Source organism: Scyliorhinus canicula, chromosome 8 (genome assembly GCF_902713615.1).
Source record: "Scyliorhinus canicula chromosome 8, sScyCan1.1, whole genome shotgun sequence".
In the NCBI taxonomy this organism is placed as follows: Eukaryota; Metazoa; Chordata; class Chondrichthyes; order Carcharhiniformes; family Scyliorhinidae; genus Scyliorhinus; species Scyliorhinus canicula.
Window position 1 is genome coordinate 167,651,733 of NC_052153.1, and position 144,179 is coordinate 167,795,911.

General features: G+C 48.3%; 1 protein-coding gene across 1 annotated transcript; it reads left to right on the plus strand.

Moving 5' to 3' along the window:
• Positions 1–13,618: 13,618 nt before the first annotated feature.
• irf2 (interferon regulatory factor 2) lies at positions 13,619–117,646 on the plus strand. The gene is given in 11 exon segments (XM_038805685.1): positions 13,619–13,879; positions 29,357–29,478; positions 66,804–66,895; positions 78,076–78,175; positions 83,283–83,459; positions 86,546–86,592; positions 91,372–91,498; positions 98,039–98,161; positions 98,164–98,202; positions 114,813–114,856; positions 116,380–117,646. Coding segments are annotated over 9 exon segments (1,071 nt in total). The 5' UTR covers positions 13,619–13,879; positions 29,357–29,478; positions 66,804–66,808; the 3' UTR covers positions 116,707–117,646.
• Positions 117,647–144,179: the final 26,533 nt, after the last annotated feature.

Consider the following 144,179-nt stretch of genomic DNA (forward strand, 5'->3'; position numbering starts at 1 on the left):
CAGGTCTGACCTACAGTAGCAGTTCATGAATTAGGGGCGGCACGGTAGCACAGTGTTTGGCACAGTTGCTTCACAGCTCCAGGGTCCCAGGTTCGATTCTGGCTTGGTCACTGTGCGGAGTCTGCACGTTCTCCCCGTGTCTGCGTGGGTTTCCTCCAGGTGCTCCGGTTTCCTCCCACAGTCCAAAGACGTGTAGGTTAGGTGGATTGGCCATGCTAAATTGCCCTTCTTGTCCAAAAAGGTTAGGTGGGGCTACTGGGTTGGGGGGTTTTGGGGGGGGGGGGGAGGGTAGGGTGGATTTGTGGGCTTAGGTAGGGTGCTCTTTCCAAGGACCGGTGCAGACTCGATGGGCCGAATGGCCTTCTTCTGCACTGTAAATTCTGATTCTATGAATTCTGGAAATTAAATAAACCTAGAATAAAAAAGTTAATATCAGTATTGGTGACCATGAAGCTTTTGGATTTTCATAAAAACCATGGGCTGGATTTCCGATTTTGAGACTATGTCCCCACGCCGGCGTGGAAACGGTGGCGTTTTACAACACCGATCCTCCGTTTGGCTGGGGGACTAACATGCCGGCTGCGTAGAGCCCCCGGCTCCAGCTGCTGATACGGCCCGGAGAATTGCTGGGTCCGTGGCCGCGCATGTGAACAGCGGCGGCCTGAAGCGGCCGCATCGTGCAACATGGCACCTGCCGCTTGCAAAGTCCCCCCCTTCCCGCGGATTGGCCCTCCCCCAACTGTGGTGGTGCAGGACTGAGTTCGCAGCCACCACGCCGAATTCCCGATGGATGAGACCACACGTGACCGACGCCATCGGCAGCTCGGCTGGTCAGGAGCGGAGCTTCGGGGGGTGGGCCTCAGCTGTCGCTATGGCGCACGGCGTATTGTGCGAGTACGGCGCTTTGGAGGTGCTGGAGAATCGCGATTAGTCGTGAACGTGGATTCTCCGGCTGATTGCCGAACGCGATTTTGGCATCGCCGTCCGGACAATCCCACCCCACATGTCTTTTGGGAAAGGGAATACGTTATCTTTATCCACTCTGGCACTTAATAAATTTAGTGTACCCAATTCATTTTATCCAATTAAGGGGCAATTTAGCGTGCCCAATCTACCTACCCTGCACATCTTTGGGTTGTGGTGGTGAAACCCATACAAACACATGGAGAATGTGCAAACTCCACACGGACAGTGACCCAGAGCCGGGATCGAACCTGGGACCTCGGTGCCGTGAGGCAGCAGCGCTAACCACTGCGCCACCGTGCTCACCTTCATAGTTTTTTAAATCGTTTTTATTGGGTTGTATCCATGATAAACTTACAGATGTACACACAGAGAAATGAAAAAAAAATATGAAAAATAAAAACAAAGGGGAAAAAAACTTGGAAGTATATTTACAAAGAAGCAAGAAACATTTCACAACACATAGCAGTATGGGGGGCGCTTTCACCCCCTCTTTTCTATTTTTTTTTACAAAACAAGCAAAACAAAACCAAGTGGAAGGATGTCACTTGCATCTCTTGGTTGGTTTTCTTTTTTGCTTTTGTCCATTTGACATTTGCCTCAGCTTCGGCTGTCTGTTGTTCCTTCTTCCTGTTCTTTCTTTCTCTCTTTGGCCTTGCTGTGCTTGTTGTGGTTGTCGTTTCCTGCGCTCTCCCCCCAGCTTGTGTTCCCTCCTCTTTCCTCTCTTCTGGCTCCCTTCTGTTTTTCACATTCCCTTGACCTTCCTCCCCCCTGTTCCTGCCCCCAACCCAACCCTCCCCCTTCCCCTACCCCCCTCTCATCCACCCTCCCCTCCCACCCCTTCTTCTCTGCGACTCCCTTCTTTTCTGCTGTGTTTGGCTCCTCCCTCTTGCTCCGCACCCCCCCCCCCCCCCCCCCCCCCTCCTCCCCAACCCAGTACTCCCTCCCTTCCCTCTCTTCTATCATGTCTTGGCTACTTTCCCCTGACTCTTGGTTACCTGTTTATTTGTTCATTTGTCAGTTTGTTTGTTGGCCACAAACAGGTCCCGGAACAGTCGGCTGAATGGCTCCCATGTTTTGAGGAAGCCATCTTCCGACTCCCAGATGGCGAAATTGATTTTCTCCATTTGGAGAGATTCCGAGAGGTCGGACAGCCAGTCTGCAGCTTTGGGTGGTGCTGCTGACCGCCAGCCGAGCAAGATTTAGTGGCGGGCGATCTGGGAGGCAAAGGCAAGGGCGTCCGCCCTCCTCTCCATGAAGAGATCTTGCTGATCTGATACCCCGAAGACAGCCACTTTCAGGCATGGCTCCACCCTCATCCCCACCACTTTAGACATTGCATCGAAGTAGGCTGTTCAGTACCCAGCAAGGCTGGGGCAAGACCAGAACATGTGTGCGTGGTTGGCCGGGCCTCCTTGGCACTGTTCACATCTGTCCTCCACCTCCAGGAAGAACCTGCTCATTCGGGTTCTTGTTAAGTGGCTCCCTTTTAGTTGCAGTCTTGCGCATGTGGAGGTGGCGTTGACCCTGTGCAGTGCTTCGCTCCAGAGTCCTCACCCTATTTTGAGCTCCAAGTCATCCTCCCATTTCCTCCTCGTCACGTCCTGTACAGTGTCGGCTCTCTCTATCAGTTGTTCATACATCTCGTTATAGTTTCCTCTACCTAGAATGTCTGCGTCCAGTAGTTCTTCTAGTAGGTCTGTTGCAGTGGTCGCGGGTATGTCCTTGTCTCCTTCCGTAGGAAGTTTTTAAAGTGCAGGTATCTGAGTTCATTTTCCTTAGCTAGCTGGAATCTCTCCATCAGTTTGTCCAGTGTTGTGACCCTGCCATTGGTGTATAGGTCCCTAACTGTCAGTGTCTCCCCTCCTGTCTCCACCTTTTAAAGGTGGCGTCCGTGAGTGCTGGCATGAACTTATGGCTATTGCAGATGGAGGCTTTGTCGGAATTGGATGATCGTGGGCAGCACGGTGGTGCAGTGGTTAGCACTGCTGCCTCACGGCGCCGAGGTCCCAGGTTCGATCCCGGCTCTGGGACACTGTGTGTGGAGTTTTCACATTCTCCCCGTGTTGCGTGCATTTCGCCCCTCACCCCAACGATGTGCCGGTTAGGTGAATTGGCCATGCTAAATTGCCCCTTAATTGGCAAAAATGAATTGGGTGCACTAAATTAAAAAAAAGAAAAAAAAAAGGAATTGGATGATGAGCCATTATCGTGATGAATGGGGGAGCAGGCTTGAAGGGACAAAAGGCCTCCTCCTGCTCCTATCTATGTTTCTTTGTATCGATGAATCTATGTATTTTGGTCAGGCCGAATTGTTGCTGTAGCTGGTTCCAGGTCTGGAGGGTGGCTACCACCACTGGGCTGCTGGAGTGTTTTTTTGGGTGGCGATGGGAGTGCCGCCATGGTGAGGGTCCGGAGCGAGGTCCCCCTGCAGGAGGCCTCCTCCACGCATGCCCACTGGCTCCTTAATCCATCCCATCACTATTTCTGCTGTTGTTGCCCAGTGGTAGTGTTGTAGGTTTGGGAGGGCTAGCCACACGCTGGATCTTGTTTTCTGCAGGACTTTCTTTGGGATCCTAGTATTCTACACCCCCCCCCCCCCCCCCCCATGCAAACGCCATGATTAACTTGTCCAATGAGTTGAAAAAGGCCTTGGGATGTAGATCGGGATGGATCTAAGTAGGAAGAGGTACCTGGGCAGCACGTTCATTTTGATCATCTGCACTCTCCCCGCCAGGGAGAGTGGGAGTGTGTTCCATCTCTGCAGGTCCTTTTTGACTTCCTGTGTCAGGCTGGTCAGGTTCCACTTGTGAACCCCCATCCAGTCATGAGCGATTTGGATCCCCAGGTAGTGGAATTTGTGTTGGGCTTGTTTAAAGGGCAGTCCCACCAGTGCTGCCCCTCCCCCTTGCGGGTTCACCGGGAAGATCTCACTTTTGCTCATGTTGTGTTTGTAGCCCGTGAAGGCACTAAAGTCTTTCAGGAGCACAATGATCTTCCATGCTGCTTTATGGGTCCGAGTTGTAGAGAAGCAAGTCATCCACATAGGACGAGACTCTGTGCTCTTTGCCTCCTCTTTGAATCCCCCTCCAGTTCTTTGCTGATCTGAGTGCGATCGCTAGTGGTTCGATCGCTAGGGCAAAGCAGCGGGGACAATGGGTATCCCTGTGTGGTGGCCCTGTGCAGCTGGATGCACTGGAAGCTGGTGTTGTTTGTCCGTACGTTCGCGTTGTACCCACAACTGGCATATCCAGTTCGTCGAGGAACTGTTTCAGCCCCGAGTCCCCTGGGGGGTGTTCTGAGGACTACAGCCCCCAGCAAAAGGTCTCGAAGGTTTTGTTAACCTTGTCTGGGCCTGTTTCCAATGTGCCTCTGCTTTCTCTAATTTGCACGATCTCTCTAGTGGTTGCCTGCTTTCTCATCTGGTGTGCTTTGTCTTAGTATTTGTATAGGGTCCCCCGTGCCTGACGGAGTTGGTGTACCTCTTTCCTCGTGGAGAGCAGGTCAAAGTCCATTTGTAGCTTTTTCCTGTACGCCAGGAGCTCTAAGGTCGGGGCCTCGGAGTATCTACAGTCTACCTCCAGTATGGATTCGACCAACTGCTGCCTAATCACTCTCTTCTCCCTGTCTCTTTGTGCTTTAAAGTCGATAATTAGAATGAACAATGAATAATACAGCACAGGAACAGGCCCTGCAGCCTCCAAGCCTGCGCCAATCACATGTCCTATCTAGACCAACCGCCTGTATCCTTCTATACCTGTTTCTTCATTTTCCCTCTAATCGCGGCCTTTAGTGCCTCCCAGAATGTGGAGGGTGAGACCTCTCTGTTTTGATTGGTTTTTGTATATTCAGCTATGGCCTGATATACTTTCTCGCTGAAGACCTTGTCGGCCAATAGGACATTGTCCAACCTCCATGTGGGGCGTTGGGCACTGCCTGACTCCAACCTCACATCCATACAGTGTGGAGCATGGTCGGCGTATTCTGCTTTGACCAGCCCTGGAAGCACTGATTTCCCCATCACAAAGGAGTCAATCCTGGTATATTCGTTGTGTACTGGTGAGAAGAACTCTTTCTCTCCTGGGTGGGTGAACCTCCATGGGTCCATTGCCCCCATCTGCTCCATAAAACGACTGAGTTCCTTTGCCATGCTCGAGGTCTTCCCTGTTTTGGGGTTCGACCTGTCTGTCCTTGGGTCCAGTACACAGTTAAAGTCCCCCCCATGATCAATCGATGCGTTGCTATGTCAGGGATTTCCGGTATGGTCTTTTTAATTAATTTCGTGTCGTCCCACTTGGGAGCTTACGCGTTGGCGAATACTAACGGTGCCCCGTCTAGGGCCCCGCTGACCATGACGTACCACACCCCCCCGGGCCCGTACCCGTCTTTGTCACCTTAAACATCGTCCTCTTATTGATCAGTATTGCCACCCGCTGGCCCTCGTCCCGTAGCAGGAATGGTAGATCTTCTTCTCTACCTACCATTAGCTCGTCGCCATGCTGTCGTTCCTTGCCATGGGTCCTTTATCGCTTTCCCTGCTTTTGCTGCTCCAATCCGCACTCCACGATGAACTTGCCTGCCTCAGCTGGGGCTGTGGAAAAGTGTTCCTCGCCTTGGTATGTGACCCAGAGCTTTGCTGGGTACCAAAGTGTACGCAATTCTTGTACAGTGCTGCTTTTGCCCTGTTAAATTCTGCCCGGCGCATGGCCAGGTCAGCCCCAATGTCCTGGTATATTCTTATTTTGTCCCTCCCGGCTGCAGCTCTTGGTGTGCCTGGCCCAGCGTAGTCTTCTTTCTCAGTCATGGTACCGGTGCAGTTTGGTTTTTACTGTCCTCGGTTGTTTACCCGGCTTTGGGTTTCGGGCGCAGCAACCGGTGTGCCCTATTTCTGGTGGGTTGGGGAAAGTCTCCCTTCCCACCAGGTTGCCCAGCATCTGGGCCACTTAATTTGTGGGGTCCCTGCACTCAATTCCCTCCAGTAGGCCCACAATCCGCAGGTTTTGCCTCCTTGAGTGGTTCCCCTGGTCCTCAACTTTAACCCTCAGGCTGCCCTCCATCTTGACCAACCTCGTCACCTCATTCTCCATGATCCGATCACTCTGGTTGGTTGCGGCTTTCTCCAAGACCTTAATGGATGTCTCTTGGGCTTCCAGTCTCTTCTCCGCTCTGCTCAGGGCGAGCTGTATTTGTGCCAGAGTTTCGGCCACACGTCCTTCACTGCAGGCCAGCATGACCGCTTTTATCTCTGCTTTTATATCCAGCTGGTGCTCCCATGGTGCCTTCAGCTCCCCCCAGTGCGGCAGGGGTTTGTTCGAGGCTGCTCTGTTCTTCTCGCTCTGATGAAAAGTGTGCTCTGCCACCTCATGCGCTGGTCTGGTTGGCTCGTCCGAATACTGCCTTTCCTGGCCCTTTCAACTCCTGGTCTCTGTTCAGCCCCCAGATTGGCTTTTTCTGGGCGTTTCTTCTTATTTTCCCCCCCTCTCTCTTCTTTCTCCCATCTTACAAAGGTTGGGGAATGACTTCCCACGTTTTCTGGCTTGTTTTCGTTAAAAAGTGGCTATTTTTCGGATCCACGGGAGGAGAGCCACCTGAGGGGTGACTGCTCAGCGCATCGTCGTCACCTCTAGCATTCATAGTTAAAGCACTATGTGATTGATTGACTCAACATTGCCCTCTGAAATGGCCTATAAAATCCCTCATCGTGTTTTACAGTGCAGAAAGGGGCCCTTCAACCCATCCTATCTGTGCTGGCCATCAAACACCTATCTATTCTAATCCCATTTTCCAGCACTTGTCCTTGTATGCTATGGCATTTCAAATACTCATCTGAATGCTTCTCAAATGTTGTGAGGGTTCCTGCCTCGACCACCCTTTCAGCAAGTGAGTTTCAGGTTCCCACCACCCTCTGGGTGAAAGTGTTTCCCCCTCAAATCTCCTCTAAATCTCCTGCCCCTTACCTTAACACTTTGCCCCATGGTTATTAACCCCTCTACTAAGGAGAGAATTTTCTTCCTATTTTCTCTATCTATAATCTTCATAATTTTGCACACCTCAATGAGGTCTCCCCGCCCCCTCAGCCTTTTTTTGCTCCAAGGAAAACAACACCAGCCTATCTAGCCTCTCTTCATAGTTGAAATGCTCCAGCCCAGGCAACATCCTGGTGGGTCTCCTCTGCACTCTCTCGAGTACAATCACACCCTTCCTATAGTGTGGTGAGCAGAACTGCACACAGTATTCCAGCTGTGGTCTAACGGGCATTTTATGCAATTCCATCATCATCTCCCTGCTCTTTTATTCTATGCTTCAGCTGATAAAGGCAAGTATCCTTCTATCTGTCCTGCTAATTTCAGGAATCTATGGACATGCAACCCAAGGTCCCTCTGACCTCTGTACTTCCTAGTGTCCTATCATTCATTGTATACTCCCTTTCCTTGCTAGTCCTCCCAAAATGTGTCACCTTACACTTTTCAGGATTAACTTCCCTTTTTCACGGTTCTGTCCATTAAACCAGCCCATCTTTTTCATCCTGTAACCTAAGGCTTTCTTCCTCGCTTTTTACCACACCACCAATTTTCGTATCATCTGCGAACTTATTGATCATATGCCCCACATTTACATCTAGATCATTAATGTACACAATTATCAGCAAGGGACCCAGCACAATTCCCTCGGGTATACCACGGGATACAGGCTTCCAGTAACAAAAACAACCTTCGATCATCAGCCTCTGCCTCCTGCCACTGAGCCCATTTTGGATCCAATTTGCTAAATTGCCCTGGCCCCATGGGCTCTTAGCTTCTTGATCAGTAACCCCGTGCGGGGCCTTGTCAAAAGCCTCACTGAAGTCCATGTAGAATACATCAACTGCACTGCCCTCATTTACATACCTGGACACCTCCTCAGGATATTCAATCTAATTTGCTCGACATGATCTCTTCCTGACAGAGCCATGCTGACTATCCTTGATTAATCCTTGCCTCTCCAAATGAAGATTAATTCTGTCCCTCAGAATTTTTTTTACAATAATTTCCCCCGCACTTGTGTTACACTCAGTGGCCTGTAATTACCTGGTATTTCCCTACCTCCCTTCTTGAATAATGGTACCACATGAGCTGTCCTCCAGTCCTCTGGCATCTCTTCTGTGGCCAGAGAGATGACATCAGAGCCCTTGCAATCTCCTCCCATGCCTCACACAGCAGCCTGGAGACATCTTATCTGGGTCTGGGGATTTATCCACTTTTAAGCTTGCTACAATCGCTAGCACCTCCTCCCCCTCAAAGCTGATCTGTTCAATTATATCAGTCTCCCTCCCTGCTTTCTATACCTACATCATCCTTCTCCATAATGAACACAGATGCAAAATACTTAATTAATACCTGACCTACATCTTTCGTCTCCACAGTGGTTGTCCCCTACCGGGCCTTACTCTACCCTTGCTTACCCTCTTGCCCTTAGTATACTTATAAAACACCTAGGGATTTTCTTTATTTTGCCTGTCAGCGTTTTCCCATGCCCTGCTCTTCGCTCTCTTCATTTCTTAAGCACCCCACCCTGCACTTTATATATATCTCTAAAGCATCCACTGTTTTGAGCCACCTGAATCTGCCACAAGCCTTCCTTTTTTCCTTATCCAATGTTGTATATCTCGTGACATCAAGGGTACTCTGAATTTGTTGGTTGAAGATTTAGACGAGATGTACGAGGCAGGTTTTTTTTACACAGAGGGTAGTGGGTGCCTGGAACTCGCTGCCGGAGGAGGTGGTGGAAGCAGGGACAATAGTGGCGTTTAAGGGGCATCTTGACAAATACATGAATAGGATGGGAATAGAGGGATACGGACCCTGGAAGTGTAGAAGATTTTAGTTTAGATGGGCAGCATGGTCGGCGCAGGCTTGGAGGGCCGAAGGGCCTGTTCCTGTGCTGTACTTTTCTTTGTTCTTGACCTTTGACCCTTGACCTTTATAGGAACATGTTGGCCTTGCAGTCTCTCCATTTTCTTTTTGAATGGCTCCCACTGTTCTGATGTGGATCTTCCTACATGTAGCTGCCCCCAGTCCACTTTGGCCAGATCCTGCCTTATCATATAAAAGCAGTCTTCCCCAGTTCATAAACCTTATTTCCAGTCCAGCTTTGTCCTTTTCCATAACTACCATAAATCTTCCTGAGTTATGGTCACTATCACTGAACTGATTCCCTACTGACACCTCAAACCATCTGCCCGGCTTAATTCCCTAATATTAGGTCAGGTACCACCGCCTCTCTTGTAGAACTTTCCCTAAGTTGTATTAAGCTGCTCCAAAAAAGTACAATCATCACACAGATCGCAGTGGTTAATTCACCATCTTCTTAAGAGCAATTAGGGACGGGCAATAAATACAGGCCTTGCCAATGATGCTCACATCCTGTGAATGAACAAAATATCTAATAATAATAATTTTTATTATTGTCATGCTTACATTAACACTGCAATGAAGTTACTGTGAAAAGCCCCTAGTCGCCACACTCCGGCATCTGTTCGGGTACACAAGAGGAAGAATTCAGGATGTCCAATTCATCTAACAGAATGTCTTCTGGGACTTGTGTGAGGAAACTGCAGCATCCAGAGGAAACCCACGCAGACACGGGGAGAACGTGCAGACTCCGCACTGACAGTGACCCAAGCTGGTAATTGAACCCGGGACCTGGCACTGTGAAGCAACAGTGCTAACCATTGTGATGCAGTGTTAAATATCTGTGCACTGTGTTAAATATCTAATTCACACTCAGCCAGTGATGCTGGTTGGCTCACAGTAACACCAGTTTTAATCAAAGATAGAGTGGAGAGAGGCAGTGGTGTAGTCACTGGATTAGTTAGTAATCTATAGTTACAGGGTGATGTTCTGGGGACCCATGTTCAAATCCCATCAAGGCATATGATGAAATTTAAAAACTTGTAATTAAAACTCCAATTGTTGTAAAAACCCTTCTGGTTCACTAATGACCTTTAGGGAAGGAAATCTGCCATCCTTAACTGGTCGACATATGACAGCAATGTGGTCTGAAATGCCTCTGAAATGAGAAGGATCCGGGGCAATTTAGAAATGCTGGGCCAACAATCCCATGAATGAATGTTAAAAAAAGTGCAATTTCTCCATAGGTTATGTTCCTTACATTACAGCAATTCAAAGATCAAATGTTGTAGGTCATCCTGAGCTTGTTTCTTTTCTTATCTAACATGCATCCTGAAATCCTATAGAAGTCTATTCTCACAGCCTCACTCCATTATCATCTCTCCTTCATGAAAAGCTGCATCACATTCCTAAGTGGTCAACCACAGTTTTCGACATGCTCAAATAACAGAATTTGCACCAGCCGTGTTCAGTACTATAAAGATTAAAAATAATAATATTTTATTAGGGTGGTTAGGCTTCAGTTGGCATATTGGACATCACACATTAGGAACAGGACTTCAGCTGTGTGGAGATACTGGAGAAGCACTCAAGGCAGAGGGGGTTAGCAGGAGATTTGGTAGAGCTGTGAAGGGTTTTGAAAGAGTAAATAGGGAGACATTGTTTCCAGTGGCAGAAGCATTGCTAATTGGAGGTGATTGACAAAACACTAGAGGCCAAATGAGGAAGTATTTGTTCTAAACAGCAAGCTGGTGCGATTTGAACTGCAGCGATGGAAAGAGAGGCGATCCAATTGAAACTTTCAAAAAGCAATTCGATCCAATTGAAACTTTCAAAAAGCAATTCGATAAATAGTGGGGGGGGGGGGGGGGGGCAGTAATGCACCAGGGCATCGGGATAAGAGCAAGTAAGTGTTATTAATTAGTTTGTTTTACCAAAGAGCTGGCACAGAATGATGGGCTGAATGGCCCTTTTGCTGAGTCATTATAATTCTATGGGAATACATTTACCCATTAAGCTTTTGAAGGGGTTTCTGAAAATAACACATTGATCTTTCATAGCCAATTATGTGTGAACATTAATCCATAGTGCCTGATACGTGGCACTTTTATCATAATCAAAGATCCTTCCCACCCGGCTTACTCACTCTTCCAACTTCTTCCATCGGGCAGGAGATACAGAAATCTGAGAACACGCACGAACAGACTCAAAACAGCTTCTTCCCCGCTGTTACCAGACTCCTAAATGACCCTCTTATGGACTGACCATATTAACACTACACCCTCATCCAATGCTTATGTAGTTACATTGTATACCTTGCGTTGCCCTATTACGTATTTTCTTTTCTTCCCTTTTCTTCCCATGTACTTAATGATCTGTTGAGCTGCTCGCAGAAAAATACTTTTCACTGCACCTGGGTACACGTGACAATAAACAAATCCAGACCAATTGGGAAGGAGGGACACTAGAAACAGGAAAAACATGAAACAACCTAGAAGCTACTAGTCCTGGCAGACAGACAGGATGGGCATGCAGCAAGAGTGTTTGTGTTGTGGCGCAGCAACATGTACAATTCTCCATTACATTACAGCAATTACAGCATCTCCTGTCAATTCATTGGGGGGGGGGGGGGGGGGGGGTAATTTCTGAACACAGGGCTGATGCCGAGCCGAAAAGAAACTGTGACGGGGAAAGGACTGGAAAGAAGTGGGGAACATCATCAGCAGAGGTGATTTTAGTGCCTTATGGATAAGTGCAGAGCTGACTGCTTAGGTCTTTGGCTGGCTGGGCTGTTGTCACTGTTAATGCTGGCTGTTCTCTTCGGGAAATGACGACTGGCGAAGGCTGAGGCTTTAAAAAAATAAATCCTGCTCTGTGACTAAAATGTCCCTGAGGCAGAAATTAGGTCAGCATACTTTTCATTCCTCACCCTCCCCCCCCCCCCCCCCCCCCTCCATCCGCTTCAGGGGTGCCCGGATTTCTTGGGCGGCAGCAGCAGCACAGGTTGGTTGTTTGGGCAGGACCCTGCCCTGGGCGATGGTGACCCCCCCGCCCCCCAGCAGCTTGTTGCGGATGGCTGGCTGCAGGTAGCCGGGGGCAGGGGGGAGTGATGCGGGACTGACAGGGAACTGGAGACCGGCTCTGGAGGAGCAGGTCTCGGCCTTTGTGCGCCCTTTGCCTCCGGTTTTACCGCGGCCAGACATCGCTTCCCTCCGGTACAAGCTCCTCCGATCGCCAGCCGAAGACAATCTTTTTAAAAAGGTTACAAACTTTCTGATCTAAGGCGAGCCCGTCAAACCAATAACAGAGCCTGCCCACCAAATAACACGAGGGCATTGCAAATGAAGACGTATTACATGACAGAATAGGTGAGAGCTCTGGTTGTGCATTTGCCAACTGAATAACGTGGTAAAAATCTCTTTATTTGCAACCATTTTACATCAAAATTAGTCTTCCATCTATCTCATTTTAACAATTGTTCACATTCATTTTAAACAAGATTAACACACGTCCTTTCGAGGGGTTAATGCAGAGGGACTTTGCTAAGATAAAATAAAAATGCTAAGGTCCAAAGATGACATTTTAACTGCAAATAAAAAGCCCCCCCCTCACTCCCCCACATTACACCCATTGAGTCTGCTCCGCCATTCGATCATAGCTGATATGTTCCTTGTCCCCATTCTCCTGCCTTCTCCCCATAACCCCTGATCCCCTTATTCATCAAGAACACCAGATTTGTGCTTGAGGTTCTGTTACCTACAGGGCTACTGACCAAGAGCTGGAATTAGACAGAATAGTTATTAGAACATAACAACTAGGAGCAGGAGTGGGCAATTTAGCCTCTCAAACCTGTTTGATATGTTCAACTGTTCAATACGATCATGGCTGATGGCCTCAATTTCACCATCCTGACCATTCCCTGGAACATTTCAACCCATTACTAATTAAAAATCTGTCTGACTCCTCTTAAATTTACTCACTGTCCCAGCACCCAGGGGTAGCAAATTCCTCAGATTCACGACCCTTCGGGAGAAGTAGTTTGTCCTCAACTCTGTTTTAAATTTGCTACCGCCTATCCGAATGACCTCTCATTCTAGAATGCCCCAGAGGAAGCATCCGCTCCACCTCTACTTTACCCATACCTTTCATCATCTTGTACACCTCAATTTGATCCCCCCTCATTCTTCTAAACTGGAGAGAGTAATAGGCCTAAACTGTTCAATCTCTCTCCATAACTCAATCCTCTCATCTCTGAACCAATCTATCTCCAACAGGCGTTCTTAACAAATTAGCACTTGAAATATTTTTGTAGCAATAAACACTGTTGCAACAAAACGATACATTAAATGTTCTTCTCACAGAATAGGCGATACATTTTGATCTAATTCCTAAGGTGAACGTTTCACAACGGTATGGAGCTGATCGGTCGCAAGATTGACTTGACTGAAGCTTTTCACCCTCCCTCCCCACCGGTTTGAAGTCAGGTTTGCCGGAGCCCGGGAGCCGGGCGCTGATGCCAACATTGAACAACTGACAGCAGGCGCTCACTCCGTCCGCTGAGCTGACGAACGGGGAAGTGGAGGAACTGGGAAAAAAAAAGACATTTCCGAGTGAAGGATGGAGCCAGCGGAGAGGGAGGGCGGGAGGCCGTCAGGCCAATGGAAGTTCGCGGAAGACTTCCGCAGTTGAGAACCGAGGCCCGCCCAGGCGATGTTGTAAATTCTGAGGGGCAAAACACAAAAACAAATCGGGGGGGGGGGGGGGGGGGTTGGCGGCGGCACACAGAGAGAGAGAGAGAGAAGTTTCCAGCTTACCGCCGCCTTCTTTTACTTTCGATCTAAATTCTGCAAGTGGCGGGACTGGGGGCTGCCTCTTGGACGCAACCCCCCCCCCCCCCCCCTTCCTCTCCCTCTCCCCGCACTAACAACCACCTCCCTCCCTCTCGACGTGACCATCCCACTGTCAAGACACTTTGAAAAAAAAACCTCACCAGGGGATCATTTATCTTTGGAAGTGGGGATTTTGAGGTAAATGATCCGATTTTGTCAAAGATTCTGAATGCATTGAGCAGGAAGTCGCCTCTGTTGTATTGCAACATTTGTAGATGCAGGGCAGATGTCAGCGTTTCTTCTTTTTGGGAGGGAGGGAGACTGAAACAAGCGCTTCGAGCCGCCTCGCTGCAAAAGGAAAACGAAAAGTGTTTCCAACTTTTGCGCGGAGCTTTCCTTTTTTTCTATAGTTTTAGTTTCGTTTTTACCATAAACACCGCTGTGAAACATCGAATGTTAGTAATTTAATTAACGCCGGACTTGGATCTTTGCCGACACACGCAATTTGTTTCTGTTTCTTTTACCAAATGCTGGCTCGTTTGTGTGTGTTGCGTTGTGTATGTTTTCATTTTTTTTAAAAAAAGGTTAAAGTGCAATCCGGCACCATTCTTGTCAGCAAGTGCACTTTGTAAAAAAAATAATTCCTTCTCGCTGATTTTTGGTCGGGGCGACTGAACTTGAAGCGCATTTTACAGAATCTGTATTGAAATATGGAGGAACTCTGCAGTTTCGGTTTGTCTTTTTGGACTTGTGTAGACACTGTAAAGCGAGAGCCGGGGGCCGCTAAATAACAGAACGACATTGTAACTGGAAATGTCTTAAACGATCTCGGTGTGACACAGTTCAGTTTAGAATGTTTTGGATAACTCTGCAGTTGCGTCGAGGCATATTTATAGGACAACGCTATCTTCAGTCTGTATTAAATGCAGAAATAATGTTGGCCCTTGTATTGAGATGTACCAGTTCTCATATCTTCTAGCCAAAAAAAAAATAAACTGTGGGTCTGCAGTAATGCTGGGCGATTTTGTATTTTTTGCAAGCTTTACTTTTATTTTAATGTTTTATTTTAACTGGTCTCACTTCCGCCTTTCTGAAGTCTGCACAGCTGGGGCGCGCCAAGGGCAGGGCAGCGTTTTGATTGACAACCTCCCGGACGAATAGGAGCTCAGCCCTGTGATTGACGTGTCGTAGCGACCAATGAGGGTGCTGTTGAGTCGCTGACTGATGGAGTTGGCAGCCAATGTGTGCATCTTCTTTAATACAGTCAGTCAGATGAAGGAAGGGAGGAGGAGGGGGGGGGGGGGGTGTCATATAATTGGAGAATTGCAGTTCCAAAGCAAAAGCAAACCGAGCTGGCAAATTAATCGGGGCGGCAAGTGGAAGAAATATGTTTTTATTTCAAGTATTTAGATGCTAGGATTCGACAGAGGTGAAAGTTAAATGGTTAAACCGGATTTGAGGGTGCTTGTGCACAACCCTGGTCTCCATGTTAAAACTAGAAGCACTCTGGAAAAGGTGCACTGAAAGTTTACCAGGACTATGAGGGGACAGCTATGTGGGGATAAAACTGAACTGCCTAGGGCACGTCTCCTCAGAAAGGAGAAGATTGAGATGTGGCCTGATCTTTATAATTATGAAATATTTCGAAAAGGTAGATGTAGGGAAGTTTCCTCTTGTGAAGGAGTCCAGAGCTAGTAGAGGCCTTAAATATAAAGTGGTCAACTCTTAAATCCAGGAAGGAACTCGGGAGAAAACGTCTTTACTAGAGAGTGATTAGACTGTGGAAAGCACTATGGCATGGAATGGCTGAGGAGAATAGCAGACACATTTAAGGTGAAGTTAAGTAACAACACAGGGATGGATTACATAGAAGGATGGGCTGATAGGGTGAAATTAATTAATTTGAGTTGGCTTGTGTAGAGTAGTTGGGCAAAATGGCCTATTCTATATAATTTAAGTGCATAGTTTAATAGCACGTAGCACAGTTGCTTCACAACGTCAGGGTCCCAGGTTCGATTCGCAGTTGGATCACTGTCTGTGCGGAGTCTGCATGTTCTCCCTGAGTCTGCGTGGGTTTCCTCTGGGTGCTCTGGTTTCCTCCCACTAGTCCAGAAAGATGTGCTGTTTGTTAATTTGGACATTCTGAATTCTCCCTCTATGTACCCGAACAGGAGCCGGAATGTGGCGACTAGCGCCTTTTCACAGTAACTTCATTGCAATGTAAGCCTACTTGTGACAATAAAGATTATTATTATTATTAATATGGTCACAAAATAATAACAAGGCAGCATGGTGGCACAGTGGTTAGCACTGCTGCCTCACAGCACCAAGGACCCAGGTTTGATTCCGGCCTTGGGTAACTGTCTGTTTATCACGTTCTCCCCTTGTCTGTGTGGGTTTCCTCCAGGTGCTCCGGCTTCTTCCAGCCATCCGAAAATGTGTAGGTTAGGTGGATTGGCCATGCTAAATTGCCCTTCGTGTCCAAAGATCTGCAGGCGAGGTGGGGTTACAAGATTACAGGGATAGGGTGCTCTTTTGAAGGGTTGGTGCAGACCTGCCAGGCTGAATGGCCTCCTGCATTGTTGGGATTCTATTAATTATTTGTTGAACACAATTATAGAACCCAAGTTCATCAATGTTTCAAGGTGTTTTAAAAAAGGGAATAGTAAATAATTGTAGAAAAATGAAAATTACAGGTACCAAGAGTAATCAGGCGATTAGGGGCATGTGGCTAAAAATGTAATTGCAGAGTTCATAGAATCATAGAATTTTACAGTGCAGAAGGAGGCCATTCGGCCCATCGAGTCTGCACCGGCTCTTGGAAAGAGCACCCTACCCAAGGTCAACACCTCCACCCTATCCCCATAACCCAGTAACCCCACCCAACACTAAGGGCAATTTTGGACACGAAGGGCAATTTATCATGGCCAATCCACCTAACCTGCACATCTTTGTGACTGTGGGAGGAAACCGGAGCAGCCGGAGGAAACCCACGCACACACGGGAAGGATGTGCAGACTCCGCACAGACAGTGACCCAAGCTGGAATCGAACCTGGGACCCTGGAGCTGTGAAGCGATTGTGCTATCCACAATGCTATTGTGCTGCCCAGTTGATGTGTGAAATAGCCCATCTCCTTGGTGTGCTATCAGGCTGATTTTAAACCAGGAGATGGGGATCCTGCATCCCAACTGGAGAGTTGGCAAGAGCCCCACAAGTGACCACCTTTAGGGAAAGCCCACCGTATTTGCATTTGATAAGGTTTCCCATGGCAGGTTGATGGAAAAAGTGAAGTCGTATGGGGTTCAGGGTGTACTAGCTAGATGAATAAAGAACTGGCTGGGCAACAGGAGACAGAGAGTAGCGGTGGAAGGGAGTGTCTCAAAATGGAGAAGGGTGACTAATGGTGTTCCACAGGGATCTGTGCTCGGACCTGGAGGAAGGTATAGGTGGTCTGATTACCAAGTTTGCAGATGATACTAAGATTGGTGGAGTTGCAGATAGCGAGGAGGACTGTCAGAGAATACAGCAAAATATAGATAGATTGGAGAGTTGGGCAGAGAAATGGCAGATGGAGTTCAATCCAGGCAAATGCGAGGTGATGCATTTTGGAAGATCAAATTCAAGAACGGACTATATGGTCAATGGAAGGCTCCTGGGGAAAATTGATGTACAGAGAGATCTGGGAGTTCAGGTCCATTGTACCCTGAAGATGGCAACGCAGATGGATAGAGTGGTCAAGAAGGCATACAGCATGCTTGCCTTCATCGGAAGGGGTATTGAGTACAAGAGTTGGCAGGTCATGTTACAGTTGTATAGGACTTTGGTTTGGCCACATTTGGAATACTGCGTGCAGTTCTGATCGCCACATTACCAGAAGGATGTGGATACTTTGGAGAGAGTGCAGAGGAGTGCTAGCTATGAAGAAAGGTTGAGTAGATTAGGATTGTTTTCATTGGAGGTTGAGGGGGAACCTGATTGAGGTCTACAAAATTATGAGAGGTATGGACAGGGTGGATAGCAACAAGCTTTTCCCAAGAGTGGGGGTGTCAGTTACAAGGGGTCAAGATTTCAAGGTGAGAGGCGGAAAGTTTAAGGGAGATGTGCGTGGAAAGATTTTTATGCAGAGGGTGGTGGGTGCCTGGAACGCTTTACCAGCGGAGGTGGTAGAGGCGGGCACGATAGCATCATTTAAGATGCATCTGGACAGGTATATGAACGGGCGGGAACAGAGGGAAGTAGACCTTGGAAAATAGGAGACAGGTTTAGATAAAGGATCTGGATCGGCACAGGCTGGGAGGGCCGAAGGGCCTGTTCCTGTGCTGTAATTTTCTTTGTTCTTTGTATTACGTCTGCTCTCTTTACTGTAAAAGTGGGTGTAAACAAGCAGAAAGCAACATAATCAATTGAGGGCCAGAGGATGGACCCAAGCTCATTAATGGTTCTTTAAGCTTTCAAGTTAAGTTTTCAAGTCCATCTAACACCTTCATACACATTAAGCACAGAATGTTTCAGAAGATGTGATCATAGAAGATTTTCAGTTTTGAAAAGGACTCGTACTGGCGTCATAAAGATGCATTAAAATAGACAATAAATACAGTGTGGTTCCCTAATCAGGGTTAAAAACAAAACTGCAATAAAACACTTGCGGCACCAAGAATTCTGCGTTTAATTTTGCAGATTTTGCACCAGTATAACTAAAAAACGTTTTGTGAATGCACAGCTCTTTCTTGGGAACAGACCATTATAATGAGCAGAGATGTATTTGGGACAGGGATTGATAGATGGACGTAAAAGAACAAGGAAATTTGGGTGATGTAGATTTCTGTGTTGAATTCATTTGTGCCCCTGCATTCCTCCACTTTTGTGCTGTATGCTGGTTTTCTCGTGTCTTTGGGATGGAGGAATCTTTCCCACCATATTATTCCACTGTTCCTGCTGATTCTTTGTTCAGCTTTGGTGGGAGATCTCTGATATAATCAGCTTCCCTGTATCAGTATTTCTAGACAAAATTTTTAAAAAATTGGACACCTGAATGTATTTCTGGGAATAAGCATGAGGGAAAGTGATTTTTTGGAGAGTTTTATTTGTATAAAAATACTATGGGCTGAACTTTCCAGGAGAAGGAAGGGCTGGTAATATTGTTGGCAAAGGCCTTGAGAGGGAAGACCATAAGACATAGGAGCAAAATTAGGCCATCAAGTATGCTCTGCCTTTCAATCATGGCTAATACTTTTTTCATTCCCACTCTCCTGCTTTCTCCCCATAACCCCGAGCCCCTTATTAGGGGCTGGTTTAGCACAGTGGGCTAAACAGCTGGCTTGTAATGCAGAACAAGGCCAGGAGCGCGGGTTCAATTCCGTACCGACCTCCCCGAACAGGTGCCGGAATGTGGCGACTAGGGGCTTTTCCAAGGCCAGCACATCTTTCATAGATTATCATAGAATTTACAGTGCAGAAGTAGGCCATTCGGCCCTTCGAGTCTGCACCGGCTCTTGGAAAGAGCACCCTACCCAAGGTCAACACCTCCACCCTATCCCCATAACCCAGTAACCCCACCCAACACTAAGGGCAATTTTGGACACTATGGGCAATTTATCATGGCCAATCCACCTAACCTGCACATCTTTGGACTGTGGGAGGAAACCCACACTCACACGGGGAGGATGTGCAAACTCCGCAACAGACAGTGACCCAAGCCGGAATCGAACCTGGGACCCTGGAGCTGTGAAGCAGCTGTGTGTGCTATCCACAATGCTACCATGCTGCCCCAGATATTTCCTTAGATACGGAGCCCAAAATTGCTCAGAATACACCAAATGGGGTCTGACCAGAGCCTATCTCGTCTCAGAACTACATCTCTGGTCTTGTATTCTTGCCCTCTCGACATGAATGCTAACATTGCATTTGCCTTCCTGACTGCCGACTGAACCTACACGTTAACCTTAAGAGAATCGTGAACAAGGACTCCCAAGTCCCTTTGTGCTTCTGATTTCCTAAGCATTTCCCTATTTAGGAAATAGTCTATGCCTCCATTCCTCCTTCCAAAGTGCATAACCGCACACTTTGCCACATTGTACTTCATCTGCCACTCCATTGCCCACTCTCCTAGCCTGTCCAAATTCTTCTGCAGCCCCCTTCCTCAAAACTACCTGTCCCTTTACAGATCTTTGAATTATCTGCAAACTTAGCAACTGTGCCTTCAGATCCTTCTTCCAGATCATAAATGTATATTGTGAAAGGTTGTGGTCCCACACAGACCCTTGGAGCACACTGCTAGTCACTGGCTGCTGTAGTGAAAAAGACCCCTTTAGCCCCATGGGTCTTCCTGCCCATGGCTAGGTACCTCAGTGGGAGGGTTGCCTGCTGTGTGGCCAGTTGAGCCAATTAAGGATCCAATTAAGGGCCATTTTCAGTTGTCTGTATTGGCAAGGCCAGAGGTCTGAACTTGCCTTTGGTACACCATGATCTGCTCCCCCCACAAAGTTTAAAAAAAATTCATTTACGATATGTCAGCGTCGCTGGTTAGGCCAGCATTTATTGCCCATCCCTAGTTGCCCTTGAGAATGTGGTGGTGAATTGCCTGCTTGAACCGCTGCAGTCCTTGAGGCGTAGGTACACCCACTGTGCTATTGGGGAGGGATTCCAGGGTTTTGACCCAGTGACAATGAAGGTGATTTATTTCCAATTCAGGATGGTGAGTGGCTTGGAAGGGAACTTCCAAGTGGTGGTGTTCCCATGAATTTGCTGCCCTGTCAAGATGGTAGTAGTCATGGGTTTGGAACGTGCTGCTTATGGAGTGCATTTTGTAGATGGTATACGCTGCTGCTACTGTGTGTTGGTGGTGGAGGGATTGAATGTTTCTGGAAGGAATGCCAATAAAGTGGGCTGCTTTGTCCTGGATTGTGTTCCGCTTCCTGAATGTGATGGCAAGTGGGGAATATTCCACCACACTCCTGACTTGTGCCTTGTAGGTAGTGGACAGGCTTTAAGGAGTCAGGAGGTGAGTTACTCGCCGCAGGATTCTTACCTCTGACCTTCTCTTGTAGCCATAGTAACCCCCAGGATATTGATAGTGGGGGATTCAGTGATTGTAATGTCATTGAATGTCAAGATGCAAAGGTTTGATTCTCTCTTATTGGAGATGGTCAATACCTGACATTTGTGTGGCATGAATGTTTCTTGCCACTTGTCTGCCCAAGCCTGGATATTGTCCAGGTCTTGCTGAATTGGCACGTGCACTGCTTCAGTTTATGAGGAGTTGTGAATGGCGCTGAACATTCTACAGTGATCAGTGAACTCCCCCACATCTGACCTTATATTGGAACAATAAGAAGTCTTAGAACACCAGGTTAAAGTCCGACAGGTTTGTTTTGAATCACTAGCTTTCGGAGCGCAGCCTGAGCTCACCTGATGAAGGAGCTGCGCTCCAACAGCTAGTGATTCAAAACAAACCTGTTGGACGTTAATGTGGTGTTGTAAGACTTCTTGCTGTGCCTACCCCAGTCCAACGCCGGCATCTCCACATCAAGGCTTATATTGGAAAGAAGCTCATTGATGAAGCAGCTGAAGATGGTTCAGCCTAGGACACTAAGAACTGAGGAATTCCTGCAGTGAACTGAAATGACTGACCTCCAACAACCAAAACCTTTGGGCTTGGTATGACTCCAACCAGTGGAAAGTTTTTGCCCTGATTCTCATTGACTCCAGTTGATGCCATACTCAATCAAATGCTGCTTTGATGCCAAGGGCAGTCACTCTTACCTCACCTCTGGAGTTCAGCTCTTTTGCCTTTTATTTTAATAATAATAATCTTTACTATTGTCACAAGTAGTCTTACATTAACACTGTAATGAAGTTACTGTGAAAATTAGTCGCCACACTCCGGCGCCTGTTCGGGTAAACAAGAGGGAGAATTCAGAATGTTCAATTCACCTAACAAGCATGTCTTGCGGGACTTGTGGAAGGAAACGGAGTACCTGGAGAAAACCCACACAGACAAGGGGAGAACATGCAGACTCCGCACAGACAGTGACAGTTTTTTTATGAAATGAAAAATGAAAATCGCTTATTGTCACAAGTAGGCTTTAAATTAAGTTACTGTGAAAAGCCCCTAGTCGCCACATTCCGGCACCTGTTCGGGGAGGCTGGTACAGGAATTGAACCGTGCTGCTGGCCTGCCTTGGTCTGCTTTCAAAGCCAGCGACTTAGCCACGTGCTAAACCAGCCCCAGTATTCGTCCATGGGTGTGGAGGTCGCTGGCTGGGCCTGTATTTATTGCCCATTCCTGAGGGCATTTAATAGTCAACCATATTGCAGGGGATCTGGAGCCACATGAAGGCTAGATCAGGTAAGGACAGATCTCCTTCCTAAAGGATAATTGTGAACCAGATGGGATTTTACGACAATCAACAATGGGTTCATGGTCATCTTTTTTAGAGTTTTAAGTCCAGATTTTAATTGAATTCAAATTCCACCATCTGCCATGGCGGGATTCGAACCTGGGTCCCAGAGCATGACTATGGGTCTCTGGATTACTAGTCCATGTTTGAACTACGGCTGAAATGAGTTCAGAAGCTGAGCGACCCTGGCAGAACCCAAAGTGAGCGCCAGTGAGCAGGTTATTGCTAAGTAAGTACCGCTTGATAGCATCGTTGATGACTCCTTCCATCACTTTTCTGTTGATTGAGAGTAGACTAATAGGATGGTAATTGGCTGGGTTTGTTTTGTTCAACTTTTTGTGTACAAGACACATCTGGGCAATTTTCCACACTGCCGGTTAGATGCCAGTATTGTTCTGTACTGTACTGTATTCCAGCTGCACTAGAACAGACTGGCTAGGGGTGTGGCAAGTTCTGGAGCACAAGTCTTTTGTACTATTGCTAAAATATTGTCAGTACCCATAGCCTCTGCAGTATTCAGTGCCTTCAGCCATTTATTTTTTAAAATATTTTTATTAGTGTATTTGCAATTTTGAAAATAATAACAATCTTCAGCCATTCCTTGCTCCTTGTGCACCCCTCTTTCTTTCACTCCACCATTGGCAGTTGTATCTTCAGCTGATAGACTTAAAAATGTCGACATTCCTTTCACTAAACTATTTGCTTTGCCTCCTCCCCTCCTTTAAGACACTGTTTAAAAGCTACTTAATTGACTGAGTATTCTATCAACTTTCCTAACTTCTCCTGTGGCACATTGTCAATTTTCATATGATTATGCTCCTGTGAAACATTTTGGGGCATATTACTGTGTTAAGATGCTGTTTAAATGCAAGTTGTTGTCTTTTGAATTCTGAAATATTTACCCATATCTCTTCACCACTCTTCCTTACTTTCTCCTTTTAAGAAGGTGGCAGACAACACGATAAGAAATCTGCAACAATAATGAAAGTTTGCACATTTGGGGAGGATCTAGAACAGATATTGGAGATGGTGGTGATTTTGTACCGTAAAGTTTTATTTCACTATAACTGGCCTTTCATCCTGAAAAGAGCTACTGTCGTTTTGAACAGTATTCACACAATTTCCCTTTTGTATCTCAGCATGAAACAAACAATTACTTTTTAAAAATATAAATTTAAAATACCCAGTTCATTTTTTTTTCCAATTAAGGGGCAATTTTAGCATGGACAATCCACCTATCCTGCACATCTTTGGGTTATGAGGGTGAGACCTTTCCAGACAGGGGGAGAATGCGCAAACTCCACATGCACAGTACCCCGGTGTCGGGATCGAACCCGAGCCCTCGGTGCAGTGAGGCAGCAGTGATAACCACTGCGTCACGGTGCCACCCCAAAACAAACAATTAGTTTTTTTCAATTACACAGATCAGTCACAAGAAAATCATAAATTCCTCGCAATAAGGGGCCACAATTCACCAGCCATTGGGATTTTGTGTTCCCTCTGGCAGTGCACTCCCACCCGTGGGTTTCCCAATGGCATGGGGTGGCTTCAATGGGAAATCCCATTGACAAGCGGTGGGAGTAAGAGAATCTCGCTGCCAGTGAATGGTGTGGAGCTGAGAAACATACAGCTGGGGGGACCGGGGATTCCAACCCAAAAACGAGGACATTTTCTTTTTTTTAATAAATATTTTTATTCTCCATTTTCTTTAAAACTTACAACCCACCAACAAACAGTAAACGGTAACACATACAATGATAATCCCCTTATTAACAACAATGATCCCAACCTCCCACCAACCCCAAAATAATGGCCCGCATGACAATATGAGCATCAAATAAAACAAACCCTCCCCAGGAGAAAAAAAAAGGAAAATAGAGAAAGGAATCAGGAATCGCCCATGGTCACCATTGACAGATATAGTCCACCCTCCAACCCCCCCCCCCTAATATTCAACGCCATCCAATCCCCAGAAGAGTAACGTGAATGGCACCCATGAATTGTAGACACCCACCCCCCTCACAGACTCCTCCCCCCCCACTTCCTCTTGTAAACTCCCCCCAACCTCGTTTCCTTCCCCCAACTTTTCACCCCGGCTAGACTCACCGAAACCTGTTCTACCAGGCTCCGATGGCCACAGCCCCACCTCACTCCCGTTCACTGGCTGGCTTGAGCCGGCCAGCGTGGAGGCCCCCGCCCGGGTCTAATTCCCCCTTGTCCTGTCCCAGGAAAACCAAGAAATCCCCTTCAGCACACAACCCCAGCATACACACCCAAGCCCCAAAGAAACCTCATTGCAAATGAAAGTCCCAACTCTTCCCTTGTCCAAACATACAGCGTCGACTCATTTAGTACATACACCAACACGCAGTGAAAAAATAAAGTTGCATGACGCTACATTGGTACACGACCTGCTTTCAGTCCCATTTCTCAATTCTGCCACAGTCCTTCTGCCTTCGCAAACTCCTCCGCCGCATGCGCCGTCCCAAAGTAAAAGTCCTTGGATTTGTAGGTCACCCTCAACTTAGCTGGATACACTATTCCGCACTGCACCTTGCTGACGTACAGTTCCTTCTTCACCCGGCTGAAGGTCACCCGCCTCCTCGCCAGCTCCACCGTAAAGTCCTGGTATATCCGTATATCAGCTCCAGCCCACTGCACCACCCACTTCTGCTTTGTCCAGCATGGGACCTTCTCCTCCATGCTGTACCTACGGAAACACACAGTTACTACACTTGGTGGCTCACTTGCCTTTGGTATAGGCCTCCATGACCGATGAGCCCGATCCAGTTTGTATCGGGAGGGATCGTCCCCCTCCCCCAATAGCTCTGCCAACTTCGTGGCAAAATACTCCGTCGGCCTCGGGCCTTCCACTCCTTCGGGCAGACCCATGATCCTCAGATTCTGCCGCCTGGATCTGCTTTTGAGGTCTTCCATTTTGGCTCGCAGACCCTTGTTGGTCTCTGTCACCTTCCGCAACTCCTTCCCCATCGAGGTGAGTTGATCACTGTGCTGCGATAATGCCTCTTCCACTTCCTTCAGTGTCTCACCTTGCTCCCGCACCTCTACCACTGCGCTTGATACTGCCGCCCTCACCGGGGCAATCGCCTCCTCCACCAGCACTTTCAATACTGCCCCCATCTCCTTCTTCATCACTTCCATGTGCTTTGTGAACTGTTTTTCAAGTTCCACAGCCATCACCTTGGTCATTTCTTCTGCTGTGAGCAATGCGGCCTCCCCTGGTGCCCCATCCTCTGCTTTACTTACAGTTCCTGCGCTGACTTTTCCACTCACCGGCGGACTTTTGTTAACCCCCTTTTTCACGGCCGTTTTTTCCCCAAACTTGGACATTCTCCTCCCCGTGCCTTCTTACAGCTTTTACAGCCTCCGTTGCCCCTGGGACCAGGTGTTAAAACCCTGAAAATTCTATTCCCAAGTGGGAGCCCTCCAGTGTGTGGCTGCCTCCCGCCCGCCGTCACCGGAAGTCAAAACGAGGACATTTTTAATGTCTCCCCATGCTATGCAGGTTACAACATGGTCCGATGTCTATGATGGGAGTTTGGAAGTTTGAGATTTCATAACTTAATGATTTTGTTCAAATACTTGCTTGAGATTTGTTATCATAGAGTTTAACAGCACAGAGAGAGGCCATTCGGCCCATCGTGTCTGTGTCAACCATCAAGTACCTATCTATTCTAATCCCACCTTCGGAGAATGGACCAAATTTAAACCTGATTGCAAAACAGAGTCTGGAATTTGTGATGGGAAATAAGGAATGACTGGGACTGTAAAAAAAGCATTGGCTTCACCAACCTGAAATAAGCAACATATCCAATACAGTTTAAGTAACATATTTGTAATTTTGGTAATGATACCCTTTACCTAAAAAATGATACCGTGTAGGATGAACAGTGATAATATAAGAGGTGGGGACTTGATAAGAAATGTGAGCACATTTCCAGTCTTTTATAGCTATTATTTCAAAGGTGTGATCGCTTTAAAGGGAAACAAAATGTAAAAAAAAAGCCTTTACAACTTTCATTCTGGAAAAAGTCATTTTTCTGTGTTGGGAAATGTTTTTGCATGTATGTTTTAAAGGCCATAATGTGTGCCCAACTCTTCTTAAACATATTAAATTGTACTGATATTTATGAGTGACCTGTACCAGTATTTATACTTGTAAACTTACGTAGTGGCGCACTTAGTGAGTGACACCTTGGCAGGTTTCCTCCAGATGTTTTTTTCATGGAAACTAGAAATTACTTCACATGAAAAAAAATGTTATGCAATTAAAAATTGAAAAAAATACTTACTTTTACATTTTTTCTTATTAATATGATGACGTCTTTGAAATCTTTGGAAAAAGCCTGGAAATGGCTCACATCTGTAATAAAGTGCCCACCACTTACGCCATCACTGCATATTTCTAGACAGTCCCCAATATCGAACAAATGTGCAAATCGTATTCTATACCATTTACTCTAAATATTAAGGAACAAGTATAAGGCTGTCCTTGCCTTTGGACAGTTTCACAATCCAGATTTCTGGAAAAAAATTCAACAAAGATCACACCTTGGAAATTCTTCAAAAAATGCGTTCACGATACATGTTTGTTGTGTACTTATGAGGTTTAAGAAAGTGGGGTGCACGTTCTTCATTTAAAACATTTTTCTTTATAAATTTAGAGTGCCCAATTATTTTGCTTTCTCCAATTGAGGAGCAATTTAGCGTGGCCAATCCACCTACCCTGTGTATCTTTGTGTTGTGTGGGGTGAGACCCATGCAGACACGGGGAGAATGTGCAAACTCCACACAGATAGTGACCAAGGGCCGGGATCGAACCAGGTCCTCGCTAACCACTGTGCCACCATGTTGCCCATTCTTCATTTTCTAATGCAATGAATGTTATGGAATTAGCCAATACATTTGTGCGATGAGAATTGTCCATATTATTTGAGAAGATTACCCAACAGATTTCTATTGCATTTGGCATTTTTGCTTTTTGTCTGGCTAATCATAAATTACTTTTGGTTTCACATGTTTAAATCCTTCTTTCCTGGCTGAAACTTCCATCTTTCTGAGGAAATTGTGTGACTATTAATAAATTACAATTTTGCCTTTCTCTCCATTACAAATAACCTCTCTAATTTTACAACTGACCAGATCACGCCATTATTTATTTAAGAATGATAAAAATTATATTCCTGCTTCTGCCTTTGTGGAAGTCATTTTGCTGCCAAATGTTCTGCAGTTGAAAAGACAGTTTTTTTGATCCATTGATAGGAAACTCGGTTTATTGATGCACTTGCATTAAAATACAGTAAACTGAAGTAACATCTTGTAAGCTAGGTGGTTATTACAACCTTCAGTGCTAGTTTGCAGGTCCAAGAAACAACTATTTTGTAATGGAAGTAACGTATCATTTGTTTTTAAATCTATTCCTTCAGCCTCAATTCCTTATTTCCATCCAGTGGGATGGTTGCTAATCAATTGAACATAGTTGTCCATGCTGTTTGTAGCATGAACAACTTAAGTCTGTGCAGTTGGACCCATGAATTGGCTGGACGTCAAGCATTTGGGACACTGGAGTTACGGGTTTCGCGCACTCTCATTGTAACTTCTTTTGTGCCGTACAGTATATTGTATGCTCTTTATTCAGGTACATGCAATTAAATGTTGCATTATCTTCAATGATTACACTGTTATTTATTCTATTCTCTGTGGAACTCCTGTTTTGCAACAGTTGCATTTCATTCCCCTCAGTGCATGCAAAATGATGCAATAACAGCTTGTGCAGTGTACTGTAGTCTAGTGATATGTCTTGCCAAATTTTGAGATTATAATAAGAGCTTCCTCCCCCCCCCCCCCTCACCCGAAGCAGCACCATTTTTATTGCATGCCTATTATCTTTTTAACTTCAGTTAAAACCTGCCGCATGTTTGAAATCATATAACAATCATTTTTGCCCTTGGTGACAGTGGTTGAGATGGTAACACCGATCACTTGTTCTCATGTTTTCAGATGATGGTCAGGAGTATGATGTAATGGAGCCAATGATTTGGAAAATAAAGCAAATTAAAAACAGTGGAAACTGAATGAGGAAGCATTGAACATTTTTAAAAAATCACTAAATTGTGTACTTGAGGTACCTAGCTTGCATCAGGTAGCAGTTTTCACGTATATGTTATTCAATAAACCTATTGTCATGACCAAGAACGACTGGTATCAAATACCACAAATTGCTCAAGTCCTTAAGTAGTGACTTTCCGAGGGGCGGCACGGTGGCGCAGTGGTGAGCATTGCTGTCTTACGGCACCGAGGGCCCCTGCTCAATCCCGGCCCCGGGTCACAATCCGTGTGGAGTTTGCACATTCTCCCCGTGAATGCGTGGGTCTTACCCCCACAGCACAAAGGTGTGCAGGGATTGGCCACGCTAAATTGCCCCTTAATTGGGAAGAAAAAATAATTGGGGACTTTAAATTTATTTTTAAAAAGTAGTGACTTTCCATTGAGTTTAATTTCCATTAAGGATGTGAACAAATGCTGGTATTTCAACTTCATAGAGGCTTGAATGGATCACAACTCCTGAGTGTGGTTATGTATTGATAACAGGTGTCAAGAACAGTTGTGGCTGAAATTTTGAAAAAAATGTTTTATAAAAACACACAGGATACTGAAGACGGTATTCTATGATTTGTATTTCAGCCAACTTTGTTATCACACATGTCCAAGAATAAAGGTAGTTAACATGTAAGACCGAAACACAGGCCAATCCTACCCGTTTGCAATCCTTCTTGCTTACCAAAGCGCTTACTCGCATGTTGAGATGTTCAGGTGGCTCAAACTAACATGTCAAATGCTGCCCTATAGTTTGAACAAATATTTTTGAGACGTAACTTTCAATAATGAATATGAATAAAAGAAAATGAGGGGGGGGGGGGGGGTGGCAGCACTGGTGGTGCAGTGGTTAGCACGGCTGCCTCACAGCACTGAGGTCCCAGGTTCGATCCTGGCTCTGGGTCTTCTTCTGTGTGGAGATTGCACATTCTCCGTGTTTCGCCCCCATAATCCAAAGATGTTTTTCCAAGGCTGCTGCCAGACCATTGACAACAATTTCCGTTCATAATTTCTGTAGTGTACTTGTTTTGTTGCTCACTTGTTACTGCGAAATATGTTTTTTTAGAATTCAGATTTTCCTACCTTGCAAAAGAAAATCTGATTTTTATTCCTATGCAGCACAGCATTATGTAAATGTCTTTTTCATCTTTTTTTAGTCAGTGAATGTGCAAGGCCTCTGGCCCACCTCATCTCTGACAGAGGTATCGCCCTTTTCCCATATGCCACTCTCTCCAAGTCAAAAACTGTTCTGACCCGACAAGACCCATTCAGCTTTCAGGTAAGAAAACAAGCAGGCAGTTTTAATTTTGCTTTGACTCTAATGAACCTTTTACTTGCACTAGCATCATTGCACTCACCATGTCGAGCCCTGAACAAAACCCTGAAGTAAAATAAAACAATAGGGAAGGAAGGGCCCACCATCAGTCATGACAAGGGTAGGGAAACTGAAATAATAAGGATTTGTTTTTCAAAGATTATTATGATGCTTGCTAAAGCTGATACAAGTGTTGAGAAGTTAATGAAATAAAAACAGAAAATGCTGGAAAAACTCAGCAGGTCTGGCCGAGTCTGTGGAGAGTTAACTTTTCTGGTCCGTATGACTGCACCAGACCTAAAGAGGGAGAAATGTGATGGATTATGCACTGTATAAGAGGGGGGGGAGGGGAACACAAATTAAATGGTCAGATTGCAACGAAGATGTGTAGCAAAGTGCTAACGGTGGTGTGAAGGACTTCACAGTGGCCACAATTGACAATGGCTTCATTAGATTTTTTAATTCCAGGGGCGGGATTCTCCCGTACCCGGTGGGCCGGGGTGTCCCAGCGGGCCGGGGTGTCCCAGCAGGACGAAGTGGCGGGAGCCACTCCAGTGTCGGCCCGCCCCAAAGGTACGGAATCCTTCGCACCTTCAGGCGCTAGGCCGGCGCCAGAGTGGTTTGCACCCCGCCGGCTGCCGTGGAAGGCCTTTGGCGCCACGGCAGCCGGGGCCGAAGGGATTCCGCCGGCCGGTGAGAGCCCGCGCATGCGCAGGGGGGGTTCACCTACGCGTCAGCCATCGAAGAGGCTGACGTGGCCGACGCATAGGAAAAGAGTGCCACCATGGCACAGGCCCGCCCGCGGATCGGTGGGCCCCGATCGCGGGCCAGGCCACCGTGGGGGCATGCCCCGGGGCCAGATCCCCCCGCGCCCCCCCCCCCCCCAAGGACCCCGGAGCCTGCCCACGCCACCAGGTCCCGCCGGTAAGGGACCTAGTCTGATCAACGCCGGCGGGACAGGCAAAAAACCAGCGGGACTTTGGCCCATCGCAGGCCGGAGAATTCGGGCAGCCCCGGGGCCCATTGAGTCGTGCTGGTCCCCTCCATTCTCCAAGGCGGGCGGCGCGATTCACGCCTCACCAACTTTTGGGGGGTCGGAGGACGGCAGGGGCGGGATTCACGCTGACCCCCGGCGATTCTCCGACCCGGGGGGGGGGGGGGGGGGGGGGGGGGGGTCGGAGAATCCCAACCCAGATTTCTATTGAATTCAAATTTCAACTTCTGTCCTGGTGGGGTTTAAACCCCATTCCCCAGTACGTGACCCTGAGTCTCTGGAGTACTAGTCCAGTAACAATACCACTACGCCACTGCCTCTCCTACACTTGTAGATTACATTTGTAGTAACTGTGAATAGTTATGGTGTGCATATTATAAAAGAGGCACTGGAGAAGGTGCAAGAAAGATAACAAAACTGAGAGATTATGCCTATTGGGAAAGATGAAACAGTCCAGGGCCCCTTTTTTTGGAAAGAAGACTAATTGATGAACTGATAAATCTTTAAGATTATGGTTTGCTGACATCATGGGCACGATTCTCCCGAGTTACGAAAACTCGGGAAGCTGGCGTCAAAAACGGGCGCGTTTGACGCCAGCCTCCGCCCCCCAACCGGGAACCGATTCAGCTCCCCAGTCGGGGCTAGTATCGCGCGGCCGTGAACTCCGGCATCGCGGGCTTAACGAATTTCTGGCCCGCTAGCCAGAGTTAGCGACGGCTGACGCGTCAGATGACGTCAGCCGCGCATGCGCGGATTGGACCACTCCAACCCGCGTATGCGCGGATGACGTCATCGCGCTTGTGCGTGAAACCCGCGCATGCGCGGGCCGTTATGCCCTGCAGAAGCCCCGCGGATGGATCCATCGGGGCGGCGGAGGGAGAAAGACTGCGCGGGGTAAGTACCCGCTGCCCGCGATCGTTGCCCACCGATCGCGGGCCCTTGGCACGGCCGTGCCAATCGGTGCCATGGTTCCCGAGAATGGGACTTTACGGCCGTTTTTACGAACGGTCAGAGCAGGTGTGTTTTATGCTTGTAAAAACGGCCGTAAAGGCCTTGGAAATCGGCCCATCGGCCAGGAGAGAATCGCTGCTCGCCGTAAAAAAACGGCGGGCAGTGATTCGTGTCGGGAGGCGGGCGTGGTGGGGGGAGAATAGCGGGAGGGTGTCGGACCAGCGTGTCCGTAAAAATTTACGCCGCCCGCTATTCTCCGAATTTTCGTGAGAACGGAGAATTGCGCCCAATGTCGGAGATACTGAAAGTTAGGGTGGTTCTGAGTCCAGAGGTGGCGATTTTTGGTGTGTCAGAAGACTCGGGAGTCCAGGGGGCGAGAGAGGCTGGTGTCTTGACCTTTGCCTCCCTGGTAGCCCGGAGACAGATTTAATTGACATGGTGAGACTCGGAGCCCCCGAAGTCAGGGGGTGTGGGTCAGTGACGTGGCTGAGTTTCTCCGGCTCGAGAAGATTAAATTTGTACTGAGGGGATTGAATCTAGGGTTTGTCCGGAGATGGCAGCGACTTATCGACTTCTTTGGGAAAAATTAAGCTGTCAGCAGTGTTTATGTGGGGTGGGGTGGGGGGGGGGGGGGGGGGGCGGGGGGGGGGGAGCGGTTTAAGGGGAGGCAAGGGTAGTTGGGTACGGTGGGGGAAGGTTAGTGGGTCATTGAGATTGAGGAGTTGTCTATGTAAGCCATGTTGGCTGGGTCTTGTTGGTTGTGGGTGGGGGGTGATGTTTATTTTGTTCTTTTGATACCTTGTTCTGAGAATTATTAAAATTATAACTGCCTCAATAAAAATATTATTTTAAAAAGTCTTTAAGTTTATGCAACGGGTTGCTAGGATTGATGTGGAAAATAAGTTTCAGATGAAGTTGGAGGCAGACTAGGGGTCATCAATATAAAATAGTCACAAATAAATCCAACAGAGAATTCAGGGGAAACCTTTTGGTCCAGTGAGTGGTTAAACTGTATAAGTCGGTACCACAAGAATTGTTTGAGTCAATTAGCATAATAAATGCATTAAGGAGAAGTTAGATAAATACATTAGAGAGAAAGGAATGATATGTTGATAAAGTGAAATAGTGGGAGGAGGATTGTGTGGAGCACAAATACCAGACTTGGATCTGTTGGGTTGAATGGTTTGTATCTGCCGCCCTGCAAATACAATGTAATGCTTTGTAATAGATTCAACTATTCCAGTGCTCTGCCAACTGACCTCCCACCTTGTACCTCTATTTGCGATCAATCAAAATGCCACTGCATGTACCCTAACCTGTACCAAATCCCATTCAACATTATCTTTGTGCTCACTGACCTACAAGAGCTGGCTGTTGGTCTGGCAATGCCTTGATTTTACATTTTGCATCCTTGATTTCAAATCCCTCCATGGCTTTACCTCTAACCTCTTCCAGCCCGATAACCTTCCTAGACCACAGCGTTTTTTGGTTCTGGCTTCTTGCCCACCCCAATTTTAATTATTGCCCCACTGGCAGCTGTGTCTTCAGCTGCCCAGGCTTTAAGTTCCGGAATTCCCTCCATCAACCTCGTTGCCTCTCCACCTCTTGCCTTTGGGAGACTTCTTAAAACTTATCTATTTGACCAAGCTTTTGGTCATCAGCCTTAATATACCTTCAGTGGCTCGGTGTCAAATTTCCCTTTGTAAAGCTCCTGTGAAGCTGCCTAGAGGTGTTTTATTGTGTTAAAGGCATTATATTAATATGCACTGTGTATTGACAGGGTAAAAAGTATCACATTGCCCCCTTAATGATTTTATCTTTATTCTTTCATGAGGGGGGGGGGGGTGAATATCTCTGGCTAGGCCAGCATCTCCTGCCCATTCCTAATTGCCCTTGAGCTGAGTGGCTTGTTAAACCATTTCAGAGGGCAGTTAACAGTCAGCCATACTGCTGGAGGTCATGTAGGCCAGATTGGGTTAGAATGTCAGATTCCCTTCCCCACAGGACTTTTGTGAACCAGATGGGATTTTACAACAATGCACGATGGTCACCATTGCTGAGACCAGCTTTGTACTCCAGATTTATTAACTGAATTTAAATTCTTTAAGCTTCCGTGGTGGAATTTTGACTCCAGAGCATTAGTTTAGACCTCTGGATTAGTAGTCCAGTGACATTATCGCCATGCTAATATCTCCCCAGAGTAGGAGAGTAATGTTGTGGTAGAGTTGGAGAACCCTGTCCTAATGCAAAACCTCTTTCTAATTATTTGGCCATGAACTGAAGACACTTTGCGAAATCCATAAAGGAACCATCAGGGTTGGTATGGTTCTACATCCCGCCGGTAAGGGACCAACTCTAATTTACGCCAGCGGGAGCGGCATAGAATGGGCCGGAGAATCCGGACAGCCCCGGGGCCCATTGAGTCGCGCCGGACCCTGCCATTCTCCGAGGCGGGCGGTGCGACTCACGCCGGGCCGGTTTTTAGGGGGGGGCGGGAGAATTGGGAGGACGGCGTGGGCAGGATTCACGCTGACCCCCGGCGATTCTCCCACCTGGCCCGGGGGGGGAGATCGGAGAATCCCGCCCCTTATCTTTTTAATTGGTTAATCCACCAGCTTGCAAGGTAAATCCTTGAGATAAAGTAGAAAATTGCAACAGAACGTCTAGTGCTAAATTGATTTCTCAGAAGACAGTAAAGACAGACTTATAGATATATAGGTACATAGAAAATAGGAGCAGGAGGAGGCCTTTTGGTTCTTCAAAACTAATCCGCCATTTATCACGATCATGGCTGATCATCCAACTCAATAGCCTAATCCTGCTTTCTCCCCATAGCCTTTGATCCCATTCTCCCCAAGTGCTATATCTAGCCGCCTCTTGAATATATTCAATGTTTTAGCATCAGCTACTTCCTGTGGTAATGAATTCCACAGGCTCAGCACTCTGGATGAAGAAATGTCTCCTTATCTCTGCCCGAAATGGCTTACCCAGAATCCTCAGACTGTGACCACTGGCTCTGGACACTCGTTCTGGTCCATTGGGAACATCTTCCCTGCATCTACCTTGTCTAGTCCTGTTAGAAGTTTATAAGTCTCTATCAGATCCCCCACATTCTTCTGAACTCCAGCGAGAACAATCCTAACCTAGTCAATCTCTCCTCATATAACAGTGCCGCCATCCCTGGAATAATTCTGGTAAACCTTTGCTGCACTCCCTCGAGAGCAAGAACATCCTTCCTCAGAAAACGAGACCAAAACTGCACACAATATTCTAGGTGTGGCCTCACCAAGGCCCTGTATAATTACATAGAACATAGAACAATACAGCACAGTGCAGGGCCTTCGGCCCATGTTGTGCCGACCATTTATCCTAATCTAAGATCAACCTAACCTACACCTCTTCAATTTACAGCTGTCCATGTACCTGTCCAAGAGTTGCTTAAATGCCCCTAATGACTCTGACTCCACCGCCTCCGCTGGCAGTGCATTCCACGCACCCACCACTCTCTGTGCAAAGAACCTACCACTGACATCTCCCCTATACCTTCCTCCAATCACCTTAAAATTACGTCCCCTTGTGACAGTCATTTCCACCCTGGGGAAAAGTCTCTGTCTATCCACTCTATCCATGCCTCTCATCACCTTGTACACCTCTATCAAGTCACCTCTCTTCCTTCTTCGCTCCAGTGAGAAAAGCCCTAACTTCTTCAACCTTTCTTCATAAGACATGCCCTTCAGTCCAGGCAGCATCCTGGTAAATCTCCTCTGCACCTTCTCCAAAGCAGCCACATCCTTCCTTCTGACCACAACTGGGCACAATATTCCAAGTGTGGTCTAACCAGTGTTTTATAACTGCAGCAACACAACCCTGCTTCTGTACTCAAAACCTCTCACAATGAAGGCCAACATACCATTAGCTTCTTTACCTCCTGCTGCACCTGCATGCTTACCTTCAGCGAATGGAGCACAAGGACACCCAGGTCCCGCTGCACACTCCCCTCTCCCAATTTACAACCATTCAGAGAGTAATCAGCCTTCCTGATTTCGCTTCCAAAGTGAATAACCTCACACTTATCCAAATTATACTGCATCTGCCATTGATTTGCCCACTCACCCAACCTGTCCAGATCATGCCGTAGGATCCCTGTATCCTCGTCACAGTTCACCCTCCCACCCAACTTGGTATTGTCTGCAAACTTTGAGATGTTACATTTTGTTCCCTCGTCCAAATCATTAATATATATTGTGAATAGCTGGGGTCCCAGCACCGATCACTGTGGCACCCCACTAGTTACTACCTGCCAATTTGAAAAGGATCCATTAATTCCTACACTTTGTTTCTTCTCTGCCAAACAGTTTTCTATCCACCTCAATACACTTCCCCCAATCCCATGGGCTTTAATTTTGCACAATAATCTCTTATATGGGACTTTGTCAAACGCCTTCTTAAAGTCCAAATATACCACATCGACTGGCTCCCCCTTGTCAACTGTACTGGTTACAACTTCAAAGAATTCCAGATTTGTCAACATAGAACATTACAGCGCAGTACAGGCCCTTCGGCCCTCGATGTTGCGCCGACCTGTCAAACCCCTCTAAAGCCCATCTACACTATTCCCTTATTGTCCATATGCCTATCCAATGACCATTTGAATGCGTTTAGTGTTGGCGAGTCCACTACTATTGCAGGTAGGGCATTCCACGCGGCCCGGTCCGATTCTCGCGGCGCTGGTTTTGGGGGGGGGGGGGTGGGAGAATTGCATGCGGGTGTCGGGGCGGCGTGGCACGACTCATACGGCATCCCGGCGATTCTCCCACACGGCGTGGGGGGGGCGTGAATACCGCTCATTGTGTTTAGAGGTAGCCATTCTACAATTTTACAGCTGCCAAAATGATCGTCACCTGCCAAGACATATTTATAATCTCAATAATAATAGGCTGTATGCTTCCCAGTTCATTAATGAAAATGAAGTTCTGTTTGTGAAGAGATATTTGAAACTATTAGTTACAAACTTCAGTGAAAATGTCCATTAGTTTTGATTTCCTTTGGTAGTGGTGGTACTTTAGTAAATACCACAGGATAGGGATATTTTATTTGGCTGCGCAGAACAAAGCAGGTAATAACAGGCCGAATCAAAGTCTGAGTGTATATCATCGGCAAGGCATGAACGAAACACAGAGTTGTGCCAATTAAAAATTAAATACAGATATGGTGTAAATTAACATCTGTAAAACATGGATTTTAAAACATCCAGATTTAGACAATTTAATGAGCTATTCTAAAGCTAAGCTGTTTAATCGGAATGTTTCAGTGTTGTCAACTTGACAGTGTTATCTTGGGTTAGATCAGGAAGTAACTGTTTTAACAGCTTGATCTTGATTCAGTTTAATTGACAATGTAGCAACAAATGGTAACTCATGATTTTGTTCAGGCACATTTGGCAGATGGTCAAGGAACCTGAGAGCATTATCTCATGTACGTGGGGAAAAACTGCAAATACCTGCTTCATCACACACAGGATGAATTTTCTCTCATATTTTGGTACAATTTTGAATTTTTAAATAAAGCGAACATTTGTACTCATTGAGGTGAGATACATGAGTGCTAACCAGTGAAACATTACATATGAAAATGAAGAGAGTAACTGAACAAAAACATCGGTTCCTTAGAGGGTGAGATTGGGGAATGAAAAAAGGGAAGAAGGAAATGGCAGAGACTTTGAACAAGTATTTTCCAGCTGCCTTCACAATGGAATAGAAGGAGGAACATTGTAAAACAATCTTGCTGACGACAGAAAAAGTTTTATTGGGTCTAAAGGCTGACAAGTCCTCTGCGCCCACTGGTCTGCATTCTAGCATCGCATAGGAAGTGGCTACATAGATAGTGAATGCATTGGTTGTTACAGTACAAAGGGTTAACAGATCATTTATGCTAATATAGGACATAGGTGATGATGTGGCATTGACATTAGTCAGTCATGTGTCCGACTGTCTCAAGAGAGGTTAGTAACAAGTCTTACAACACCAGGTTAAAGTCCAACAGGCTTATTTCGAATCACTAGCTTTCGGAGCACTGCTTCATCCTCAGGTGAATGAAGAGATAGGTTCCAGAAACATATATATAGACAAAGTCAAAGATGCAAGACGATACTTTGAATGCGAGCCTTTGCAGGTAATTAAGTCTTTACAGATCCAGAGAGAGGAATAATCACAGGTTAAAGAGGTGTGAATTGTCTCAAGCCAGGACAGTTGGTAGGATTTCGCAAGCCAGATGGTGGGGGGTAATGTAATGTGACATGAATCCAAGATCTCGGTTTAGGCCGTACTCATGTGTGCGGAACTTGGCTATATGTTTCTGCTCTGCGATTCTGTGTTGTCGCGCGTCCTGAAGGCTGCCTTGGAGAACGCTTACCCGAAGATCAGAGGCTGAATGCCCTTGACTGCTGAAGTGTTCCCCGACTGGAAGAGAAGATTCCTTTCCTGGCGATTGTCGCTCGATGTCCATTCGTCCGTTGTCGCAGCATCTGCATGGTCTCGCCAATGTACCACGCTTCGGGAAATCCTTTCCTGCAGCGTGTGAGGTAGACAACGTTGGCCGAATCGCACGAGTATGTGCCACGTACCTGGTGGGTGGTGTTTTCACGTGTAATGGTGGTACCCATGTCGAAGATCTGGCACGTCTTGCAGAGATTGTCGACAGAGTACCCTTCGTGAAATGAAATGAAAATGAAATAAAAAACGAAAATCGCTTATTGTCACAAGTAGGCTTCAAATTAAGTTTCTGTGAAAAGCCCCTAGTCGTCACATTCCAGCGCCTGTTCGGTGAGGCTGGTATGGGAACTTCCAGTACAGTACTTCCCCGGAGCAGAGAAACTACAACTTCTTCGCAGCCTTCAACATGTCATCAATGAAGACGAACATCTTGCCAAGGTCATCCTCATACCCCCACTACTTCCTTCAAACAACCACGCAACCTCAAACAAACCATTGTTTGCAGCAAACGGCCCAGCCTTCAGAACAGCGACCACGACACCACACAAAACCTGCCGTGGCAATCTCGGGGAGAATGTGCAAACTCCACATGAATAGTGACCCAGAGCCGGGATCGAACTTGGGACCTCGGCGCCGTGAGGCAGCTGTGCTAACCACTGCACCACCATGCTGCCCTTTGCTCTCCTTACTTGAGGGGGGATATATCTGCATTGGCAGGACTTCAGAGAAGGAACTTCAGACTGATTCTTGAGATGATGGGTTCATCTTATCAGGAAAAGTTGGGCAGGTTAGGCTTACTTGGAGTTCAGAAGAATGATCTTATTGATACGTGTAAGATTCTGAGGCGGCCTGACAGGGAGGATGATGGGAGGATGTTTCCTGCATGGGGGGGGGGGGGCTAGAATTAGGTGCACATTTTGTTAAAAAAAAGGAGTCTCCCATTTAAGACTGGGAAGAGGAGTGATAGGAACAACAAGTAACTTTAGGTACTAATTATTTTTATATTTGTGGGTTAAGAAAGGTGATACATTGGTTCTAGTTTCATTTGGATCTTTTTCGTGAGCTTGGTGCTGAGAACTAGGTGGCCTTCTCGGTGTCCAGGGACAGACAGAAACATGGCAAATCAGAAGGGCAGTCAGTCAGTCAGTGTGTGTCTACCAGAGAGTGAAGGCAGCAAATTTAAGCTCTCTGGTAAGAAATCCTGCCGGGCTGTTGTGGAACTGAGTTTAGGGATTGCAAGGCCTTTTTCTGGTTTGTCAGGGAGAGATACCAACTGGGAAAAAAGCATCTAGTGAATGCTCAGAAATTGGCTGGAAGAAAATTGTTTTCAACTGGACCAACCGAAGCAAGAAACCATGGTGTTGAGATGGTGGTAAATCTTCACTGTGGTTTTGTGTCTGTAGGGATATTGTTGGGATAAAAGGAGCAGGTGTGAGTTTGAATCATTATCTGGTGTTTGTATTGAAATGTTTCCAATCTTTTTGTCCACTGTAATATAGCTAATTTTTCTTGTTTAATTGATGATTTATTATTTGTGTTAAAAGTACACCGGCAGACTCTTGTGAACGTGTTCAGTAATTTACAGCCATGATTAGAATCTATCAAGCCAGGTTTCATTCTGGGATCTGGCATGTCCAATATTGATGTGGAGATGCCGGCGTTGGACTGGGGTGAGCACAGTAAGAAGTCTTACAACACCAGGTTAAAGTCCAACAGGTTTGATTCAAACACGAGCTTTCGGAGCGCAGCTCCTTCCTCAGGTGAATGGCGAGGACCTCGCCATTCACCTGAGGAAGGAGCTGCGCTCCGAAAGCTCATGTCCAATATTAACATCAGATGGGATTGTAACAATATTAACATCACCTGGAAGTTCCCCTCCAAGCCATACACCAATGCAAGTATATCCTCTCAGAGAGTCATTAGTCTTTGGAATTCTCTTCCCCTTCCTCTTGGGTCATTGAATATATTCAAGACCGAGTTAAACAAATGTTTGATTTACTCGGGAGAGGAAGGCAGACTTGAGTTTACAATCAGATGGAATCACAACAGTCAGCCCATCGAGTCTACACCGACCCTCTGAAAGAGCCCCCACCCTGTCTCCTTGACCCTGTAATCTCACCTAACCCGTTGGACACTATTAAGGGGCAATTCAGCATGGTGAAACAACCTAATCTACCTGGAATGTGGGAGGAAACTGGAGCACCCGGAGGAAACCCACGCAGACACGGGGAGAACGTGCAGACCCCACACAGACAGTGACCCAAGCCGGGAATCGAACCCGGGTCCCTGGCGCTGTGAGGCAGCAGTGCCAACCACCATGTCACTGTGCCTCCATCAGCTATAATCTTATTGAAGTGCAGAATATCTCAATAGGATGAATGGCCTACTCCAATTTCTTATGAACTAATTAAGATCACTCTCCTGTTCAGTCCTGTACTTATAATCTTTAAGGAACTATCCCATTTCCTTCTGAAATGATTGAAATTATTCCACCACCCTCATAGACAGCAAATGCCAATGAGACAGGGTCTAAATAATCTGTTTTGATGGCGTTGGTTGAACACTAAATATTATCCAAGAGAATTTACCGCCCTTCCATGATACCTTTTATATCAGCCTGACATGGCAGATGGGGCTTTGTTTAACATCCCAGCCGAATGCCAGCATCGTGAACAGTGCAGCACCCTCTGAATAATGCAGTAAAGCAACATCTTAGACCATGGCCGATATTCTCCAGCCGTTTGCTGGGGGTAGGATTCTCTTTCCCGAGGCTTTCCTTGTGGCATGGGGTAGCTTCAGTGGGAAATCCCATTGACAGCAGGGAGAGCAGGGAATCCAACCGCCAGCGAACATCGCGGCATCTCCTGGCGCCGAGCAACATGCAGCTAGGAGACCGGAAAATCCCATCCCGTGTGTTTAATCTCTGGAGCAGGACATGACTCGACAACCATTGGATTCAGAGACGAAATTCTATCCGGTGAGCCAAAGCTGACACCTGAAAGCATGTTGCACCTGATAAAAGACTTGGAGGAAATAAAGTGCTTTATTGTGTGAAGCTGAAACCACACACCCACCGGCAAATGTATGGTATTCTACACCATGGAACCAACCACCTTCACCCGCTTGAATTTTAATTTGGGCTTGTGAAATCATCACTGTAAAGACTAATAAGCTTTCACCATAATTATCATTGAAAAATATATTTTAGGAACATAGGAATAGGAATTTAGAAGCAGGAGGAGGCCATTCGGCCCATTGAGACTGCTCCTCATTTCAATTAGATCATGGCTGATCATCTACCTCAGTACCACTCTCCTGCGCTAACTCCAGATCCTTTGATGTCATTAGTATCCAGAAATCTTGGGCGGAACCACTCCGGCGCGGGCCTAGCCCTCAATGTGGGGGCTTGGCCCCTAAAGGTGTGGAGAATTCACCTTTGGGGTGGCCCGACACCGGAGTGGTTCACGCCACTCCGACATGCCGGGACCCCTCGCCCTGCCGGGTAGGGGAGAATCCCGGCCCTTATCAATTTCTGTCTTGAATATTCCCAGTGATTGAGCTTCCACAGGCTTCTGGGGTAGAGAATTCCAAAGATTCACCACCCACTGAGTGAAGAAATTCCTCCTCATCTCCGTCCTAAATGTTCTGTCTACACCTCACGCCTCTGTAAGGCAGACAGCATTATCAGAGACCCCTCCTACACAGGCTTTACCTTCTTCCATAACCTTCCATCAGGCAAAAGGTACAGACGTCTGAAGCCCCGCATATCCAGACATAGGAACAGCTTCTTCCCCACAGCTACTAGACTCCTCAATAACTCCCCCTCGGACTAATCTGTTCCCTGTAAGACACTATTCACAACGCTCTATGCTGCTCTTGCTCATGTATTTCCTTTATTTGGCCCCTTGTTCCGCACTGTAACCAATCACTGTTCGTTGATGTACCATTTATCAATGTACTTTGTTGATTATTCTTTATTTTGTCTACTATGTACGTACTGTATACGTTCCCTTGGCCTCAAAAAATACTTTTCACTGTACTTCGGTACATGTGACAATAAATCAAATCAAATCAAATCTTTTTCATTGGACCTTTTTCTTTCAATCTCCAGAGACCAACATCTTGGATCTAATTTGTTTCAGTGCTCCCTCAGTCGTTGTGATTTTACAAGCACAAATAAGCTTTAATTGCAGCCTTCAATTAGCCTACCATTCTGCACCTGTACATTTTTGTCTTCTTGCTGGCAACGCAGATGGAATTATTGACTATTGTAAAATGACAGATTAATTTCCATTGTAGTTAGGAAGCGAGTGATTTTGAGTCTTAGTTTAATCTACCTGTTGCACTAATTTATATGCAGACCCAATTCCTCACTTTGGTCTATGTCTCTTGCTCATTGTAATCTGATTGCTTGAGTGACAAAAGACAGAAAAGATTTTAAATGAATTAGAAATTTCTGATTCCCATTACTGTTTGGCTATCTTGGGTCTTGTCACTTGATCTGAATGCAGTGCATCAACTTGAGAATTCAAAGTTGATGAAAATCAATCTTGATTCTTGCGTGGCACGGTAGCACAGTGGTTAGCCCAGCACCAGGATCTCAGGTTCGATTCCCGGCTTGGGACGCTGTCTGCAGAGTCTGCACGTTCTCCCCGTGTCTGTGTGGGTTTTCTCTGGGTGCTCCGGTTTCCTCCCACAATCCAAAGATGTGCAGATCAGGTGGATTGGCCATGCTAAATTGTCCTTAGTGTCCAAAAAAGGTTTGGTGGGGTTAGTGGGTTACAGGGAAAGGGTGGAGGTATGATGCTCTTTCTAAGGGCCGGTGCAGACTTGATGGGCCAAATTGTTACCCAGTTGGAGATGTGTCTTTGGTGGGAAGGGCTCAAGCTCTAGGTTTCAGGTTTTTTAAAAACCTAACCATTTGAAAATGCCACCAATTGGACAGCACTTCTCTGTTAGCCTGGAGATTCCTTCCCTTCCAGCTGATGGAATTGTTTAATTTGTGTATTAAAGCACTTGGGAAAAGTCCAAAAGAGGGAGTTTGAAATGTTTGCATTTTATTTTGGTGGGAGAGAATGTAACACCTCTGTAGAGAGTAGAGCTGTACGTGTCCATGCACATTTTTATAGCTGTCTCTGTTGTGGATTATATTCAGCTTTAAGAATGTAGAGTTTTGGTTTCAGTTTAAGGGGAATTGGGGTACTGTTTACTTGGTTTGGTTTACTTGCAAACCATGCTTGAACTTTTGACCCAGCTGAGAGGCTTTTACAAACAAGAAAGTCCTGAGGTTGCTATGGAGAAAATTCCTTTAAAAGGAAAGCTGGTGGGTTTGTTCAGGGAAAAAGTAAGTAAGACAAGTTGACCTGGAGTCTGTAGATGTCTAGTCTATTGTGTTTATCCAGAGAACTCAGTTCTTTATGTTTAAAGAGGCAATGAGGGAATTCTAGAGAATTGGGCACAGGACAAAGTAGCTCTGTAAAGAGAGGAGACATCTCAACAATGGAGTGAACAAAATAAAGAACAAAGAAAATTACAGCACAGGAACAGGCCCATCGGCCCTCCCAGCCTGCGCCGATCCAGATCCTTTATCTATACCTGTCGCCTATTTTCCAAGGATCTAATTCCCTCTGTTCATATATCTGTCTAGATGCATCTTAAATGATGCTATCGTTCCTGCCTCTACCACCTCCGCTGGCAAAGCGTTCCAGGCACCCACCACCCTCTGCGTAAAAATCTTTCCACGCACATCTCCCTTAAACTTTCCCCCTCTCACCTTGAAATTGTGACCCCTTGTAACTGACACCCCCACTCTTGGAAAAAGCTTGTTGCTATCCACCCTGTCCATACCTCTCATAATTTTGTAGACCTCAATCAGGTCCCCCCTCAACCTCCGTCTTTGTAATGAAAATAATCCTAATCTACTCAACCTTACTTCATAGCTAGCACCCTCCATACCAGGCAACATCCTGGTGAACCTCCTCTGCACCCTCTCTAAAGCATCCACATCCTTCTGGTAATGTGGCAACCAGAACTGCACGCAGTATTCCAAATGTGGCCTAACCAAAGTCCTATACAACTGTAACATGAGCTGCCGACTCTTGTACTCAATACCCCGTCCAATGAAGGCAAGCATGCTGTATGCCTTCTTGACCACTCTATCGACCTGCGTTACCACCTTCAGGGTACAATGGACCTGAACTCCCAGATCTCTATGTACATCAATTTTCCCCAGGACTCTTCCATTGAACGTATAGTCCGCTCTTGAATTGGATCTTCCAAAATGCATCACCTCGCATTTGCCTGGATTGAACTCCATCTGCCATTTCTCTGCCCAACCGTCCAATCTATCTACATTTTGCTGTATTCTCTGACAGTCCCCCTTGTTATCTGCAACTCCACCAATCTTAGTATCATCTGCAAACTTGCTAATCAGACCATCTATACCTTCGTCCAGATCATTTATGTATATCACAATTTTTGAGGGGATGGCAAGGGAGTTTCTACAGGTACCTGGTAGGTAATGACATGTGACTGTCAATGACACTTATGCTGTACTCACCGCACAGGACCTTCAACCGACGTTATACACCAGATACATCAATGACATTTTTTAACTTTGGACCCACGGCGAAGCATCACTGAAACGACTACACAATGACATCAATAAGTTCATCCCACCATCAGACTCACCATGGACTACTCTCCAGAATCTGCTGCATTCTTGCACACACTCAACTCCTTCAAGGACAGTCACCTCAGAACTTCGCTTTACCGCAAGCCCATGGATAACCTCACAATGCTCCACTTCTCCAGCTTCCACCCTAAACACATTAAAGAAGCCATCTCCTATGGACAAGCCCTCCGTACACACAGGCTCTGCTCAGACGAGGAGGAGCGTAACAGACATCTACAGACGCTGAAAGATGCCCTCGTACGAACGGGATATGGCGCTCGAATCATCGATCGACAGTTCCAACGCGCTACAGCAAAAAACCACACCGACCTCGTCAGAAGACAAACACGGGACACAACCGACAGAGTACACTTTGTCGTCCAGTACTTTCCCAGAGCGGAGAAACTACGACATCTTCTTCGCACCCTTCAACATGTCATCGATGAAGGTGAACATCTTGCCAAGGTCATCCCCACACCCCCACTACTTGCCTTCAAAGAACCGCACAACCTCAGCCTTCAGAACAGTGACCACGACACCACACAACCCTGCCATGGCAACCTCTGCAAGATGTGCCAGATCATCGACATGGATACCACCATTACACGTGAGAACACCACCCACCAATTACGCGGTACATACTTGTGTGACTCGTCCAACGTTGTCTACCTCATACGCTGCAGGAAAGGATGTCCCGAAGCGTGGTACATTGGTGAGGCCATGCAGACGCTGCGACATCGTGCAACAATCACCAGGCAGGAATGCTCCCTTCCAGTCAGAGAACACTTCAGCAGTCAAGGGCATTCAGCCTCTGATCTCTGGGTAAGCGTTCTCCAAGGCAGCCTTCAGAACACACGACAACACAGAATAGCCGAGCAAAAACTTATAGCCAAGTTCCGCACACATGAGTGCAGCCTCAACCGGGCCTGGGATTCATGTTGCGTTACATTCATCCCCCACCATCTGGCCTGGACTTGCAAAATCCCACCAACTGTCCTGGCTTGAGACAATTTGCACCTCTTTAACCTGGGGTTACCCCTATCTCTGGATCTGTAAAGACTTAATTACCTGCAAATGTTCGCATTCTAAGCATTGTCTTGCATCTTTGAATTTGTCTATATATATCTTTCTGGAATATACCTCTTCATTCGCTTGAGGAAGGAGCAGTGCTCCGAAAGCTAGTGTTTGAAACAAACCTGTTAGACTTTAACCTGGTATTGTAAGACTTCTTACTGTGCTCACCCCAGTCCAACGGCGGCTTTTCCACATCATCACTTATACTTGGATTAGCAGGTTGGATTGATAAGAATATACATAGACCAGAGCTTTGACCTGTACAGCCAGACTCAAAGATAAAGAGACTGCCTACCAGAGTATGAGTATGTTGAAAAGCCTATCAGGGTGAAAGCCAGAGTGAAAATGTTAAGCTGGGCTAAGTCTGTTGAATTGAGTTTGAGGTTGAAGCTCATATTGCTTAGAATCATTATCTTATTTGCTCAGTATAACAATTTAGTCTTTATTGCTTGTGTTTGTTTAGTTCAAGATTGTATAGTAAAGATTCTTTTGATGTTTCAGTTTAATCTTGGAGTCTTGCAGCTTATTTCCTTACCCTTCATTCTTCTACACAATACATTCTTTAAAACAATTTTGGTTTGTCAAGCCAGATCCTAACAAATACCCAGCTTGGATATAATTCTCATAAATGGGATTAAAACAACATCTATTAGAAAATGTTCCCACAGAATCTCAAAGAAAAAGGACCATTCAATAGCTGGCGTGAAATTGCAGAATGCAATATAGCACATAAGAATACACCAGTGTAATTGTATGAAGTTTCTCTGGCTGCTATTATCACAAAGTCATTAACGTGTTTGAGATAAAAGAGTTAGAATTAGAGTCAGCTCTACCTTGGTATTCTGTTTGACCCTTCAGAGCTGAGACTCGGACCCTGTAATAACCCTCCCGAGACCCACTATTGATTTCCCCGTGGGGCTCATGAAATACGAGCTCCCCCGTTAATAGACAGAGGCCCACCAGCTGGGGCTTGTAGAAATCACCTCATAAAAGCCGGCCCGGATTGGGACCGTCATGATCGGTAGTCCTTGTTGGGGTCTGATTTTGTATGCCGCTTTGCTGCCTTTTCTTTCGGTTTCAAATAAATTGGCGTTTGAAATCACCTTCATGGGTCCCTTCAGCTTTAATATTGGCGACGAGGAAAACTACGGTTGCAATTCTGGACATCCCGAGTACGCTTGAATTCCGCAGCATGTGAGTGATGTTGGTGTGATTTTAAAAATGCCGCTGTTTGGAAGGCTAGAGGCTTTGATGCAGGTGTAGAAGATTGTGCCAGTATATCAAACAGATGCGGTATTTCTTCCTGCAAATGGTATTGTTGGGGAAGGCCGGGAAAAGGTAATACTCCTGACCGCATGCGGGGCCCCAACTTTCAGCGTAATTAAAAGCCTCGCCTATTCAGCAGCCCCAGACTCGAAAACCTTTATCGAACTGGTGGAACGTGTCGTGAATGATTACGACCCTAAACAATCAGTAATAGTGCAGAGATACCGGTTCAACACGGTCAGGGGAGACGCGGAGGGTTCTAGGAATTTCTGATGTGCCTTTGCAAGCTGGCAGATCATTGTGACTTCAGCCCATCCCTCCCTGAGATGTTGCGGGATCGTCTGATATGTGGCATCAATAACATGACTGCCCAAAGGAAACCGTTAGCAGAATCCGCCTTGGATCTACAAAGGGACAAAGAACTGTCAATTGGCCGTGAACGCAGAAAAGGGGGTCGAGGCTTCCATGGATTATGATGTACACAGCATTGGCCATTCCCTATTCTGACGAGCGACGACCCCCCCCCCCCCAAGAGTAGGGCTTAACATTATCATAGAATTTATCATAGAATTTACAGTGCAGAAGGAGCCCATCGAGTCTGCACCGGCTCTTGGAAAGAGCACCCTACCCAAGGTCAACACCTCCACCCTATCCCCATAACCCAGTAACCCCACCCAACACTAAGGGCAATTTTGGACACTAAGGGCAAGTTATCATGGTCAATCCACCTAACCTGCACATCTTTGGACTGTGGGAGGAAACCGGAGCACCCGGAGGAAACCCACGCACACACGGGGAGGATGTGCAGACTCCGCACAGACAATGACCCAAGCTGGATCGAACCAGGGACCCTGGAGCTGTGAAGCGATTGTGCTATCCACAATGCTACCGTGCCCCCCGTAAAGGGACCCAGTCACCACCAGAGCAATGTCATGGTCAGACCTGCTGGCCAAGAGCCCGATGAGACACCTTGGTTCCTGAAATTTTTATCCATACCGTTGTTATCTCTAGCCTTGACTGTTTATTTACTGCATTACAACAGTAACTACACTTCAAAGGTACCTCACTGATGATACAGCACTGCAGATATCTTGAAGCTATTATAAATACAATAAGAAGTCTCACACCACCAGGTCAAAGTCCAAGACTTTTATTTGAGCTCACAAGCTTTTGGAGTGCTTCCCCTTCATCAGGTGAAGTGGAGGCAGGTTTACAATCCCAGCATATTTCAGGGAGACACAATTGCAAGATAATTATGGATTGGAATGTGAAGAATGATTGGAATGCGAGTCTTGATAAAATAATAATCTTTTTATTGTCACAAGTAAGCTTACATTAACACTACAATGAAGTTACTGTGAGAAGCCCCTAGTCGCCACATTCCGGCGCCTGTTCGGGTACACAGGGAGAATTCAGAATTCTCAGCTGATACAGGAATTGAACCCGCACTGCTGGCCTTGTTCTGGATCAGAAACCAGCTGTCTAGCTCACTGAGCTGAGTCTTTACAGGTAAACCAGTCTTTACAGCAACAAACAGTGGGAGTGGAGTTAGGGATAATCGCAGGTAATTGAAGTGTGAATTGCCTCAAGCCAGGAATCATGACATAGGGCGGCATGTGGTGCAGTGGTTAGCACTGGGACTGTGGCGCTGAGGATCTGGGTTCAAATCCCAGCCCTGGGTCACTGTCCATGTGGAGTTTGCATATTCTCCCCATGTCTGCGTGGATTTCACCCCCACAACCCAAAGATGTGCTGGTTAGGTGGATTGGCCACGTTAAATTGCCCCTTAATTGGAAAAGAAAAATAATTGGCTACACTAAATTTATTTTTTAAAAAGGAATCACATGACATACTCACGCCACTCGGCCAACATTGTCTACCACCCCAGGATGGATCCCCAGGTATCGGAATTTGGTCTGGGCCTGTTTGAACAGCAGTCCCTCCAACTCTGTCTCTCTCTCCCCCTGTGGGTTCACAAGGAAGATCTCACTTTTGCTCAGGTTAAGTTTGTAATTCGGAAAGGCTTCGAACTCCTTTAGGAGCTTCATTATCCCTTCCATGCTGACCCGTGGATTCGAGATGTAGAGGAGCAGATCACCCGAATAGAATGAAACTTTGGATACCTCTCCACCCCTTTGGTGTTCTGAGGGCGATCACCAGTGGCTCGATTTCCAGAGTAAACAACAGCCGCCATCACTGCCTCGTGCCTCTGTGCAGCTGGAAGTATTCAGAGCTGGTGGTGTCTGTCTGTAAGCTTGCCATGGGAGCACAGAACAGTAGTTTCACCCAGGACGTGAATCCTGGTCCAAACCCAAACCATTCCAGTACCTTGATGAGGTACTTCCACACCGTCCAGTCCATCACGCGAACCTGCCTCCCATCCATTAACTCTGTCTGCACCTCCCGCTGCTTTGGGAAAGCAGGCAGCATAATCAAAGACCCCTCCCAGCTGGGTTATTCTCTCTTCCAACCTCTTCTATCAGGCAGGAGATACAAAACAAAAAGGAAGGACCGTAGAAAGAGGGAAAATCGACTGTGGATATCTAAGGAAATAAGGGAGAGTATCAAATTGAAGGAAAAAGCATACAAAGTGGCAAAGATTAGTGGGAAACTGGATGACTGGGAAATCTTTAGGGGGCAACAAAAAGCTATTAAAAAAGCTATAAAGAAGAGTAAGATAGATTATGAGAGTAAACTTGCTCAGAATATAAAAACAGATAGTAAAAGTTTCTACAAATATATAAAACAAAAAAATAGTGGCTAAGGTAAATATTGGTCCTTTAGAGGATGAGAAGGGAAATTTAATAATGGGAGATGAGGAAATGGCTGAGGAACTGAACAGGTTTTTTGGGTCGGTCTTCACAGTGGAAGGCACAAATAACATGCCAGTGACTGATAGAAATGAGGCTATGACAGGTTTGTCATACAATGTTGACAAATGTGAGGTTATCTATTTTGGTAGGAATAACAGCAAAAGGGATTATTATTTAAATGGCAAAATATTAAAACATGCTGCTGTGCAGAGAGAACTGGGTGTGCTCGTGCATGAGTCGCAAAAAGTTGGTTTACAGGTGCAACAGGTGATTAAGAAGGCAAATGGAATTTTGTCCTTCATTGCTAGAGGGTTGGAGTTTAAGACGAGGGAGGTTATGCTGCAATTGTATACGGTGTTAGTGAGGCCACACATGGAGTTTTGTGTTCTGTTTTGGTCTCCTTACCTGAGAAAGGACGTACTGGCGATGGAGGGTGTGCAGAGGAGATTCACTAGGTTAATCCCAGACCTGAAGGGGTTGGATTACGAGGAGAGGTTGAGTAGACAGGGACTGTACTCGTTGGAATTTAGAAGGATGAGGGGGGATCTTATATAAACATATAAAATTATGAAGGGAATAGATAGGATAGATGCAGGCAGGTTGTTTCCACTGGTGGGTGAAAGCAGAACTAGGGGGCATAGCCTCAAAATAAGGCAAAGTAGATTTAGGACTGAGTTTAGGAGGAACTTCTTCACTCAAAGGGTTGTGAATCTATGGAATTCCTTGCCCAGTGAAGCAGTTGAGGCTCCTTCATTAAATGTTTTTAAGATAAAGGTATTTTGAAGAAATAAATGTTTTTTGAAGAATAAAGGGATTAAGGGTTATGGTGTTCGGGCCGGAAAGTGGAGCTGAGTCCATAAAAGATCAGCCATGATCTCATTGAAAATGAAAAATGAAAATGAAAATTGCTTATTGTCACGAGTAGGCTTCAATGAAGTTACTGTGAAAAGCCCCTAGTCGCCACATTCCGGCGCCTGTCCTGGGAGGCTGGTACGGGAACGAACCGTACTGCTGGCCTGCTTGGTCTGCTTTAAAAGCCAGCGATTTAGCCTGGTGAGCTAAACCAGCCCCTGGTGGGTGGCGGAGCAGGCTCCAGGGGCCAGATGGCCTACTCCTGCTCTTAATTCTTATGATCTTATAAAAGTCTGAGAACACGCACTAACAGATTCAAAAACAACTTCTTCCCCACTGTTGCCAGACTCCTGAATGACCCTCTTATGGACTGAACTGATCTCTCCACGCATCTTCTCTACTGAGTAGGACTGCAGTCCATATGCTCACCCGATGCCTGTGTCTATGTGTTTACATTGTGTGTGTTTTTCATGTATGGAATGATCTGCCTGGACTGTATGCTGAACAATACTTTTCACTGTACGTCGGTACATGTGACAATAAATCTAAATCTAAAAATCCACATCGACTCTGTCAAAGGCCTTTTCTGTGTCCAGGGAGATGAGCAGTTCATGGTGTTCTCTCGCTGGGTGGGGTCATGATCATGTTCAGCAAGCGCCTGATGTTTGATGTTAGCTGCCTGCCCTTGACAAAGCCCATCTGGTCCTCTGCTACTACCTCTGGCACGCAGCTCTCCCGCTTTGCCAGGGCCTTTGTGTCTACGTTGAGCAGTGAGATGGGCCTGTAGGACCCGCATTCCGTCGGGTTTTTGTCTTTTTTGGCTATCAGCAATATTGAGGCTTGTGCCAGCGTCGGTAGCAGGGTGCGTCTAATTGGCAAGTCTGTGAACATCTCCCGCAGGTGCAGGGCCAATGCTGTTGCGAATTGTCTGTAAAGGTCCGCCAGGAATCCACTGATCCCGGTGCCTTCCCCGCCTGCATGGAGTTGATACTCTCCATGACTTCTCCCAGTTCTAATGGTCCTTCCAGCCCCCATCTCTTGTCTTCCCCCACAACCGACATGTCCAGTCCATCGAGGAACTGCTTCATCCCCGAGTCCCCTCGAGGGGCTCCCAGGTGCAAGTTTAAATTGTTTTTCCCCCCATAGCAATGCTCTTCTGGTCACCTTGTGCATTGTAAACATGAGTTAATGTAAAATACTGTTGTCCAAACTCTCACAAAGTCCGAGCAACCCATCACCTTTCTGCTTACTGATTGGCATTTGACTTTTAGTCTGTCAGTGTCTTGTGTTACTAACCCTGTAGAGACCAATAACCTTTTCAAAAGAGATGATTTTCCCAAGCGACCCAATGGAAGAAAACCGATGGACAAGATTTCACTTAGCAAAACGTTTACTGTAACATTCAATACTTCCAATAAAGGTAAATATCACTTTAAATAGTAATTGGACCAAAGGTGCGTCACACACGATGGCAAGCACTTTCCCCCTCAGTAAAAGTGGCATTAAGCTCAGTTACTGAATCCCACAGCTCTCTGCGTTTCCCAGAATGAGATTTGGTTCCTTTGCTTATACAGAAGATAGACCCAAAGCCCATTGAGACTGCAGCCTCACTGCACCCAATTTCCACAGGCCTCCAAAAGGCACATCCTCCCCAACCAACGCTGCCTGGCTCCCACAGTCTGCTGTTTTTTGGTCCCTATCCTATTCTCCGACAACTCTCTGTGGTTCTTCCCCAAGAGATCCCTGTCTGTCTCTCTTTGTTTTCTGGAGTGCTCTTACCAGCTGTATTCAAAACCCAATTAGCTTTAATTAATGATTTTTCGTGAGCTTTCATCCTCGTGGTAACCTGAGCCAGAGATTAACTTCTCAGAAGTTGGGCAGCACGGTGGCGCAAGTGGTTAGCACAGTTGCCTCACGGCGCCGAGGTCCCAGGTTCGATCCCGACTCTGGGTCATTGTCCGTGTGGAGTTTGCACATTGTCCCCGTGTTTGCGTGGGTTTTGCACCCCCAACCCAAAAGATCTGCAGGGTAGGTGGATTGGCCATGCTAAATTGCCCCTTAATTGGAAAAAATGAATTGGATACTCTAAATTTATTAAAAAAGAAAAAACAAACTTCTCAGAAGTCTATTGGCCTCACAATCAATAATCCAATCGCATCTCTTTCCCGAATTCTCTCTTAGTTTCAATTTGGATTTAAAGGGATCTCCATACTTGAATCTTTCCTTGATCTTGTCTGTTCCATCTTCTACCACCTCCTTCAGCCCTTTCTTTCTCCCATTCTGGCCGATGACCCATCCTTCCATTTCCATTGCTCCTTCATTGGTGGCTGCGCCAAGGTCCTACACTCTGTATTTCCTCCACTAAACCTCTTCACCTATACCATAGATATGGGCGAGATTCTCCGCAAATGCGGAGAATCGTAAAGGCTGCTGTGGGACAGGCCGTGACCCACGGCAGCACTCACGCCCACTTCCAGGGCCGATTCTCCCCGCCGGGCGGGGCTAGGAGCGCGGCCCCGTGCGTCACGCCGGCTGACGTGGCTGCCTTACGCAGTTTGGACAACGCCAACCCGCGCATGCGCAGTTGCCGTCTTTTCCCTCAGCCGCCCCGCAAGACGTGGCGGCTTGATCTTGCGGGGCGGCGGAGGGAAAAGAGTGCGTCCGTTGATTTCCGGTGGTGGCGATGCGGAGCTAAGCTGCACGTTCAGCAGCTCCCGCTAGAAATGGACTTTTGGGCTCTTTTTAGGGACCCCAACGGTGCTTGATCGACGATTCCTGACGTGGGAAGGGGTCAGCAGTAGATCGACAGGGTTCTATTGTCCGGACCAGGAGTGGGGCGAGCAGAAAAGCGGTGGCAGCGCCTCTGGAAAAGCGGGGGAAGGAAAACAAAATGGCGGCCGGCGGAGCCCTCGAGGAGTGGAGGCAGTGGGCGCAGGAGCAGCAGGAGACTCTTCAGCGCTGCTTTCGGGAGCTTAAGGTGGAGCTGCTGGAGTCGCTGAAGGCTACCACCGGTAAGCTGCTGGAGACTCAGACAGCCCAGGGGGCCGCAATCCGGGGGCTGCAGCAGCAAACCTCCGAAAGAGAGGATGAGGCCGTGGCCCTCGCGGGGAAGGTGGAGATGCACAAGGCGCTCCATAAGGTGTGGCAGGAGCGGTTCGAGGAGATGGAGAACCGGTCGCGGCGGAACAATTTACAGATCCTGGGCCTCACGGAGGGGCTGGAGGGGTCGGACCTGGCGGCCTATGTGGTTGTTTTGCTGAACTCGCTGATGGGAGCTGGGTCCTTCCAGGGGCCCCTGGAGCTGGAGGGGGCCCACAGAATACTGGCCAGGAGGCCCAAGCCGAATGAGCCACCGCGGGCGGTGCTGGTGCGGTTCCACCGGTTCGTTGATCGGGAGTGCGTGCTTTGGTGGGCCAAGAAGGAGCGGAGCAGCAAGTGGGAGAACACGGTGGTGCGGATCTACCAGGACTGGAGTGCAGAGGTGGCTAAGCGGAGGGCTGGGTACAACCGGACGAAGGCGGTGCTCCACAGACAGAGTGTGAAGTTTGGCATGTTGCAGCCGGCGCGTCTGTGGGTCACCTACAAGGACCGTCACCATTATTTCGAGTCCCTGGAGGAGGCGTGGGCCTTTGTGCAGGCCGAGAAATTGGACTCAAACTGAGTAGTCAGGGATGGGGGTTTTGTATGTAAATGTAACTGTGTCTATTTTTTTTGGGGGGGGGGGGGTTCTCTGTTTCATGCTGGATGTGTGTTGGCTTCAGGGTGGGTGGGGCGATGTCTTTTTGTATGGGTCTGGTGGACGGGTTCAGGCAGGGAGGTAAACTGGGAGTGTGGGGAGCTGGTGGTGGGGACTGGCAATGGGAGCTGCCCTAGAGGAGGCGGGGTTGGGCAGGGTGAAAGCGCGGGCTTTCCTCTTGTTTCCCGCTCTGCGGGGTGATGGGGGCGGGGGCGAGGCTGAGAAGCGCGGGCCTTTGCTTGCTTTTATTTTCTCGCGCAAGAGCGGGGGTGGGGGGAGGAGGGCCTGCTGATGGGCACGGAGGAGGAGGGAGGAGGACGAGGGGTATGTTGGGAGGGGTCGGAGGTGTGGCGGGAGTCGCCGGGGTCAACAGAAGTTAGCCGGTTCACGGGAGTGCTATGGAGGGGGGGGGGGGCGAGGCGAGGAGGGGTCCTAGCTTGGTGGGGGGGGGGGGGTACCGGGTTGCTGCTGGAATGGCCAGGAAGGAGCTGGAGTATGCAGGGGGTGCTGGGGGGGGGGGGGGGAATTGCCGCCGTGGGGAACAGGCCGAGTGAGGGGCGCTGGCCAGTGGTGGGCAGGGGATGGGTTATGGCTAGTCGGCAGGGGAGGGGGGCAGGGAACCCTCTGATCTGGCTGATAACTTGGAATGTGAGGGGGCTGAACGGACCGGTCAAGCGGGCCCGGGTGTTTACGCACTTGAAGGGGTTGAAGGCGGATGTGGCCATGCTCCAGGAGACGCACCTGAAGGTGGCGGACCAGGTTCGACTGAGGAAAGGATGGGTGGGCCAAGCATTTCATTCAGGGCTGGATGCGAAGAATCGGGGGTTGGCGATCCTGGTGGGAAAGAGGGTGTCGTTTGAGGCGTCAAAGTTGGTGGCTGACAGTGGTGGGAGGTATGTGATGGTGAGTGGTAAGCTGCAGGGTGAGCAGGTGGTGCTGGTGAATGTCTACGCCCCGAACTGGGACGATGCGGGGTTTATGCGGCGCATGTTGGGCCGCATTCCAGATCTGGAGGCGGGGGGCCTGATCATGGGGGGGGACTTCAACACGGTGCTGGATCCCCCATTGGATCGATCCAGGTCCCGGACGGGTAGGAGGCCGGCGGCGGCTAAGGTGTTGAGGGCGTTTATGGATCAGATGGGGGGGTGGATCCCTGGAGGTTTGCGAGGCCAAGGGCCAGGGAGTACTCGTTTTTCTCCCACATGCATAAGGCCTATTCCAGGATCGTTTTTTTTGTCCTGAGCAGGGGGCTGGTTTCGAGGGTGGAGGATGCCGAATACTTTGCCATAGCCATTTCGGATCATGCCCCGCACTGGGTGGACCTCGGGCTGGGGGAGGAGAGGGACCAGCGCCCGCTCTGGCGCTTGGAGGTGGGGCTGCTGGCAGACGAGGAGGTGGCCGGGAGGGTTCGGGAGTGTATCAAGAGGTACCTTGAGGCCAACGATAACGGGGAGGTCCGAGTGGGGACGGTCTGGGAGGCATTGAAGGCGGTGATTAGAGGGGAGTTGATTTCCATCCGAACCCATAGGGAGAGGGGAGAGCAGAGAGAGAGGGAGAGATTGGTGGGGGTAGACAGGAGATATGCGGAGGCTCCGGAGGAGCGGCATAGCCATCAGGCCAGGTTCGATCTACTGACCACCAGAAAGGCGGAAGCTCAGTGGAGGAAAGCACAGGGAGCGGTGTATGAATACGGGGAGAACGCGAGTAGGATGCTGGCACACCAGCTCCGAAAGCGAGACGCGGCCAGGGAGATTGGGGGAGTGAAGGATAGAGATGGGAAGGTGTGCGGAGGGGGGGTAGACGTTAATGGGGTCTTTAGGGACTTTTATGGGGAATTGTTCCGGTCTGAACCCCCGGTGGAGGGGGGTGGGGGGAATGGGGCGCTTCTTGGAAAAGCTGCGATTTCTGAAGGTGGAGGCGGGGCAGGTGGAGGGACTGGGGGCGCCGATTGAGCTGGAGGAGCTGGTCACTGGGATTGGCAGCATGCAGTCGGGGAAGGCACCGGGGCCAGATGGGTTTCCGGCCGAATTTTATAAAATGTATGCAGACCTGTTGGGCCCCCTGTTGGTTCGGACCTTTAACGTGGCAAGGGAGTGGGGGGGCTTTGCCCCCAACTATATCACGGGTGCTGATTTCCTTGATCCTTAAGCGTGACAAGGACCCCCTGCAGTGTGGGTCATATAGACCGATCTCGCTGCTAAATGTAGACGCCAAGCTGTTGCCGAAGATCTTAGCTACAAGGATAGAGGATTGTGTGCCGGGGGTCAAATAACGAGGACCAGACGGGGTTTGTAAAGGGAAGGCAGTTGAATACCAACATACGAAGGCTTCTGAATGTCATTATGATGCCGGCTGTGCAAGGGGAGGCGGAGATAGTGGTGGCTTTAGACGCGGTGAAGGCCTTTGATAGGGTTGAGTGGGGGTATCTGTGGGAGGTGTTGGAAAGGTTTGAGTTTGGGGAGGGGTTTGTCCGTTGGGTGAGGCTGCTTTATGAGGCCCCGATGGCGAGTGTAGCCACGAATAGGAGGAGGTCGGAGTACTTTCGGCTGCACCGGGGGACGAGACAGGGGTGTCCCCGTCCCCCTTGCTCTTTGCGTTGGCAATTGAGCCCCTGGCCATGGCGTTGAGGGAGTCGGGGAACTGGAGGGGCATGGTGCGGGGTGGGGAGGAGCATCGAGTGTCGCTTTATGCGGACGACCTGTTGCTGTATGTGGCGGACCCGGTGGGGGGATTGCCGGAGGTGATGAGGATTCTCAGCGAATTTGGGGGCTTTTCTGGGTATAAGCCCAACCTGGGTAAGAGCGAGCTGTTCGTTGTGCACCCGGGGGATCAGGAGGGAGGGGATTGGTAGGCTCCCACTGAAGCAGGCAGGGAGGAGCTTTAGGTACCTGGGAGACCAGATGGCTAGGAGCTGGGGGGGCCCTGCACAAGCTTAACCTCACAAGGCTGGTGGAGCAAATGGAGGAGGAGTTTAAAAGGTGGGATATGTTACCGCTGTCGCTGGCGGGTAGGGTGTAGTCCGTTAAGATGACGGTGCTCCCGAGGTTTTTGTTCCTGTTCCAGTGCCTCCCCATCCTTATCCCGAAGGCCTTTTTTAGGAGGGTCAACAGGAGTATTAAGGGATTTGTATGGGCGCACAGGACCCCGAGGGTGAGAAGGGTGTTTTTGGAACGGGGCAGGGATAGGGGGAGGGCTGGCGCTGCCCAACCTCTGTGGGTACTATTGGGCTGCCAACGCAGCGATGGCGCGTAAGTGGGTAATGGACGGGGAAGGGGCAGCATGGAAGAGGATGGAGATGGTGTCCTGTGTGGACACGTGCCTTGAGGCGCTGGTAACGGCGCCGTTGCCGCTCCCTCCAACGAGGTATACCACGAGCCCGGTGGTGGCGGCTAACCTCAAAATTTGGGGGCAATGGAAACGGCATAGGGGGGAGGTGGGGGGCTCGATGGAGTCCCCGATACGGGGGAACCACCGGTTTGTTCCAGGGAGCATCGATGGCGGGTTTCTGGGCTGGCACAGGGTAGGTATTAGGAGGTTGAGGGACCTGTTTGTGGACCGGAGGTTCGCGAGCCTGGGTGAGTTAGAGGGGAAGTTTGGGCTCCCCCGGGGAACATGTTTAGGTACATGCAGGTGAGGGCGTTTGCCAAGCGGCAGGTGGAGGGGTTCCCTCTGTTGCCCCCACGTGGGGTATGGGACAGGGTGCTCTCGGGGGTGTGGGTTAGAGGAGGGAGGATTTCGGACGTGTACCACGTAATGCAGGAGGTAGATGAGGCCTCGGTGGAGGAGCTGAAGGGTAAATGGGAAGAGGAGCTGGGTGAGGAGATTGAGGAGGGGACGTGGGCGGATGCCCTGGAACGGGTGAATTCCTCTTCTTGTGCGAGGCTTAGCGTCATACAGTTTAAGGTGCTACATAGGGCTCATATGACCGGGACGAGGATGAGCAGGTTCTTTGGGGGCGAAGGCAGGTGTGCTAGGTTCTCGGGGAGCCCAGCGAACCATGCCCATATGTTCTGGGGATGCCCAGCTTTGGGGGACCTTTGGAAGGGGGTAGCAAGCACGGTGTCGAGGGTGGTAGGATCCAGGGTTGAGCCGGGCTGGGGACTCGCAATATTTGGGGTAGCAGTGGAGCCGGGAGTGCAGGAGGAGAAAGAGGCCGGTGTTCTAGCCTTTGCGTCCCTAGTAGCCCGACGGAGGATTTTGCTTCAGTGGAAGGATGCGAGGCCCCCAAGCACGGAGGCCTGGATCAATGACATGGCGGGGTTCATCAAGTTGGAGAGGGTGAAATTCGCCCTGAGAGGATCGGTGCAAGGGTTCTTCAGGCGGTGGCAGCCTTTCCTGGACTTCCTGGCGGAACGGTAGGGAAATAGGCCGGCAGCAGCAATTTTGGACACTAAGGGCAATTTATCATGGCCAATCCACCTAACCTGCACATCTTTGGACTGTGGGAGGAAACTGGAGCACCCGGAGGAAACCCACGCACACACGGGGAGGATGTGCAGACTCTGCACAGACAGTGACCCAAGCCGGGAATCGAACCTGGGACCCTGGAGCTGTGCAGCAGTTGTGCTATCCACAGTGCTACCGTGCTGCCCATTATACTTCTCTGCCTATATACTTCTCTCTCTCCTCATTTAAGATGCTCCTTATAACTTACCTCTTTGACCAAGCTTATGGTCGCCCAGTTTAATATTTCAGTATGTGGCGCAGTGCTCAATTCTGTTTGATTATGCTCCTGAGAAGTTCCAGGCGCTGTTTTGCTACGTAAAAAGTGCTTCTGAATGCAAATTATTGTCGTAGAGTTAACATTTCACAGAACAGAAATGGTAAAAAAGCGGCGCGGTAGCACAGTGGTTAGCATTGTTGCTTCACAGCACCAGGGTCCCAGGTTTGATTCCCGGCTTGGGTTACTGTCTATGTGGAGTCTGCAAATTCTCCCCGTGTCGGTGTGGGTTTCCTCCGGGTGCTCCGGTTTCCTCTCACAAATCCCGAAAGACGTGCTTGTCAGGTGAATTAGACATTCTGAATTCTCTCTCAGGGTACCCGAACAGGCACCGGAGTGTGGTGACTAGGGGATTTTCACAGTACCTTCATTGCAGTGTTAATGTAAGCCTGCTTGTGACACTAATGAAGATTAAATTAGATTAAAAGCGAGTTCATTATCAGCTTGATTTATGATCCCAAAATACGAAACTGTCATTATTGCGCAGTGTAACCACCCGTCAATAATTTTGCAGATTTTGTCACCTTGCCCAACCATCTTCAGCTACTTCATCAATGGCCTTCCTTCCATTATAAGGTCGGGAGTGACGATGTTCGCTGATAACTGTACAATGTTTGGCACTATTCACGACTTCTCAGACACGGAAGCAGTCCTGTCCAAATGCAGCAAGACCTGGATAATATCCATGCTTGGACTGACAAGTGGTAAGTAATAGTTGTGCCACACAAGCACCAAGCAATGGCCATCTCCAAAAAGAGAGAATCTAATCATTGTCCATTGAGGAGAAATTCCTTCACCCAGAGAGTGGTGAGCCTGTGGAATTTGCTACCACAGAAAGTGGTTAAGGTCAAAACATTGTAGCTGTGATTCCCCGGCCCTGCACCGGGTCGGAGAATCTCCGGGGGGAGGTGCTAATCCCACCCCGACGCCGGCTTCCCTGTTCTCCGGTGCCGTTTATCGGGCGCCGGCAGGATTCCCGCCATGCCGGTCAGGGGCCATTGACAGCGGCCCCACCAACGATCCTCCGGGCCCCGATGGGCCGAGTGGTCGACACGTTTTGCCCAGTCCCGCCGGCGTGGATTACTCACATCACACACAGAACCTGGCAGGAATGTGTGCAGGGGCCGTCCTGGGGTGGGGGTGTGTGGGGCGGGGGATCCGACCCCGGGGAGGTCCCCACGGTGGCCTGGCAGGCAGGCTGGTTCCGTGGGGCCTTCTTTCCTCCGCACAGGGCCCTGTAGGGCTCCAGCATATTGCCCGGGGGCCAGCACGGAGAAGAGAACCCCCGCGCATGAGCGGAAATACTCGCCCAGTCCGCGCATGCGCGAACCCGTGCCGGCCCTTCAGTGCCGACTGAAGCTGCGGGAAAAACTCCGGCGTCAACCTATGGGGGTTACCATTGACCAGAAACTCAACTGAATCAGCCACATAAATGATTACTAGAGCAAATCAGAGTCTCGGAATCCTGCAGCAAGTAAGTCACCCTCTGAGTCCTCAAAGACTGTCCACTATCTACAAGGCACAAATCAGGAGCGCGATGGAACAATAATAATATTAATCTTTATTGTCAGAAGCAGGCTTACATTAACACTGCAATGAAGTTACTGTGAAAAGCCCCTTGTCGCCACATTCCGGCGCCTGTTCGGTACACAGAGGGAGAATTCAGAATGTCCAATTCACCTAACCCAACAGAAGAAACAAGAGATCACCTTTTCTAACTTTTACTTTAACAGTCAAACCAAGATCAACATAAACATGAATTAACAGGCAATTTCAATGGAAACTATAAATGACACTATAGTGTCATTCGGGACTTGTGGGATGAAACCAGAGCACCTAGAGGAAAACCATGCAGACACAGGGAGAACGTGCAGACTCCTCACAGACAGTGACCCAAGCCGGGAATTGAACCTGGGACCCTGGAGTTGTGAAGCAACAGTGCTACCCACTATGCTACCATGCTGCCCATAATACTCCCCTTTCCTGGATGCGTGCAACTCCAAAAACACTCAAGCAGCTCAATACCATCCAGGACAAAGCAGCCTGCTGAATAGCCACCAATCCACAATCCAATAGCCACCAATCCACAAGCATTCACTCCCTCTGTCACTGCTGCCTCTGCCGGGCAGCAGGGTAGCATGGTGGTTAGCAAAAATGCTTCACAGCTCCAGGGTCCCAGGTTCGATTCCCGGCTGGGTCACTGTCTGTGTGGAGTCTGCACGTCCTCCCCCTGTGTGCGTGGGTTTCCTCCGGGTGCTCCGGTTTCCTCCCACAGTCCAAAGATGTGCGGGTTAGGTGGATTGGCCATGCTAAATTGCCCGTAGTGTCCTAATAAAAAAGTAAGGTTAAGGGGGGGGGGGGGGTTGTTGGGTTACGGGTATAGGGTGATCATGGCTCGGCACAACATTGAGGACCGAAGGGCCTGTTCTGTGCTGTACTGTTCTATGTTCTATGTTCTATGATGATCTCGGCAGTCGTGTATAACACCTACAAGATGCACTGCAGGGATTCCAGCGCCTTCCAAACTCATGATCACTACCATCTATGATGACAAGGGCAGCAATGGGAACACCACCACCTGAAAGTTCCTCCCCAAGTGACCCACCATCCTAACTTGCAAATATATCACCGTTCCGTCACTGTCGCTGTGCCTGGTCTAGAGGGTGTTAGCTATGTGGAGAGGCTGAATAGACTCAGACTGTTTTCATTAGAAAGACGGAGGTTGAGGGGTGACCTGATAGAGGTCTTCAATATTATGAGGGGCATGGATAGAGTGGATGGACAGGCACTCTTTCCCAAGGGGGAGCGGTCAGTCACCAGGGGGCATAGGTTTAAGGTCCATGGGGCACAGTTTAGAGGAGATGTGCGAAGCAGGTTTTTTCACACAGAGGGTGGTGAGTGTCTGGAACGCGTTGCCAGAGGAGATTGTGGAAGCAACTACATTAACGCCGTTCGAAAGCATCTTGACAAACACATGGATAGGATGGCTACAGAGGGATAAGGCACAAGGAAGTGCTGAGGGTTTTGGCAAAGGTTGGTATCAATAGCAGTCCAGGCTTGGAGGGCCGAAGGGCCTGTTCCTGTGCTGTGTTGTTCTTTGTTCTTTGTTCACAGTTTGGATGCTCAGTGGGAGAGTATGTGAACTGTTGTCTGAACAAATGATCTCTTAAATGTTCTGACGGGTGCACTAATCCTGATTTCAAAGCTTGTATTTTTTGAGTCTTGACCTTAACTGGATGGTAAACGGAAACTTAGGTGTCTGGGGAAACAGAAACTGAAACATCAAGCGTGGGACTTTCCAGCCCCGCTCATGGCCAGGATCTTCAGGCCGTGCTGAAAGTCAATGGATTTTCGGATGGTTCGTTACATTCCCCTCACAATTACAGCTCCCGTTTGTATAGAAACTGAAACTGAATCTTCAGGCAAAGACATTCAGGCTCAGATTGCCCAGCAGCGCAGTGCAATGCAGGCTGAGGAGAAGAGGTTCTAACATAATTAAACAAGCTGAATACAAATGCTCCACCTGAAAATTGAGATACGGAAAAAAATAAGGTTGCTGTCGCTATTTGTTATTTTAAAGGAACTGATTGACCAGACCTGCCATACAGTGCACAGGATTTGGGAACATATAGCATTGGTGGCTCTATGCTATTTAGAATTCATGAACAAGAATGAGGAGGTTCCGGAGAAGGGCATTGCTTTGTTGAAGATGTTCCTTTGGAACTCAGGTTGAGGGGGAGCTACTGTCTGATGCGAATCGTGGCTAAATCCTTGAAGGAAAGGAGCTGTGATTATGCCCGAGGAAGATCAAATATTGGTAAGGGAATGATTGCTGATCGGGAAAGTCCCTCCGAGCTCTCAGAGATCAGACTTCAGCCGGGAGCCTGTAAGGACCTGTGCTTGTTAGACAGTTTAAAAAGAATAAAACTGGCTGATGGGGTTCAGCAGCAGGGAAAGTGTATCATGTTACTGCTGCTGCTTCAGTTATTTGGCAGAGCTGACCATACAAAGTATAGAGATATTATTGAGTAGTTAAATAAAATAGAACATACAGTGCAGAAGGAGGCCATTTGGCCCATCGAGTCTGCACCGACCCACTTAAGCCCTCACTTCCACCCCATCTCCCTAACCCAATAACCCCTCCTAACCTTTTTGGTCACTAAGGGCAATTTATCCTGGCCGATCCACCTAACCTGCACGTCTTTGGACTGTGGGAGGAAACCGGAGCACCCGGAGGAAACCCATGCAGACATGGGGAGAACGTGCAGACTCCGCGCAGTGACCCAGCGGAGAATCGAATCTGGGACCCTGGCGTTGTGAAGCTACTGTGCTATCCACTTGTGCTACTGTGCTGCCCTGTATGGAACTAACACAGGAGAATCTACACCATCCAAACTGTTGTGAGCTGAGTTAAGCGGGTTCCACAGAAGTACACCCTTTTGCTGATGAGCACATGGACCTCGGATGGAGTAAATTTTCTGTCGGAGGCAACTCCAAATCCTTTGGGGGGGGGGGGGGGGAAGAAGAATGGAATTCCACCTGAGGATAGCACACCTGTGAAGAACTTTGTGGCCGTATGTAGTGACCTGCGTGCTAATGAGACTGCCAGTAAGTCTGTGAAATGTACCTTTGTTGTATAGACCTTTTATAGTGTCATTTATAGTTTCCATTGAAATTGCCTGTTAATTCATGTTTATGTTGATCTTGGTTTGACTGTTAAAGTAAAAGTTAGAAAAGGTGATCTCTTGTTTCTTCTGTTGGAATCGTTTGGTAAGTTTGATTCTTTTAGGTCACTGGTCTCCATGGGGATCATAACAATACACAATGTGAATTGGCAGTGACAGGTGAGGGTGACCTAGAGCAAACTCCTCATAGTTTTGATTTGGTGAACAATGTTTGTTTGGTGCCTAAATTTTAGGAGCGGGGAGTAAAACTGTACTTTGTGCCATTGAGAAAGTTGCCACGAATCTGAATTGGCCGAAACCATTTTGGACTAGGCTCCTACAGAGTGTTTTTGTAGGGAAAGCTTTGCATGTGTACTCATCTCTTTCAAAAGAGCACCCGATGACTATGACCAAGTAAAGACTGCTGTTTTCAATCCCCATGAGTTGGTTATCAGGGGCCGACGGACAGAAATTCAGAATTCCGGAAAGGAAACAGGGTCAGAAGTATGTGGAATATTCTCGAGAGAAGGAAATAGTCTTTGACAGGTTGTGCAGAGTGAAGGCGGAATAAAACCTTGAGAGCCTTCGGGAAGTGATTGTGATGGAATAAGTCACAATTGGTGGGAATAAGGCCCCACCTGGAAGAACATATTGTTCGTAAAATAAAGGAAGCTACAGTCCTGGCAATGATTCTGAATTGACTCGTAAGCATATCTGTAAAAGGCCCCAGTTTGAAAATCTCCATAGAAATTGGCGAGGTGGTGAGGGGATTCTCCGCTGCCAGGCGCCACCGGTAGCGGAGTTCCTGATGCAGCGGAGAATCTCGTGTCAGACAAAAAAGGGCGGCAATTGCATTCCCCTGCTCTCGTCCCCAGCTGGCGGCACGGCATTGCGCTTCATAACCCTTGTAGCTGGGAGGATGCAAATGGGTTGTTTGAACCCTTTTGCATCCTATTAACAGCCAGATCCCAGATCCATGATGCTCTGGCCCTTTGGGATTGGATTCACGTGGCATGGATTTGTGCGGTGCAAATATTTGCCAGCATTGCACTGATGTGGTGGGCCAAGGGGGTAGGTATTTAAGGTAGTTGCCCCCAAAGCCTATTGGAGGTCCCCCTCTTCTCACAACACATAGAACATAGAACATACAGTGCAGAATGAGGCCATTCGGCCTATCGAGTCTGCACCGAACCACTTACGTCCTCACTTCCACCCTATCCCGCAACCCCATCTAACCTTTTTGGTCACTAAGGGCAATTTATCATGGCCAATCCACCTAACCTGCACGTCTTTGGACTGTGGGAGGAAACCGGAGCACCCGGAGGAAACCCACGCAGACACGGGGAGAACGTGCAGACTCTGCACAGACAGTGACCCAGCAGCGAATCGAACCTGGGACCCTGGCGCTGTGAAGCCACAGTGCTACCCACTTGTGCTACCGTGTTGCCCACTCCACCCCAGCTCCCCATCAGACCCCCATCAGATCCACATATCAGGGACCCCTGCCCGATCAGAGCACCCCCATATCAGAGACTCTCCCCCCCCCCCCCCCCCCCGCCCGCACCCCCATCAGATGCTCCCCTCCATGGGTCACCCCTACCTGGAAGTTATAGAGCAGTCCAGGCAGAAACAGTGAAAAAAGAATTGCTAATCTTACAGATACAGAGCCAACACAGACCCTGATTTTGGCAGGTGACCTGGATTTAACTCCTGGCTTTTCGCTGAATGCAAAGCTGTTGATTCAGGTTATTGATGGGAATTATTTGTCCATTCCTCTGAATCAGGTCGATTAAAAAGTGGCTTAGTTACTAGGGGGCATAGGTTTAAGGTGCGAGGGGTAAGGTTTAGAGGAGATGTACGAGGCAAATTTTTTACACAGAGGATAGTGGGTGCCTGGAACTCGCTGCCAGAGGAGGTGGTGGAAGCAGGGACGATAGTGACGTTTAAGGGGCATCTTGACAAATACATGAATTGGATGGGAATAGAGGGACACGGACCCCGGAAGTGTAGAAGATTTTAGTTTGGACGGGCAGCATGGTCGGCACAGGCTTGGAGGACCGAAGGGCCTGTTCCTGTGCTGTACTTTTCTTTGTTCTTTGATCCTGCTACTGTTGTTGTTCCCAGTTTGTCTATGGAAGATGTCTTTTTGTCCATGGAAGATCTGGATTTTTTTTTTTGCTAGGAAATGACTTGGCTGGGAATAAGGTATTGAAGTCTCCAGTGGTTTCAGGAGAGCCGGCTGAGGCAACTGAGTTTTTACGGGAAGAATTGTCCGAATATTCCCGGATTGTGTTGCGACTAGGTCCCAGGATCACCGGGGCTAAACACAATGATTTGTTGCGAACGACAAGTCAGATGTTTAGTTGGCTGAAGCCGTTTCAAGGACCTGGATGGGGACGGTGGTGAATTGTCAGATCTTCCTTGGTTGAGGCATAACAGGCAGACTGTGTTTTGAAATGCTCCTCTCAGACAGCGTGTTCTGAAGCAGAGGTTGAGAAGGTCCCTGGACGTTATCATATCAAAAAACAAATTTTGATGAGGAAGTGGAGGCCTCCCCAGTTGGTGCTGTATATACTGAGTGGCCAGCCTAATAAATCCATGAGATCTATCTCTGTTGTATTTGCTATTTAATGATTGGGAATTTTGTGTAAATTCCTGTTTTATTTTTGTAAACTTTGGTTTGGTTATTAAAATCAAAGTTATAAAAAGAGAAATCTTGCCCATTGTTTTTCTTTTGTTGGGGTCATTTGGTAAGTTGGGTTCTTTTGGTTTGATTATCTCCTTGTGGATAATGGCCAGAAAATGGGCCTTCTGAAATGAATCTAACCATTCTGTCATGTAAATAAAACCATATTAACTTTTGGAAAGGGAAGAAAAGGATGAAAATGTATTTATAAACTTGGTTAGGATCTGGATTTTGCAGGGCAAAGAGGAAGGAAAATCCTTGGTAAATCTCTTTGATTTCCCCTTTCATGAAAGAGGTTAATGTATTGCAGAAGGTAACTTTAACATTGTTTAATACTGAAAACCACTTCTGCTTTCTGTTTTATTTTAGGGGCAATGCCAGTGGAGAGAATGCGTATGCGTCCATGGCTAGAAGAACAAATAAATTCAAATAAAATTCTTGGTTTGAAATGGCTGAACAAGGTAAACGCTCCAGTATATTCAGAAAGTACTGCACAATTTAATATTTTTACAAACTCCCTTGAGAACAGGCAGGACGATGGAGTTGAGGCCATGATGAGATCAGTCATTATCGTATTGAATGGTGGATTCAGCTCGAGAGGCTAAATTGTCTACTCCTGCTCCTAGTTCTTGTGTTCTAAGAAAGAATTATTCTGTCTCATTCTATCTTCCAGCTCTTGGTCTGTAGCCCTGTAGGTAGCAGCACCTCAAGCACAAATCTGGAGTTCTTGATTAATAAGGGGGCTTCTTGATTAGTATGAGGATTTCTTGATAAGGGGACATGGGGTTATGGGGAGAAGGCAAGAGAATGGGGATGAGGAGCATATCAGCCATGATCGAATGGCGGAGCAGACTTGATGGGCCGAGTGGCCTAATTCTGCTCCTGTATCTCATGGTCTTATATCAGACGATATTTTGAGTCTGAAGCTGCAGCAGGGACCCATTTTTACTATTGCAAAAGTAAAGCTAGCCTGGTGACACAGAGAGTGCACAGGTTCCAGTCCTGTTCTTTCGAGCGCTAGGATGAGGGAATGTGCCAGTAGTTGTCTGTCCTGTTGTCCCTATCTCCAGAACCTACATTCCCATTACTGCTCCCTTTCCAATGTATCATTCCACTGCTCCAGCCTTCAGAGAATCTACCTTCCACTCTTATCCTCACCATTGGTGACCATGCTTCCAGGATTTTGTTCCGATGCTCGGGAACTCGCTGTTAAGCGGTGTCACCTTACCAAATCCCTAATTTTCACACCCTCCTTAAAGTTTTTCATTTTCACTTCACCCTAATCTGTCCATCATTGGCTTGATCTTGTTTCCTTCAAATTACCTTGGGCCATTTGTCTGCATTGAATGTGTAGCCACTGCTTGCTGCTTGTGTTTATTATAGTGACTGATGAGGAATTGTCAGAAGCTGTGTAAATGGGACCTGGGGTAATATACTGGCATGGCCTGAGAATTAGTTAATGGGCAGAAAACAGAGAGTAGGAATAAATGGGTAATTTTCCGGTTGGCAGGCTCTGACTAATGGGGTACAACAAGTGCTTGGGCCCTAGCTGTTCACAAACTATTTCAATAATTTGGATGTAGGGACCAAATGTAATATTTCCAGGTTTGCTGATGACACAAAACTAGGTGGGAATGCAAGTTGTGAGGAGAAGGCAAAGAGGCTTCATGGGAATTTACACAGGCTATGTGAGTGAGAAAAAACATGACAGATGGAAGGGAATGTGGAAAAATGTGAAGTTATCCATCTTGGTAGGAAAGCAGAAACACAGAGTATTTCTTAAATAGTGAGAGATTGGGAAATGTTGATGGCCAAAGAGACTTCTGGATGTCCTTGTTCATGGTTCACTGTAAGCTACCATACAGGTCCAACAAGCAATGAGGAAAGCAAATGGAATGTTGGCCTTTATTCGCACAGTGGGCTAAACAGCTGGTTCGTAATGCAGAACAAGGCCAGCAGCGTGGGTTCAATTCCCATACCGGCCTCCCCGAACAGGCGCCGGAATGTGGCGACTAGGGACTTTTCACAGTAACTTCATTGAAGCCTACTTGTGACAATAAGTGAGTATTATTATTGCAAGACGTTTTGAGTATAGGAGCAAAGAAGTCTTGTTGCAATTGTATAGAGCCTTGATGAGACCATACCTGGTGTGTTGCGTACAGTTTTGGTCTCCTTGACTAAGGAAGGATTTATTTGCCAGAGAGGGATAGGAACAAAGGTTCACCAGATTGATCCCTGGGATGGTGGGATTGTCCACTGAGGAAAGATTGAGGAGACTGGGCCTGTATTCTCGAGAATTCAGAAGAGTGCAAGCTGTATGCTAAATTGCCCTTGGTGTCCAAAAAGTTTGGGTGGGATTACTGGGATAGGGTGGAGGTGTGGGCTTGAGTAGGGTGCTCTTCAGAGGGCCGGTGCAGACCCGATGGGCTGAATGGCCTCCTTCTGCACTGTAAAATCTATGATGCTATGATGATCCCATTGAATCATACAGAATTCTTACATTGGTCAACCGAGTAGATGCAGAAAGGATGCTTCACACACCTGGAGGGTCTAGAACCGGGGGAAACAGTCTCAGAATAAGGGGTAGGCCATTTAGGACTGAGGTGAGGAGGAATTACCTCACTGAGGGTGACGAATCTTTGGAATTCTCCACCCCAGGGGGCTGTGGAAGTTTAGTCATTGAGTATGTTCAAGGCAGAGTTTGATAGATTGCTAGATTTTAAAAATATTAAGGGAAATGTGGATAGTGTTTAAAAATTGTGTTGAGGTAGAAAATCCACCATGTTCTAGTTGAAGGAATAGCAAGCTTGAAGGGTCGAATGGCCTTCTGCTCCTATTTCCTATTTTGAAAAACAGATTATCTATTCGTTATCACAGTCCTGTTTGTGGGCATTTGCTGCGTGCTAATTGGCTGCCGCATTTTCTATATTACAAAAGTGACTCCATTCCAAAAGGTGCTTAATTCATTTTAAAGCACTTTGAGATATCCAGTGGTTGAGAAAGGTGCCATAGAAATGTAAGTCGCTCTTTTTATCCATGTAGCATATATTGGACTGGATTCTCCATTTCAGTGCCTGAGTGCCAGCTTGAACGGGGAATTCGCGGGTGTTTTACGACCAGAAAATCGGCGCCGACCCCTCACCAATTTCGGGACCATTGAGGGGCTAGCAGCGGCGCCGGGTGAAACTCCCGGGTCCCGCGCCAAGAATTGCTGGGACCCTGACTGCACATGCGCACGGCTGCTGACCTGCAGCAGTCATGACATATAACATGGCGCCGGCTGTGCGGGGAGCCGACCTGCCATCCGTGATCCCACAGCACACCCCCCGGCCATCCCCCACCTCTCCCCCCAGCCCTCGCGGAAGCCCCTGGCCAGCGACATGGATCCCGGCTGAATATGGCATCACTGGACACAGGTCACAACCTCCACGCCGGGTTCCCGACCGCTGAGACCACACGGTCGCGAATGCGGTCCATCGAGGGCGGAGTATCGCGGAAGGGCCTGCCGATGATGAGGCAACGGTGTTGCAAAGGTGCGCGCGATTATGCCATTTCTGAGAGGGCAGAAAATGGCTGACCAGCATCAAACCGTCGGAGTCATCGGTCATTACGATATCGGCGCGGGCATAGGAGAATCCAACCCATTGTCTTTCCTTATTCTCCTGATTCTTCTGTGTTGAATGGTGTCTGCTGTATGACTGCCCAATCTACCTGCCTGTCAATATAGAACATAGAACATGCAGTGCAGAAAGAGGCCATTCGGCCCATCGAGTCTGTACCGACCCACATTAAGCCCTCACTTCCACCGTATCCCCGTAACCCAATAACCCCTCCTAACCTTTTTGGACACTAAGGTAAGTTTAGCATGGCCAATCCACCTAACCTACATGTCTTTGGACTGTGGGAGGAAACCAGAGCACCCAGAGGAAACCCACACACTCACGGGGAGAACGTGCCAACTCCTCATAGACAGTGACCCAGCGGGAATCGAACCTGGGATCCTGAAGCTGTGAAGCCCAGTGCTATCCACTTGTGCTACCGTGCTGTCAATATCTACTTAAAGTCCATAACAATCTTCTTTACTGTATAATACACTTCCAAGTTTGTATCAGATTTTGAGATTGTGGCCTGTATCCCTCAGTTAAAATCATTAATGTTGATCAAAAACAGCAGTGATTCCAAGGGGAACTTGACAGTATACCTCAAATCGACTGAAAAATAGCCATTCACCATAATTCTCTGTTTCCTATCCCTTAGCCATCTTTGCATCTATCCTGCTATTGCCCCCTTTTATCACATAGGTTTTAATTCTGCTGGCAAGCCTCAGATGTGATTCTTTATTAAATAACATTTGATTTGCACTAAATCAACTATTGCCCTCATCACCTCTCGATGATCTCAATGAAAAAATTTAGTTTAATTCACCAAACGTTATTTGTCTATAATAAATCCATGCTGGCTCTTCCTTTATTATGAAATGAAAAATGAAAATCGCTTATTGTCACGAGTAGGCTTCAATGAAGTTACTGTGAAAAGCCCCTAGTCGCCACATTCCGGCGCCTGTCCGGGGAGGCTGGTACGGGAATCGAACCGTGCTGCTGGCCTGCTTGGTAAGCCAGCAATTTAGCCTAGTGAGCTAAACCAACCCCTTGTAAGTCCATATTTGTCCAAGTATCTCTTAATGTGCTCACAGATTATTTGCAGAGTGGCCCACAATAGTTAGGTTTCTCCTTTTCCTATTTTTCAAACAAGGCGGTAACATTTGCAGTTCCCCAGTCCGCGAGCACCGCTCTCTCCAAGGAGGATTGGGAGATTGAGGTTATCAACTCTGCAGTTTCCTCCCTTCATTCCCTCAGCAGTCAAGAATGCAGCCCCTCCGTATAGGTGGCTTAACCACTTTAACTCCTGGCAGTCTTTTAAATGCCTCTTATCTTCTTATTTATTTAGTAAACTCCTAATTTACTGTTTCCTTGACAAAGTCAGCGACCAAAGTGATGAGGGTGAAGGCAAAAGTGGGTGGCGATGAGACCACTATGGAAACAGAAGATTTGTCCAGAGGAGGTGGAGATGGTTGTCGCAGAAAAAGCTGATGGGGAAGGAAAAGCTGAGAAAGAGGGGAATGCTCTATGGCCTGGGTGCGTGATGGATGGGAGGCAGGTCGTCTCCAGGGGACCACTCTTCTGGCCTAAATTCCACCACAAGCACCAACCCACACATCTTTCCCACCTCACGGTAGTGGCACTGGCGCAGCAGTGCTCCACTACCAGCAGCTGCTGCTGCAGGAATGTGGTGAAGATTTAAAGTTATTTAACTCAACGTTAAAAGGCTGGAAGATTCCTGGCTATTTTTTCAGATCTGGGGCGGGGGATGAAGAAAATTATTAGTTTTGAACCAATGAAGCTGATCTCTCTTACATCACTATTTTCCTCCTATAGGGAACATTTGTATGCCAACAGGAGCACGGAGCTCAGCTGAAGCTAATAGCTCAGCCACTACTGCCTAGCCGAGAGAGGAAATGCGCTTTAATTGCTCTGTGACTAAGCTTTCCAGTCAATATTTGTTTCAAATTCTTCTTAAACCTTCCATGGCCAAAATTCCACAGCTCTCCCAGCAGACGCCTGCCAGAACCGCAGAGGTGGGCTCCTTGTGGCAGTCTGTAATTGGACCATTGGAAGCGGGGAGCTGCACACCTCAATGTTATGGTTCCAGGCAGGAAAGGCTGCCCCCCCCCCCCCGAGGCTCACCACACCGCCTTCACGCTCTGCCCCTCAGAATTTTTAATTTAATGTGCACCTCCAAGGGTGCCTCCATATTGCGGTGCGCTCAGGTCACTGACTTGCCTCAGCAGTGCCCACCCTTCTTGGTGGGGCTACTGGTATTTCAGAGCTGCATGCCCTCTATATGTGCTGGCAATTGCCAACCATTCTGTTTGGTTGGCAAGCGTGAAGGCCACATCCCAGTAGATTGCTGGGTCTGCCTCACTGCTACAAGTGGGGTTACGGTAGCACAGTGGTCAGCACTGTTGTTTTACAGCTCCAAGGTCCCAGTTTGGATTCCCGGCTTGGTTACTGCCATAGAATCATAGAGTTTATAGTGCAGAAGGAGGCCATTTGGCCCACACCTCCACCCTATCCCCGTAACCCAGTAACCACACTAAACGTTTTGGACACTAGGGCAATTTATCATGGCCAATCCATCTAACCTGCACATCTTTGCGCCATGGGAGGAAACCAGAGCACCTGGAGAAAAACCCACGCAGACACGGGGAGAACGTTCAGACTCCGCAGACACCGACCCAAGCTGAGAATTGAACCTGGGACCCTGTGAAGCAACTATCCTAACCACTATGCACATTCTCCCCGTGTCTGCGTGGGTTTCCTCCTTGTGCTCCGGTTTCCTCCCACAAGTTCTGAATTCTCCCTCTGTGTACCCAACAGGTGCCGGAGGTGTGGCGCAAGGGGCTTTTCACAGTAACTTCACTGCGTCTTAATGTAATCCTACTTGTGACAATAAGATTATTATTATATCATTATATCAGGAACCCTCCCCCATTTGGTCCTGGAAATGTGGTCCCCCAAAGCCCTACGGAGGCTGACCCAACTCACCAGGGATGATTGTGGATTTGCAGAGAAATGTTGAGAATACCCAGTCACCCCTTCTTAATCCACTTAGCCACAGGCATCGATAGCATGTTGAAGTGCATGAGGTTGACCAAAGCACTATCTATTGTCTGGGTCTAGGACGAAGAACCTTGGAACACGCTACCTCAGTTGTCTGTCTTCCATACATTGTATGTTGTACACAGGATCACGAGCTGATCAATACTTAACAGGCACCATTTTAAACAGACTGGGAAGGAGAGGCTTAAGCTCGAAAGACTTGTCACTACAGTTGGCAAGTACAGTTGGAAACCTTCTAAGTATCAGGAATCATGACCATGCTGGGTTATAAAAGGGTGAGTGAGGACCGATTAGAGAGTCTCTACTGCTCTAATAATTAATGGAAATTGCCTGCTCTTTGCCCACTTCCTAGGGGAGACCTACCAATATGCTTTGCTGCCATTCCTTTTTTAGTTGATCTGAGGAGTTTTGTGCATTTTTCCACTGATATGCGCACTGATCCTTACGTGACAAGTTTCCCAGCTTCATGCATGTTACCATGTTACAGGCATTAAACAAATGCAAGTTGTTAAGTGCTTGCTATAGCAGGTGCAGGCATGATTAGTTAACTTCCTGTTATCCAACAAATTTGTTGTTTGACTATTTATTTCTGCGTCAGACAAAAACAACTCACATCCACATATTAATGCAGTGAGTCACTATTAAGTTGCAGAAGTGAAGGATAGCTGTTTAGATTATGTGGAACAGCTTACTGCCAATGATTACATCTCGGCCATCACGGTCAGGCTTTGAGTTGACAAATCAATTTCTCATTGAGAAATGTAACCAGGGTTACAATAACTTGTTCATAATATAGGCAACTCTCCAAAGGGAAACCCTTCCTTTCATACCACTCAAAGTAATCAAAGTATTTATATCTGCTTGGACGACATATCCCAACAATTCGCCTTTTCGACGAGACAATAAACCAAGGTCCTTTCTGCATTTTAGGCCTTCAGAGCACCTAAAAAAAAATCCCATAGCACTATTTTGAAGAGGAGTAGTGGGTGATCCCTGTTGTCCTGGTAATAAATATCACTACAGTATGTTATTTGATCAAGATCGGAGATGGACTCTCCGCACCCTGACTCCGAAATCACGTTCGGCGACGGAGCGGAGAATCCAGTTTTCTGCATGAAATTGGGACCGGCACCGGTTTGGCCCCCGAAAGCGACGTACTCAGGGAGTAGCCACCACCTGAGGCCATTCTCAGAGGCCCGTCCTGCTATTCTCCGCCCGCGACCGGCTGAAGGCCCAACAGCGTATTTCTAATATGGTCCCAGGCCATTTGGGAAACTCACGAGGCGGCGGCTGCTATCGTCGGGGGAGGGCACGTCGGAGGGAAGGGGGGAGGGGGCTCTTACGGGACTGGGCCTTTATTGTGCGGGCAGTCCGGGTCGGATGCGCGGGCCTATTGGGGGCACTATTTCCGTGGTCCAGGGTCTGCGGTCTGAGTCCGCCATGGAGCACAGCGCGGCCGCTGGAGGCCGCCGCCGGTGGGCAAACTCTGACCTGAAAGTGCGGGGGGGCCATATAGGCAGCTGGAGCAGCGAGTTCTGCAACAGCTACTTGCTAGCCCCCTGCTGGGCTGTAAATCTGTGGTCTTTTGTCGCCAGTTTTCTGGTATAAAGACCACAGTTTTCATGACGGCATGGGGACCATAGTCCCTGAAACGGAGAATCCAGCCCCAGATTTCTGTTCCAGGGGCCTGCTACACACAAATTGGCAGCATTACAGCAGTGGCTGCACTTCAAAAAGCACTTAATCGGATGTAAAACTCCTTGGAACTGTGGTGAATGTACTCTGTAATTCACACTGTGATATATATCTGAGGACCCGTACGATGTAAGCGCAGTTGCGTTGCCTTGACCACTAGGGGGAGTAGCTCTGGAATTCTTAGGAGTTTGTACAGGGCTCCACCCTTGGCTCCGCCCCACGGCTCCTCCCCCTGGAACTGCTGTATAATATCGATGCCCAGAGCCAGCCGACCAGTTCATCGAGGAGTTCAACGTGTGACAGGTTGGCTCTGTAGTAAGTAGATTAAACCACTGTTCATATCTCAAAGCACGTGTCTAGTGAATTGATGGTCTCATCAGGAACGTCCTGAGTGTTATAACTCAGATAGCCAGGTAGTGAAGGATAGAACAGTGGGAAAAAGTATTTCTACACTTGCAACGTTATAAAGATGCACATTCCACAGTGTGCACACCCAACCCGATGATCACAATTTCAGCCTGAGCACAAAGCAGTCCCCAGTTAATGCTGACCATCTGAATACAGTTATACCCAATTGGCATATAATAACAGTGAAGTTGTGAAAAAGACTATGTGCGGAATCTTTAAGCCTGCACAGAAAATGTTGCGCGAATTGGGAAATGCGATTTTCGTTGGAGAGACCGCCCTTCTCAATTGCCCCCCCTGCCACCTCCCTCACTGGCGATATCACAAACCTCATTTTAATTGATTTTTTAAAATATTTCCATATAGCGATCACCCCCCCCCCACCCCCCCCCAACCCCCCAGCCAAATTATTCCCACCTCACTAATATTCCTACCAAGTAGTGAGGTTAAATAAGTTGGGCAGAGGTGTGAGGCAGCCAAGGGGATCCCTCGAGGTGCAGATAAGTGTAGAAGGACATGCTTCAGGTTGGGGGTGGAGGTGGGGTTGGAGAGCCCCGAGACCTTCGTGATGTGGGCTGTGGGCCGTTTGACTGCAGCGCTGGTCAGGGTGCCCTTTAGAGATGGCGCCCCAATCTGTGTGGAGCCGGTTCCTGGCTCTAAGAGGCCCTGCCCCATCAAAGTGATGGCATAAACCACACCCACTCACTTTTTTTTGGTAAAGAAGTTCAAGTATTGGAGATCCAACTGGCCTGTGCAACTGGAGAGTTACATACTAGTTTTCTGTCTGAGCCTGACACTTTGCCAAATTCTGGTACGATTCCACCCAATATAAATGCAAGTCTTTCATTCTCAGTGCTGTGGTTTGGCATACATTTAAAAATAAGTAGTGGTTAAAAAACGTAGTGCAGTTGGAGGCCCTGGAACTTGTAGTTGTGACAATGACTGCGTTTATGGTTAACTGCATGGAGTTCTGAGGGTAGTTAGCAACAAGTTGAAATGTTTTCCCATTTGACAATTCTTTTTAAGTTAGAAGTATGAGTACCTATAATAGAAGCTCTGATGTGGTAAGATAGACTCCAATTGGGAGCACCATCACAACTTTAGTCCAAATATGGACATGAGCTAAATTCCAGTGGGGATACGAGAGCGACTGTTCCTGACATCATCAAGAAGCTCTAGTAAAAGTGAAGTCAATAGGGATCAGAGGGCAAATATTCTAGGTTTTGGAGTTGTGGTAGGTGCAAAGGGTGATATTTGGAGGTCAATTATTTCAGTCCCAGGGCATCACTGCAAGATTCCTTAGGGCATATTCCTAGGCTGAAACTTTCCCTCCACCATAAGGTGAGAAATAGGGCTGTTCACTGATAATTATATAATGTTTAGCTCCACTCACAATTCCTCAGATAATGAGGCAGTCTATATCAATAAGCTGCAAAACCTGTATGATATGCAGACTTGGATGGGTGGATGGATTTGTTTATTGTCACGTGTACCGAGGTACAGTGAAAAGTATTTTTCTGCGAGCAGCTCAACGGATCATTAATACATGAAATGAAAAGGAAATAAAAGAAAGTACATAATAGGGCAACACAAGGTACACAATGTAACTACATAAACACTGGCATCGGATGAAGCATACAGGGGTGTAGTGTTAATGAGGTAAGTCCATAAGAGGGTCGTTTAGGAATCTGCTGACAATGGGGAAGAAGCTGTTTTTGAGTCTGTTCGTGCATGTTCGCAGACTTTTGTATCTCCTGCCCGATGGAAGAATTGGAAGAGTGAGTAAGCCGGGTGGGAGGGGTCTTTGATTATGACTTGAGCTACTAAGTGGCATACAAGTTTCATGCATTGACCATCTATAACGTAACCACCTCCCTTTATCATTGTCACTGTCAAATCACTGGCCACTCACATCCATTGGCACAAACTGAACTGGACAAGCCACAAATATTGTGACAACTAGAGCAGGTCAGAGGCCTGTTATTCGGCAGTGTGGCACTCCACGACTTCCTAGAGCTTCTCTACTTCCTACAATACACAACTCAAAAATGTGATGGAACGCTCTTCAATTGCCTGGTTGGGTGTAGCTGTACTAGCACCCAAGAGGCTCCTTTTACCATGAGTGGTCTCATGACTGCAGTGTAAACTAGGGAGGTTATGCTGCAATTGTATAAGGTGTTAGTGAGGTCACACCTGGGTATTGTGTTCACTTTTGGTCTCCTTACCTGAGAAAGGATGTACTGGCGCTGGAGGGTGTGCAGAGGAGATTCACTAGGTTAATCCCAGAGCTGAAGGGGTTGGATTACAAGGAGAGGTTGAGTAGACTGGGACTGTACTCGTTGGAATTTAGAAGGATGAGGGGGGATCTTATAGAAACATATAAAATTATGAAGGGAATAGATAGGATAGATGCGGGCAGGTTGTTTCCACTGGCGGGTGAAAGCAGAACTAGGGGGCAGAGCCTCAAAATAAGTGGAAGTAGATTTAGGACTGAGTTTAGGAGGAACTTCTTCACCCAAAGGGTTGTGAATCTATGGAATTCCTTGCCCAGTGAAGCAGTAGAGGCTCCTTCATTAAATGTTTTAAGATAAAGATAGATGGTTTTTTGAAGAATAAAGGGATTAAGGGTTATGGTGTTTGGACCGGAAAGTGGATCTGAGTCCACAAAAGATAGCCATGATCTCATTGAATGGCGGAGCAGGCCGAGGGGCAGATGGCCTACTCCTGCTCCTAGTTCTTATGTCAACCTTGCCAGCAGTCCCCATGTCCATATAGACCTCTAAAAATAAATAGTGATGGTGTTGCCTGCCATATAATGTAATTTACTGGTCTTTAAACTAATTGTGATATTATTTTTCTAGGAGAAGAAGATTTTTCAGATTCCGTGGATGCATGCTGCTCGACATGGATGGGATGTGGAGAAGGACGCCCCTTTATTTAAAAACTGGGCAGTTCATACAGGTAGATAAATAATAACGGACCAACAAATTCAAAACTTGAAAGCATGAAGACATTGGAATATTCAATGAATGTCATTGACGGAATTTTAATTTTGATATTCTGAGAACGGTTTTCTTAAAAGGAAGTGCTTCCCGTGCCACCAGCCATCTGTCTCTGGTCAGGAGGATGGAAACACTTAAACCAGGTCAGCACAGTAGCACAAGTGGATAGCACTGTGGCTTCAAAGCGCCAGGGTCCCAGGTTCAGTTCCCCGCTGGGACATTGTCTGTTCAGAGTCTGCACGTTCTCCCGTGTCTGCGTGGGTTTCCTCCGGGTGCTCGTTTCCTCCCATAGTCCAAAGTGCGTCAGGTTAGGTGGATTGGCCATGCTAAATTGCCCTTAGTGTCCAAAAGGTTAGATGGGGTTATTGGGTTATGGGGATAGGGTGGAGGTGTGGGCTTAAGTGGGTCGGTGCAGACTCGATGGGCTGAATGGCCTCCTTCTGCACTGTATGTTCTATGGTTCTTTCCATGTCTGTCCGGAGCATCCTGGCTGGCAGCATGAACTCAAATGTGCTGAGCTGTCTGTGTAACTCTTCCTCCTTCTCTCTCCACCCAAGCTGCCTTTGGCCAAGGATTGTACAAATTCACGCAAACACAGCATCATAGAAGGATTGCATCAGAAAAAGGAGGCCATTTCGCCCATCATGCCCACATCGGCTCTCTGGAAGAGCAAATCAGCTGGTCCCATTCCCCTGCCCTTTCCCTTTGATCCCACAAATTTCTTCTCTTCAGATGGTTTTCCAATTCCGTCTTGAAAACTGTGAGTGAATCTGCCTCCACCACAACCTCAGACCGTGCATTCCAGATGCTAACCCTCCCGCTATGGAAAAGAGTTTGTTCCTCGCATCACAAGTTGCTTCTTTTGCCACTCATCGTCTAGTAGTTCCTGACCCTTCCACCAATAGGGACGGTTTCTCTCAATCTACTGAGTTTACCTCTCATGACTTTGAACTCTTACCTAGAAACACAGAAAATAGGAGTAGGTCATTTAGAACATAGAACATTACAGTGCAGTACAGGCCCTTCGGCCCTCGATGTTGCACCGTCCTGTGAAACCACTCTAAAGCCCATCTACACTATTCCCTTATTGTCCATATGTCTATCCAATGACCATTTGAATGCGTTTAGTGTTGGCGAGTCCAGTACTGTTGCAGGCAGGGCATTCCACGTCCTTACTACTCTCTGAGTAAAGAACCTACCTCTGACATCTGTCCTATATCTATCTCCCTCAATTTAAAGCTATGTCCCCTCATGCTGGACATCACCATCCGAGGAAAAAGGCTCTCAATGTCCACCCTATCTAATCCTCTGATCATCTTGTATGCCTCAATTAAGTCACCTCTTAACCTTCTTCTCTCTAACAAAAACAGCCTCAAGTCCTTCAGCCTTTCCTCATAAGTTCTTCCCTCCATACCAGGCAACATCCTTGTAAATCTCCTCTGTACCCTTTCCAATGCTTCCACATCCTTCCTATAATGTGGTGACCAGAACTGCACACAATACTCCAGATGCGGCCGCACCAGAGTTTTGTACAACTGCAACATGACCTCATGGCTCCGAAACTCAATTCCTCTACCAATAAAAGCTAAATACCGTACGCCTTCTTAACAACCCTCTCAACCTGGGTGACAACTTTCAGGGATCTATGGATATGGACACCGGATCTCTCTGCTCGTCCACACTACCAAGAATCTTCCCATTAGCCCAGTACTCTGTCTTCCTGTTATTCCTTCCAAAATAAATCACCTCACACTTTTCTGCATTAAACTCCATTTGCCACCTGTCAGCCCAGCTCTGCAGCTCATCTATGTCCCTCTGTAACTTGTAACATCCTTCCGCACTGTCCACTACTCCCGACTTTAGTGTCATCTGCAAATTTACTCACCCATCCTTCTACGCCCTCCTCCAGGTCATTTATAAAAATGACAAACAGCAGAGGCCCCAAAACAGATCCTTGTAGTACACCACTAGTAACTGGACACCAGTCAGAACATTTCCCATCAACCACCACCCTTTGTCTTCTATCAGCTAGCCAATTTCTGATCCAAACTGCTAAATCACCCTGAATCCCATGCCTCTGTATTTTCTGCAATAGCCTACCGTGGGGAACCTTGTCAAACGCTTTACTGAAATCCATATACACCACATCAACTGCTTTACCCTTATCCACCTATTTGGTCACCTTCTCGAAGAACTCAATGAGGTTTGTGAGGCACGACCTACCCTTCACAAAACCATGTTGACTATCTCTAATCAAATTATTCCTTTCCAGATGATTATACATCCTATCTCTTATAAACCGTTCCAAACTTTTCCCACAACAGAAGTAAGGCTCACTGGTCTATAGTTACCGGGGTTATCTCTACTCCCCTTCTTGAACAAGGGGACAACATTTGCTATCCTCCAGTCTTCTGGCACTATTCCTGTAGACAAAGGTGACTTAAAGATCAAAGCCAAAGGCTCAGCAATCTCCTCCTAGCTTCCCAGAGAATCCTAGGATAAATCCCATCCAGCCCAGGGGACTTATCTATTTTCACACTTTCCAGAATCGCTAACACCTCCTCCTTATGAACCTCAAGCCCTTCTAGTCTAGTAGCCTGTATCTCAGTATTTCTCGACAACTTTGTCTTTTTGCTGTGTGAATACAGACAAAAAATATTCACTTAGCACCTTTCCTATCTCCTCGGACTCCACGCACAACTTCCCACTACTGTCCTTGACTGGCCCTACTCTTACCTTAGTCATTCTTTTATTCCTGATATTCAGCATGATCATGGCTGATCATCTATATCAACGAATGCCAGCAGCGCGGGTTCAATTCCCGTACCGGCCTCCCCGAACAGGCGCCGGAATGTGGCAACTGGGGGCTTTTCACAGTAACTTAATTGAAGCCTACATGTGACAATAAGTGATTATTATTATTACTCCAGTGCTCTCCCATACACCTTGACACCTTTAGAGTCTATTTCGTTCTTAAGTATATTTGGCCTCCACAACCTTCTGTGGTAGAGAATTCCACAGGTTCAGCACCCTCTGAGTGAAGAAATTGTTCCCAAATTTCAGTCCTAAATGGCCATATCCTAAGACTGTGATCCCTTGTTCTCGACCACCCCCCAAACAGAGGAAACAACAGCCCTTCTATAAATCTCCTCTCGAAAAACGTCAGCTTCTTCTATCTGTCTATGTAACTGAAGTCCCTCAATCCAGGAACCCATTCTTATGTATCTTTTCTGCAGCCTCTGTAAAGGGCTGGTTTAGCTCAGTGGGCTAGACAGCTGGTTCGTAATGCAGAATAAGGCCAGCAGCGCGGGTTCAATTCCCGTACCGGCCTCCCCAAACAGGCACCTGAATGTGGCGACTAGGCTTTTCACAGTAACCTCATACTTATGACAATAAAAGATTATTATATTATTATTATATTGAAGCCTACATGTCCATCCTAATGTGCGTACCAGAATTGGATGCAATACTCCAATGATCCCAAACCAATATTTTATAAAGGTTCATTATAAGTTCCTTACTGTTGTACCCTGTGCCTCTATTTATAAAGTCCAGGTCCCCAGATACCATGTTATAAACGAAGGATATAAAAGAAATATAATATTATGAAAAATTATATAAATATATATGTATTGTAAAAGAATGGTGACATGGTGGCACAGTGGTTAGCAGTGCTGCCTCACAGTGTCAGGGACCCGTATTCAATTCCGACATTGGGTGACTATCTGTGTGGAGTTTTCACTTTCTCCCCGTGTCTGCGTGGGTTTCCTCCGGTGCTCCTGTTTCCTCCCACAGTCCAAAGATATGCAGGTTAGGTGGATTGACCATGTTAAATTGCCCCTTAGGGTCCAAAGGTTAGGTGGGGTTACAGGTTTGTGGGGGCGTGAGCCTTGGCAGAGCGCTCTTTCAGAGGGTCGGTGCGGACCCGATGGGCCAAATGTCCGCCTTCTGCACTATAGGGATTCTATGATTCTATCATATTTAAATGGCAAGCAGCCGTGGTGATTGATGAATAGCTGTTCGAGGGCTAGGAACTGTCACTGTTGGAGCTGCAGCCTTGTTAGCATACTTTTGTGAAAATCAATAGAAAAGAGCATTTGGTTGAATTTTCACAAGAATTCTGAATGGAAATGTAATGGGTTAAAGAGAAAAAACATAGGTAAGTTTTAAACCAAATAAATTAGCAATTAATTTCTGACATTGTTGTTTGAATGTAACATGCTGTTTCCAATGGGGAGGTGGAGGCATAGTGGTAGAGTCACTGGACTAGTAATCCAGAGACCCAGAGTACTCTGGGTCCCAGGTACAAATCCCACCACTGTAGATGAAATTTGAGATCAATAAAATCTGATTGTGAAACCATTGCCAATTGTCGTAAAAGCCCATCTGGTTCACTAATGTCCTGTAGGGACGAAATCTGCCATCCTTACCTGGTCTGGCCGACATGTGACTCCAGACCCACAGCAATGTGGTTGACTCAAACTGCCCCTCAAGGGCAATTAGGGATGGCAATAAATGCTGGCACAGCCTGCGATGCCCACAACCCATGAACAAATATATTTTTTAAAATGCCACTATGTTAGTAGAAGTGGTAACCATTAGTGGGTTAACCGCTTCATTAAATTAGCGATAAGAGGAATTTGTTGCAAATGTGTTAAACAGTCGGACCATACACTGTGTTATTGCCACCACTGCTGAGATGGCAGTCCATACAATAACATTGTGCACAATCACCTCCAGGCCTATATATATATCGCAAAATGAAAATGAAAATCGCTTATTGTCACGAGTAGGCTTCAATGAAGTTACTGTGAAAAGCCCCTAGTCGCCACATTCCGGCGCCTGTTCGGGGAGGCTGGTACGGGAATTGAACCGTGCTGCTGGCCTGCCTGGTCTGCTTTCAAAGCCAGCGATTTGCCCAGTGTGCTAAACCAGCCCCTGATTACCATTAAATACCATTTAATGTACGCTAGATTTAATCAGCAAGACTTGAATGAACATGTCTGCAACAGATCTTTAACTACCACTGTGTAATCCTTTCTTTGTTTTTTACTTCATGTTGGCAGGAAAATACCATCATGGTGTAGACAAGCCTGATCCTAAGACATGGAAGGCCAATTTTCGCTGCGCCATGAACTCATTACCTGACATAGAAGAAGTAAAGGACAAGAGTATCAAAAAGGGTAGTAATGCATACAGGGTGTACAGAATGCTACCAGCCACTGAAAAGCCAAATAAAAAAGGTACTTGACGAATGGTAATTCTCTCTGATAATGGGGCTATGTTTCACACCCGCGGGAAAATGGCGCGAATCACTCTGGACTTTTTTCTGGAAAGTCCAGAGTGATTCTTCATTTTGAAGGGGGCTAGCAGGGCCCCGGAGTGCTCCACACAGCTCCGGCTGTCGATACAGGGCTCTGCGCGCAGCATGGCGGACCCACACAACGGGCCGGCCCAGACAAATAGGCCCCACCCAGATCGCACGCGCCTGCCGATCGCGGCTCCCAATCGCGAGCCTGAGCGTCCTGGAGGACCCCCCACTGGTGACGGATCCCCCCGCCCTCCACTAGGGTGTCCACCGGGTGGAACCATTAGTGAACCACATGGTGGGAACTCGGCCAGTTGCCGGCGGAGAATCGCCCTGGAGGCCTCTTTCAATGGCCACGGACCGGCGCCGCATCGACCGCGCTCAGGTGACTGGTGGTGATTCTCCGTTTCCCGGAGAATCTCGGGAAGGCGTCGGACCCGATAAAGGGTCTGATGCCCCTTTCGCTGCCCCCGCGCCGAGCACGATTGCGGCACGGAGACTCGAAGAATCCCGGCCCAGTTTTCTCAAGAGTCCTGCAGCTTTTAACTGCAGGGTGGTTGTGGGGCAACATGGGTTGAAAATAAAATGACTTATAAAACGAAGGCTACGTTTATTTGGCTGCCCCATGTCTTCTTGCCTCTGTTAAAGCTCCTGTTCGTGAAATGAGTTCCTGTTTCAGAATTTCAGAATCTTAACTTTGGACCTGATGCCAACCCACCCATTTCCGGGAGTTAAGATTTCGACCATTATTTCATTAAGTGAGTGGTAAAACCTATGGAACATAAGATTTACCTGGGGAAATGATGGAAACTGTATTAATTCATTCAAATATAGATAAGATTGATTTCTTTCACAAAGTAATATCTTAGAATAAAGTAGGTGAGTAAATTGAAACATGATATATGGTAAGTATAGCGGGTTCTGGAGAAACATTACTCCAATGGGGCTTCCCTCACCTCATGCCTGGGTCTGTTGTAGACCAAGTATTAGAGATTGGTTAGCAGTTCCATTATCATTGTGCCATGTGACTACCAGGTTGGAAGAATGCAAACTAGATAGACCTTGGCCTGTTTGTTTGTCTAACAATTTGTGTGTCTATTATGTAGCAGGGTTAAATTTCTCCATCACTAATCTCTGGCATCAGTCTATAACACAGGCTCCTCTGTTCCACCCAGGCCAGTTATATTCTGAGATAGCCCAGAAACATGGTTGAAAATGTAATCGCAAACATTTGGGAAGCTTTCTTTTCAAACAAAATCCTCTCTTCCCCCCCCCCCATAGCGGGTTCCCCAGCAGCACAACCTGTGAACACCACATAGGCCGTAGGCATTGGCGGGAAAAGAAGATCTTGTCTCCACCAATGTCGAGCTGCCTACGCCATCGGAATACCTGCCCCTGGAGTGGGGAGGGAGTTGTGCAGAAAATCTCACCCTCTGTTTCTGATTGGGCAGCATGGTAGCAGAGTGGTTAGCACTGCTGCTTCACAGCTCCAGGATACCAGGGTCGATTCCCAGCTTGGGTCACTGTCTGTGTGGAGCCTGCGTGGGTTTCCTCCGGATGCTCTGGTTTACTCCCACAGTCCAAAGATATGCAGGTTAGGTGAATTGGCCATGCTAAATTGCCCTTAAGCGTCCAAAACGATTAGGCGGGGTTACTGGGTTACGGGGATAGGGTGGGGGGGCTTAAGTAGGGTGCTCTTTCCAAGGGCTGGTGGAGACTCACTGTAAATTCTATGATTCTATGATTAAATAGAATCATATGCGTGTGAGAAGGAGGTGGCGGCATAGTGGTATTGTCGGTGGACTAGTCAATATAATAATAATCTTATTGTCACAAGTAGGCTTACATTAACACTGCAATGAAGATACTGTGAAAAGCCCCGAGTCGCCACATTCCGGCGCCTGTTTGGGTACACAGAGGGAGAATTCAGAATATCCAATTCACTTAATAACACGTCTTTCGGGACTTGTGGTAGGAAACCTGAGCACCCGGAGGAAACCCACGCTGACCCGGGGAGAACGTGCAGGCTCCGCACAGACAGTGAACCAAACCGGGAATTGAACCTGGGACCCTGGCACTGTGAAGCAGCAGTGCTATCCACTGTGCTACCGTGCTGCCCATAGTAATATAGAACTCCATGCTCCAGTGACGCGGGTTCCAATCCCCCATGACAGTTGGTGAAGTTTGACTTCAATAAAAATCTGGAATTAAAAGTCTAACGATGACCATGAAATCATTGTCAATTGTCGTAAAAACCCATCTGGTCCACTGATGTCATTTAGGGAAGGAAATCTGCCATCCTTATCTGGTCTGGCCGACAGATGACCCCAAATCCAGAAATATAGCTGACTCTTAAATGCCCTCTGAAAAGGCCGAGCAAGCAGGGGCAGCAGGGTAGCATGGTGGTTAGCATAAATGCTTCACAGCTCCAGGGTCCCAGGTTCGATTCCCGGCTGGGTCACTGTCTGTGTGGAGTCTGCACGTCCTCCCCCTGTGTGCGTGGGTTTCCTCCGGGTGCTCCGGTTTCCTCCCACAGTCCAAAGATGTGCGGGTTAGGTGGATTGGCCATGCTAAATTGCCCGTAGTGTCCTAATAAAAGTAAGGTTAAGGGGGGGGTTGTTGGTTACGGGTATAGGGTGGATACGTGAGTTTGAGTAGGGTGATCATGGCTCGGCACAACATTGAGGGCCGAAGGGCCTGTTCTGTGCTGTACTGTTCTATGTTATAAGCCACTCAGTTCAAGGGCAATTAGAGATGGGCAACAAATGCAGAGTCCCACATCCCGTAAAGAGGAAAGGTGAGAGTGTGTGAAATGTGAGAGTGTATGTGATGAAGTTTCTAATTCCTGTGCTGGACAATGTACGAAAGGGCTACCCATATCTTCATCTGTGGGTGTATATTTCAGCTGATAATTTCTCCGTAGCCAAAACCTTCGAGCTCTGGGGGTCAGTTTGTACTCAGGGCTGCCGGCCTCCATTCACTCACTACTTTTGTTCTGAAATATGAAATCTTTCTTCACAGGAAAGAAATCCAAAGTGGAAAAGGAAGAAACAAGCAAAGCAGCCAAGGTGAACTCTTACACAGTTACTGTGCGTTATGATTGCATAGCATTAGTAGTTTGAGTCTGTGCAGAGATTGGGAATCCTAATCCTAAATAACTGCACCTATTTAATACATACGAATTGGGAGAGGTAGGCCACTTAGCATTTCAAGCCTGTTCTGCCATTCAATTAAATTAGGGGGCTGATCTGATTTTAACCTCAACTGCACATCCCCACTTACCTCCGATAACCCTTCACCCCCTTGCTTACCAAGAATCTATCAAGCTCGGCCTTAAAAATCTTCAAAGACTCAGCTCCAATGCCTTTTGAGGGAGAGCAATCCAACTATTTATATAGGATCCAAAATACCCCTTCTTCATCTAATTGGCAGTACCGAACCATTATATTTTACTGTCCTCAGCAAACGTTTATACCAAGATAAAGGAAGGACGGTAGAAAGAGCGAAAATCGACCGTGGATATCTAAGGAAATAAGGGAGAGTATCAAATTGAAGGAAAAAGCATACAAAGTGGCAAAGATTATTGGGACACGAGAGGATTGGGAAATTTTGAGGGGGCAACAGAAAGCTGCTAAAAAAGCTATAAAGAAGTAAGATAATGAGAGTAAATTTGCTCAGAATATTAAAAACCGATAGTAAAAGTTTCTACAAATATAAAAACAAGAAGAGTGGCTAGGGTAAATATTGGTCCTTTAGAGGATGAGAAGGGAGATTTGATAATGGGAGATGAGGAAATGGCTGGGGAACTGAACAGGTTTTTTGGGTCGGTCTTCACAGTGGAAGACACAAATAACATGCCAGTTACTGATGGAAATTAGGTTATGACAGGTGAGGACCTTGAGAGGATTGTTATCACTGAGGAGGTAGTGATGGGCAAGCTAATGGGGCTAAAGGTAGACAAGTCTCCTGGGCCTGATGGAATGCATCCCAGAGTACTGAAAGAGATGGCTAGGGAAATTGCAAATGCACTCGTGATAATTTACCAAAATTCACTAGACTGGAGTGGTCCCAGCGGATTGGAAATGAGCAAACGTGACACCACTGCTCAAAAAAGGAGGTAGGCAGAAAGCGGGTAATTATAGGCCAGTTAGCTTAACTTTGGTAGTAGGGAAGATGCTGGAATCTATCATCAAGGAAGAAATAGCGAGGCATCTGGATGGAAATTGTCCCATTGGACAGACGCAGCATGGGTTCATAAAGGGCAGGTCGTGCCTAACTAATTTAGTGGAATTTTCTGAGGACATTACCAGTGCAGTAGACAACAGGGAGTCAATGGCTGTTGTATATCTGGATTTCCAGAAAGCTTTTGACAAGGTGCCACGCAAAAGGTTGCTGCATAAAGATGCATGGCATTAAGGGTAAAGTAATGGCGTGGATAGAGGATTGGTTAATTAATAGAAAGCAAAGAGTGGGGATAAATGGGTGTTTCTCTGGCTGGCAATAAGTAGCTAGTGGTATCCCTCAGGGATTAGTGTTGGGCCCACAATTATTCACAATTTACAGAGATGATTTGGAGTTGGGGACCAAGTGCAATGTATCCAAGTTTGCAGACGATACTAAGATGAGTGGTAAAGCAAAAATGCAGAAGATACTGGAAGTCTGCAGAGGGATTGGGATAGTTTGAATGAATGGGCTAGGGTCTGGCAGATGGAATACAATGTTGACAAGTGTGAGGTTATCCATTTTGGTAGGAATAACAGCAAAAGGGATTATTATTTAAATGATAAAATATTAAAAATGCTGCTGTGCAGAGGGACCTGGGTGTCCTAGTGCTAGAGGAATGGAGTTTAAGACTAGGGGGTTTATGCTGCAACTGTATACGGTGTTAGTGAGGCCACACCTGGAGTATTGTGTCAGTTTTGGTCTCCTTACCTGAGAAAGGACGTAATGGTGCTGGAGGGTGTGCAGAGGAGATTCACGAGGTTAATCCCGAGTTGAGGAGGTTGAATTACGAAGTGAGGTTGAGTAGACTGGGACTGTACTCGTTGGAATTTAGAAGGATGTGGTGGGGGGGGATCTTATCAAAACATATAAAATTACGAAGGGAATAGATCGGATAGATGCGGCCAGGTTGTTTCCACTGGTGGGTGAAACCAGAACTTGGGGCATAGCCTCAAAATAAGGGGAAGTAGATTGAGTACTGAGTTTAGGAGGAACTTGTTCACCCAAAGGGTTGTGAATCTATGGAATTTCCTGCCCAGTGAAGCAGTAGAGGCTCCTTCATTAAATGTTTTCAAGGCAAACATAGTTTTTTGAAGAATAAAGGGATATGGTGTTCGGGAGGGAAAGTGGAGCTGAGTCTACAAAAGATCAGCCATGATCTCATTGAATGGCGGAGCAGGCTCGAAGGGCCAGATGGCCTACTCCTGCTTCTGATTCTTATGTTCTTATGTAAATCTACTACAGCATTGGCATTGCCAATCACTCTACAGCTTGCAATGAGGATGGTCCAAGAAATTTTGGGGACTATTAAGATTCCAAATGTAGCAAAGGAATACATTCAATGTTAGAATTAAATCCAGGGCACAGCGCTAGAGCCTGAATATAGACCACAAACTCACTTTTAAAATTAACAAGGGCATATTCGCAAAAGGCTTGAGTCCCAGAGAGAGAACAAGGGTCCAGCAAATGTCGGATTTACAATATTCATTTTCCCAGTGGTGAAATGGAGATGGTTGCCTAAACGTGTCACCTGTTTCCATTGAGTCATAGAATCATAGAATTTACAGTGCAGAAGGAGGCCATTCAGCCCATCAAGTCTGCACTGGCCCTTGGAAAGATCACCCTACCCAAGCCCACACCTCCACCATATCCGTGTTACCCAGTAACCCCACCTAACGTTTTGGACATTAAGGGCAATTTAGCATGGCCAATCCACCAAACCCGGTATCCACGGCAACGCGGGATCCACCAGCCTCTCCAGCGAGGCCGAAGCCGGGCACCATTCAGTACTGGTCCACAGAAACGTGGACCGGGCAGAACAGCACCTGGGGGTCTCCTGGGCTATCTGATTCCCCAGGTTGGTCAGGGTCAGTCCTGGATGGCTCCCTGGCCCTTCCCCTGCCAAGGTGCCTGGATGGCACTGTCAAGCTGGCAGGGGCATTGCCTGGGTGCCAGGGAGGCAATGCAAAGGTGACCAAGTGTCAGGGTGGCACTGCCAAGGGCCAGGGGGCGAGGAGGGCCGTGTCCATGAAAGGAGGGTGGAGATGGGTTTGAAATGTGGAGTGGGCAGGCAGGTAAGCAGGGGCTTCTGGGAGGTTGGAGTCCTGAAAGAGGAGGGGGATGTAAGGGGGTCCTGAAGAGGGGGGACCCCCAGGGACCGTATAGAGGAGTGTCCCACTTGGTGTGGAGTATCATAGAATCATATAATGTACAGTGCAGAAAGAGGCCATTTGGCGCATCGGGTCTGTACTCTTGGAAAGAGCAATCTGCTTAAACCCACGCCTCCACCCTATCCCCGTAACCCAGTAAACCACCTCGCCTTTTTTGGGCACTAAGGGCAATTTAGCATGGCCAATCCACCTAACTTGCACGTCTTTGAACTGTGTGAAGAAACCGGAGCACCCGGAGGAAACCCACGCGCACACGGGGAGAATGTACAGACTCCACACAGACAGTGACCCAAGCGAGAATCGAACCTCGGACCCTGGAGCGGTGAAGCAACTGTGCTAACCACTGTGCTACCGTGCTGCCCATCGTGTCAGTGTAGAAAATTTCAGAAGTGGTGGCAATACAGAGAATGGCTCACTAGTCAATTTTCCCACCCTGTTACAGCCTGGAATTGGACAATACGAGGTTGGAAAATCTGGACCGTAACCTGTCATCATTTCACCTCTGTGCCAGCCACAGTTACAATTTAAAGAAAAAAAATTAAAGTACCCAATTCATTTTTCAAATTAAGGGGCAATTTAGCGTGGCCAGTCCACCTACCCTGCACATCTTTGGGTTGTGGGGGAAACGCACACAACACGGGGAGAACATGCAAACTACACACGGGGAGTGACCCAGAGCCGGGATTGAACCTGGGACCTCGGCGCCGTGAGGCAGTTACAATTTTAGCAGTTGCAGCAGGCTCTTCATTTTGCTCTTGCATTATGAGTTTTGAGCACTGAATTTAAAAAAAAATGCATTTTCTTACAAACATGTACCAAAACAGGTTACAGTGTATAACACTGTACATACTTCCAACAATCAACTATATACAGATCTGTACAGACTTTTCCCCTTTTTGACCCCCCCTTCCCCGCGACGGACAGTCCCTCAAACACGGTCACAACCATCTCCCACCTTTTCTCAAACCCCCCTGCAGAGCCCCTTAACTCATACTTTATCTTCTCTTATCGCAGGAAGTCGTAAAGGTCACCCAACCAAGCTGCTGCCCCCGGTGGCAATGCCGAGCGCCACTCCAACAAAATATACCGCCGTGCAATCAGAGAGGCGAAGGCCAAGACATCGGCCTTCCTTCTCTTGATGAGCTCCGGCTTCTCTGAAACCTCAAATATCGCCACCAAAGGTTCCGGGTCCTCCTCCTCCACTATCCTGGCTAAGACCGCAAACACTCCCGCCCAGAATAGGTTTGAGCATTGAAGATAGCAAAGTGGTAAAATAGTTTACAGGAAGTTCATTCATTTCAAGGTGACAGATTTTATAATAGATCTGTATCGAGGTGATTCATAAGCTGCTCACAGAATTTTCACTAAAATACCATGAGAGGGATCTATCTCCTGACTGGGGAATTCTGCAGTTGTTAACCATTGGACTGATTTTAAAAAACTTTATTTTGGTAGTGGAAAGCACCAAATTTTCCTTTTGAAGAAAATCCTATACTGATAAACAGTGATGGTCTCTACTCAAACTCCGAAGATGTGGTTAAAGAGGATGCAGAAGTTCACAGCACTGTGGAGAGCCTTATAGGTGAGTCCTGTATGCTTGAGTGCACCAGAAAAGTCCTTTGTTTAAATACCTAGATTATCTCTGTAATCTCTGTAAATTACACGTCTCCACGGCCTTTGAAAAATATGTGGCACAAAACAAGCCGTGTAGTGCAATTAAGAGAGGATGTGCCGGTACGTGAAGTTAGCAGGTTAATTGTACCACTCCTCAGTGGAATTAGCAACTCTCTTGACCCATTGGTTTCAATATTTCTGAGCAACCAGTATTGACTTCACATCATCTGTGGCAACAGGCATGGTGAAAAGCTGCTAACTGCAGAACGGCAACAACACTTTATAGTTTGAAGTGCAAACTCTTGCACCTCACAGTGCTTTTATTGTAATGCGAAGAACATAAGAACTAGGAGCAGGAGTAGGCCATCTGGCCCCTCGAGCCTGCTCCGCCATTCAATGAGATCATGGCTGATCTTTTGTGGACTCAGCTCCACTTTCCGGCCCGAACACCATAACCCTTAATCCCTTTATTCTTTAAAAAACTATCTATCTTTACCTTAAAAACATGTAATGAAGGAGCCTCAACTGCTTCACTGGGCAAGGAATTCCATAGATTCACAACCCTTTGGGTGAAGAAGTTCCTCCTAAACTCAGTCCTAAATCTACTTCCCCTTATTTTGAGGCTATGCCCCCTAGTTCTGCTGTCACCCGCCAGTGGAAACAACCTGCCCGCATCTATCCTATCTATTCCCTTCATAATTTTAAATGTTTCTATAAGATCCCCCCCTCATCCTTCTAAATTCCAACGAGTACAGTCCCAGTCTACTCAACCTCTCCTCATCATCCACCCCTTCAGCTCTGGGATTAACCTAGTGATTCTCCTCTGCACACCCTCCAGCGCCAGTACGTCCTTTCTCAAGTCAGGAGACCAAAACTGAACACAATACTCCAGGTGTGGCCGCACTAACACCTTATACAATTGCAACATAACCTCCCTAGTCTTAAACTCCATCCCTCTAGCAATGAAGGACAAAATTCCATTTGCCTTCTTAATCACCTGTTGCACTTGTAAACCAACCTTCTGTGACTCATGCACTAGCACACCCAAGTCTCTCTGAACAGCGGCATGCTTTAATATTTTATCGTTTAAATAATAATCCCGTTTGCTGTTATTCCTACCAAATGGATAACCTCACATTTGTCAACATTGTATTCCATCTGTCAGACCCGAGCCCATTCACTTAACCTATCCAAATCCCTCTGCAGACTTCCAGTATCCTCTGCACTTTTCGCTTTACCACTCATCTTAGTGTCATCTGCAAACTTGGACACATTGCCCGTGGTCCCCAACTCCAAATCATCAATGTAAATTGTGAACAATTGTGGGCCCAACACGGATCCCTGAGGGACACCACTAGCTACTGATTGCCAACCAGAGAAACACCCATTTATCCCAACTCTTTGCTTTCTATTAATTAACCAATCCTCTATCCATGCTACTACTTTACCCTTAATGCCATGCATCTTTATCTTATGCAGCAACCTTTTGTGTGGCAGCTTGTCAAAGGCTTTCTGGAAATCCATATACCACCATCGGCTCCCCGTTATCTACTGCACTGGTAATGTCCTCAAAAATTCCACTAAATTAGTTGGCATGACCTGCCTTTTACGAACCCATGCTGCGTCTGCCCAATGGGACAATTTCTATCCAGATGCCTCGCAATTTCTTCCTTGATGATAGATTCCAGCATCTTCCCTATTACCGAAGTTAAACTCGCTGGCCTATAATTTCCTGCTTTCTGCCTACCTCCTTTTTTAAACAGTGGTGTCACGTTTGCTAATTTCCAATCCACCGGACCACCCCAGAGTCTAGTGAATTTCGGTAAATTATCACTAGTGCATCTGCAATTTCCCTAGCCATCTCTTTTAGCACTCTGGGATGCATTCCATCAGGGCCAGGAGACTTGTCTACCTTTAGCCCCATTAGCTTGCCCATCACTCCTTCCTTAGTGATAAAATCCTCTCAAGGTCCTCACCTGTCATAGCCTCATTTCTATCAGTCGCTGGCATGTTATTTGTGTCTTCCACTGTGAAGGACCCAAAAAACCTGTTCAGTTCCTCAGCCATTTCCTCATTTCCCATTATTAAAACTCCCTTCTCATCCTCTAAAGGACCAATATTTACCTTAGCCACTCTTTTTCTTATAATTTGTAAAAACTTTTACTGTCTGTTTTTATATTCTGAGCAAGTTTACTCTCATACTCTATCTTACTCTTCTTTATAGCTTTTTTAGTAGCTTTCTGTTGCCCCCTAAAGATTTCCCAGTCCTCTAATCTCCCAGCAATCTTTGCCACTTTATATGCTTTTTCCTTCAATTTGATACTCTCCCTTATTTCCTTAGATATCCACGGTCGATTTTCCCTCTTTCTTCCGTCCAAGATAGACTTGTGCCTGTGTCATACCACACGATCCCGGCCCCGGGTCACTGTCCGTGTGGAGTTTGCACATTCTCCCTGTCTGCGTGGGTCTCACCCCCACAATCCAAAGATGTGCAGGCTCGGTGGATTGGCCACACTAAATTGCCCCTTAATTGGGAAAAAAAGAATTGGGCACTCTAAATTTAAAAAGAAAATTGCCCTTATTGTGGTTCCAGAATTCCAATCAAAATGTTTCTTGATACAAAAATGACCATTTAATGACAGATATAAGTAATGCTATGAGGGCTGATGGTGCCTTCAACCTTCAAATTCTGTCTGTGTGCAGTCTGCACGTTCTCCCCATGTCTGCGTGGGTTTCCTCAGGGTGCTCAGGTTTCCTCCCACAAGCTCTGAAAGACGTGCTGTTAGGTAGTTTGGACATTCTGAATTCTCCCTGTGTACCCGAACAGGCGCCGGAATGTGGCGACTAGTGGCTTTTCGCAGTAACTTCATTGCAGTGTTATTGTAAGCCTACTTGTGACAATAAAGATTATTTTTATTATTATTGCGAGAAATTCATGCGCTCCATCTGAACTCTGAAGACAGTTAACATTTCGAGTCTTGATGTGTCTTTGACAAGACCAGCAGCTTTGACAAAGGGTCATCCAGACTCGAAACGTCAGCTCCCATGTCTCTCCACGTATGCTGTCAGGCTTGCTGCGATTGTCCAGTACTTTCTGTTTTTGATTCATATTCCAGCATCCACAGTAATTTGCTTTTATCTGAAGACAGCTGTTGGCTCAAAACACTCACCTGTAGCTGGCTAATCTTTATTACGTATTTGCTATTGAGAATATGGGGGCTGGTTTAGCTCAGTGGGCTCGACAGCTGGTTTGTGATCCAACAAGGCCAGCAGCACGGATTCAATTCCCGTAACGGCTGAGGTTATTCATGAAGACTCCACCCTTACAAACTTTGCCCCTCGCCTGAGTGTGGTGATCCTCAGATTAAACCATCACCAGTCAGCTCTCCCCCCAAAGGGGAAAGCAGCGTCTGACCATCTGGGACTATGGTGACTTTACCTTACCTTATATTGAGAATATGTAGTGATCCGGTTTTGAAGAAACTATTTGGATGTGGAGTCAGACAGTGCGTCCAACAGCAACTCTCTGATTCTAACTAATGCAACTGGTAGTCCTGATATGATTAGCATGAATAAACTCATTATGTGTTTCAGCATGATTCACGGAAATGGTGAAATATCACAGGGCTCTCTTACAATTTAACACTGTGGAAAGCACAGTTGCTTTGTGATCGCCACCAATTGTAAATGAGAGGTTTCTCAGAACGTTGGAAGTTAGATGCTCAAAGTCACCTGGACTCAAATTTCACAGCTCGACATGTATCCATTTCATAATTTTTACTGATACTTTTATGAAGCTGCAGTTTTGATTTGAGCAAAATTCCCTCTCACGAATCCAGAATGATAATGAGAAGTTCAGCGAGACTACGTGACGAGAGGTGGTGGGCGTTGCGGGTGAGGGGCAGCAGGAGAGTGCTCCAGCTTCTACTTTGATAGCTCGTACTGACTTGCAGATCTGGAGTAACGTGTATCCGGGCACAGTGACCTTCATTCTGATTCCCCAAATCACACTTTCACTGGGCAAGACTCCAGAACAGACAGGAACTCACTCACTGCATTTACTGTGAATTGTACACGCCATCATTACCTAGTCTCAGTTCTGCACGGATCGGGGAACAATTATCATTGTACAAGAAGTGTGGCGCAAACTCATTCAGATGATTGGGAGCATAAACCATTCCACGGGCTTGTTGTGTACCGCGGGGCTGCTTGTAGTGGGTTAACAGCCTTGGTGCGAAAGGGGAGTGTAAAGTTGGTGATATTCGTTGCCAAGTAAGTACTTTATATGTTGCATGAGCCCACGATAGGCATAGTAGTTATCACTAGGGGCTTCACAGTGCCAGGGTCCCAGGTTGATTCCCACCTTGGGTCACTGTCTGTGCGAGTCCGCAACGTTCTCTCCGTGTCTGCCAGTCTTTGGCAGGTAGGATCAAGGAAAACCCAAAAGCTTTCTATAGGTATGTCAGGAATAAAAGAATGACTAGGGTAAGAGTAGGGCCAGTCAAGGACAGTGGTGGGAAGTTGTGTGTGGAGGTCTGAGGATAGTAAGCGAGATACTAAATGAATACTTTTCGTCAGTATTCACTCAGGAAAAAGATAATATTGTGGAGGAGAATACTGAGATCCAGGCTATTAGAATAGATGGCATTGAGGTGCGTAGGGAAGAAGTGTTGGCAATTCTGGACAAGGTGAAATAGATACGTCCCCGGGGCCTGATGGGGATTTATCCTAGGATTCTCTGGGAACCAGGAAGAGATTGCTGAGGCCTTTGGCTTTGATTTTTAGGTCATCATTGGCTACAGGAATAGTGCCAGAGGACTGGAGGAGCAAATTGGTCCCTTTGTTCAAGAAGGGGAGTAGAGATAACCCCGGTAACTATAGGCCGGTGAGCCTAACAGTCTGTGGTGGGTAAAGTCTTGGAGAGGATTATAAAGATACGATTATAATCATCTAGATAGGAATAATATGATTAGTGGATAGTCGCATGGTTTTGTGAAGGGTAGGTCATGCCTCACAACCTTATCGAGTTCTTTGAGAAGGTGACTGAACAGTTGGACGAGGGTAGAGCAGTTGATGTGTATATGGATTTCAGTAAAGCGTTTGATAAGGTTCCCCACGGTCAGCTATTGCAGAAAATATGGAGGCTGGGGATTGAGGGTGATTAGAGATGTGGATCAAATTGGCTAGTTGAAAGAAGACAGAGAGTGGTGTTGATTGGGAAAGTTTCAGAATGGAGTTCAGTTACGAGTGGCGTACCACAAGGATCTGTTCTGGGGCTGTTGCTGTTTGCCATTTTTATAAATACCTAGAGTAGGGCGCAGAAGGATGGGGTGAGTAAATTTGCAGACGACACTAAAGTCGTGGAGGTGTAACAGTGCGGAAGGATGTTTGCCAGGTTACAGAGGGACATAGATAAGCTGCAGAGCTGGGGCTGAGAGGTGCAATGGAGTTTACTGTGGAGAAGTGTGAGGTGATTCACTTTGGAAAGAATAACAGAATGAGGAATTTGGCTAATGGTAAAAATTCTTGGTAGTGTGGATGAGTAGAGGGGATCTCGGTGTCCATGTACATAGATCCCTGAAAGTTGCCATCCAGGTTGATAGGGTTGTGAAGAAGGCATATGGTGTGATGGCCTTTATTGGTAGAGGGATTGAGTTCCGGAGCCATGGGTCATGTTGCAGTTGTACAAAACTCTGGTACGGCCGCATTTGGAGTATTGCGTACAGTTCTGGTCGCCTCATTATAGGAAGGACGTGGAAGCTTTGGGAACGGGTGCAGAGGAGATTTACCAGGATGTGGCCTGGTATGGAGGGAAAATCTTATGAGGAAAGGCTGATGAACTTGAGGTTGTTTTCGTTAGAGAGAAGAGGTTAAGAGGTGACCTTAATAGAGGCATACAAAATGATCAGAGGGTTAGATAGGGTGGACAGCGAGAGCCTTCTCCCGCGGATGGAGGTGGCTAGCACGAGGGGACCATAGCCTTAAATTGAGGGGTAATAGATATAGGAACAGAGGTCAGAGTGGGTTTTTTACGCAAAGAGTGGTGAGGCCGTGGAATGCCCTACCTGCAACAGTAGTGAACTCGCCAACATTGAGGGCATTTAAAAGTTTATTGGATAAGCATATGGATGATAAGGGCATAGTGGTAGGTAGATTGGCCTTTAGTTTTTTTTCCATGTCGTTGCCAACATCGAGGGCCGAAGGGCTTGTACTGCGCTGTATCGTTCTATTGTTCTATGTTCTATGTCTGCGTGGGTTTCCTCCGTGTGCTCCGTTTCCTCCCACAGTCCAAAGATGTGCAGGTTATGTGGATTGGCCATGATAAATTGCCCTTAGGTTAGATGGGGTTGCTAGGTTACAGGGATTGGATAGAGGTGTGGGCTTAAGTGGGGTGCTCTTTGCAAAGCTGGTGCAGACTCGATGGGCCGAATGGCCATCCTTCTGCACTTTAATTCTTTTGATTCTTCTGATGTTGATATGCAATTTGACATATGTCATTCCTTTTAAGAATTTGCGTATTCCCCAAGTCACAATGCAGTGGAAGAACCCATGATTGTCAGTAATCCTCCAGATGTCTGTCAGGTGATCGAAGTGACCACAGAATGTGAAGACCAGCCTGTCAGCACAAACCACTGTACCCATTACAGATCTCCCCAGCCTCCTCCTATGCAGGTTAGTGCTGCATTTATAACCCGTTCAGCTTTGACACTTAACAGATATTTTATAAGAAATGTTTTATGTGCCTGGAACAGAAACACTGTGACATTTTTCAGTCTGGGAAAGGATGAAGATTGCACCACAGTCCCCATGAAATTGTACTTTCAAAAGCATGGCCACAATTCCAAAGAAGAACTGATTGTTAGCGGGTCTCAAACTGATGTGGCCTACCCTGTTGGCATGGTGGGCAAACATACTGAGCAGAATTTGATGGAAACACTTCTAAGTTCAGTTTGTGGTGGGTTTTTTCAGGCAGTTTCCCCGTTGGCTCTGCCGGCAAGTTCCCCGCTGGTGTTCAATGACACTTAAGTCATTTTTTGGGCCCTGAGGCATTTCTCACTAATTTAGCCCACACTTATATTTTTCTCATCACTGAGGAGCTGACCTCAGAGATCGGGCTTGCCATTTTGAAAGGGTGTGGTCCCACACCCCACCCATGGGCAATGTCCCCCCCCCACACACACATGGGCACTACCCCACACCCTAGTGAGGTCAGCCCCCTCTAGGGTACCTGGGAGTCTCCCCTCTTCAGGAACCCCAAGCCCCTTATAGCACTCCCTCCCTTCGAGGACTCCGACCCCTCACCCCTCCAACCTCCCAGAAGCTCCTGCTTACCTGCCACACACTTCAGACCCCGCCCCTCCACCTCCACCCTCCTTTTATGGTCATGGCACGCCTCGCCCCCTGGCCCTTGGCAGTGCCTGGTCACCCTTGCACTGTCTCCCTGGCACCCAGGCAATGCTCCTGCCAGCTTGGCAGTGCCACCCAGGTACCACGCAGTGCCATGGTGTCCACATTCCAGGGAAAGGGCCAGGGAGCCACCCAGGGCTGACCCTGACCACCCAGGGGTCACTGATGGTCCAGGAGAACCCCGGGTGCTGTTCCGCCTGGTCCACGTTTGTGTGGACCAGTGCTGAATGGTGCCTGGCTTCGGCCTCGCTGGGGAAGCTGGTGGATACTGTTGGTAAGTTCGCCTAAGCCGATCTTAACCCCGCGAGGCGTGAAAACCGTGGGGAAGCTCACGAGAAGACTCTCCTGGGATCAACGGTTGCATTGCTCTCTCACCCAAGCGCAACACAGCCCATTGGTCACGCTCACTGTGTCTCTCAGATTCAATCACCTGCCGTATGCAGTTTGCCATTCTCTGCCGAGACAGCAGTAAGATATTACTACTTTTCATGGTGCTGCAGGGCTAGCCCCCCCCTTTGGCATCCTGGCAGTGGCTCAGCTCCTGGGAGACCCTCATGAGTGCCGTTTGGTCTGGTACCTGTTCTGGAGACCACTACTGAATGACGCTCCTCCGCGTTGAAGGAGATTTATCCTTGCCTAGCGTACCTCGGGATATGCACATTAAAGTGAGACTAGGGACGGGATGCTCCGACCCCCGCCCCCACCCCCTGGCCGAGTCGGAGAAGCGCCGGGGAGCGCCGGGATTCCCGCCCCGCGCTGGCTGCCGTAATTTCCGCCAACCATTTTATTCGGGCGAGGGTGGGATTCATACCACACCGGCGATTCTCCAGACCCCGATAGGCCGAGCGGCTGTCTGTTTTTGGCCAGTCCAGTCGGCGTGAGTCACTCAACTCACGTGCCGACAGTACCTGGCAGGTACGTCGCCGGCGGTGGTCCTCGTGGGGGGCGCGTGGGGATCCGACCCCGGCGGGGGCCCACCCCACGGTGGCCTGGCCCACGATCGGGGCTCACCGATCTGCGGCGGGCTTGATCCATGGGAGCACTCCTTTCTTCCGTGCAGTCCCATGTAGGGTTCCGCCATGGCCGGTGGTGAGAAGGGATACCCCCGAGCATGCACCAAAATACGCCGGCCGTCTGCGCATGCGCGGAATCACACCGGCAGTTCAGCGCATGTGCGAGATAATGCCGGCCCTTTGCGTATGTGCTAACTCGCACCGTCCCTACGGCGCCGGCTGGAGCAGCGCCACTACTCCGGCATCCACCTAGCCCCGAAAGTGCGAAGAACTTTCGAGAGCTGTTGACGCCGGACTGGTTGGCGCCGGTCCTCCTGCCGGTGTGGGGACTGAGTCCCCAGAAGGGAGAATCCGGGCCTCTCTCTCCTCTCGCTCCAATATGCAGATTTGCTAAAAAGTGATCCCACACACAATGGCAGGATTACATCGCCAACGTTTAGCGATGTAGCGTTAGGTCTTGTGAGGTGTTGCGAGCTGAGTAGATCCTGGGAGATGCAAAGATTGGTGGGAGACTAGAGGACTGGTAAATCTTTAGGGGCAACAGAAAGCTACTAAAAAAGCTATAAAGAAGAGTAAGATAGATTATGAGAGTAAACTTGCTCAGAATATAAAAACAGACAGTAAAAGTTTCTACAAATATATAAAACAAAAAAGAGTGGCTAAGGTAAATATTGGTCCGTTAGAGGATGAGAAGGGAGATTTAATAATGGGAGATGAGGAAATGGCTGAGGAACTGAACAGTTTTTTGGGTCGGATCTTCACAGTGGAAGACACAAATAACATGCCAGTGACTGATAGAAATGAGGCTAAGACAGATGAGGACCTTCAGAGGATTGTTATCACTAAGGAGGTAGTGATGGGCAAGCTAATGGGCTAAAGGTAGACAAGTCTCCTGGCCCTGATGGAATGAATCCCAGAGTGCTGAAAGAGATGGCTAGGGAAATTGCAAATGCACTAGTGATAATTTATCAAAATTCACTAGACTCTGGGTGGTCCTGGCGGATTGGAAATTAGCAAACGTGACACTACTGTTTAAAAAAGGAGGGAGGCAGAGAGCGGGTAATTATAGGCCAGTTAGATTAACTTCGGAGTAGGGAAGATGCTGGAATCTATCATCAAGGAAGAAATTGCGAGGCATCTGGATAGAAATTGTCCCATTGGGCAGACGCAGCATGGGTTCATAAAGGGCAGGTCGTGCCTAACTAATTTAGTGGAATTTTTTGAGGACATTACCAGTGCGGTAGATAACAGGGAGCCAATGGATGTGGTATATCTGGATTTCCAGAAAGCCTTTGACAAGGTGCCACAGAAAAGGTTGCTGCATAACATAAAGATGCATGGCATTAAGGGTAAAGTAGTAGCATGGATAGAGGATTGGTTAATTAATAGAAAGCAAAGAGTGGGGATTAATGGTGTTTCTCTGGTTGGCAATCAGTAGCTTGTGGTGTCCCTCAGGGATCAGTGTTGGGCCCACAATTGTTCACAATTTACATAGATGATTTGGAGTAGGGGACCAAGGGCAATGTGTCCAAGTTTGTAGATGACACTAAGATGAGTGGGAAAGCGAAAAGTGCAGAGGATACTGGAAGTCTGTAGATGGATTTGGATAGGTTAAGTGAATGGGCTAGAGTCTGGCAGATGGAATACAATGTTGACAAATGTGAAGTTATCCATTTTGGTAGGAATAACAGCAAACGGGATTATTATTTAAATGATAAAATATTAAAGCATGCTGCTGTGCAGAGACACCTGGCTGTGCTAGTGCATGAGTAACAGAAAGTTGGTTTACAGGTGCAACAGGTGGTTAAGAAGGCAATGGAATTGTGTCCTTCATTGCTAGAGGGATGGAGTTTAAGACTAGGAGGTTATGCTGCAATTGTATAAGGGTGTTAGTGAGGCCACACCTGGAGTATTGTGTTCAGTTTTGGTCTCCTTACTTGAGAAAGGACATACTGGCACTGGAGGATGTGCAGAGGAGATTCACTAGGTTAATCCCAGATCGGAAGAGGTTGGATTATGAGGAGAGGTTGAGTAGACTGGGACTACATTTGTTGGAATTTAGAAGGATGAGGGGGGGATCTTATAGATACATATAAAATTATGAAGGGAACAGATAGGATAGGTGCGGGCAGGTTGTTTCCACTGCGGGTGAAAGCAGAACTAGGGGGCATAGCCTCAAATAAGGGGAAGTAGATTTAGGACTGAGTTTAGGAGTAACTTCTTCACCAAAGGGTTGTGAATCTATGGAATTCCTGTCCAGTGAAGCAGTTGAGGCTCCTTCATTAAATGTTTTTAAGGTAAAGATAGGGCGCGATTCTCCGCTCCCCACACGGCCCGGGAGAGTCGCGGGAGGGCTTCCCCGACATTTTGTACGTCCCCTGGTGCCCCCCGCGATTCTCTCCCCCCCCCCCCCCCGGCTCTGAAAAATCGCCGCTCGCCGTATTTCACGGCGAACGGCGATTCTCCGGAGACCGATGGCCGAAGCGGGCCGGCCCTTCACGCCTGTTTCATGACGGCGGCAAACACACCTGGTCGCTGCAATTCGTGAAATGGGCGCCAGATGCCCGTTTGGGGCATCTAGGGGCCCGATTGGACGGGAGCACCACGACTGTGCTCGGGAGGGGGACAGGCCCGCGATCGTTGCCCACCGATCGTCGGGCCAGAGTCCAAAAACGGACGCACTCTTTCCCCTCTGCGCCCGGCAAGGTCAAGCCACCAGATCTTGCCGGGCGGCTGAGGAGAAAAGACGGCCACCGTGCATGCGCGGGTTCGTGCTGTCTGCGTGATGAAGTCATCCGCGCATTGCGCGGGTTGGAACCGGCAACCTGCGCATGCTCGGATGACTGCACATTCTCGGCGTGACGAGGTCGCTGCCGAGAAAGACGGAGGCCCGCTCCTAGAACCCGGGTGGGGGTGAATTAGGTGCGGGGAGCGGGTTCCGAGGCCATCGTGAACCTCGGCCGAGTTCACGACGGCCTTCACGAATTTGGCCCCCTGTGGAGAATTCCGCCCATAGTTTTTTGAAGAATAAAGGAATAAAGGGTTATGGTGTTTGGGCCGGAAAGTGGAGCTGAGTCCACAAAAGATCAGCCATGATCTCATTGAATGGTGGAGCAGGCTCGAGGGGCCAGATGGCCTACTCCTGCTTCTAGTTCTTATGTTCTAATGTTCTATTGGTCACACTGTGGAGAGGATTTAACCCTACTCAGGCGCACGCTGTTTGGTCATGCCATTTGTGGGCTGGATTCTGACCGACATCTCGCACGACTTGGGTATATCCGGCGAGGCATAAAGGCTGTCAGGAAGCCCGCACCAGCCGTGTTGGGTTTGCTGTTCGCTGCCAAGGCAGCAGTAAAGATATTACTATTTTTTGTAGTGCCACTGAATTAGCCTCCCCGCCCCGATTGGAGAGTGTGACTTTGTGGATGAACCCCTGACACTCCCACCTTAGGCTGTGAAGAATTACCACTTAGTAGGTTATCAAAAGGCTATCCATGGAGAAAAAGGAAGTGCCTGAGGAGGGGTAGCAGCAATGTTTTAAAAGGCAGGAGAAGGGATTTTCATATTAAAAGAAAATCATAGGATCATGCAACACTGAAAAAGACCATTCAGCTCATCGTGCCGGTGCCAGCTCTTTGAAATAGCTGTCTAAATGTTCCTACTCCCCTCAACATTGAAACTACCAACAGGGTGTTACCAAAGAAAAACCTCAGGCTGCACATTGACAAGACAATCCATCCTCCACAATGCCGCAGTAATCCAACTGGAATACAATCCCTGCTTCAAACATGAATATGGGTGTGGCACCAAAACAGGAGAAAATCAAGATGGTTCTGAGTGGAACCTGTGGCAATCTGTAATCGCAGGGCGGAATTCTGCAGCCCTTCCTGACGGTGTGACTTTCTGGTCCGATGTACGCAGGCTCCTGAAGTGTTCTCCCCAATGGTGACACAGGAGAGGAGTGTAAAGCGGCATCGACTTCGCCGTGGTGGGGAGAAACACTGCGTGGGGGGGGGGGGGACTGCTCATGGGACTGGCAGCTTCCACCCTGTTTTTCCTGCCCGCCGGACATGGGTGTGTGTTATGTTGGGGGGGGGGTGTTGGGGGGAGTGTGTGTGTGTTGGGGGGTGGGTGTGTGTGTTGGGGGGTGGGTGTGTGTGTTGGGGGGTGGGGTGTGTGTGTTGGGGAGGGGTATGCGTTGGGGGAGGGTGTGTGTGTTGGGGGAGGGTGTGTGTAATGGGGGGGGTGTGTGTGGGGGGGGGGTGTGTGTGTTGGGGAGGGTGTGTGTGTTGGGGAGAGGATATGTGTGTTGGGGGAGGGTCTGTGTGTTGGGGGAGGGTGTGTTTGTGTTGGGGAGGGTGGTTTATGGGGGGTTGCGGTGTGTTGGGGGAGGGTGTGTGTGTGGGGGGGGGGTGTGTGTGTGTTGGGGAGGTGTGTGTGTGTTGGGGAGGTGTGTGTGTGTTGGGGAGGTGTGTGTGTGTGTTGGGGGAGGGTGTGTGTGTTGGGGAGGTGTGTGTGTGTGTGTTGGGGAGGTGTGTGTGTGTTGGGGAGGGTGTGTGTTGGGGAGGGTGTGTGTGTTGGGGGGAGTGTGTGTGTGTTAGGGGAGGGTATGTGTGTTGGGGAGAGGGTGTGTTTGTGTGAGGGGAGGGTGTGTGTTGGGGAAGGTGTGTGTGTGTTGGGGGAGGGTGAGTGTTGGGGAGGGTGTGTGTGTTGGGGGGAGTGTGTGTGTGGTTGGGGGAGGGTGTGTGTGTTGGGGGGAGGGTGTGTGTAATGGGGGGAGGGTGTGTATGTGTTGGGGGAGGGTGTGTGTGTTGGGGGAGGGTGTGTGTATGTTGGGGAGTGTGTGTGTATGTTGGGGAGTGTGTGTGTGTGGTTGGGGAGGGTATGTGTGTGTTGGGGAGGGTATGTGTGTTGGGGGAGGGTATGTGTGTTGGGGGAGGGTATGTGTGTTAGGGGAGGGTATGTGTGTTGGGGGAGGGTGTGTGTTGGGGGAGGGTGTGTATGTTGGGCGGTGGGTGTGTGTGTTGGGCGGTGGGTGTGTGTGTTGGGCGGTGGGTGTGTGTGTTGGGCGGTGGGTGTGTGTGTTGGGGGGTGGGTGTGTGTGTTGGGGGGTGGGTGTGTGTGTTGGGGGTGGGTGTGTGTGTTGGGGGGTGGGTGTGTGTGTTGGGGGGTGGGTGTGTGTGTTGGGGGGTGGGTGTGTGTGTTGGGGGGTGGGTGTGTGTGTTGGGGGGTGGGTGTGTGTGTTGGGGGAGGGTGTGTGTTGGGGAGGGTGTATGCGTTGGGGGAGGGTGTGTGTGTTGGGCGGTGGGTGTGTGTGTTGGGGGTGGGTGTGTGTGTTTGGGGAGAGTGTGTGTTGGGGGAGGGTGTGTGTGTTGGGGGAGGGTGTGTGTGTTGGGGGAGGGTGTGTGTTGAGGGTGGGTGTGTGTGTGTTGAGGAGAGTGTGTGTGTGTGTTGGGGGAGGTTGTGTGTTGAGGGTGGGTGTGTGTGTGTTGGGGGAGGTGGTGTACCATCAATTGAACGCGAGACGAGTTGCTGTACAAAAGTATGGCTTTAATCAGCTAGATGTTAGCCCTGCGGTCGATTACAGTAAATGGACGACCGCCGGGAGTACTGCGTATTTATACCCCGCCCTGGAGGCGGGGTTAACTCAGCTTCTCGGCCAATCGGGGAGCTGTCACATGACTGGTCTCAACCAATTGGTCGAGAGGCACATGACCGACCAGGACCAATGGTAAGCCGGTGTTCTGCACCAATGGCAGGCAGCTATGCTAATCAAACCACCACATTCACCCCTTGCGGAGAAAGAAGCCGGGAGGTGGGGGGGGGGGAGGGGGGGGGGAGGGAGAACTGGTGGTATGAGTAGTAGTGAGAGAAGGAAAAAAATGTATCCTTGGTTTCCCACTGGCCCAGACATTTAACAACAGTACATACTGTCCATACAAAGGTCCATGGTGGTGTTGAAAGTTAAATGGACTCGATCAGCCTTTTCGTTGCCCGTGACGTCCTGGCAGACCGCCGCAGTGGATGCTGGTTCAGCAGATGGTGGTGGTTCCGCTGATGTTCTGGAGTCCGGGAGCGATGGTCCTTGAACTGTCTCCGTAACCCGGCCTGGTGGTGGAGACGCCATGGATGGGGGAGGGGTGGCCTGGGTGGGGCGCTGGGGGAAAAAGAACAGGGTGGTGAAGGGGGTGAGGGCCGCACGCCTGCGGGTGCCATGTCCCGGAGGGGGACCGTGTCCTGCCGACCGTCGGGGTACTCCACATACACATACTGCGGGTTAGCGTGGAGTAACTGGACTTGTTCCACCAACGGGTCGGACTTGTGCACCCGCACATGCTTCCGGAGCAAGATGGGTCCGGGGGTGACCAGCCACGTCGGGAGAGGGGATCCGGAGGACGACTTGCTGGGGAAAACAAGAAGACGTTCATGAGGTGTCTGATTTGTTGCGGGACAGAGGAGTGAGCGGATAGAATGTAGGGCATCAGGGATGACCTCTTGCCATTGGGAAATAGGGAGATCTCTGAACCGGAGGGCCAGTAGTATGGTCTTCCAGATGGTACCATTCTCCCGCTCGACCTGTCCGTTACCCCGAGGGTTATTGCTGGTCGTCCTGCCAGAGGCAATGCCCCTGTTGAGCAGGAATTGACGCAGCTCGTCGCTCATAAATGAGGACCCCCCGATCGCTATGTATGTACGCGGGGTAGCTGAACAGGGAGAAGATGGAGAGGAGGGCCTTAATGACGGTCGATGTGGTCATGTCGGGGCAGGGAATGGCGAAGGGGAAGCGGGAGTATTCATCGATTACCATCAGGAAGTAAATGTTGCGGTTGCTAGAGGGAAGGGGCCCCTTGAAGTCAATGTTGAGACGTTCAAAGGGGTGGGATGCTTTGATCAGATGCGCGCGCTCGGGGCGGTAGAAGTGCGGTTTCCACTCTGCGCAGATGTGGCAGTCACGGGTTACTGTCCTGACTTCCTCGATGGAGAAGGGCAGGTTGCGGGCCTTTTTAAAATGGTAGAAACGGGTCACCCCTGGATGGCAGAGGTCCGCGTGGAGGGAGCGGAGGCGGTCTATCTGCGCGCTGGCGCAGGTACCGCGGGACAGGGCATCAGGAGGCTCATTGAGCTTCCCAGGACGATATAAGATATCGTAGTTGTACGTGGACAACTCGATCCGCCACCGTAAGATCTTGTCGTTCTTAATCTTGCCCCTCTGTGCATTATCGAACATGAAGGCCACTGACCGTTGGTCTGTGAGGAGGGTAAACTTCCTGCCGGCCAAATAGTGCCTCCAATGTCGCACAGCTTCGACTATGGCCTGGGCTTCCTTTTCCACTGAGGAGTGGCGGAGTTCGGAAGCCTGGAGGGTTCTGGAGAAGAAGGCCACGGGTCTGCCCGCTTGGTTCAGGGTGGCCGCCAGAGCTACTTCTGATGCGTCGCTATCGACCTGGAAGGGGAGGGACTCGTCGATGGCGTGCATCGTGGCCTTTGCGATGTCTGCTTTGATGCGGCTAAAGGCCTGGCAGGCCTTTGACGACGGCGGGAAGGCCATGGACTGAATGAGGGGACGGGCCTTGTCGGCGTAATTGGGAACCAATTGGGCGTAGTAAGCGAAGAAACCCAGGCAGCGTTTGAGGGTATTGGGGAGAGGGAGTTCCATCAGGGGGCGCATGCGTTCAGGGTCGGGGCCTATCACTCCGTTACGCACTACGTAGGATGGCTAGGCGGTCGGTGCTAAACACGCACTTATCCTTATTGTAAGTGAGGTTAAGGAGTTTTGTGGTTTGGAGACATTTGCGGAGGTTGGTGTCATGGTCCTGCTGGTCGTGGCCGCAGATGGTGACATTATCGAGGTACGGGAAGGTAGCACGTAATCCGTACTTGTCGACCGTTCGGTCCATCTCCCGTTGGAAGACCGAGACCCCATTTGTGACACCGAATGGAACCCTGAGGAAGTGGTAGAGGCGCCCATCAGCCTCGAACGCGGTGTACTTGCGGTCACTCGCGCGGATGGGGAGCTGGTGATAGGCGGACTTGAGGTCCACAGTGGAGAAGACTTTAATATTTCGCAATCTCGTTTACCATGGCGGAAATACGGGGGAGAGGATACGCGTCCAGTTGCGTAAACCGGTTGATGGTCTGACGAGTCGATGACCATCCGTTTTTTCTCCCCAGTCCGGACCACCAGCACTTGGGCTCGCCAGGGACTATTGCTGGCCTCGATGACCCCTTCCTTAAGCAACCTCTGGACCTCGGACCTGATGAAGGACTGGTCCTGGGCGCTGTACCGTCTGCTCCGGGTCGCGACGGGTTTGCAATCGGGGGTGAGATTAGCAAACAAGGAGGGGGGGGTCCACTTTGAGGGACGCGAGGCTGCAGACAGTGAGGGGGGGTATAGGGCTGCCGAATTGGAAGGTCAAGCTCTGCAGGTTGCACTGGAAGTCCAGTCCTAGAAGTGCCGGTGCGCAAAGGTTAGGGAGGACAAGTAGTTTATAATTTTTTTAAACCTTCCCTTGGACCGTGAGGTCCGCGATGCAGCACCCGGTGATGCGGACGGAGTGCGAACCTGAGGCTAACCCGATTTTGTGTTTTACAGGATGGACAGGGAGCACGCAGCGTCTTACCGTGTCGGAGTGTACGAAGCTTTCCGTGCTCCCGGAGCCCAGTAGGCAGCCCGTCTCGTGGCCGTTGAGGTAGATCAGCGTTGTCGTTTTGGCGAGCGTGCGTGGTCGTGACTGGTTGAGCTGAATGGCCGCGAGCCGTGGAGAAGATCCATCATCGTCGTCGTCGTCGTCGGCCGAGCTGGCAGGACCTTGTGTGTCAGTCCAGGATGGCGGCGCCCAGGATCCGCACGTGGAGTCGGGGCCCCAAGATGGCGGCGCCCAGGACCCGCACGTGGAGTCGGGGCCCCAAGATGGCGGCGCCCAGGATCCGCACGTGGAGTCCGGGGCCCAAGATGGCGACGCCCGCAGGACCCTCGTGGTTGCTGGGGGCGGGGTTAGCGGTGGCGGCGGGCCGATCGGAGCGGCTGAGAGCGGGGGCAGAGAGGTGCGCAGGCCGGGCGTGGGGGCCCGGGGGCGGGGGGGGGGGAGAGATTTACGCGGTGCGCTGGAAGGGCCCGGAAAGGCCCAGAGGGGGGATCCCCGGTCGCTGCGCAGTATAGCAGCGAACGATTTGGCCTGGCAGACCGACGAAAAATGGCCCTTCTTCACGCAGCTCTTACAGAGGGCGGAGAGGGCCGGGCAGCGCGGGCGAGGGTGTTTGGCGAACCCACAGAAATAGCAGCGGACTTGTCGGGGCGTCCCGCGGCGCAGGCCTGAGGGGGGTCGGGAGCAGCGGATGGCGGTGGGGAAGCGTGCCAGGAGGCCCAGGGCGCTGCAGAGCGGCTGGGGACATAGGCGCGGGCATTTAAGTCGGCGACCTCCAGGGAGGTGGAGAGAGTCCGTGCCTCAGTTAGGCTGATGTCGTCCTTTTCCAGCATCCGCTGGCGGATAGCGGCGGACTGCATCCCAGCCACGTAAGCATCTCTAATCAAAAGTTCCATGTGCTCAGTGGCTGAAACTTGGAGGCAGGTGTAATTCCTCCCCAGGACAGCGAGGGCCTGGTAAAAATCGTCTGAGGACTCACCGGGGAGCTGTTGTCTGGTAGCCAGCAGATGTCGGGCGAACACTCTGTTTACCGGCTTAAGAAACTGTCCTTTCAGCTTATCCACGGCCGCGTCATAATCTTTTTCTTCCCCTATCATCGCGTAGGCCGGCATGCCCACGCTGGAGTGGAGAATATAAAGCTTCTGTGCCACGGTGGGGGGGCTGCTTGCGGACGCCAGGTAGCCATCGAAACATGCCAGCCAATGTTTGAAGATTTCCGATGCGTTCTGAGTTTGCGGGCTGATGCAGAGGCATTCGGGCTTGATCCAGAGCTCCATCTTCAAAATTCTAGCTGATTAAATAGATGTACCATGAATTGAACGCGAGACGAGTTGCAGTACAAAAGTATGGCTTTAATCAGCTAGATGTTAGCCCTGCAGTCGATTACAGTAAATGGACGACCGCCGGGAGTACTGGGTATTTATAGCCCGCCCTGGAGGCGGGGTTAACTCAGCCTCTCGACCAATCGGGGAGCCGTCACATGGCTAGTCTCAACCAATCGGTCGAGAGGCACATGACCGACCAGGGCCAATCGTAAGCCGGTGTTCTGCACCAATGGCAGGCAGCTATGCTAATCATACCACCACAGGAGGGTGTCTGTTGGGGGAGGGTGTGTGTGTTGGGGGAGGGTGTGTGTGTTGGGGGAGGGTGTATTTAATGGGGGGTGGGAATGTGTTGGGGGAGAGTGTGTGTGTGTTGGGGGAGAGTGTGTGTGTGTGTTGGGGGAGAGTGTGTGTGTGTGTTGGGGGAGAGTGTGTGTGTGTGTTGGGGGAGAGTGTGTGTGTGTGTTGGGGGAGAGTGTGTGTGTGTTGGGGGAGAGTGTGTGTGTGTGTTGGGGGAGAGTGTGTGTGTGTGTTGGGGGGAGAGTGTGTTGGGGGGAGCTTGTGTGTGTTGGGGGGAGCTTGTGTGTGTTGGGGGTGGGTGTGTGTGTTGGGGGTGGGTGTGTGTGTTGGGGGTGGGTGTGTGTGTTGGGGGGAGGGTGTGTGTGTTGGGAGGGTGTGTGTGTTGGGGAGGGTGTGTGTGTGTTGGGGGAGGGTGTGTGTGTTGGGGGAGGGTGTGTGTGTTGGGGGAGGGTGTGTGTGTTGGGGGAGGGTGTGTGTGTTAGGGGAGGGTGTGTGTGTTGGGGAGGGTGTGTGTGTTGAGGGAGGGAGGGTGTGTGTGTGTTGGGGAGGGTGTGTGTGTTGAGGGAGGGAGGGTGTGTGTGTTGGGGAGGGTGTGTGTGTTGGGGAGGGTGTGTGTGTGTTGGGGGGGGGTGTGTGTGTTGGGGGGGGGTGTGTGTGTTGGGGGAGGGTGTGTGTGTTGGGGAGGTGTGTGTGTGTTGGGGAGGTGTGTGTGTGTTGGGGAGGTGTGTGTGTGTTGGGGAGGTGTGTGTGTGTTGGGGAGGTGTGTGTGTGTTGGGGAGGTGTGTGTGTGTTGGGGAGGTGTGTGTGTGTTGGGGAGGGTGTGTGTGTTGGGGAGGTGTGTGTGTGTTGGGGAGGGTGTGTGTGTTGGGGGAGGGTGTGTGTGTTGGGGGAGGGTGTGTGTGTGTTGGGGAGGGTGTGTGTGTTGAGGGAGGGAGGGTGTGTGTGTGTTGAGGGAGGGTGTGTGTGTTGGGGAGGGTGTGTGTGTGTTGGGGAGGGTGTGTGTGTGTTAGGGAGGGTGTGTGTGTGTTGGGGGAGGGTGTGTGTGTTGGGGGAGAGTGTGTGTTGGGGGAGGGTGTGTGTTGGGGAGGGTGAGTGTGTTGAGGGTGTGTGTGTGTTGGGGGAGGGTGTGTGTTGGGGAGGGTGTGTGTTGGGGGAGGGTGTGTGTTGGGGGAGGGTGTGTGTTGGGGAGGGTGTGTGCGTGTCGGGGGGAGAGTGTGCGTGTGTTGGGGGAGGGTGTGTGTTGGGGGAGGGTGTGTGTTGGGGGAGGGTGTGTGTTGGGGGAGGGTGTGTGTTGGGGGAGGGTGTGTGTGTTGGGGGAGGGTGTGTGTGTGTTGGGGAGGGTGTGTGTGTGTTGGGGGGAGGGTGTGTGTGTGTTGGGGGGAGGGTGTGTGTGTGTTGGGGGGAGGGTGTGTGTTGGGGGGAGGGTGTGTGTTGGGGAGGGTGTGTGTGTTGGGGGAGGGTGTGTGTGTTGGGGGGAGGGTATATATGTTGGGGGAGGGTGAGTGTGTTGAGGGTGTGTGTGCTGGGGGTGTATGTGTGTTGCGGGTGGGTGTGTGTCTTGGGGGTGGGTGTGTGTGTGTTGGGGGGTGGGTGTGTGTGTTGAGGGGTGGGTGTGTGTGATGGGGGGAGGGTGTGGGTGTGTTTGGGGCGGTGTGGATGTGTGTATTTGGGGGTGGAGATGTGTGTATTTTGGGGGTGGGGATGTGTGTATTTTGTGGGGAAGGTGTGGGTGTGTTTGGGCGGTGGGTGTGACTGTGTTTGCGAGGGGTTTGTGTGTGTGTGCGCATGTTGAGCCCCTGGAGTAATTACGTTTGCACCCTCTCAGACCTTGACCTCTTAATGATTAAACACCATAAAAGACAATAAAAATGACCTTCCTACAGAAATATTAGTAAGAAAATGTTTAAATTAGTCATAAAACTTAAGGACAGATGTGAACTAGTAATGGGGATTTTCCCCAGAGGTATGCAGACTGACCTGATATTGGGGTTTAAGATTGTGACACTTTATCTCCACTTGGGATAGTACCTAGCCGGCGCAACTTTCAGTTATCCACAAAATCACGTTCGAAGATTTGTTAAAAAGTATTTATACAAAATAGTGGTTCGATTGTGGAATTCTCTGCCACAGAAGACTCTTGAAATGGAGCCTAGGAATGCTTTAAAAAGGGGGGGTAGTTGTTCAGGAAATAGAACATTAAAGGTGCGACAAGTTGGCAAAAAGGTGGGCCTAGACTGTATGGGTGGAAAAAAGGCACTGGTACAGAATTCAATGGGGCAAATGGCCTCTGTGCGTGCTTCAATATTCTAAAATTCTATGAACTACACTTAGAGGTGCAAGAAATGGTTCTTCATGGCTGACTTAGGGCATGGTTGCATAGTAATTATGTTACTGAGTTGATAATCCAGGGACATGAATTCAAATCCCACCTTGGTAACTGAGGAATTTAAATCCAGTGAATTAAATAAGTCTGGACTATTAAAAAAGCTACCAGTAATGATAACTGTGAAATTGCTTTCTGTTCTACCATCTGCTCCTTCAGGGGAGGAAATGTTCTGCCCTAACCCAGACTAGCGAGGTGCAACACCAAACTCTGCAATTTTAACTGCCCTCTGGAATGACCCAGCAAGCCACTCAGTTATATTAAAGTAGATGGTTCACCACCACATTCTCAAGGGCAATTAGGGATGGCAGTAAATGCCGGCATCGCCCACATCCCATGAGTCAGTCAAAAATTATCTTTGCTTCATAGTCACCTGACAGAGAATTGAACTCTCAAATCCATGTCCTGTTCAGCCTGTCCGATGATGAAATGGTTAAACCCAGTGTCCAATTGGCTCTTTGCAACGCAGCACAGGAAGCCCAAAACGGGTGGTGGCAGACCATCACCTGTCGTAAAGCCTGTCCAATCTATCTCACAGTTTGCTTGCTATAAAGGTCATGGCGTATCCTTTTCTGTCCGAGAGTATCTCACATGTGAGAGTTGGGCACATCAGCCTCAATATCTTCCTTGTTTTCCATGATGTGGAGATGCCGGCGTTGGACTGGGGTGAGCACAGTAAGAAGTCTTACAACACCAGGTTAAAGTCCAACAGGTTTGTTTCAAACACGAGCTTTCGGAGCACGGCTCCTTCTTCAGGTGAATGCTGCTATTTTGATCTTCAGCCCTGGTGGGAGTTGCTCCACTACTTGTGAGGCCATTTCTTCCCAGACGGCCTGGAGAAACATAGACAGGAGCAAAACATTGTGGCCTAAAAATTTTGTTGCGGCCCTTACCCGACTGCCTTCCTCTCCCATTCCCCTAGGATTTATCTGAGGATCACTGCAGCAGTCTGAAATCGATGTCCATTCGTTGATCTCAGTTAAATGAAGTTCATGCCGCAATATCAATTGGGTCTTGGTCTTACCAGATCTGGGGCGAGGATCTTAGCACACTGGGCTAAATCACTGCCTTTTAAGGCAGGCCAGCAGCACGATTCAATTCCCATACCAGCCTACCCGAACAGGCGCCGGAATGTGGCGACTAGGGGCTTTTCACAGTAACTTCATTTGAAGCCTAATTGTGACAATAAGCGATTTTCACTTTCATTTCATTCCATCCAGTTCACACTGGCCTGCCAGTGGATTCTGACCTGTGGGTTATAATAGGCTCATGGGAATCGATGTACTGCTTCAAATGCCTGACTGAGTTTGAATGACTTGCAAGAATAAATGGGGGGACAGCTGGAGGTTGTGGTCAGGATTCTCCGTTGCGTGTCCACCCTGCGACCGCTGCGAGCGCGGATGGAGAACTTGGCGCTCAGCTAATCTCCCAATCACTGCAGCAGGACCGGACAATCCCGCTGCCGTGGGCGGAGGGAGAATCCCGCCTTGCATCTCGGTATGCGTCCTAACACACGAAGCAAGAACTTCAGCAAACCAATGCCTGGCATTGTCGTGTCAAACCCAAGACCTCCAATTCTCCTGGTCTATTTCTAGCCTGATTGAGCTGTGGGAGCAACGGCTGGGCAAAAGGAAAGTTTAGATTCAAGGACTTGGGCCAATATTCGTTTCATCAAATGAGAACGTAAACACGTTTTTAATTGCCAATTGGCAACCAGTCAGATGTGACCTTCCAATACAACATTTGACATTTATACAATGTTTGTTGTTCCTCCTTGCAATCCACAATTCACAAGGCTCCATTGACTTCAGTTGGCAAACATTCCTCAACCAAATCAGTTGCTCATTGAACTGTTCCAGTCGGAAATGGTTAAAAACTCATGTGGTGCCATTTAATTTGCATTGTGAGGAGTGGTGCTATGTGTGGTTGGTTGGTTTTCTTCATGACAATAGCTTGAAATCTAGCTTTTGATGATTTGAAAGGTTGACCCATTCAAAGGCTTTACTGAGTCTGATGGGAGTGCTGTTTGTTTTATAGAAGCAATTGTTTGCACAAGGCAAGGTATGACTAAGAATAAACATCACAATGGACACCGTACATACATGTAGGATAAAGAGATAAAGTATTATTTTGATTAAAGTGAAATTGGTTCGCAAAACGAGGCTAAAAGGCTCTTGAGTTAATGTAGTTTTCACTTTTGTTTACCCAGCAGAAAGTGAAACGGATAGCGTCGGAACTGATGAAGAACCTGATGAGGTCAGTAAAGAACATGCTGTTTTACAGCCAAAACAAAGAACGGAGAAAGTTTATTTGGAAGTATTGATTAAGATCAAGCCGTCTTTTTATCTGTACCCTTCCATCTATGCTCATCCTGTTCCCCTTCCAGTGCTGAAACCTGTACCCACTGGATCTTTACCTCAAGCATTGATGTTTCTGATACTGTCATCAGCTTCTCTCCCCCACCCCCACGCCCCGCCACCCCCACGCCCCACCACCACCCAATGCAAATCACAGCCAAGATTGTTCTCAATGGATCACATGAGAATGATCACTTTTACCAAAACTTCAAGGGCCATTAGGGTTGGGCAACAATGGTGCCTGCAACACCCGTGGACCACGAAAGCATAAAAATCAAAAAAAGATTGTGGCTCATAAGAGGTCAGGGTTAAGCTGTGTGGAAGAGGAGAAAGAGGAATTTGATGAGTAGTGAAGTATCATGTCACAGCCAGAAGCCCAGCCTCTTGACGCTGTGTCCATCCTGATGGCCAGTTATCACTACAATGCTGTAAAGGCACCAATTCATTTGGTGCTTTTACACCTGGTCGCCTGAAATTTACTGCGAGCCTGAGCCGTGACACTTCTACCTGACAAAGAGATTTTACATAAAGTTCTATTGAACTTTGTCGTACAGAAGCAGGCCATTTAGCTCAGCTAGCCTATGCTGATGTTTATGTTCTACACGAACTTCCTTCCACTCCTGATCACCATATTCCTTCTATTCCTTTCTCCCTGATGTCCATATCTAGTTTCCTCTTAAATCATCTATGATATTCCCCAGGCCCATATTGTTGCATTCTAATAACTGCCTAACGACTGAAGACATTTCTTCCGATTTCCTTTCTGGATTTATTGGTGACCATCTTTTATGCTTCTGACTCCCACTTTTGCCAATACCTCCCCCGCCCCTCACTCTGCCCACCTTATGCCAATCTTACACCTTTTCATCATTTTGAAGACCCCTCTTGTCAGGGGCCACTCATCAGCTTCCCCTTTTCCAGAGAAAAGCACCCTAACCTGTTCAATCTTTCTTGACTGTTTGAACCTAATCCACCAACTCTGCACATCTTTGGGTTGTGGGAGCGAAGCCCACGCAAACACGGGGAGAATGTGCAAACTCCACAAGGACAGTGACCCGGGGTCAGGATAGAACCTGGGACCTCGGCGCCGTGAGGCAGCAATGCTAACCACTGCGCCACCGTGCTGCCCAGAACGTTGACCATTTGCGCACAGAAAACTCATTCTATTATTTTTTTAATATAAATTTAGAGTATCCAATTCTTTTTTTTTCCAATTAAGGGGCAATTTAGCGTGGCCATTTCACCTACCTCACACATCTTTTTGGGTTTGTGGGGATGAGACTCATGCAGACACGTGAAAAAATGTGCGAACTCCATGCGGGCTGTGACCCGGGGCCGGGACCGAACCCAGGTGTTCGGCGCCTTGGGCTGCAGTAGCAGTGCGCCACCAGCTCATTCTAATCTTTGTTTTATTTCTGTTAGGCGACTGAGAACAAGAACCAAGATCAATCGCACTGGCAGCAGAGCAACATCGAAGGGAAGGAGTATCTGAGTAACGTGGGAATGAACACTGTATTTTCCCCGCCCACCGTGCCTGTCGTGACATCCAGCAGCAACCTCAGCCTCAAATTTCCCAGCAATGGATGTGAGCCAACACTCATTTACACCACTGCCACATGCACCCGCCTATCTGTCAGCATCTCATCGTCGCCCGTACCGTCGCAGCAAGCTTCTTTAAAACTCCGTGCGGCAGAGAGTCGTGCGAGTGTCATCATGAAGACATCAGACTTAACCAGGGGCAAGAACTGATGGGTTTTCTTCCTGGAATTATGTCTCCTTGTTCTGGCGAAGTCTTCACTGGGCTAAGCTGCACTGTAACATAGATGGACCCTATTTGACTAAATATATATATATATATCTATATAACTTAAAAGAAAATGTGCTGCAGAACTGGAAATCACCTGGTTCCTTTTGCCTCAACTGCCATCTCCAGTTCATGAATTTGTAACTCAGGACATTATTATGAACGATTTTTATTTTTTTCGATTTTCCTGTTGCACTTAGCTGTTTTTCCGATGACAGCAAATAAAGGCTGGGCCTCAGCGCCTGGGCCGAGAATGCGCGTCTGAGCACTCAAGACAGGACCAATACGATACAACTACAAACTCTAAGTGCCTATCGAACCCGGCTGCAGCGGGAGGGGGGGGGATTAAAAATGTGAACTGCTTTGACAATTGTGTAAATTTTTATATCCTTTTGAATGTGCATATGTATATAACGCAGGAAGAATTGAATTTTACTGCTTTTTTGCACCTTAAATCTAGCCTAGCACTTAACGCTGTCACATTGCTGGCAAATACATGCATTTCAATCAGAAAAGATTCCTGTGGTTTGGAATTTACGGCCTGATCTAATGCCTGCTTTCTCTGGTTCCTTTCGCTCAAGCACAAAATTACAACAAGTAGTGCACAAAAAAGAAATGGTCTTGATAAAAAAAAGGACTGGCTTTAATCTCTTTTCTAAAGCAAGCTTTTTTTATCGTATGTAAAGGGATTATTTTATTCAGGGTAATTGAATTCTGAAGTGGACATAAATCTTAAAACTTTTTTACCAAAATAAATTTTATTGTTGTTTCTGTCTTTGTTCATCAACATACACATCTGTGGTAAATTGATAATTTTTTTACAAATTTGTAGCAGTTATAAACTATCCAATAAAATGTAGCCTCTACGTCACTGACTAGAAATAATGACTTTTCTCATTAGTCTTCTTTCATTACAACACACACGCTTCTCACTAAACTTGTAATTTTTTCAAAATATTTTGAAGCTCACTCCCACCCAAGAGCCACATGTAATTATCAACACATTTCCAGGGACCTCCAGAAAATACTCACAGATGACCAGAGACTGCCTGCACAAGATATGATTTTACCAGAGATGTCCTGCAAGTATTGGCACACTCTCAGAGACATAAAGCAAATATCAACAGACTCTTGTGCAAATATCCCATTGGGGGAATTGCTTGCAGCGACCCCATGTATCTCGCACAATATCCTTTTCATTAATTTTAATGAATGGATGATCGTGGAACCTTGATCAGACTCCTCCCGAGTCCTGCATGCATCGCACCTTCAGAAAAATGAATTGGAGCGCAGCGCAGATTGCACTGGGGCGCAGAGGGTTAAATTACGAGGTTGGGATGCACAAATGCGGATTGTCTTCCTTTGAGTTGTGAAGATTGAGGGGGTGATTCGATCATGATGTTTAAAATGTTAAAAGGTGTCAGTAGGACACATACGGAGAAACAATGTTGGAGGGATCAGGAACAAGGAACGCTAGACCATTTAGCCACTTTCTCTGGTTCCTTTCGCTCAAGCACAAAATTACAAGTAGTGCACAAAAAAGATAGTCTTGATTTTAAAAAAGGACTGGCTTCAATCTCTTCTAAAGCAAGCGAAATTAGGAAGCGCTTTTCACACAACGGGAATGAGAAACCTGCAGTTCTCCGGCCCAAAATGCTGTCAAAATTCAGATGAATGGATATTTGTTAGGTAAGTAGACCGAGGGATATGGAGCTGACTGTTGGTCTTTCATATGTCCTTGTTTCGAGGGTTTGACCGCACCATGAACAATCTTTTTCCACTGATTTCTATTCTTCACTGCAGGGGCGCTGGTAATTTTCAATCCCTCTCTGGCCACAGGAGAGGTGCCGGAGGACTGCAGGATAGCCAATTTGGTACCGTTATTCATGAAGGGAGGAAGGAATAAACCAGGAAACTACAGGCCAGCCATTCTAAACTCAGTGTTGGAGAAACTATTGGAAGCAATTCTGAGAGACAGAATTAACCTGCATTTGGAGAGGCAGGGATTAATCAAGAACAGTCAGCATGGTTTTGTTATGTCTGACCGCCTTGAATGAATTTTTTGAAGAGGTGACCAGGTGTGTAGATGAGGGCAGTGCATCTACTTGGCCTTCAGTAAGGATTTTGATAAGGTCCCACTTCGGTGACTAATGGTAAGACCCCATGGCATCTGAGGAAATTTGGCAAATTAGATCCAGAATTGGCTAAGTGGCAGGAAGCAGAAGGTGATGGTCAAGGGATGTTTTTTTCTGATTGGAAGCTTTGTTCCAGTGAAGTTCCGCAGGCATCAGTGTTGGGACCCTTGCTGTTTGTGGCTTATATAAATTATATGGACAAGAATGTAGGGGGAGGGGGGGGGTGGCGTTGATCAGTAAGTTTGCGGAAGATATGAAGATTGGTGGGGTGGTAAATAGTGAGGAGGATAACCTTTGATTACAGGAGAATATAGAGGACTGGTCAGATGGGCTAATCAGTGGCAAATTCAATCCGGATACGTGTGAGGTGATGCACTTTGGCAGGACAAACAAGGCATGCTGGATGGCAGGACCCTGGGAAGCACCAAAGATCAGATGGGTCTTGGTGTGCATATACATCACCCCTTAAGGTCGCAGAGTAGTTTGACAAAGTGGTTAAGACGGCATATGGTATACTTGCTTTTATTAGCCGAGACATAGAGTTTATGAGTTCAAGCGCAAAGAGTTTATGCTGGAACTGTATAAACTGTTGGTTAGGCCACAGTGAGAGTATTATGTGCATGGAATCCACATTATAGGAGGGATGTGATAGTACTGGAAAGGTTGCAGAGGAGGTTCACCAGGATGTTACCGCTGGAGAGTTTTAGTTATGAAGAGAGATTGGATAGAACCCTACAGTGGCAAAAGAGGCTATTCGACCCATCGAGTCTTCACTGGCCCTTGGAAAGAGCACTCTACTTAAGCCTACGCCTCCATCCTATCCCATAACCCAGTAACCCTACTTAACCTTTTGGACACTAAGGGCAATTTATCATGGCCAATCCACCTAACCTGCACATCTTTGGACTGTGGGAGGAAACGGGAGCCCCCGGAGGAAACCCACGCAGCCAGTCACCTGATATCAGAATTGAACCCGGATCCTTGGAGCTGGGAGGCAGTAGTGTTAACCACTGTGTCTGGGGTTGTTTTCCTTGGAGCAGAGGAGACTGAGTGGGGACATGATTAAGGTGTATAAAATTATGAGGGCATAGATAGAGTAGACAGGAGAAATGTTTCCCCTTGGTGGTGGGATCAATAACCAGGGGGCATAGAATTAAGGTAAGGGGAGGTTTACAAGGGTTTTGAGGGGAAACCTTTTCACATAGAGGGTGGTGGGTGTCTGGAACTCACCACCTGAATGGTAAGTAACATTTAAGAAGTATTTAGTGTGGTAGTGGCTATTAAAGGTATTACGGTACCGGGACGCATTTGTTGCAGGTATGCTGTCCTCCCAAATCCGTTAGCGGCTGCTGGAGAAAGAGTCACTAGGCCTCAAGGAGGCACGGGCCCTCGCTAGTGTAATGAATGGTATCAGTAGCTGCTGTAACTGTACCTTACCTTTAATACATTGGCCCTTTAAGACCGGGCTTGGAACCCTGGGGGACTCTGCCTCTGGCTCCGCCCCCCCAGGAAACGGTATATAGGATGAGGCTCACTCGGCAGCATGTGGTGAGCACACTTCTCGGCTGCTGTTCAGTTCTCTGATGATTAAAGCCTTTGAATTACCAATCTTCTCTCCTGTGTCGTAATTGAGGGTATCTCCCTAGATGTGGCCTCCCACAACGCCCGCGCAGACTTCCCCGACCGCACGGCAGACCCATGACCAGCGTGGAACCCACCCGCGGCCGACCCCGATGCATCCCCCATCCCCCCACAAGCTTGTGCCACGCGGCTGCCAGGCAACCCTGGGGGGTCCTGCTGCTATTTTTGCGGGCAAGCCAAGCACCCCCGGCAATGCTGCCCGGTCCACTCCTCCATTTGCAAAGGCTGTGGCAAAAAGGGGCATTTCGTGGCGGTATGCCAGGCACGGGCGGTCGCCGCTGTCTCCAGGGGTGAACCGAGGCCGCCACCACAGTTTTCTCCGCAAGCCACGTGCGGCCCGTGGGCGCCGCCATCTTCAATTTCCCGAGCCACGTGCGGGTCCCAGGCCCCGCCATCTTGTTCCCCAGGGACCACGTGCAATGCGTGCGCACTGCCATCTTGCCCACCCCCAGCCATGTGCAACCCGTGGGCGCCGCCATCTTGGCTGGAGCCTCATGACCCCGATTCGGATGACCGCACACTGCCCGAGGAAAATCTTCAGCTTCTACCACGACTCGCCTCGGTGACCCTGGACCAGTCTCGGCCCTGAACTCTCTCCACTGCGACGACGACCGTGCTCATCAATGGACGCAAAACATCCTGCCTGATTGACTCCGGGAGCACAGAGAGCTTCATACACCCCAATATGGTAAGGCGCCGCTCTCTTCCCATACACCCAGTTAATCAAAGAATCTCCCTGGCCTCCGGGTCTCACTCTGTAGCGATCAAGGGGGTTCTGCGTAGCTAACCTCACGGTCCAGAGAAGAGTATTTAAGAATTTCTGACTCTATGTCCTCCCTCACCTCTGCGCTGTCACGCTCCTGGGATTGGACTTCCAATGCAATCTCCAGAGCTTAACCTTTAAATTAGATGGCCCTATAACCCCCCCCCCCCCCCCCCCCCCTCTCACTGTCTGCAGCCTCGCGGCCCTCAAGGTCGACCCACCTTCCCTTTTTGCGAACCTCACCCTGGATTGCAAACCCATTGCCACCAGGAGCAGACGGTACAGTGCCCAGGACCGGACCTTCATTAGGTCGGAAGTCCAGCGGTTACTGAAGGAAGGTATTATCGAGGCGAGCAACAGCCCCTGGAGAGCTCAAGTAGTGGTTGTAAAGACCGGGGAGAAGTACAGGATGGTCATCGATTATAGTCAGACCATCAACAGGTATACGCAGCTCGATGCGTCCCCTCTGCCCCGCATATCTGATTTGGTCAATCAGATTGCATAATACAAGGTCTTTTCCACTGGAGTACCTCAAATCCGCCTACCACCAGCTCCCCATCGGCCCGGACGACCGCAAATACACTGCATTCGAAGCAGATGGGCCGCTCAAACACTTCCTAAGGGTTCCCTTCGGTGTCACAAATGGAGTCTTGGTCTTCCAACGGGAGATGGACCAAATGGTTGACCGGTACGGTTTGCGGGCCACGTTTCCATACCTCGACAACGCCACCTTCTGCGCCACGACCAGCAGGACCACGATACCGACCTCCGAAAATTCCTCCATACCTTAACTTAACCTACAACAAGGACAAATGCGTGTTCAGCACTGACCGTCTAGCCATCCTCGGCTACGTAGTGCATGATGGAGTCATAGGCCCAGATCCCGAACGCATGTGCCCCCTCATGGAGTTTCCCCTCCCCACTGCTCCAACGCCCTGAAACATTGCCTGGGATTTTTTTCATATTATGCCCAGTGGGTCCCCAATTATGCGGACAAGGCCCGCCTACTAATCCAATCCACGGTTTTCCCCCTGTCGGCAGAGGCCTGCCAGGCCTTCAGCTGCATAAAGGTGGACATCGCAAAGGCCACGATGCACGCAATCGATGAATCCCTTCCCTTCCAAGTCAAGAGAGACGCGTCCGATGTAGTTCTGGCGGCCACTCTCAACCAAACGGGCAGGCCCGTGGCCTTCTTCTCACTCACCCGCCATGCTTCAGAAATCCATCATTCCTCCGTTGAAAAGGAGGCCCAGGCCATAGTAGAAGCTGTGCGGCACTGGAGGCATTACCTCGCTGGCAGGAGATTTACGCTCCTCACTGACCAACGGTCGGTAGCTTTATGAGGGGCACAGAGGGGCAAGATCAAGATCGATAAGATCTTACGTTGGAGGATCGAGCTCTCCACCTACAACTATGCGATCTTGTATCGTCCCGGGAAGCTAAACGAGCCTCCTGATGCCCTATCCCGCGGCACATGTGCCAACGCACAAGTGGACTGACTCCGAGCCCTCCATGAGGACCTAGGCCACCCAGGGGTCACTCGATTCTTCCATTTTATCAAGACCTGCAACCTGCCCTACTCCACCGAGGAGGTCAGGACCGCCACGAGGAACTGCCAAATCTGCGCGGAGTGCAAGCCGCACGTCTAAAGGCCAGAGAAAGCGCACCAGGTAAAGGCTTCCCCTCCCTTTCTTCCCGCCTCAGTCTGGACTTCAAAGGGCCCCTCCCCTCCACTGACCTCAACACGTACTTCCTGAACGTGATTGACAAATACCCTCGGTTCCCATTCGCCATCCCCTGTCCCGACATGACCGCAGCCACCGTCATAAAAACTCTCCTTCAGTATCTTTACCCTGTTCGGTTTCCCCGCCTACACACACAGCGATAGCGGGTCCTCCTTCATGAGTGACAAACTGCTCAGCAAGGGCATTGCCTCGAGCATGATGACCAGTTATAACCCCCGGGGAAACGGGCAGGTAGAGAGGCAGAACGGAACGGTCTGGAGGACCATCCTACTGGCCCTACGGTCCAGGAATCTCCCAGTCTCCCACTGGCTGGAGGTCCCTCCCGATGCTCTCCACTCCATCCAATCACTGCTGTGTACCAGGACCACGGAAACACCTCATGAACGCCTCCTTGTCTTCCCTGGGAAGTCCTCCTCCAGGACCTCGCTCCCAACCTGGCTGGCAGCTCCTGGACCCATCCTGCTCCGCAAACACTTGCGGGCGCACAAGTCGGACCCACTGGTCGAGAGGGTCCACCTCCTTCACGCTAACCCTCAGTACGTCTACATGGCGTACCCCGACGGCCGGCAGGATACGGTCTCCCTACGGGACCTGGCGCCCGCTGGATCCCCACCCACACCCCCCCACCAACCCCACCCTCCCTCCCACCGGCGCACCCCACGGCTGCCCCCTTCCCAGGTGGATTGGTCCTTCCACTGGTCCCACCCGGGGGTGATGAAGCTACCAAAGAAGCCAAAGTCATGCTGCTGGAGTCACGGATGCCCGAGCCGGTGCCTGCATCACCGCCAAAACTGCGACGATCACAGAGGACGACCAGGGCCCCCGATTGACTAATTGCTTCATTTTGATATGTGCATGTAAATGAATACTGTAAATAGTTGTGACATGTAATAAGGCAAAACACTGTACCATAGGCTGGTACTACCCTAACCTCCACCACTGTATAATGCGAAACCACCACCCCCGCCGGACTCTTTTTTTTTAACAGAGGGTGAATGTGGTAGTCAGTATTAGAGGTATTATGGTTCCTAGGTTGATGCTGTAAGATTATTGGTGTGGGAGGTACCTGAGACAGTAAGATCATTGGTGAAGCCTGCCTGCTGGGTCCGCCCAGTAAAGCGGAGTATAAGAGTCTGTGTCTCCCTAGCTGCTGCATTCTGTACCTGCGCTGCTGGGGAAACATCTAGTCCAATAAAGCCTTCAACTGTATTCCAATCTCACTTCAAGAGTTATTGATCGTGCATCATTTAGATATGCACTTGCGATCCCAAGATATACAAGGCTACGGGCTAAGTGTTGGAAAATGGAATCAGAAGAGTTAGCCGTTTGGTTTTGACCAGCATAGGTGCGATGGGCCAAATGGCCTTTTTGTGCTGTAGACCTCTATGAGTCTATGCCTGTCCCATAGAAAAGCCAGTCCACTTCCCAATATGATCCATCCATAACACCTTGAGTCTTCCTTATGCACGTTTTCCAGGAGTTTTGCCTTGCATTATCTATTTTTCCAATCACTCCCCCCCCGGAGCATCAGTTGTCCAATACGTGAGCTTCCCTGATATCACTGCCTCAAACAAGTCCCTCCTAATACCAACTTCCTCAAGCTCATTTGTCTGCTTGGCTGTCCATGACACACACAATGTATGTTTGAGTTCTTTCATTTCCAATGCTCTTATTTGAACCTCCTCACTCTTTTTGATGGTCCAGCTTTTACAGCCATGCACTGACACCGACCACACGAGGGATTTCAGAAGATGATTTTTCATTTGTAATTGAGATGCTGTGACGACTCGATGCTCATTCCCGTGAGTTCACAGGGCCCTGGCTTGTTAAATCGAGCCCGAATTTCTTTGGAAGGTGTAAGTCTGTACAAGCTAAACTCTGTTAATCAGGATCTGGCAGATCTTTCCACCCATCACCATCACCTTTGACTTGTCGGCATTGATCAGCAGACTGTATTTCTGGTTAAATTGATCATACCGATACACCAACTCCTGGAGCTCCTCCATGTGGAGCTGGGGCTGAGAAATGGAGTTGAGGGGTGAGATTTTCTCATTTATTTAACCAGGTTTCAACACGAGCCTATAGGCTCCCACTACTGGCCTTTCCTGCCTTATATTTTTCAAACTATGGCTCCCAAGTCATCCTGCTGAGAGCTTGTCCCACAGGCAACTTCAAGAGTGTCCCCATTCTAGTAAAAATAAAAACAAGGATCCCTCCCACGGACAGGGTGACTGCACACATGCACACAGGCAACAACCCCACCTCACAGGCACAGAAACCTCTCCCCACAGACACTGCCACCCCCCCTCTCCCCTCCCCCCCCCCCCCCCCCCACCCCCCCTCGCCACAGACAAAGCTCCACAACAGAAGCCACCCCTGGCACCTTCCTCTGCCCCCACCCTTCATGATGGGAAGCCCATTACCTCTTTGGCAGGGGATGGGGTGGGGGTGGAACCAATCGAGTGGGGAAATCCTGCCAGTGTTAAAGCCGCTTTGGATTCCCCCCTCGATTCTCCACTCCCGCCGCCATTCCTCTCCGGCAAAAACAGACGGCGGAAAAATCCTCCCTCGCGGTATGTACCAGCCACGATTTAACTGAAAGCAGGACAGCCTCAAGGGGTAGATGGCCCACTCCTGTTGCTGAATCAAAGCCAGGACCTCCTGACCATTCCTGGTCATTCTGAGTTTCACAGTAAGGGGATATGAGAGTCTGTGTGATTGTGTTTCATGCCAGCGTGACATTGAGTAATTTCTCCCAGGTCCTCTCACTGAGTGCTTTTACCTGGAGCTGCATTACCTGTCGCACAGCCTCTGTTGTGTTATGCTGCTTCGTGTAGCATAAGCTGCTTCCTTGATGTATGCTCTGACAAAGGAAGCTCCAGACTTTGTAATGAGCTCAATATGTTTATTGAACTATTAACACAGTTCTTAAATGAGATCGACTCTCCGGCTATCTAACTGGAGTAACTTAGTCTATCTTTACCAGCCTGCTCTAAGCCACGTGCTGGGTGTGATGCTGCTGATCAACCCTGATGTACTCTCTAGATGTCTGTCTGTGGAAAGAGGCAGAGCATGTGTGCCCTGTCCTTTTATATGGGTTGTGTAATACCCCCTTGTGGTAATTCCACCTCTGGGTGTCCTGATTACCCATTAGTTGTGTCCGATTGTAATGACCCATTGGCTGTATGCCTGCATGTCATGACATCTCCGGTGCTCCCTCTCGTGGTTACTTAGTTGTAGTATATTTACATTAACCCCTTGTGTATATACAGTGATGCATATCACCACACCCTCCACCATCAACATGCGCATTGTTGTTAAGAAATGCTATCAACACTGCATCCCGCGGGACGAGTGGCTCGGTCCGGACATATCTCTTGTGCGTGTTTGAGGTGTATGCCTGGCTGGGAATGTCTCCGTGGGATCAGCTGTCATAGATTTTCATAGAATTTACAGTGCAGAAGGAGGCCATTCAGCCCATCGAGTCTGCACCGGCTCTTGGAAAGAGCACCCTACCCAAGGTCAACAACTCCACCCTATCCCCATAACCCAGTAACCCCATAACCCAGTAACCCCACCCAACACTAAGGGCAATTTTGGACACTAAGGGCAATTTATCATGGCCAATCCACCTAACCTACACATCTTTGGACTGTGGGAGGAAACCGGAGCACCCGGAGGAAACCCACGCACACACGGGGAGGACGTGCAGACTCCACACAGACAGTGGCCCAAGCCGGAATCGAACCTGGGACCCTGGAGCTGTGAAGCGATTGTGCTAACCACTATGCTACCGTGCTGCCCAGCCAATCATCATCCCAGGGTATTTCCCTCGCCCCAGTCAGCCTGTATTTTCTCAGTTTACACTCTGGTTGCATTTGTATTTTGCTGTTGCCTTGCCCTCATTGGCCGAGTTTAAAGGTGATCGAAAAAGGGAAAAGCTGAAAACCGGGATGTCTGAACGATTTTGAGGAAATTGTCAGGACGCCAGGACATTTAGTGAAAATCTGAGTCTGTCTCGGCAAAACCTGGTTACCCTATCTCCATGCACAAATTTCCAAAATGACTGTACAATACAGGAGTGCGATGTTCACCCTGATGTCAATTTTAAAAAGGTAAAATGGTGCTCTCTATTTTTGTATTGCAAACATGTATCAAAGCAGGTTACAGCAAGTAAACACCCTAAATACATCCCAATAATCAACTATACAGTCTGTACTGATTTTTCCCCTTTTTCACCCCTCCTCCCCATCAGCCAACCACCTCTCTCACCTCCCTGCGACGAACAGCCCCTCAAACACGGTCACAAACATCCCCCACCTTTTCACAAACTCCCCTGCTGAGCCCCTTAACTCATACTTTATCTTCTCTTATCGCAGGAAGTTGCACAGGTCACCCAACCATGCTGCTACCCCCGGTGACAATGCCGACCGCCAGTCCAGCACAATTCGCCGCTGTGCAATCAGAAAGGCGAAGGCCACGACATCAGCCTTCCTACTCCCCATGAGCTCCGGCTTCTCTGAAACCCCAAATATTGCCACCAAAGGGTCCGGAGTCCACTCCCTCCTCCACTATCCTGGCTAAGACCGCGAACACTCCCGCCCAAAATCTTCCCAATTTTTCACAATCCCAAAACATGTGCACGTGATTCGCTGGCCCCGCCCACACCTCTCACACTCATCTGATACCCGCTGAAAGAAACCACTCATTCTTGCCCGCGTCATATGCACCCTGTGCACCACCTTAAACTGTATCAGGCTCATCCTTGCACAAGGGGAGTTCCCATTTACCCTTCGCAATGCCTCATTCCATACTCCCCAATTGATCTCCATTCCCAACTCCGCTTCCAATTTCTCCTTGATCTTCACCACCCGCTCACCTCCCTGCTCACCCAGCCACTTATATATATCCCCAATTCTTCCCTCCCCTTCCACATCTGGGAGCAGCAGTCGCTCCAGCAGGGTGCATCTCGGCAGCCTGGGGAACCCCCTCCAGATCTTTCGTACAAAGTCCCTAACCTGCAGATACCTTAACTCACTCCCCCTCGGCAGCTCTACCCTCTGCCTTAGATCCTCCAGACTGCCGAACCCTTCCTCCAAATACAGATCCCTCACCTTGACCAGCCCCATTTCCCTCCACAACCTATATACATTATCCATTCCCCCCCCCGGCTCAAACCCATGATTCTCGCACAGCGGTGTTAGCACCGACATCACTTCTATCGTAAAATGCCTCCTCAACTGATTCCATGGGCGGGATTCTCTGACCCCGCGCCGACGAAGAATCACCGGTACGCGGGTCGCAAATCACGTGACCGGAGAATCCGTGCCATTGGTGCTGGCGCGGTCGGCATGGCGCCGGTCGGGGGCCGTTGAAAGTGTACGACTGAAAATAAAACTCCTGATATTTTGGGAATATGCAGAGTGATTCCAGGAGTGCAGGGTCGGGAAGTCGGGGAACCAAGCCCCTGGTTTCTTAAATGCCCATTATCAATGACAAGTTGTCTCCTGATGGACTGCAATTTCCTAACCTTGTGGCTTGCGTGAACACTGCTCCCTGTCTGGAGATCCCAATGATAGAATCACTCCTGTTTCACAGGAATTGCCACTTCACTAACATCAATGGTGACATTTTACTTAATTTACCTCTCCCACCACCTCCCAGCATTACCTCATTGAGGTAAGCATATATTTATGATATATTTATGATTGTCTTTTATGAAACTGTGCTTATCTCCTGTCAGTAACTGTTTCGGGTTTAATAAATATATTTGTATTGAAAGTGAAAGTTCTGTGGTAAGTTATCATTAATTACTTTTTTATTCTATGGATTTGCTAACAAATGCTGCTCAATGAGGGGGAGCAGATGTGTTTTTGTATCAACGTTCGTTGTTATCAGTGATGCTAAGTCATTCCATTTTACTTTTCTTTTGTTTTTAAGCCGGTGAGTTATGTCTAGCCTGGCAGCATTCTGTGTAAATAGCCCCCACCTTGTTGAAATCAAGGTTTTTCACAGTCTTTTGCTCTTAGTTCATTCTTTGTGACAATGTCAAAACAATAAGGGATGGATTTTCCCTTGTTGGGGCAGCAATCTTGGCTGCAAAAGGCCAGGGCGATTGGCATCCTTTTAATGGTGGCCCTAACCCTCTGCCAGCCCCCTGGTCAAAACAAGGTGGTGGGTGGTACCTCTGTACTGGAGGCAGGAGTTGAGGGGGCGGGAGTGATACCTGGAGCACATAAGGCCCAGGTTGGTTATACAAAGCTAGGAGGAGCGCTCCCGCTTCAAGACCTGCAATGGGCTCCTTGGCTTGGCTTCCTGGTAGAGTCTCAAGCGATTCTCTGCGAACCGGCGGGGCGGGCCACTCCGGCACCGAGGAGTGGCGTGAACCACTCCAGCGTCGGGCGACCCCAAAGGTGCAGAATCCTCCGCACCTTCAGGGTCTCGGCCGGCGCCGGAGTATTTGGCGCCACGCCAACCTGCGCAGAAGGGCTTGGCACCATGCCAACCGGCGCGAGTTGGCACATGCGCGGGCGCGCCAGCGTGTGCTGGCGTCATCCCAGCGTATGCGCAGGGGTTTGTCCTCCTCGCTGGATATAGCGGAGGTTGACAGCGGCCGGTGCGGAGGGAAAGAGTGCCTCCATGGCACAGGCCCGTCCGCGGATCGGTGGGCCCCGATCGCAGGCCAGGCCACCGTGGGGGCACCCCCTGGGGCCAGATCCCCCCGCGCCCCCCCCCCCCCCCCCCCCCACCCGAGGACTCTGCAGGCCGCCTGTGGAGCCAGGTCCCATCGGTAAGGACCTGTTATGATTTACGCCGGCGGGAACCGCCAAAAGCCGGCAGCCACTCGCCCCATTGTGGGCCGGAGAATCGCCGGGGGGGGGCGCTGCCAGCAGCCGCCGACCGGCGCACTGTGATTCCCGTCCCAGCCAAATCCCGGCGCCGGAGACGTCTGCAGCTGGCGGGAGCGGGATTCACGCCGCCCCCCCCGGTGATTCTCCCAACCTGGCGGGGGGTCGGAGAATGCCGCCCAGTGTCTTCCGCACATGATGGCACCTCAGTTTACGTACAGTAGTACATAGTCAGCAAGCCCTCAATATCAACTCTTGGAAATCTCACGGCATCAGGTCAAACATGGGCAAGGAAGCCTCCTGCTGGGTACTACCTACCTCCCTCCCTCAATTGATGAATCAGTCCCCTGCATGTTGAACACCAATTGGAAGAAGCACTGCAGGAGGCAAGGTAATAGAACATACGCTGGATAGGGGACTTCAATATCCGTCACCAAAAGTGACTCGGTAGCACCATGGCTAACTGAGTTGGTCGAATCATAAAGGACATAGATACTCAACCGCAATCTGTTACTTCATGGCCCGGCATATCCCCCACACTTCCATTACCAGAAAGAAAATGTTCAATGAAAAGTGCAAAAGATCATGCCAGGAGCAGCGTGAGGTATAACTTAAAATGAGGTCTCTGTCTGGTGAAGCTACAATACAGGGCAACTTACATGCCAAACAGCAAAGACAGCAAACAATGGAAAGAGCTAAGCAATCCTACAAGCAACGGATCATATCTAAGCTCCTTAAGGCTCCAGCATCACAGATGCCAGTCCTCCGCCAATTCGATTCACTCCATATGATATCAAGAAGGGGCTGATGTCACTGGATACTGCAAAGGCTATAGGCTCTGAAAACATTTGGAGAATAGTGCTGAAGACTTGTGCTTCAGAACTAGTCATGGCCCTAGCCAGCTGTTCCAGTACAGCTGGAACAATACTGGCACTACCCAGCAATGTGGAAAATTGCTCAGATATGTCTTGTGCACAAAAAGCAGGACGGATCTAACCTGACCAATTATCATCCCATCAGTCTATTCTTCATCTTTAATAAAGTGATGGAGATCATGTGATGGGTGATGGGTCATCAATAGTGTTATCAAATGGCACTTACTCAGCAATAACCTTCTCACTGACACTAAGTTTGGGTTCTGCAGAGTCACTCGACTCCTAGCCTCATTGCAGCCTTGGTTCAAGCATGGACAAAGGTGAGAGTGACTACCCTTGACATCAAGACAGTATTCATCTGAGTGTGTCATCAGGGAGCCCGAGCAAAACTGAAGTCAATGGAAATCAGGGGGAAAGATTTGGAATCATACTTAGCACAGAGGAAGATGGTCATGGGAGGCCTATCATCCCCAAACTATCGCTGCAGGAGCTCCTCAGGGTGGTGTTCATGCCTAAATATCTTCAGCTGCTTCATCAATGACCTTCCTTCCAACACAAGGTCAGAAATGGGAATATTGCTGATGATTGCACAATGTTCAGCACCATTCGAGACTCCTCAGTTATTCCATGCCCATATGCGACAAGATGTGGACAATATTCAGGTCTGCGTTGATCAATGGAAAGTAGCATTCACAACACACAAGTGCCAGGCAATGACCATCTCCTACAAGAGAGAATCTAACCATCGCCCCTTCGTGGATAGCACGTTCAGTGAGTTGGTCACACCGCAGATTAGGATTGGTGAGGGAGACAGGGAATGGGTGACCAAAAGGCAGAGAAAGATCGGGAAGGCAGTGCAGGTGTCCCCTGCGGTCATCTCCCTTCAAAACAGGTATACCATTTTGGATACTGTTGGGGGAGATGACTCACCAGGGGAAGGCAGTAGTAGTCAGGTTCATGGCACCGTGGCTGGCTCTGCTGCACAGAAGGGCGGGAAAAAGACTGGCAGGGTTATAGTCATAGGGGATTCAATTGTAAGGGGAGTAGACAGGCGTTTCTGTGATCGAAAACGAGACTCCTGAATGGTATGTTGCCTCCCGGGTGCACAGGTCAGGGATGTCTCAGATCGGTTGCAGGACATACTGAAGGGGAGGGTGAACAGCCAGTTGTCGTGGTGCATGTAGGCACCAACAATATAGGTAAAAAACGGGATGAGGTCCTACAATCAGAATTTAGGGAGTTAGGAGAGAAGTTAAAAATTAGGACCTCAAAGGTAGTAATCTCAGGATTGCTATCAGTGCCACGCGACAGTCAGAGTAGAAATTCAAGAATAGTCAGAATGAATACGTGGCTTGAGAGATGGTACAGGAGGGCGGGGGTTCAGATTTTTGGGACATTGGAACCGGTTCTGGGGGTGGTGGGACCATTACAAATCGGATGGTCTACACCTGGGCAGGACTGGAACCAATGTCCTAGGGGGTGCTTTTGCTAACACTGTTGGGGAGGTTTTAAACTAATGTGGCAGGGGGATGGGAACCAGATTAGGAAGTTAGAGGTCAGTAAAGAGGCAGCAACTAAAGCCAGTAAGGTACTAGATAATAAACTCAATGTGACTAAGGGGAAGAGTAGATAGGGAAGAGATGATGAACGCAAAGGGACAGGTGGTCTGAGGTGCATTTGTTTTAATGCGAGAAGTGTAGCAGGTAAGGCAGATGAATTTAGGGCTTGGATTAGTACCTGGGAATATGATGTTATTGGTATTACTGAGACTTGATTGAGGGAAGGGCAAGACTGGCAACTAAATATCCCAGGGTATAGATGCTTCAGGAGGGATAGAGAGGGCAGGTACAAGGGGTGGAAGAGTTGCATTACTGGTCAGAGATGATATCACAGCTGCGATTAAGGAGGGCACTATGGAGGATTCGAGCACTGAGGCAATATGGGTAGAGCTAAGAAATAGGAAGGGTGCAGTAACATTGTTGGGACTTTACTACAGGGCTCCCAAAAGTGAGCATGAAGTAGAGGTACAAATATGTAGACAGATTATAGGAAAATGTAGGAGCAATAGGGTGGGTTGTGATGGGAGATTTTAACTTCCCTAACATTGAATGGGACTCATGTAGTGTTGGAGGAGTAGATGGAGCAGAATTTGTAAGGAGCATCATGGATAGTTTTTTAGAGCAGTATGTAAATAGTCCAACTCGGGAAGGGGCCATACTGGACCTGGTATTGGGGAATGATTCCGGCCAGGTGGTTGAAGTTTCAGTCGGTGATTACTTTGGGAATAGCGATCACAATTCCATAAGTTTTAGAACACTCATGGACAAAGACGAGAGTGGTCCTAAAGGAAGAATGCTAAATTGGGGAAAGGCCAAGTATAACAAAATTCGGCAGGAGCTAGGGAATGTGGATTGGGAGCAGCTGTTTAAGGGTAAATCCACATTTGACATGTGGGAGTCTTTTAAGGAAAGGTTGATTAGACTGCAGGACAGACATGTCCCTGTGAAAATGAGGGATAGAAACGGCAAGATTAGGGAACCATGCATGACGGGTGGAATTGTGGGACTAGCTAAGATGAAAAAGGAAGCATACATAAGATCTAGGCAACTTAAAGCTGATGAAGCTTTGGAGGAATACCGGGAAAGTAGGACAAATCTCAAACGCGCAATAAAGAGGGCTAAAAGGGGTCATGAAAAGGGGTCAAAGCCTTTTATTCATATATAAGGAGCAAGAGGGTAACTAGAGAAAGGATTGGCCCACTCAAAGGCAAAAGAGGGAATTTATGCATGGAGTCAGAGGAAATGGATGAGATTCTTAATGAATACTTTGCATCGGTATTCACCAAGGAGAGGGCCATGACGGATGTTGAGGCTAGGGATGGATGTTTAAATACTCTAGGTCAAGTCGGCATAAGGAAGGGGGACGTTTTGGGTATTCTAAAAGGCATTAAGGTGGACAAGTCCTCAGGACCGGATGGGATCTATCCCAGGTTACTGAGGGACGAAATAGCTGGGGCCTTACCAGATATCTTTGCAGCATCCTTGAGCACGGGTGAGGTCCCGGGGGACTGGAGAATTGCTAATGTGTCCCTTTGTTTAAGAAAGGTAGCAGGGATAATCCAGGGAATTATAGACCTGTGAGCTTGACGTCAGTGGTAGGCAAACTGTTGGAGAAGATACTGAGGGATGGGATCTGTTCACATTTGGAAGAAAATAGACTTATCAGTGATAGCCAGCATAGTTTTGTGCAGGGAAGGCCATGTCCTACAATCCTAATAGAATTCTTTGAGGAAGTGACACAGTTAATTGATGAGGGAAGAGCTGTAGATGTCATATATATGGACTTCAGTAAGGCGTTTGGTAAAGTTTCCCATGGCAGGTTGATGGAAAAAGTGAAGTCGTATGGGGTTCAGGGTGTACTAGCTAGATGGAAAAAGAACTGGCTGGGCAACTGGAGACAGAGTGTAGTGGTGGAAGGGAGTGTCTCAAAATGGAGAAAGGTGACTCGTGATGTTCCACAGGGATCCGTGCTCGGACCACTTGTTTGTGATATACATAAATGACCTGGACGAATGTATACGTGGTCTGATTAGCAAGTTTGCAGATGATACTAAGATTGGTGGAGTTGCAGATAGCGAGGAGGACTGTCAGAGAATACAGCAAAATATAGATAGATTGGCGAGTTGGGCAGAGAAATGCCAGATGGAGTTCAATCCAGTCAAATGTGAGGTGATGCATTTTGGAAGATCAAATTCAAGAGCGGACTATATGGTCAATGGAAGAGTCCTGGGGAAAACTGATGTACAGAGAGATCTGGGAGTTCAGGTCCATTGTACCCTGAAGGTGGCAACGCAGGTCGATAGAGTGGTCAAGAAGGCATACAGCATGCTTGCCTTCATCGGACGGGGTATTGAGTACAAGAGTCGGCAGGTCATGTTACAGTTGTATAGGACTTTGGTGCCAGCCGTCTTTCCAATGAAGACAATCCTAATCTACTCAACCTTTCTTCATAGCTAGCACCCTCCATACCAGGCAACATCCTGGTGAACCTCCTCTGCACCCTCTCTAAAGCATCCACATCCTTCTGGTAATGTGGCAACCAGAACTATAGCTGCAACCATTGCCCTGTTTGCTTGTGCGGAGAAAATACATTTGGAATACTGCGTGCAGTTCTGGTTGCCACATTACCAGAAGGATGTGGATACTTTAGAGAGGGTACAGAGGAGGTTCACCAGGATGTTGCCTGGTATGGAGGGTGCGAGCTATGAAGAAAGATTGAGTAGATTAGGATTGTCTTCGTTGGAAAGACGGAGGTTGACGGGGGACCTGATTGAGGTCTACAAAATTCTGAGAGATATGGACAGGGTGGATAGCAACAAGCTTTTTCGAAGAGTGGGGGTGTCAATTACAAGGGGTCACGATTTCAAGGTGAGAGGGGGAAAGTTTAAGGGAGATGTGCGTGGAAAGATTTTTATGCAGAGGGTGGTGGGTGCCTGGAACGCTTTGCCAGCGGAGGTGGTAGAGGCGGGCACGATAGCATCATTTAAGATGCATCTGGACAGATATATGAACGGGCGGGGAACAGAAGGAAGTAGATCCTTGGAAAATAGGCGACAGGTTTAGATAAAGGATCTGGATTGGCGCAGGCTTTGTATTAAATGGCATTATCATCACTAAATCTCCCATAATCAGCATCCTGGGAGTTAACATTGATCAGAAACTGAACTGGAATGGTCATAGAAATACTGTGGCTACAAGAGCAGGTCAAATGCTGCGAATTCCGCAGACAGCAACTCACCTCCTGACTTTCCAAATTCAGTTCACCACCTGCAAGGCACAGGTCAGGTGTGTGCTGGAATACTGTCCACTAACCTAAGGTTCTTTCCAGGGCTCATCAGGAGACCTACCTGGTGTATCTCAGTCCACAGCAGATAGCTGCATTATAGCTGTAACCATTGCCCTATTTGCTTCTGCGGAGAAAATACATTAATTTGCCTATTTATTTGACATCTCAGACACAGTAAGCCACCCCTTTGTCCGATTAGCAGGATTCTTTCAGGTGCATGATGTTATTTATTGCCATAAAGGCCCCAATACAGCATGCAGACACTTTTATCAACCTAAAATCCTTTCACTCATTCAATATCCAGATGGTTTGCATCCAGAATAAGGGGCGAAATTCTCCAACCCCCCGCAGGCGCGGAGAATCGCCCGGGACCAGCGGAAATCCCGCCCCCACTGCGGCCGGAATTCTCCGCCACCCGGGAATTCGCGGGGGCGGGAATCACGCCCCGCCGATCGGCGTGCCCTCCGCGCCGATCGGCGAATCCCCTGCGGCGATTCTCCGGCCCGCGATGGGCCGACGTCCCGCTGCTGAGAGGTCACTCCGGCCGCCGTGGTTTGAACCACCGCTGGTGGCGGCAGGATCGGCGGCGCGAGCGGGCCCCCGAGGTCCTGGGGGGGCGCGGGGCGATCGGACCCCGGGGAGTGCCCCCACGGTGGCCAGGCCCGCGATCAGGGCCCACTGATTGGCGGGCGGGCCAGTGCCGTGGGGGCACTCTTTTTCTTCTGCCGCCGCCACTGCCTCCACCATGGCGGAGGCGGAAGAGAATCCCCCAGCGCACAAGCGCCGGTGGTGACATCAGCGGCAGCTGACGCACCGGCGCATACGCGAACCGGCGAAGGCCTTTCAGCCAGCCCTGGCGCCGGGCTGCGGGTGTCAAAGGCCGCTGGCGCGGTTTTGCCGCCAATTGGCATGGCGCCAACCACTCCGGCGCGGGCCTAGCACCCAAAGATGCGGAGAATTCCGCTACGCCGGGACCCCCCCGCCCCGCCGGGTAGGGGAGAATCCCGCCCAAGGTCTTTCTTGGGTTGTGAGGTGAGACCTATGCAGACAGGGGGAGAAAATGCAAACTCCACATGGACAGTGACCCGGGGCCGGGATTGAACCCAGGTCCTCGGCGCCATGAGGCAGAATTGCTAACCACTGCGCCACCATGCTGCCCCTAAAGAAAGAGGATAAGTTGCTATGATCTGAAATTTTTGACATTGATATTGCGCTGTAAAGTGCCTAATGGAAAGGTGAGATGCTGTCTCTTGTGCTTCCATTGAGCTTCATCGATACAGAGTGAGGACAGAGTGAGAGTAGGGGTGGAGAATTAGGGAGGCGAAGGGATTTGCTCACGGACTGAATGAAGGTGTTCACCCAAACCTGACTTGATCTGACCAGTGCAGGGGCAAGCACATGGTATATTAGAACATAGAACATAGAACAGTACAGCACAGAACAGGCCCTTCGGCCCTCGATGTTGTGCCGAGCAATGATCACCCTACTCAAACCCACGTATCCACCCTATACCCGTAACCCAACAACCCCACCCCCTTAACCTTACTTTTTAGGACACTACGGGCAATTTAGCATGGCCAATCTACCTAACCCGCACATCTTTGGACTGTGGGAGGAAACCGGAGCACCCGGAGGAAACCCACGCACACACGGGGAGGACGTGCTGACTCCGCACAGACAGTGACCCAGCCGGGAACTGAACCTGGGACCCTGGAGCTGTGAAGCATTTATGCTAACCACCATGCTACCAGCAATTAAATTGAATAGTGTTGGTGAGACCATATCTGGAGTATTGTGTCCAGTTTTGGTCTCCTCATTGGAGGAAGGATGTGGTCGCATTCAAGACAGTTCAGAGGAGGTGCACCGGATTGATTTAGGGATGAAAGGGTTGACGTAGGAGGAGAGATTGAAAGATTTGGGCTTATGCTCGCTGGAGTTTAGAAGGATGAGAGGGGATCTGATCAAGTTATATAAAATACTAAGAGGGATTGATAAAGTAAACATAGACCAAATTTTCCCTCTTGTGGGCAATCTAGAACAAGAGGTCACAGATATAGGATGAGAGGTGGTAGATTTAAAACTGAGATGAGGAGGAACTACTTCACGCATGCCTCATAGTGGAGTCTGAATCATTAAAGGGTTTCAAGAAGGAGATAGATTTATTTTTGATTTTTAAAAAACGGGTTATAGGGATATGGGGAACAGGCAAGGAGGTGGATTTGAGACCAGGAAGAGATCAGCCATGATCTGATTCAATGGCGAAGCAGGCTCGAGGGGCTGAATTACCTACTTCTGCTCCTAATTCCTATGTTCCTATGAATAAAGAATCAATGGCTGTTTGAGCTGTAAGGAGAGTTTGGAGACCTGGATGGCGAGAAGGGAGGAGGTGCAATGGCAGGTGCTGCATCTCGTGCAGCATCTCTGGAGACACTGGATTATATTATAGAATTGTACAGCAGTGATAGAGCACCCAATTCATTTTTTCCAATTAAGGGGCAATTTAGTGTGGTCAATCCACCTACCCTGCACATCATTTGGGTTCTGGGACCTCGGCCCCTGGCCCATCCTGTCTGCTTTTCATCTTTGAAGAACTATCCAATTCGCCTCACTCCCTTGCTTTTTCCATTTGCCCTGCAATTTCTTTTCCTATTCAAGTATATGTACAATTCCCTTTCGAAAGTTATCATTGACTCTGTTACCACAATTCTTTTAGGCAGTTCAGTTAACAAATAACTACTTAATGGAATTGGAGTGGATGGAGTTAGTCGATGTCGCGAGGGATATAATTGTTAGTAAAGGTCACGAGCAAAAGAGTGCAATGATGGTTAAAACAGGTGTAAAAGCAATTTGACTGAAGCAGAATGACAAATGATCGTTATTTTTGCCACAGTATTTACTAAAACAAACAGTACTAAAACATATACAGTAAAACTATAGGAGTGCGAAGGATGCGGTCACTTGAAAAACAAATGGTTTTGTGGGCAGCACGGTGGCACAGTGGTTAGCACTGCTGCCTCGCGGCACTGAGGTCCCAGAACCCAAATGATGTGCAGGGTAGGTGCCCGCTAAATTGCCCCTTAATTGGAAAAAATGAATTGGGTGTTCTAAATTTAAAAAAAAAGAAAAACAAATGGTTTTAAAAATAGCCAAGTAGAGTGGACTACAGGTACACTGGCGGGGATATGAACACCTATTCCAGCTGTAATTCCCATGTACCTGCTGTTTGTATGACTACTTTGGCAAAACAATAGTGGCTGCGAGACCTTGTACTCTTTGATTTAAATAGTGTAGTGTAAGGATCTGCTGCATGAAATGTTGACATGGGACCGAGCAGGGGTGAGCTAAAATGTAAAATTCCAGCACTGGAGATGTAAAAAGTCACATTTTCCAATGGTCTCATGATAGGGAGATATTAGGAACTTGGGTCCAGAAATGGGAACCAAGATGTAGCAAGCAATTTAGGGGTTAAACAGACTTCTTAGCCATTGTTGAGGGCTGACCAGACATCCATAACAATGGTCAGTAATTGCCATTTCAGGGCAGCACGGTGGCCCGGTGGTTAGCACTGTCTGTCTCGCGGCGCCGAGGTCCCAGGTTCGATCCCGGCTTTGGGTCACTATGGCATTTGCACATTCTCCCCGTGTTTGCACCCCCACAACCCAAAAGATGTGCAGGTTAGATGGATTGGCCACACAAAATTGCCCCTTAATTGTAAAAAAAATAATTGGGTACTCTAAATTTGTAAAAAAAAAGTAATTGCCATTTCAATCGCAGCCCAAAAATTCCCGAGCTGGGACCTAAACACCCGACGGTGGGAAAGACTCTAACCAGTCGATCCAGGCCGCCGTTGCTGAAAAAAATTAAATGCTGAGACCACGAATGCCATTACTCTGAGAGCCCACCTAAACCAGCAAGCATGGGAAAATCCTTTGTGAAGTAGTGTATAGTGGCGCCATCTTGGATTTTTGGAAACCTCTTTAAGCTGAACCAGTAATTTCTCATTTTTAACCATGGACCAGAAATCCACTATTTCAGACTGATTTGGACTCATACACGGGCCAACCCTGACACAAAATTGGGCCTCCTGGAGAAGAAACTGTTTAAATTAATGGAGTACATCAGGTCTAAGTAGGAAATCAGATTAATGAATTTGTTGACCAAGTATGTCTAATGCAGTGCATTGATAAAGCCTCAGCCAGCTATGATGAAATATTCAAAGCCTTTGATTTCAACCTTCAAGTTATGGAGTGCGCAGAGCTTAAAAAGAGGGATAGAAAATCCTCAGTAAAGCTATGGAAGTGAAAAGTCACCACCCTCACAAACCCCACAAGGAAACCAGTGAGGCAGGGAATCTTCTGGAAGTCTTAAAGACAAATCTTTTTGAAAATGCTGACACATTTTCTGAATTGCAACCTCAGGTGGCATTACCGAGCCAGCTGACGATGGTACAATTCCACACTATGAGCAGTTAATGAAGCCGCGTGCAGCATCATGATAGAACTGGAACAGGTTGAGGCTTCACCGGAGACAGAACTGGATAACACTGAAACCAAAGTGAATGACAAGGACAAAGCTCTACAACAGGCGAAGAAAGAGAAAGTAGAAGAAAGATCAGAAAATGTTTGAATCAAAGCTGAACTGGAAGATTTGAAATTTAAGATTCAAGCTTACTGCGTACCTTTGGAAACACACGATAAGCTGAGCTCTTCAATGAATCAAACAGTTTAAGAGCTGAACAAATGAATTTCTGAGGGGTCACAAGGTACAAGGAGGATTTGTACGAAATAGAAAGGTTGAAGATTGAGAAAGAATTTCTGCTGTATCAGAAAAATTGCTTGAAAGCAGAATTAACAACCAGATGAAATTCTTAATTCAGTCTGAACAACATGCATAATGGCATGTGCGGTATGGAAGAGCAAATCCAGACTTTAAAAGCAGATAAGAAAAATTCAAAGGAACAGATTGAAGATCTAATGAATGAATTGATAAAGACGAAGGAGCAGTCAATGACCATGGAATAAAGATTCCAAAAAGGAACTGAATGTCCAGGTGAAGTTGTTAAACTTATATAAGAGATCCACAGATAACTCTGCAACAAAGCCAACTGCAGAGTTGAATGAAAAGATGCCTAAGCTGGACAATAAGAGAGTAATCAAAGATTTGGGCATGATCGTGATACAAGTAGGAATGAATCATAGAATTTACAGTGCAGAAGGAGGTCATTCGGCCCATCGAGTCTGCACCGGCTCTTGGAAAGAGCACCCTACCCAAGGTCAACACCTCCACCTATCCCCATAACCCAGTAATCCCACCCGACACTAAGGACAATTTTGGATACTAAGGGCAATTTATCATGGCCAATCCACCTAACCTGCACATCTTTGGACTGTGGGAGGAAACCGGAGCACCCGGAAGAAACCCACGCACACACGGGGAGGATGTGCAGACTCCGCACAGACAGTGACCCAAGCCGGAATCGAACCTGGGACCCTGGAGCTGTGAAGCAATTGTGCTATCCACAATGCTACCGTGCTGCCCACGGTTCCATTTCTGAAACATCAATCTCAGCGTGCATCGCACTGAGCATGCAAAGAAAGAAAAAAAAACATACATTATTGACAAGCTGAGAATTCATTCTCCCCTTAAAGAATGTGACAAACTAACAACCATCTGTAACAAAAAATGGGAAATCGACAAAGAAACCAAGGAACAGAAAAAGATGAAAAAACACCCAGATGCCAGAACAGCCTCCAATTCAGCAAAGTTGACCTGGAGTGACAGAGCCTGCCATTCCTCTGACAGTAGTGAGAACATTGATTGATTGATTGATTTATTGTCACATGCACCGAAGTACAGTGAAAAATATTTTTCTGCGGCCAAGGGAATGTACACAGTACGTACACAGTAGACAAAAAGAATAACCACCAAAGTAGATTGACAAATAGTGATTGGTTCCAGAACAAGACACAGAATTGTGTTAAGGCCCTCAGACCACCTGAATCGATGAAATCTTGGTTGAAGGAGTTGGGGTACCTACAACAATCTGTCCTGGATGCATCAAGGGGACAAGTAATATTGGATTTAGTAATGGGCTGGATTTAATTAGCGACCTAATTGTGCGTAAACATTTGTCAAGTAGTGAACATAACATGATCCAGTTCAATGTAATGTTTGAAAGTGAAGAGCACAAATTAGCTACTAAAGTTTTTGATTTATGCAAGGCCGACTTTAATGAGATGAGATGGAGACTGTCCACAGTACACGGGAAAAATTTGTTAATGGGTAAAACAACTGAAGGACAGTGAAAGCTGTTAAAGAAACATTTAACGCAATACAGAACCAGTTTATACCGCTGAGAGGGAAAAGCTCCACTTCACAGAAAATACAGCCATGGACAATGAAAGTGATAAGGAACAGCATAAAACTAAAAGAAAGGGCTGACAAAAATGCAGAAATCAGCACAGATCCTACCGACTGGGAAAGATACAAAGACCAGCAAATGACCACAAAGAAGTTAATAAGAGCTACTAAAAGGGATTATGGAGGGAAACTAGCAAGGGATATCAAAATAAATAAGAAGTTTTAACGTTACATAAAGGGAAGCCTGGTAGTCAGGAACAACTTGGCCCACTAAAGACTGAAAGTGGGGATATTGTCAGTGACTTTGGGGACATGGCAGACAAGTTGAATTTTGCCTCAGTATTTACAGTAGAAAAGGAGGATAGCTTTCCGGAAATTCCAAGGACATTAATAGTGGATCGGGGGCAGGGACTAAATAAAATTAATGTAAGTAAAACATTAATAGTGATGAAATTAATGGAACTAAAATGTGACAAATCCCCAGGACCTGACGGTTTCCATCCGAGTTGTTAAAGGAAGTAGGGGAGCATATTGTAGATGCGCTAACTTTAATCTTCCAGAGTTCCCGAGATTCAGGAGTCGCCCCTCTGAATTGGAAAGGTACTCATGTCACTCTGCTATTTAAGAAGGGCGGTAGGGGAAAACAGGGAATAACAGGCCAGTAGCCTAACATCTGTGGTGGGGAAATTGTTGGAGTCTATAATCAAGGATAGGGTAACTGAACACCGAGAATTTTCAGTTAATCTGGGAGAGCCAACGTAGATTCATGACAGGTAGATGATGCCTGCCAAACCTCATTGAATTTTCTGAAGAGTTGACTAAGGTAGTGGACAGGGGAATGCCTTTGGTTGTTGTTCGCATTCTTGTCGAGAGAGCTAGAATACAAGAGCACGAATGTACTTCTGAGGATGTAGAAGGCTCTGATCAGACCCTATTTGGAGTATTGTGTTCAGTCCTGGGCCCCATTTCTAAGGAAGGATGTGCTGGCCTTAGAAAGGGCCCAGAGGAGGTTCACAAGAATGATCCCTGGAATGAAGAGCTTGTCGTATGAGGAACAGTTGAGGACTCTGGGTCTATTCTAGTTGGAGTTTAGAAGGATGAGAGGGGATCTTATTGAAACTTACAGGATACTGCATGGCCTGGATAGAGTGGACGTGGAGAGGATCTTTCCACTTGTCGTGAAAACTAGAAGCCGAGGACACAATCTCAGACTAAAGGGACGATCCTTTAAAACAGAGATGAGGAGGAATTTCTTCAGCCAGAGGGTGGTGAATCTGTGGAACTCTTTGCCGCAGAAGGCTATGGAGGCCAAATCACTGAGTGTCTTTAAGACAGAGTTAGATAGGTTCTTGATTAATAAGGATATCAGGGTTTATGGGGAAAAGGCAGGAGAATGGAGATGAGAAACATATCATCCATGATTGAATGGCAGAGCAGACTCGATGGGCTGAGTAGCCTAATTCTGCTCCTCTGTCTTTTGGCCTTATGGTCTCATATGGACATCGAGGAAGGCATTTGATAAAGTCCCACTGAAGAGACTGCTAACTAAGGTAGAAGCTCATGGAATTGGGGCCAAATAACTGAAATGGTTGGGAAAGTGGTTGCGTGGCAGGTGACAGAAAGTAAGGATAATGGGTTGGTACTCAAATTGGCAGGACATAACTAGTGATGTCCCACAGGGACGTGTGTTGGGGCCTCAGTTGTTCACATTATTCATTAATGACTTGGATGATGGCATAGAAAGTCATATATCCAAATTTGCTGTTGACACAAGTTAGGTGGCACTGTAGACAGTGTAGATGACAGCATAAAATGACAAAGGGATATTGCGAGACTAGGTTCTATAGTAGTAGACTCGCCAACTTTAAGGGCATTTAAGTGGTCACTGGATAGACATATGGATGAAAATGGAATAGTGTAGGTCAGATAGGCTTCAGATGGTTTCACAGATCGGCGCAACATCGAGGGCCGAAGGGCCCGTACTGCGCTGTAGTGTTCTATGTTCTATGTTCTATGTTCTAGGTGAATGGGCAAAACTGTGGGATTTCAATGTAAGCAAGTGTCAGGTTATCCATTTTGGACCAAAAAAAGGATAGATCAGGGTACTCTCTAGATGGTATGAAGCTAAATTCAGTGGCTATCCAAAGAGACCTGGGGGTTCAGGTGCATGGATCTTTAAAATGCCACGAGCAAGTGTAGAAAGTAA